This window comes from Ochotona curzoniae, unplaced genomic scaffold, assembly GCF_017591425.1.
Source record: "Ochotona curzoniae isolate NIBS_2020 unplaced genomic scaffold, NIBS_Ocur_1.0 scaffold_4505, whole genome shotgun sequence".
Taxonomy (NCBI): Eukaryota; Metazoa; Chordata; class Mammalia; order Lagomorpha; family Ochotonidae; genus Ochotona; species Ochotona curzoniae.
The window spans coordinates 7,685,073-7,822,567 of NW_024467118.1; the positions used below are offsets into that span (position 1 = coordinate 7,685,073).

At 49.0% G+C, this 137,495-nt stretch overlaps 3 protein-coding genes across 3 annotated transcripts in view; 1 reads left to right on the forward strand and 2 right to left on the reverse strand.

Annotated features, from left to right (window-relative positions):
* The window catches only part of LOC121146758 (fibroblast growth factor-binding protein 1-like), a 498-nt gene extending 444 nt beyond the window's left edge, over positions 1 to 54 (forward strand). The window contains exon 1 of the mRNA XM_040966322.1: positions 1 to 54. This exon is cut by the window's left edge and continues 444 nt beyond it. Within this exon, the coding sequence (XP_040822256.1) occupies positions 1 to 54 (54 nt within the window).
* A 6,620-nt stretch (positions 55 to 6,674) lies between these two features.
* On the reverse strand, positions 6,675 to 7,325 carry FGFBP2 (fibroblast growth factor binding protein 2). The gene has a single exon (XM_040966330.1). The coding sequence runs from the start codon at positions 7,323 to 7,325 to the stop codon at positions 6,675 to 6,677; it is 651 nt and encodes a 216-aa protein (XP_040822264.1).
* A 6,878-nt stretch (positions 7,326 to 14,203) lies between these two features.
* On the reverse strand, positions 14,204 to 92,151 carry PROM1 (prominin 1). The gene is made up of 27 exons (XM_040966091.1): positions 91,888 to 92,151; positions 59,927 to 59,982; positions 57,533 to 57,559; positions 54,680 to 54,885; positions 46,517 to 46,637; positions 46,053 to 46,116; positions 45,236 to 45,325; positions 43,651 to 43,865; positions 40,543 to 40,617; positions 38,654 to 38,717; positions 34,936 to 35,095; positions 32,845 to 32,997; positions 30,500 to 30,623; positions 29,492 to 29,595; positions 27,984 to 28,068; positions 26,625 to 26,771; positions 25,989 to 26,060; positions 24,483 to 24,575; positions 23,954 to 24,007; positions 23,087 to 23,164; positions 22,891 to 22,959; positions 21,939 to 22,031; positions 19,620 to 19,735; positions 18,932 to 18,955; positions 18,494 to 18,562; positions 16,032 to 16,070; positions 14,204 to 15,283 (listed from the first exon to the last, which is right to left on the reverse strand). Exons 1-26 carry the CDS (start codon positions 92,105 to 92,107, stop codon positions 16,055 to 16,057), a joined length of 2,595 nt encoding a protein of 864 aa, XP_040822025.1. The 5' UTR covers positions 92,108 to 92,151; the 3' UTR covers positions 14,204 to 15,283; positions 16,032 to 16,054.
* Positions 92,152 to 137,495: the final 45,344 nt, after the last annotated feature.

The following is a 137,495-nucleotide window of genomic DNA, read 5'->3' on the forward strand; positions in this document are numbered from 1 at the left end:
AACCTCAAGCTGCTGAGCTCCACTCTGGCCAGGAAACTTCCCCCTCTGAAATGAACTTTCTCTGACCAAAGTTGTGGGTCAAGGTGAAGCAACTGTCATAGGCAGAGATGTTCAAGTTCCAACATCACACGTTCCCCACAAGAAAATCACCGATGCATTCACGGCTACAGAGACCACTCCCAGCAGCAGAGCAAGACTGAAACCTTCATGCCGGCCCTGCAGGCCCAGCGGACCACACCAAACACGGTTGTTTCCTGAGTTTCATCTGCAGCGTGTCCCTCTGCCCTGACTTCCCTGTGTGGGAGAAGTGCTTATGCAGTTGGGGCCTTCGGTCCCTGTGCAGGAGGAGTCTCCCCTGGTTCTGCCAGGCAGGATGTCTAGCCTGGCAGAGTGCAGTGCTCCATGGGACAGAGTCCGGGTTCTGCAGGGCTGGTGTTCACGTCCTCAGGCGCTGCGAGCCCAGGAGCCAGGCAGCCTCTGCCAATCACGCCTGAGGACGTGAACACCAGCCCTGCAGAACCCGGACTCTGTCCCATGGAGCACTGTGTGTGAACTGAAGGGGTCGAGTGGTGATATAGTGAGAGTCACCTCCTGCTGAGTAAACCACCATAATAAAGCTCCTGTGTTGTTTCCAAATATACTCAACCGTGTTGGTAAATCGGTGTCACGTCACACATGACCTCGTGAATCAGTCCCCTACACCCCTGGGTGGGATGATTCCTGCTTCGTACCTGTCCCAAGTCACCCCCGGTCACGGCCTGTTCTCCCATCCCTGACTTCCTGGAGTTGAGCGTTCGACTGTGGTGTCTGATTCTTACCAGTGTGGTAATTAGGGTCTCCTTTTCCAGTCGGAATCCTTGGCCATTGTGTGATTTTGTCATTGGCATGGACTCACAGCTGTCAGAGGGAGGTAGGAGCCGGCCAGGAGTTTTGGCAGCCAAGGCCACAGCCTTGACAAATCCCCTGTCCTCACTACAGTCAGAACTGCTGTCCCGCTGCCTTTGCGGGACCCTGTCTTTGGTGGGTCATTTCCAGGATGGGGGTGAGAAGGGGGGCGGGTGGGAGTGGGAAGAGTCCCAGTTACTCACAGTGCCCCGTGAAGGCACAGTCAACTGCAGGCACGAGGCAGGCGTTCGTCCTGGTAAGAGGCCCATGTCTGACATCACGGGGCCTGGGTTCAGTACCAGGCTGAGCTCGTCACTCAGCCTCCTGCTAGCACGGGCGGTTTCAGGGAACGGCGGTGACTCCTGTAACTAGGCTCAGGCAACCAATACGGGAGAGGTGGATGGAGCTTCCAGCCCCCAGTTCAGCCCAACCAGAAAACGTTCTGTGTGTGAGGAGGGAACCAGCAGGTGGACAGTCCTTTCTCACTCTTTAACACATAAACAAATTAAAAAAAAAAAAAAAAAAAGGAACCTGTAACCTGGGAGAGGAGTCAGAAATTGCTGGAAGATCTAGGTTTAGCATCCCAGAGACAGTGGAACTGGAGCAGACTTCAGATAGAGCAGCTTCAGGAATGAAATAAGGCCAGGGGAAGACAGGATTGCATATGAGACCAAATATGATGGCAAAGGGATGTGAAAGTGGTCCAAGCCGCGGGGTTGGAGGGAAGGAATGCAGCACTCTGCTGGCATCAAATCTGTAAGTTTCTGTTAGTATTAGTTGGAGGGAAGTTAGTATCAAAGATCTGAAAATGTCTTCACTCAAGAGCTAGGGAGAGATGAACTTTCTCTGGGAACGAACCATACTTCTACCGATGGAGAGCTAGTGACCGGTGTGGTAACTGTCCTTTCCTTACTGCCTCTGATGTTGGCAGGCAGCAGGTGCGGGCCTGTGGCAGGACAGGCAGCAGGGCAGGCTGGTGGCAGGACAGGCAGCAGGGGCAGGCTGGAGGCAGGACAGGTTTTTTATTCATCTCCCCAACAAGACTCACAATGAGGAGTCTTAACTATTGCACATCATGCCTGCACTAGAGTTACAGGTGGACATCACAGCAATATCACAGAAACTAGCCTCTGTCTCATGGCTATCTGCTTTGTCTGTGTTAAGCTCCTCCCAGGAACGATGCATTCACTCACTCACAATTTACGAGTGAGCATGGGCGCCCTCTAGTGCTGGGATTGCAGCAGTGCTCAGAAGGTGAACCAGTGGGAACAGCAGGATCACCTCCCAACACACGGGAGTAGGAGGGGAAAGTGAAGCCAGGAAGGGGGATACAAGCGAGGAATGGAGTGCATTAAGGTTGGAGGTCTTTCTTTTCCATTTAAAAAACATTTATTTTTAATTTGCTTATATTGGAAAGGCAGAATTAGAAGGAGGGTAGAGAGAAAGATCTTCCACTCCTTGGTTCACTCCCCTAATGGGCACAGTAGCTAGAGCTGAGTCAACGCACATCTAGCAGGCAGGAGTTTCGTCCAGGTCTCCCGCATGGGTGTGAGTCCCAAGGCTTTGATCTCTACTGCATTTGCAGGCCATAAGCAGGGAGCTGGATGGAAAGTGGGGAAGCCGGGGCAGGAAGCATGCCCATAAGGAATCCTGGTGCTTGCAAGTGGAGAATTGAGCTAGTTAAACTATTGTGCCAGGCTCAAGGGAAGCCTTCTATGGACGTGACTTACAGCCCAGCCACAAGTGTGGGAACTGAGGCAGGTAATTTCAGAGAAGGATGAGGGAAGAGTCAGAACAGGTGCCTGAAAGTAAAATTAAGTTAATCCACCCTGGTCTCAGTTCCTATCACATCCTTGATATTATTTCAAAGTCAAGAAAACTGGTCAGAAAATAGAAAAATCCTCCCTGTCTTCATGAGCGTTACATGACGGGGCCTGGGATCATGCTGAACCAGCTGCACCTTGTCAAACACTCGGGGCATTGGAGGATGGAGCTCAGAGCCTGAGCAGGGAGCCTCACCCCAACTCCACAGGAACAGAGCTGACAGCCCGACATGCTGCGAGTCCCTGTCAGGGGGGAGAGGGACATTTTCTCATTTCCTGTACAAAGTTTGTCCTCCCTGTGTCTCCATACCTGACTTGTAGCACTCACATCGTTACAGACCTGCCAGAGCAGCTTGCAGGGGACGCATCCAGGGTCGTGATGTGTTTGAAGCCCAGGCATATTGTTCTAGAAGCTCTCCTCCAGCAACCTCCTCAGAGCCCACCATCTTCACAGCATGTCATGTGCCATCCTAAGATCCTCTTGCTGTCCACCTTCATTCCTCCCCATCCGGCTCGTGCAAAGGGCACTTAGACATGGCAATGAAACACACACGTGAGGCTGTTAGTAGTTCTCAGCCCAGCTTCTGCATGAGAATCACCTGGAAATTATGTGAGCTACACGCCAGAGATTGAGTCAAGTCAGCTGGAGCTGCGTTTCTCGGCCTTGCCATCACATGAGAGTCAGCTGGGGAAATTGAAAACCCCTCACGCTCCAGGTTCATCGCTGCCCAGTTTCCTCACGGAGCCTGCTGGGGAAACCCACGCATTCATCCCCAGGTGACTTCACCGTGTTAATGAGACCAGGCCTTGATGCTTAGGTGGGAGGACCACTGGTGTACACAAGAGCAAATTATTAGTGTGTTTGTGTATAAAGACAAAAATAACATGAGGAGAGTGAGTCACTTTTTCAGTATGACTAGTAATGTTTGATTTTTCATCCTTCCCAACTAACACGTTGCAGATTCTGGGGTGCTCCCCTCCCAGGTCTCTCCTGTGATGCCTCGGCTCTTTGCTGCTGCTACAGGGCGACCATCAGGTGGATGGTGTTCACTCAAAGTTCCTACCCACCCAGAATGTGTGAAGATGAGCTCATTTGGGAAACAGGCTATTTGCAGAGGGCATGAAATGCAGGTGAGATCATGCTTGCGTAGGAGGAGCCACTGACTGGTCCCTATGGGAGGAGGGGCATTCAGACAGAAACACGAAGGAACAGTCCACAGTAGCACAGCCACAGGGGTCAGCGTAGCGCATCCTCAGGCCAAGGATCACATGTACTGCGAGCAGCTCTTGACCTCCGACATCCAGCCTCCCTTACCGAGAGGGACGTATTTGCTGTCTTAATTAAACTCCCTGTTTCTGTAATTTATTACAACAGCCCAATCAAACGATGGTGCCTTTGTGCCTCTGCCACCCACATATAGTATCCACTAAGTTTTGAGTTATGGGGGCCGGTGCAGTGGCTTAGCCAGCTAAGACCTCACCTGCAGTACAGGCATTCCATATGGATACTGGCTCAAGTCCTGGCTGCTCCAAGTCCCGTCCAGCTCCCTGCCTGTGGCCTGGAACAGCAGCAGAGGATGACTTGGGTCCTTGGATCCCCACACCTGTGTGGGAGACCCAGAATAAGCTCCATGCTCCTGGCTTCGGATCAGCTCAGCACTGGCCATTTTGACCATTTTCGGAGTGAACCAATGGACAGAAGATCTCTTTTTGTTCCTCCTCTTTCATTTAAAAAAATGAATTTTTTTAAAAAAAGATTCAAGTCATGTTTTTGAAATCACTCCTTTATTTCTCACGTGTATAGCTGATGTCTCCTAAGCTTTCTCTAACTGGAAGTCCATGTTTTTGTGTATTAACATTAGAGCAATCCAGCTCTTGTTCCGAAGGCCCAACCAGAAAGAAATGAACATGTTAAACATCTAAACATTCACTCGGAGTTCAAACCAAGAAAGCAGACATTGGAAAGGCAAAGGGCAGCCATGCACACCTGCTGCTCTCTCTGCCAGCACGGGCTCTCTGCGCTACCACACCAACCCCCACATTCACAAAGGAGGGGCTGCTCCCATCTTCAGAGACACTGCAGCTCAAGACCCTGTGTGGCCGGTTTGGTTAGGGACTGAGCTCCCCCACGTGAGAGTGCAGGTGAGCAAGTGTTGTGACGCAGGAAGCCGTTCTCTGTCAGGGAGGGGCCAGCTCTGGAAAAAACACAAAGCAGGAGGCTGCATGAGAGAGTCATTGTCAAGTTCTGGGACCGGATTGGGCTCCCCCTTAAGAAATCCCTATGCGAAAGTCCTAACGCCCAGCACCTTGGGATGTGGCTGTTCGGAAAGAGGGCCGTGAGGGAGGTGATGACGTAAAATGGACTTGCTTGGGTGGGAGGGAAGCCAGTATGACGTCTGTCTTTACAGAAAGAGGAGGTTTGAGATGCAGGAAGACTGAGGGCCAACACCAAGAAGGCAGCCAAGTCAAGAAGAGAATTCTCAGCAGAGGCCATGGGCCTGGCACCTGCCCGCAGCCTGGGCAGTGCATCTGAAGAGGCTGTGTGGATTGGTGAGTATGTGCCAGAGGACCTCATTTCCCTCTGGAAAAAGGTTCTTCCCTGTTGTGTTTGCTTTTTAAATAAATAAATACATGCATACATAAATCCACAAATAAATTTGCATGTATTATTCAGCTAAATTTTAAAATATGCTTTCAAAGCAAAAACGAAGCAAATATCTTTCCTCAGTAGAGATGACCTACTTCAGCTCAAGGAGTCCGTTCTCTCCTCTGGGACAGAGCTGGAATACTATGCATCCCGGAGCATCCCGGAGCAGCAAGCGCCCAATCAACTCGGCCAGAAGACAATACTTTGTGCTGCTATGCCCTTCCAGAAAAAGGTAAATTAATCTCATGGTAGTAGCGATTGAAGTGATGTTCATTAGAAAATTTGCTTTTGTTTTCTACCCTACTTTTTCTCCCATAGATAAAATGAAAACCTCAGAAGCCCTCTTGTAAAACTAAGCATGCAGAAGTCAATGCAGGCATCCAGCTGCACTGGCCCCATCTGGCATCTACGACCAGCGGAAGGTGCTGCCACAAGGACAGGGTCAATAACCAGCTTTATGTGCACGTGAGAAGCAGTGTGGTCTCCAGGAAGCAGTGTTTGGAGCAATACCATCTGTAATTGATTTGTCTCTTCGGCAGTGAAGGTTTTGGGAGCTGGGGGAGAGAGTTGGGAAAGTGGCCCATGTGGTTCTACACTGTCCTGCCTGCCTGCCTGGCAAGAGAGGGAAGTGAGAACTGGAGGGACATCTCCAACCCCAACCCAGCGGCTCTGCTGCAAATCAGGGGTTGCACCTGAGTCTCTAATCACCCACGAGCTGAGTCTCCCAGCCATGTCTCCAGAACACTGTTGTTCTCCACAGTCCCTGCAGGAGCGTATGGGGAGTCCCGCACCTCCCTGGGCTCTGTCCTCTGCCCGGGACACCAGTGATGATGAAGACCAAAAAGAATGCAAGGCACGCAACATACACCAGGCCCTTGGGCAGAGAGCAGGTATGTGCAGGTAGCCTCAGGTCTCTCTCATCCCGTTCCCCCATGAGCTGCAACAGACCCAGCATGGCAGGAAAAGATTGCCCGGTTGGAGATATCATCCAAATCCCCGGGGAAGAAATGTTTTAGAGTTGACATTCCTGAGCCCTGCTGTAGATACTGGTAAAATGGTCTGGGATGTGGGCCTAGGTATCAGCATTTTTTAAACTCTCCTAGATGCTTCTTGTTTGTCCTCAGGGTCAAGCGCCACTGTGACCTGTGGTGTCCTTTACCACCTCATCCACTCTGCCACTGAAGTCCTCAGCCCCACCCTCAAGTGTGTGCTGAGCCACCGATGTGGCCACGGCAGCAGTAAAGGCAGTTGAGCGATCCTTACCTAGGTCTACGTAGGAATACAGGCAGGTGAGTTGCCATGAAGGATGTTTTACTCTTTTACCCTCGGAAAAGACTGATGAGAAAGGCAAGTACAGCACGAAGGGGCTCCCAGAAGAGCTCTCGGGCCATCTTCTCAGCTTCCTTGTTCCCTCTGAATTCAGGCTGGTTGGCCTTGACTGTGGACTGGGGACTGGATACGGCGTTTCCCAGCTGTGCTGCATTCATGGGTTCCACATTGGCAGCGGGCTTCTGAGACGGCTTCTTGGCTTTGGCAGTCTGGGGGTGCTGGCTGGGAGCTGGGATGCTCTGGAGGCTGGAAGCCATCTGCTGCAGGTGCGCCTGTGGCCCTGCCTGCCGGCACACGGACGGCTTCAGCACCGGGGCCTCCTGGCACACGTGGTCCAAGTGCCTCAGCTGCTGCAGGACTTGAGTCCAATAAAGCTTGGGGTTGGCTACAAAGGCTGGACATGTGTCTGGCTGCCCACTCCACTCACACCAGTACACCTCATGTTGGCCAAGGCAGTCGACACGGAGCCGGATTGCCCCAGCACCTTGCCCAGAGAGGCTGGTGTGCATGATGCAGGAATCTTGCCTGCGCGTCTGGAAAGGGAATTCCTCTAGACTGTGTCCTGGCTCTGGCCTCGGGGTCTGCCCCCAAGTCCCCAGGCAGCACAGGGCCAGCAGCAGCAGGCAGAGGGCGGACTTCATGGTGAGGATGCTCCGACGAACCTGCCTGCGATCTAGCACCGGAGACAGAGCCCGAGAGGGGTGAGTTGCCCTTTAAAGGGTTCTGCACAAAAGGCTCTCTGTACGGCTGGGCACAAGGAAAACAGGACACTGACCTCAGTCCAGAGTGCTGGGCATGGCTGGAATAGCCACCCGGGGCCGCCCAACACAAGTAAAGGCACGCGCTCTCCCAAATGGCCTTAAGACCCTGCTGTGACACTGCCTTCAGGACACACAAAGCACCACACACAAGCCAGGGTCTGGGAGGAGCGGCACGTATTTCCAGACACAGGGAGCTTGCCTGATAATTGGCTCTTGTACTGGAATAGCCTTCTTTGTCAATATGTGGCAAGTGCCCCACACTGGCAGTGTAGTTTTTCAGAGAGGTGTGTAGCTTGGAGTCTGGGGCTGCCTTGGGGCTGTTCCTTCCCTTCGGGGGACCCTCATTGTGCTGGTAGAGTGCTGATTTTGTCCATCCAAAGAATGCCAGAATCTTTTGAACCCAAGCTTCCTGACATGGACTAGCAAATGTAAAAAAGTGTCTGAGATTGAGAAAGAAAACAATTGTGTGTACATGAGGGGCACAAATAACCTTCCAGTCATGGGGCTGGTTTCACCCAGCCTGCCACTGGGGGACGCACTGCCACATCCTGGGTCACAGTGCTCACCACCAACTAAATGACAGTCATGAAGGCCAAGGATATGTTGACATTGTTATTTAAAATCTACCTCAGACCACAAATTCCATTTTCAGTTCTACTGAAAGACCACTGGATTTTAATATGTCACGGGGGAAAAAACATGGTAAGTATTAGTATTGCACTAATAAAAGCATAGGAAATTAAAAATAGCTTGGTTCTGTGTCTGTGTACCTGTTTGTACATTGCAGCTGTCATCCTGTGACCCCACACAAGGGCACTGCAGGGTGCGCTCAGAAGGGTGTGAGTGCACGGCGGGGCAGCACCCAGGTTGAGTAAGCAAGACAAAACGTCTGAATCCAGAGGAAGCTCAGTGGGGTTCAAGAAGTCCAGGTGTGTGGTGTGATGGGTCCCCCAGAAGAGGGAGTCACCCAATCTGATTTGAAAACGGGAGACCATGCAGGGTAAGGGTCAGACTCCTAGCAGAGGGAATTTCTGCCAGGTGTTTGGTCCAACAGTTAGGATGTGGCTTTGCACACCCACCTCTAACCCTGCGGATCCTGGGAGGCAGCAGGTGGTGGCTCACGTGCTTGAGTTTCTGCCACCCATGTGGGAGACCTGGATGGAGTTCCTATCTGGCCCCAGCCTGGCCCAACCTGGCCCAGCCTCTGCTGTTGTTGACATCTGGAGAGTGAACCAGTGAATGGCAGCTCTCTTTCCCCACTATGCTTTACTTTGCTGCTCTGCCCTTCAAATTAATTTTGGAAAAAATATTTTGAAAAAAGGAGGGAAGGGGAGCATGTTCCTGGGGTATGGGGTTTGTGGGTGGCCAAAACGTCAAGGGCAAGGAGGCAGTGGTTGCATGAGGCTGGAGGTGACTCCAGGTGAGGCTCCGTAGGGCCCCAGGGCTCAGCTATTTGCTCCAGGGCCCAGGAGCCTGGATCCCCCTGTGGTCAGGAGAGAGCAGATGATGGTCACCTCAGATCCCTGTCCTTTCTTAGGTAGAAAGCCACCAGCCTGGCCATCTCCAGCTGTCCTGAACATGACCAGTTTTTTCTGACTCTTGAGGCAGCCTGATTGTATCTTGCATTGGGAACTCATCAAAAGGAAGCCCTAGTGTTCTCCCCTCTGCTTGCTGTAAGTCCCAAAGCCTTTGCTCTAGTTCTGTTTGCTGTCTGGAGCCCTGTTTTTCTTCACTGTTGCCGGCTTAACCTCCTTCCTGCCTCTTCCTTGCCTAGCCTTTGTGTAGGAGCACTTCCATTGTTCTATTGCATTAATCTTTAATCCTCTAAGAACTATGGTTTTTGCTTTTCTTCGCTTGTCCATCTTCAGGTAGGAAGTAATAGGATCAGCAAGGACTTATCTAATTGCAGTGTTGAAAAAGGACAGGTGGTGATGCAAGACTGTGCATGTGGATTTGAGTGGGAAAGTAGGTGAGTCACTGAGTGAACTGTATTAAGCTGAGCTGCAGTAACAAAAGACCCCCTCTTGTGAACTGGTTGCCATGGCTTAAACATATTCCCCAAAGTTAAGAGGTAGGAAAGTTAATCCCCGGTGGGAGGTGGGGCCTAGTAAGAGGTGATGCCAGTTCTGCCCACATGAGAGGACGCATGTTCCTGTAGGAATGGGTGACTTATCTAATGACATGTTTGTTACAACAGCAGTTGCCCCAATTCATCACTCTCATGTGTGCCCTCCCACCCAGCTGCATTCCACCATGGGAGGACACAACAGTAGACTCTGGTTTACTTGGAGCTGGGAGTGGTGACAGGCTGAGCTAGGCATGACCATGGAACCACCCGACACACATGGGCACTGGGATTGGGTACAGGCTGGGTTGATCCAGGCTGCGACACCTGCAGACACACACAAGAATGTGATGTGGAGTGGGCCAAGCCACAATATCCACCTCTGATACATATGCAGGACAGAGGGGGTAACTACGACTGGTAAGAGCCTAGCACACACAAGCACAGGTAGGAGTGGCTCTGGGGGGCAGAACTAGAGGAACTCTCCTCATGGGCTGTTGCTCCTGCTTGTGAGACCAGGCAAGGTGACTCCACCTATCCAGACACATGTGGAGTGGTTTTGGAAGGGAGTCTACAAGGCAGGGCCAGGCCAACCTTAGCTCACTGGAAAGTGCAGGAGCCAGGCTGGAATGTGTGGTATGTCTGGCTAGGCTATCACAACTGCTAGTTTGCATGAGTCATAGATGGGAGCAGACTGGGCAGGGCCAGGCTGTGGCACTCACCAGCAAGTGTTGGGACTGAAGGTAGGCCAGGTCAGGCCAGGCTTCAGTATTTGATGACAAAAGTCAAAATAGGAGATGGTCTATGCAGAGCTAAGTCAGAGCAAACCAGTGGCATGCACAAGATCTGGGGCTGGGAACAGGCCTGGCTGGGGAGCTAAGGGGATGCCCCAGCTAGATTGTGATTCCCACTGGTGAGCATGAGATGTGGAATGGAGGTGGATGTCTGGATTGGGCATGGTTGCAAAGTGCCTCGGCATAATGGAGACAGGCTCTGAGGCAAGCCAGACTGGGCTAGACTCCAGTATCCACTGGTGCTTGTGAGAGCCAGAGTGGTTATAGACAGGTTGGGTTAGGTTTATGCTTCCACCGGCCACATGAGAGCTGTGTTGGGGTGTGGACTAGGTGTGGCTGGGCTGTAACACTCAACAGCAAGAACTGTATTGGGTATGGGCCAGTAGGGAAGAACTACTGTTCCTGCCAGGACAGGAGGGGGACTAAGTCAGCCCAGGCCAAGGACCCACCAGTGTATGTGAGATCTGCCACTGAGAGGAACCCAATAGAGGAGCTTGGGGAACTCCTTTGTCAGGGTACAGTCCCTGCAGGTGAGCACAAGAACCAAAGCAAGGGACAGCCCAGAGCAGACCAGGTTACAATAACTGCCAACATATGTGTTGCTCAGGTCTGGGGGCAGGATAGACTAGGCCAGTTCATAATGCCCACTAGCAGACCTGAGAACCAGGATGGTGTGCAGTATGGACTGGGTCTGGTTGTATCACCAGTCAGTTCACATTAGGGCCAATACAGGGGACTAACTGCCACCAGGTTGGGCGGCAGCTCCAACCAGCCCGAGTTGGAATAGGGGCCAGGCCAGGCAATAGCACCTGCCAGCAAATACTGAGTTAAGATGGGCCATGCCAGACTGGGCCGTAGCACCCACCAGGACACATGAGACCAGAACAGGGGGTGAGCCTGGGAGGGGAGTAATGGGAACTCCAATGCTAGGCCACAGCTCATGCTGGCAAGCGTAAGAACCAGAACTGGGGGCAGACCAGGCTAGGAAGGACTACAATACCTGTTGGCCTACATGTAAACTGGGTAAGGAAGAGAGCAGGCTGGGGTAGCCAATTATATTCACTGGTACAGGCATGGACCAGAACAAGGGTAGGTGGGTTGGGCTTTGCAGCAGCATCAGCTGGCAAGTGCTGGGACTGGGGGCAAGACCTGTCAAGCTAGACTGCGGAACCACCTGGAGAGTGCAAGATCTGGGGCAGGGAGTAGGTCCAGTGGAAGAGTTCTGGGCACCTCTCAGATGGGCTGCAGCTTCCACTGGTGAGCATGAGAACCAGGACTGGGGGAGGGCATGGCTGGACAGACAGTGGCACCCACTGGAATGTGTGTTAGAGTGGAGTCAGTTGGGTTGAATTAGACTTCAATGCAAAATGATGTATATGAGATCTCAATGGGATGTGGGGTAGACTGCACCAGTCCATTGCTCATGCTGGCTGGCACACAAACCAGAGCTTGGGGGGGAAGCTAGTCCAGTGGGGGTTATTGGGAGTTTGCTCTGACTGGGCTGCAGTCCCCCCTATGGTACATGAGGGCCAAGTGTGTGTTGGGTAGGGCCAGGCTAAGCCGCAGCACCCATTGGTTTGCTGAGGATGGAGGGCAGAACAAATTGATCAACTACCCCAGTGAAACTTGACAGCAAATTTCTGGGCCAATGGAGACTCAGAGGCAAACTATGAGAGACAATCGAGCTCAGAAAGATTTCCTTATCCTTGGAGCAGTGATATCAGCAGCATCTCAGAACTACTAAAAACACATGAGCAGAACCCTCAGAAAACGCTCCACAATGGAGAACTTGGGATGACGAGTGGCATTGCCCCTCCCCCCCCCCGGTAATGCAGCAGTTGGGAAGCTGGGTGTGGTTTCTCCTCTCCTCCCTATATGGGAAGAAGAAAATGTGTAAACAAGGGTCTGACACCCTATCCCCTGACTCCATCAAATGTGTATATATATATAGCGAGAGAGAGCGAGCGAGCAGACTCTCAACTTTGGACTTCCCAACTTCCAGAAGTATAAGCGATAAGCCTCTATTTTATTTAAATTCCCAAATCTCAGATATTTTGTCACAACATCATCAAGTGGACTAAGACATTGGTCTTCCACGTTCACCCCCACCAGTTCTTCCAACTTAACACACGGTTTCCAAAGTTGGTCTGCTCAAGCCAATTCCAGCAGATTATCAGATGAGATACTTCATTCGATTGCTCCTGGCCTAGATTGAGTTACTGAGCCACAGTGAGCCAGCTGCAAAGGAGGCTGGGACATGCCATCCCTACCAGATAGTTCTATGCCTAGCCTAAATGCAGGGAGCTGAAAACTGAAACAGAGAAGGGGAGAATGGCTCACTAATCAAGAGACACAAGGGAAATGGAAGGAGGTGGCAGCAGCAGGGATGGAGAGGAAAGCATGTGACCAAGACAGAGAAAGCAGACCCAACTGAGTCCACTGCTCAAGGGCCATAGTGAAGATGGAGCAATTCAAGAAGGGACTGGTCCCTGTGCAGAAGATAGGAACTTCTGGCGGGGCACTGCTGTGACCCAGGAGATGGGTTTTTATGACGCTGTTCTGGAACACAGCTATGCCTGCTACAGATTGTCTGTGGCCACTAAGAGTCAAGGAGCTCACCATGATCTGCGTGGCTTTGAAAGCCTGAGGCATATCCTGCATGGCTCTTTACGAGAAAGCTTGGAAACCTCTGGGTTAAGACATACCAGGACGAGCAGGTACGCATGGCCACATTGGTTGCTCCAGAGATAAAAGTCAGCAGAACTGGGGAGGTAGGGGAGTAAACAAGGAAGAGTGGGAGGCAACTCCTTGCGTACTGACTCCATCAACAGGCAGGAGACACAGTGAGGGTGGCGAGAAGAGTGGGGACCAAAGGGTCAGGGCCCAGGAAGATCCACGGGCATGGAGATCCTCGTAGAGCGGTGGGACATACAGCAGCATCCTTGGTGACCCAGATGGTAGCCCTGACAAGCAGTGGTGAGGATGGAAGCCAGAACATGGCAAATGAAGCAGCAATGGAGGCGAGGAAGAGGGGGTTCCAGGCAGAGAATCCTTCCAGAGAAGCTCCTGACACAGGGAAGGGAGTGAGAAAGGCATGCAGGCTGAGGGGTTGAGGGAGGGCTTAACTTTTCAGGAAAATGAGACCATTTAGATCTGTGGAATATAAAGCTTTGTTGGTTTGAATAATTTCAATTTTAAAAATGTGGGATTGCCTTGGATTGGTGAGAGTGACAGCATTTCAGAACTATCAGAACCACCTGGGCAGCGTGTGCCACACTGGGACACTGGGCTGATGCCGGGTGGCCATTCCCCATCCCTGGGTACTGTGGTGGTTGGGAGGCTGGGTATGGCTTCTCCCTTTGTCTCCCCTTTCCCCCCAGAAACAGGAAGAGAAAATTAAAAAATTTGGAAACAATCAGACCCACCCACTTTTCCCTAACCCTCAATCCTTCCTACCCTGATCAACTATGTAAACATCATCAAAAATGAGAATAAAAATTTCTATAAAATGCGGGATGTAAAACACGTGTTCAAAGCATGACCTAATGTGTGCGAGCATCTCTTGTGTAGCTGAACACAAATCCAGTCCCGCACGTGTACATCTGGGAGTGTGTCAGATAAAGTGGAGTTTGTGGGCAGGAAGTGTTCAAGTGTCAGTACTGGACCTGGGACTGTTCCGTAAGAAGCAGAGACTTGAGATGGAGACACGGGGTCTCCCAAACAGCCACCCGTGAGGCCCGGCATGCTGACACGCTCGTTGCATTGTGTCTGTATTACTGGCATTTTGATTATGAGAAAAGCCATGGAATAAACATATAATTGAAACCCAAACTTCATCATCTAAAATGTGATGATCCATCTCGGGACCTACTGAAAAAAGCCAGGCATAGACGCACAGATCACATTTGACAAGTTCCTTTTTATTTTGAAACCAACCTGCACATGAAAAGAATGGGGGGAAAAGTTGGCCTTTTGATTCTCACAATGGAAAAGCTGAATCATCTTTGTCCAGTTCTTCACTGCTTATTGCTTTTGATGATGGCAATGCCATGTAAAACTCCCCAAGGAAATGGATATTTATTTTGTGGATTTTTGTGTTTGTTTGCTTTTAGAAACTAAACTGAAAGACCTCACACACCTTGGGTACTAAACCCGAGAATCCTGACTGGATGGTCCCATGCTTCTCTTTAGCATCCGGGTGACATTTAGCTCTGATTAACATTTATCCTAATAAGTCAGAAAGCTCCATGTCATTGGCATCTGCCTAAATCTCTCCATCTCTCTCCCTCCCGCCCTGTTCCCTGTTGGAATTTGCTGGACAGAATCGGCATCTTTCTTTGGGACTGCTCTTGCATCCGGTTTCCAGAGAACCTGGCACATCCTGAGCAGAGCAGATGCACAGCCCTGAGAGGAAGGTTACGTCATGGATTTCATGCATTTTCAGGGAAAATGCATTATTTCTTGTCAGCAGCACCTATAAGTCAACACTGACCTGATGGCGAGCTCACTGAAGATCCTACAACACTCATTTGTTCAAAACCCTCTGACCGTGGCAACAAAAGGTCCATACACAATTTTCCACACATGAAATGCATCTCTTCTGCAGGCGGGTGTGTGTTTAGCACACTTCCCGAGTGGTGTTCTGTTGGAAACCCAATTCCCACAGCTCAGCAGATGCTGACCCAGAAACACAGGAACAGAATCCCACACCCCACAGGTTGTAGTGTCTCAAAAGGAACCTAGTGTGAAAAAGCAGCAAATGTGCAGGGGAGGAGAGGACCCCTGAACACTGGGTGAAGTCACAGCCTGTACTTGTGTTCATTGCTGACAAAGCACAGCCCGGAGATCCAAGATGACCCTTCCGGGTACCCGCCAGTCACTCTGTGGTACCTGGAGCTCCTCCTGGCCGGGGAAAGTCCGTGCAGTCCCAGGGACCACAGAAGTCTGTGACACCTCCACTTGGTGGGGGGGTCTTGATGCTGAAACAGAGGTCAAACAACAGCTTAGAAATGGAACCCAGAAAATGAAATCAATGGGCCTTTTTTTGCAGAGTAAAGCAGAACTGCATAATCTAAAGGTAGTCTCTAGTAGGAACCAAAGAACCATGGAAAAGATAAAACGTATTCAAGAGACATTTTTCCTGCTCTAATCCTGTTTGTGACGTTTCATTATTATTTCAGTCTCTGAAATAACTTGAAAAACTTGCCACAAAAATGACTATGGACTAATTTTTCAAAATACAGAAATGTTTAAAACATTTAAGATCATAACACTCAAGGTACATCGTTAGTACATAGTTACATAGGTCATATATTTTACAAGAAGTATAAAAGCCACAAACATTTGCATATTCTGAATTACATCAAAAAGCCCATGAAAACAGAATTTTAATATAAATTTAAGTGGAAAACTGTTAAAATCCATACATAGTTTCATCACAATATTTTCAAAAATTTTGTAGACATCCTCATATGCAAGAATGTAAAAAATGTTTGCAACAAAATACACATGTCTTAATTCCATTTCTCACAAACTTTTAGTAGTGCCTTCTTGGAGTCTCCGAGCATAGCCAAGTCACAGGGATGATGTTTACTGCACCATCCTGTATAATCTATTCACTGACCGAAATTCTACTTGGTGTATTAGGGTTAGCTACGTTTTCACATTAAAAAAAAAACACAAAAAACTTTACTTCCATGAATTCTTACATGAACGCAACAGCCTTACCTCAAATGATTCCACATTAGCCATCAGTGATACACGGGCCTAGGAAAACAGAAGACACAGAACTGTAAGTCTCCCTGGCAACGCTGTGCACTCAGTGGCCCTATGTGACTAAAGGGAGCAGAACAGACACTCACACCTCGGGAGCTGAGCAGGAACAGAGTTTGCAGGTTCAAGGTTTTGGTAGACGCATCTAGCTCTTGTTTGTACTGCCTTGAGTGAGGAAGAGAGAGAGGCCCAAGCCATGACAAGTGGACTGCTAATGGCCCAAGGCTAGAAGGGGTGAAAGGTCACCAGGAATACGTTGAACATATCAGACTTGCAGAAACCAGATCAAGGTGGCAGCAGACTGGGTGCTCCGATGAGCACCTTTTTACCACCCGTCTCCAGGGCCAGCAGACAGAAGCCAAGGGAGACCAGATGATGCACCTGTCCTCTGAGATGCTCTCAAGGTAACACACAGAAGCCTTACCATACACTGGAGTTGGCCCACAACCATAAGGGGTGTGTATGCAAGGGGAAGAGGAGTGAGCCCCATGGCCCCCTGTGACAGGGAAGCCTGGTGGCCAGAAGAGCAGGCTGCTTATGGACAAACTGTCCATGGTTGCGAGGGAAGGGCCAGTGTGCAAGTTGATGTGACAGTCTCTGGAGTGCCAGGGACTTTTCAGCACACGGCAGCTAGAGGGTCCCTAACTGTCCGCCATAGAGTTGCGTGCTGACAACAGAGCACAATGGACTATTCTCCATGCTGCCATTCCTTTACTGAGCCCTGTGCTACCGATGAGGGCAGAAAATTGCTTCTGGCATTTATCAGTCATCATGTCCCCATTCGGTGTCTCGGATGCACGATCCCTGAAGTAGAATCTTTGTCTCTCTCTCTCACTATGACTTTCAAATAACTTTTTAAAAGAAAGCACGAGAAGATTTGATGTCAAGACAACACAGGTGGCTGAGAATAGCTCTCCTTTGGCCTTGAAATTTTCAGTGTATAAATCCTAAGATACCACCTGAGCATGTTACTGCATACAAAAAAGGCCAAGTTTTGACACAAGCCAAGATACTGTCCACCCCTTTTAGAGAAGACCTGGCTAAAGTTTAGAATCAATGTTCAGATTCTCCCCAGCAAGCTTAGCAATGAGGGCTAGCATAGTGGATGCAGTAAATGACAGGAAGTCCATCTGGTATTCCAGCACTTTCTTGTTCCTGTTTTCTATTATTCACCTTTTCTGCCAAGGACAATAGTTTTCATCCTGGCCAAACTTAAATCCTAATCACTCGATGGGCATTAGGAGGTAGGTGAATAGGGTCATGAAGACCCAGTGTTCCCTAAGGTGATTACTGTGCCAGCTTGCCCCTTCTGCCACATGGGGGCCCTGTGGCAAGGAAAGCGGCCTCCACCTGGTGTAGAACTTGATGAGCCCTTGCTCTCAGACCTCCTGGTTTCTAGAACTGCGGGGAATGAATTCCTGCTGTTTGTAAACTACTCAGCTTACGACCTTCCTCACGGCAGTCCAAACACAGTAGCACAACCTCCTGCCTTCACTTTAACGGTAAGTTAAAGTGAAAACTTCCGAAGCTGTCACAGTGCTGGAAGTTTAACTCAGGTAAGCCTTCTATCCTTCTGAAAGGATCAATTCTAACAACGTTCTAGTTATGCAAATGAAACCTGTTGAGGATGGAGCAAGGAACATTCTTTTCGGAAATGCCCCCTGACCGGTCACTTGCACCCGGACCAGGAGGTCCAGTATACAAACACCTCTGAGAAGCCTGGGGCCTCCCCTTCCCTTTCAGATGGATGTGGGCCCTGTGGATGGCGAGGGTTCTTATTCAGTGTGGCTCACCCATGCACCCAGGGTGGACTCCTGCTTTTGAACCTGACATCATTTGGGGATCCAAAGAATACTGTCTTAGGGCCGAGGCAGCTGGTATAAGGATGAAGAGGATCGCCCCTGTATACACTGGTCCTACCTCTTCTGAGTAACACATTCCCACGTGGGAGGGTGTGTTTATGAAGTTTAAGTCGGGCCTGGGGATGTGGACCCCTGGCAGATAATACTCAGTATTGACTGACAAATATCTGGAAGCACAAGAAACTCTTGAATCTGGAGATTTCAAGGGAGGGGCAATGAAGAAGGAAGAGAAAGAAGAGAAAGAAAACGGAAAGGTTCTGTGTTTATTTGGTGCCAAGATGGTAAAACAAAAATATGCATGCATTCAATCTGCAGTGATCTAGGGTCATGCATAGCCTTGTTAGATGACAGTAAATTTTAGCCGGCAAACAATCCCATTGTTAAGTAATCTATTGCACATTGCTGGGTTTGGCATCATGAAAGGCTGTGTCGGGCATGAGCGCAGGGCATTCATGGAGAGCGTGAGAAAAGTGAGGATTATCAGTGGCATGCAGAAGGCTCAGGGTCATGGTTACAGCAGGTGCACTGCAGGATTGGCAAGCAGCCTTTGTTTACCTTGTCATAACAGGATTGTGGACACCATATAAATGGTCTTTACGATAACCACTATTACCATTTTCCATACTGTAACAAAATTACATACAACAAAAACACAATGTTATCTCTAAGATGAAATGCTGACGTCACGGAGTACAACATCATGACCACGGAAAGGGGTGACAACCTAACTCCACAGAAGGTGAGAGGGCACACTTACATTTTGCTCTTTTTAATAGCAAAGATTGAAATAGCTATTTCATAGGGTAACAAATATGACACATTAAATGTCCATTAGTTAGTTCACAAGTATTTACCGAGAGCCTTGGACCTGGATATATCAGCTGTTTTATGGGATTTAATAATGTTACTGATTTAATTCCAAAAGTCCATCAGATAATAATAAAAACTTCCCCCCATTCCATCAATGAATATAGTTAAAATAAAAAAGCTTACTTTGCCATGGGTATAGTTTCAACACTATAAAATACAAAAGAGGGAGGAGGTACAATTATTATTTTAGTATTAAAGCTCAACCAGTCCATTCTCCACATTTCCCCACAAACTTGGATCCTGACAACAATTCCAGAGAAATACGTGTTGAGATGAGTAAAATTTAAAGGGCAACAGAACAAATCCGCTGGACACACAAAGCAGGGCAGGCTATATGCCAAAATGAAAGCCGTGACCACAGTTGTCACAAAGTGTAATGCCAGGTCCCCGAGGGAGAGGAACTGCAGATGAGAAAGAAGAGGGCGGGTTAAGCAAGCCAAGAAGACCAAGCAAGAGAAAACAACAGTTCAAACAAACTGAGGGGAGTGGCATCCTCAAGAGAAGGCCAGACTACTGTAAGAGAAATAGGCCACTACTTAAAAACATACAGTGGATCAAGGTTATCAAAGCCCACCCCGGCAGGTATTCAAAACAAAACCAGAGAGAAGAGGACCCCTAAGATAGTTTTTAATATTTTCACTCCTGGAAAGGTGATGAGACCATCAAGGGGTGGGGCTAACCATAGTTAAAAGTTTTATAATGTATACACAGATCAAAATATGACACTGTCACCCCATAAATAGATGCAATTAAGATTTGCTGATTACAATTAAATAAGACCCACAGCCCACGTGGGCACGCACATACTTACTCATCATACACATCCTCTGACTCCATCCGACGATAATGCTTGGCTAGCTTTACGCTAAGAATTAGAGCCGGAAGTAAAAACACAGTCGCTTCTCCAAGGCCAAACCAAAACAAATTCTAGGAGGGAAAAGAGGCAAATTAAATGCTTGAAGATGGGAAATGGAAAACAACAGTTGGCTGAGGGAAAAGGGATTGTTGGTGATTTTCAAATCAGTTTTCATTTTGTTCTTGGTAACCGTTTGTGAACCTCCCATGAAGCTGCCAGCGTGTGAATTGCTGCCTATTTTAGAATTCAATCTTTCTAAAAACCTTGAGTAGATCCTATTCTTGTATTTACTTCTGCAAAAGAAGAAGAGATTCAGTCTGTGGTGGTGGCTGGATCTGAATCAAGGAGTCGCCAAAACAGCGTCTAAACAGCCCTTGGATGGCCTGCCTCTTTGGTCCCTAGTGTCGCCCAGGCAGAGTAGGCCCAAGCCGAGTTCCCTTTGCAGAACTGTATGCTGGTCGAACAATGGATCATTTTATCTAGAAGCAAGGCTGAGTGTGTCCTCAGAACTCAACAAATGCTTCAGGCTGAATTCAGCCACTTTTTTACTCAAAAAGCAATACTCAGTATTCTTATTTCAAATGACTGGGAGTCATTGGTCCCAGAGACAATGGCCAGAGGCAGCTGAGTGGTGGTGTTCCTTCAAGCGGGCAGAGGTCCTTGGTTGGCCCAATACACTCCACTAACTTTCACATGGTGACAACCAAGATAACTCGAGCTTATCAGGCGATCAGAACAGACGAGCTGTGCTCAGTGTGAGCCAATGGCCACCACACCCGACTGGGTACCAATTTAATTCACTTTGGGCTGAAATCTGTGCTGCATGGTGACACCCCTTTGGCTTCCAATGTCAGCAAATCTGATCCCGCTTCCTTCCTCTCACCCACAGACAGCTATGTTTCCAGACTTGTTTAAAGAGGCACTTTTGTGATAACCACATCCTTTTTCTGGCAGTCCTTTACGGACTAATCAAGATACAGTAGAAAGATGTTGGCTGTCCCATGGTCTCTTCCATTGATAAAGTAGACAAGCAAGTTTTTCCTTATTTCCTAGACCACCTACTCTAAACCCCAGTGATTTTCTACCTGTCTGTCCTTGATTCCTTGTGAGGAGGAATCTGGTAACTGGGTGATTTGACTGGACAGGGTGGCTAGAGGCTGGACACAGGGAGAAGTTAATTCAGAATCTAGCAGGTGAACCCAGGAATGACTCAACCAAAGTCAGCAGGCAGGGCTATGCAGCACAGGACAAAAGGCATACAAAGTTGCCAGAGTGGCAAAGCAGCCAGCAAGACGGGGCTTAGGACCAGTGCTGGATTTCTGGGCTGAGACTTGAAAACTGACCAACCAATAGTAACAAACATTGACTGAATGTGCGAACGTATTAGGACTGTGGTACAAGCTCTATGTCTAAGCTCTCATGGAACCAACAAAACAGCTCCATTTCAATGATCAAGCTCATAAAATTTCCAAAATTTTGCAAAGTCACAGTGCTCAGAACACACAGGGGTAAAATTTGAATTCAGAGCCCATGTCCTCAACCAGTAAGCTATAAGGTAAGAGGGAGGTAGTTTAGTGGGAGGCAGGTGGAGGGGAGAAGAGTGAGAGAGGGAAAGAAAGGCATGCGTGTGCCAGTCTCCAGTCCAGGGAGGGTAGAAAGTGTGTACAAAGGCTTCAGGGTGAGGAAGCCAAGGGGCATTTGAAGAAGTGAGAGAAAGCAAATGTGTCACGAGCAGGAAAAAAGGTGGGCAGATGGCACAAAATAAGGCCTCCTTGGGCAAGGACCCAATTAGGCATGGCCTATTGTACCCCTCAGGGGACCCTGATCTTTGCTGCGCTGTCAAAAGGGAGGCTGTTTTAAGCAGAGGAGGTAAAAGCAGATCAGCCGGTGGAAAGGGTTGGTGTCTACCAAGGAAGGATAAGTCCTGGAAATTGACATCCTCACGTCACATCCCAAAGGACGTAGCTTTTACAAATGACGTAGCTTTGGGGTTGCATTGTTACACTGAGGATCCTCACAAGTGCGAGCATTCAGTCCACCAGGGATGGCTGCGGACTAGTTACCCTGGACAAGCCCGAGTGTCCCCTGGCACCCGGACTTTAACGTCCTCAGTGCATTAGCATCATAAGAAAGTGTCAAGTTCATATTTTAGGGTCTTGATTATGAAACTGTAACAAGCCCAGGCAAAAAGTGAACGTTATCCTATGTGTTAGGACCTGTTGAGAAGGATGAAGAGGTTATTGTGTCTTTTTTTTTTTTTTTAAGAGTTCTTACCAGAGGGTCAGTAATGTAGTTACAAAAAACTACCGAGACAGCGGAGTCCAGGGCTGTGGCCACAGGCTTGCAGGATGCCAGTTCCTCAGTGACCTACAAGAAGCACAGACAGACAAAAATTACAGTCAAGTCACACTCACACAGTCCCATGAGAATTAGACATGCATTTCCCTTTGGATCTGCTTCTAGCAAAATCTTTGAAGTTGGAGCTGGTTGGCTGATTCTCATGGGTTGTGCATCATGTAGAATCACACGCAGTCACACATGGCTTGATGATGGGCAGTCTGAGGACTGCGTCATGAGACCATTTCCACACTCTGCAAACCCGCATGGCCCGGCCTACCCACTGCACACCTAACCTCCACGATCCAGCCTGCCACTCCCTGTGGCACATTCCTGTCCTGGGTACTGCAAGCAATGACAGCCCTAGGGCAGGTGTCTGTGGCTTTACATGTATCCCCACACAGAAAAGGCACAGTGGAAAAATGATGCTAGTGACCTTGCAGCTCTGTTGCGACTTTACGGGATCAGTGTGGGAGATGCGGCCTGTCACCGGCCAGAAGGTCGAGAGTTGGATCATCACTCTCTGTGAGCGTGTCCCCCACCATCTCCCTATTTGTTATCTGGAACAATATGACCCAGATGCGTCCAGCACTGTGTTTCAGTCCTAACTCTTTCCCTGACCCCTTTGGTATCAACCCAAAGGACGCAGGAAGAACGTGGAAGGTGCCATCTGATAAAGCTGAGTCCTGGAAGTAGGAGAAGTGGTGCGTGTGGGATGTCCTCCCACCCAACGGGCAGACCCTGAACATCTTGGTCCTCACAACCCTACATCCGTCCACCCACCTCCCACCAGCTTATTCAGAGTTCTTTGCTACAGATTGTGCCCTAAGAAAATAACACACAGACAATACGGTGCCCCCTTCTGTATATAAAAATATCAATTACTTACAGTAAACTCAACCCATTGCAGATAATATTGAAAATGTGATACTAGGGTACTCCCGAACTTCTCAGATTCCTGGAAAGAAATTAAAGAACGATAAAACCATTCAAGTGGCATCCTTTAATGCTGTACAAGTTGCGTTTAATCAGGAAACGTTCACATGCCCATGCATCCACATATTTATTTGACAAATGAAACTCACTTCAATAATAATAGATGAAATATTTTTTGTGACAAAGTTCTGAGCTTCATCCAAAGAGTGAAGGATCACGTTCACCTTCTGATCACAGTCAGCAATGGTGGGCAGCGGATGGAGAGAGAGAAGAATTTGATTAGACAGTGTGCATAGTGGCTTCAGCAGTGTTGTTCCCAAAGGAACCCTGAAGACATTCACGGTCACTGTTGGCTTCACAGTCTTCCCTGCCTGTCACTTAGAGCCCAATCTTGAAGGCACAGCTCCTGCCCAGGCAGCCTTGGGCTGTCTCAGAGAAGAACAAGAGGTCACAGAGCGAGTGGGAGCACAGGTGGCCCTGTGCCTGCAGAGGGATGGCAGGTCTGGCCAGGCATGTACCTCATTCTGGCCAGGGTAAGGTCTGTGTGATGGCATTGTTTATGCTCTTAGCAGCAATTTCAAGACCCTCCTGTGTCTCCAATCATGCTTTGAACTCCAGAACTCCCCTGAGTGAGCGTGAGGTGGCCCAAGCAGGGGCCACTGCTCCAGGCTGGGGCTCTAAGCAGGAAGACACAGGGAAGTGGGGGTAGGGGAGAAGCCGGCAGTGACAATGTACCCTTGTGGCGGCAGACTCTGAGATGGCAGGAGGAGTGGTTAGGCAACACAACCTCCCCCGAAGTGAGCCCCAAACATTTCACTCAGGTACCTAGCAAAGTGCCAAAGGAACAGCTGCTCTTACAGCAGAAGTGCTTGTAGGAAATACTCAGTAACGAGCTCGGTTGTTTAAACAGGGGCCTAACTGAGTCTTGGCTTCTTAGTTCAAAAATCAATGCCTCTCAATTTCTGTTGGGATTTCATGATAAAACATCGTGACAGCCATTCAAAGCAAAGGCTTACCCCCACGTTGCTGCTCAAGTGCTGAAGTGTCTTGATGTAGTTTGGTAATGCAAGCTGATGAAGACAAACACACAAAGCATTTTCAGGATTATAGCATGAATCAGCAGGACTGTGGGCCTCCAGCCTCCCCTCCCCCACACAGCCCTCAGATCCCACTTCGCATTGGAGAAAAACCAACAGGCACAAGCCCCAGTGCACACTGCTGATGTCAAAAGCCTAAAGACGACAATCAGGACGCGAGTTCTCAAGATCTGACAGGTGCTGCATGGCAGGTGATTTGTCCAAGAAACTCCGTGGAGCTAGGTTCACTCCAGAGGAAGGCGTTGTGGGAGCGAGAAAGGAAACAAGAGGATGACAGTGCAACGGAAGTGCTGTCATCATTCAAGTTCAGCTGTTTCCAAGGCCAAAGACAGCGGCCTGGGAGCACCCAGAGAGGAGCAGTTGTGCTTCCACTACGTGAAAGCCTGCCCAGTGCAGCCAGCTTTCTCGGGTCCCAGTGAAGAGCCTGCCAGAGGCTGGCAATCATTACCAGTGCGATTTCCATGGGAGTAACTTGTTCATTGTGAATGGTCGTCAGATTACTGGCAGCGTTCTTCAAGGTCGTTTTCAAATTTCCTTCGGGCTAAAAAGAGAAGAACATGTATAAAAATCGACACCATTTTTAAATCTTCTGAAATAACTCCTTGAATATCAGGGGCCCAGGAAGCCACAAAAGAAGTATGCAAGGCACTGTGGTTGATGACCACTGTGGCTGTGCACAGCACTGCAAACTTACGGACTAGACACTCAGGGCAGCACCCCACACTCATTGCCAAGTCCCAGAGCCCCTCTGTGCTCCCCCTCTAGCCACCAGCACTTTCCCACCTTACAGATGAGAAAACTGAGACACAGAGGGGTGAGACATGTTGCCTGAGCAACTATGGTAAGGAAGAGGCCGAGTCAGAGGAAGACTCAGGTCTTCCTGTCGAGCCCAGGTTGCCATGGACTCTGCCCACTGCTCCTTGGAGGAGTCCATAAAGGCCTTTGGACACCAGCTAGCCAAGGGGCAGCTTTGTGCATTCAGATGGTGGGTCTGCCTTCTGTGAGGCAGGATGGTGGGTGTTGACGTGGCAGAAGTAGGAGAGGCCTGGTGGGCTGCGTCTGTTGAGGCATTCCTAGAAAGGTTTGGTCTCTGTGTGGGGTTGAGGAGCGGGAACCATGCAACAGCTGAGAGGCTAGGTGCAAAATAAAGGCGGAAATAAAGGGAATCGTGATCTCACACTCTCTCTTCCCTGGAGAAGACTCAATCAGATGTCCTTCTGCTCCTTTCCTGGGACATCAGAAGTCCAAGCCCTTGGCCTTAACACCAGCACCCTCTCCCGCCCCCGCCCCGTGTTCTCAGCCTCTTTGCCTCTGCCTTGGGACCACAGTCCTGGCTTCACTCCTGAGACCTCCCTCCTTGGACTGAGATGGGTTACCAAGTCCTCTGGGCTCTGCAGTTTGCAGGTGGCCCAATAGGGCACTTTCCATCCCACAGACTGTGTGAGCTGATGCCCCTGGGAAATATCTTCTTACTGTTTCTCACTCTTTGTGGGGGCTTTTCATATTCCCAGAGTGGCCTTAAGTACGCCTTCAGTATCTGACCTAAGAACACTACTGACCGGGCCTGGTGTGGTGGCCTATTGCCTAAAGTCCTTGCCTTGAATATGCCAGGATCCCATATGGGCGCCGGTTCTAATCCCCATGGCTCGACTTCCCATCCAGCTCCCTGCTTGTGGTGTGGGAAAGCAGTAGAGGACGGCCAAAAGCCTTGAGACCCTGCACCCACATGGGAGGCCTGGAAGAGGCTTCCCTCTCCTGGCTTCAGATTGGTTCAGCTCCAGCTGTTGCGGTCACTTGCGGGGTGAGTCATCAGACAGAAGATATTCCTTTCTTTCTCTCCTTCTCTCAGTACACCTGACTTTCCAATAAAAATAAATAAATCTTAAAAAAAAAGAATGCTATTGACCTTGACTGTCTACACTGTGACAACATGAATGAGACTATTTGAACTCACCAAATGATCGGCTTTTCCTTCTAGCTCACTTGAAAATGTTAAGAGGTCCATAGTTGAGGGGGATTTACCAACCTGCAAAAGAAATTTAAAAAAAGCGGTGCCATATATACAGGATTTTTAAACGTTAACAATATCTAACAGGCAATAGATGGACAGTGAGCCCAGGACATAAACAGAAGCAGTTAAACAATAGCACAGCTAACAACGACTGCATTTTTATTTGTGTATCTTATTTTTATACAACCATATTATTTAACAACCACGATAACAAAAGAATGAAGTGCTGAGAGTCTGTATAATAAGCAAGAAACTTAGCCCGCTAAGTGAAATAAGCTAGACACAAAAGGCTCCACGTTGCATGGTTACAGTTGGATAAGCTTTTCAGAGCAGGTGAAGCCATAGAGATAGAACACAGATTGGTGGTTGCCAGGGTCTCAGGTAAGAGAACAAGTGCAAACAGGCATAGTGCTTCCTAGGAGTGATAAACAGGCTGGGGAAGCCCACAGAGAACAAATCCCACTCCATTTGTTCACTAAAATGGCTTATTTATATTATTTAAGTCTCAATTAGAAAAAAAAAATTGAAAAAAAGAAATTACACATCCAATGATCTGAATTCCCCCCAGTTGTGTCCCACCTGGGCCAGGTAGGCAGCATAATCCAGTGTGTCTATTCCACAGTTAGAAAACTCCTGCAGGTTTCTTTTCCCGGCTTCATCTAGCAGAACAATACCATCAAGACTGATGTTCATGTTTTCAAATTCCTTCACCATGTTTTGAGTATGCTGCATGAAAAAGACAAAAGTTAAGTCAACCCATTCACCCCAAGCATGCCACATTCATCATGCCTTAAGAGAGCAACTACCTGCACGGGACAAACACAGGGAGAGCCTATGGGCACACTGGACTGCCTTTCTTCCCACAGCTCTCCTCGCTGGCCCCGCCCCTCCTGGCCCCGCCCCTCCTGGCCCCGCCCCCTCCTCCCTGTGTATTCCCCCCGCTGGAGGGGATGGGACACCAAGCAGCAATTTCATCTCCGTCCTCACAGACCTCAAGCGTTGGACGTGATAAAGGAGTGAGATCAGGAGCAAAGGGACTTGGCGGAAGGCTGCAGAGAAGCCGACTGAAAAGCACAGCGGAGGGAACGGGGCCTGTGCGCTCCGGCTCCAAAAGACAGAGATGCTCAAAGGCACAGGGTAGTCACCGGGAGGGGAGCAGCTGGCTCCCCGCCGCGCAGGAGGAAGGCACAGGGGATAGTTTTTAGGAGTGGAGTTTGGCTATTTGGGTGAAGCTCATGGGAAGGTGCTTGTGGCTAAATCCTCGCATTGCATCCACTGGGATCCCATATGGGCACTGGTTGGTGTCCCAACTGCTCCACTTCCCATCCAGCTCCCTGCTTGCAGCTTGGGAAAGCAGTAGAGGATGGTCCAGGGACTTGGGCCCCTGCACCTGCATGGGAGACCCACAGGGGACTCCTGGTTCCTGGCTTTGGATCAATTCACTTTCTGCCATTGCAGCCACTTTGGGAGTGAACCAGTAGAGAGAAGATTTTTCTGTCTCTTCTCTCTGTGAATATGCCTTTCTATTAAAAATAAGTAAAATCTTTTAAAAAAAAAGACTAATTTTAGGGATCAGTGTTGGGCACAGCAGAGCAAGCTACCCCCTGCAATGGTAACATCCCACGTCAGAGCCATTTCAAGCCCCAAATGTGCCACTTAGGATCCAGATTCCTACTAATGCACCTGGGAAGGCAGCAGAAGATGGCCCAAGTACTTGGACCCCTTGCCACTAATGTGGGGAGTCAGAACGTGGTCACATGGAGAATGAAGGTGTGAGTGTGTGTGTGTGTTTTCTCCCCTTCATCTTTCAAGTAAATACATTTCAGGGGGAATAAGGAGTTAATTTTATCTAATAAGGATTTCATCTCAATTAAATTTTTAAAAAGCCAGATTTAGCAAATCCATGCATGGGTTGCAGGACCTGTTCTGAGCACTCACCTGCTGGATGTTGAGCTGCTCAGTGATGTTGAAGTGGTTTTGCAGCTGAAGTGCGGTATAAGTGCCTTTACCATTTTGGCAGTCCCTGTCGTGAGAAACAGATGTCATGACCTAGAAAAGCAGCTGTGGCTATTGGCTGCCCCTGTCGAGGGCTAAGGATGAAGACAAGAGTCAGCTGTTGCCCTCTACAATTCACACGTAAGATGGATGGTCACGTGAGGCCTCCTTGGCCCGTGGCACCTGTTATTCTTAACTTTATCCCCCATGTTGCTAATAGTTACATTTTTAGAACAGATAGGAAAGGATGTCCTTCTGTCCTTTGTGCTGCTGTGGACAACATGTTTACAGACTGAGAATAAATTTTCATGAAAAAAGAACACACAAGATGACACTTGGTATGAAATAGATGGATTATGAAGTACGGTTATATGTCACTGGTGGGGATTTGTTCAGAGAAGCACATGCAGGGGCAACTTTGACAGAGCGGGAAACATCACAGGATGTATTTACGCCAACTAAAGCAGCTACAAAGTCACCAGGCAATGCAATCTTAGGAGACCACTGTCTGTGATGTCTGCTACTGAGCCCAGTATCACTAAGCAGCACACACTGAGTATGTTGCTTTTGTTAAAAGATCCTTTCAAATCCCTGCCCAGACCATCCTTCTTCCCTATTTTTAGAGTTGGCCTTTACTAACTAACCAGATGCTTTGTCACATAGTCTGAAGGTGATGATGAAGACAGGGAGGAGCCACAGATCATCCAGATGTTCGGTGTAGTTTGGCCATTGATCCAGCTTGGCCATCTGCGTGAAACAGCCTCCCCCCTCTAGGCCTTAGCCCCCTGTCTGAATGCCTGCTGAGCTCAACTGAGAAGGGTAGTCCCCATTTGACACATGCTCCAGTCACAAAGACAGGGACATCTCAGGGTTCCAAAGTCGGACCAAGAACTTGGCCCAGGATTCCCATGTGGATGGCAGGAAGCCAATCACTTGAACCGTCATGGCTGTCTCCTACCATTTGCATTAGCGGGAACTGGATCTAGAGCCAGGAGTCAAACCCATGTTCTCTGACATGGGTCAAGCATGTCTTTAAACTATGGATTACGTGCCTGCTCCTTCTATAAATATTCTTACATGTCAGAGAAAAATTTATGTAGACAATTAACTATAAGAACAGGTGTCACTTTATCAAGTTGTCATGATTTGGAATCATCCGCAGTGTTTTTGAACAGGACTTCTCACAGGATTCCCTGAAGGCATTTAAGGGTCACCCCAGGGATAACTGGAGACAGGAACCCTGGGAGCTTAGCTTCCCAAGGGCTCAGAGGCTTCCAGTGAAAGGACTGTCTTTCTGGTCAATTCTTATGATCTCTTTGCTAAGATTAAAGAAAAGCTTATCTCTGAAATTACAATGTCTTATCAGTAGGGTAACAATAAAAGTACTCTTGAAAGCAAACTTCTCATTCTGGACAAAAGCACATTCCGGACAGAAACGTCACTCTTCATACCTGTAGACATGTTCAAAAGTGAGCTCAATGTCGGGTTTATTGAATATCAAGCCAGAGAGATAGTACTTCCACTCCTCATTCAGGAGATAGGGTGTGTCCAAAACCTGCAACGTATGAGCAAGCGGTTTCCTGTAAGACAGCTTTGCATCAATATCTAGGCATCAAGCAAAATGAATATCAGATTCAATATGTTTTTGAGACTTTTTCCTATAGGATTTTTCTCACTGATTATTAGCTTAGAACAAGAAACTACTAGTATAGTTGAAAACAAATCAATTGACTATTGGATAGCAGAAATCAGAATTTTCAGAAAACAAATCACTGTTATTTTGGCTTTATTTTAGTAAGCAATGAACACTTTAGAAGTGGCAGTGCAAGAGATGGCTTCAGAAAACTACATAAAGCTGCAGCAGCTGACTCAGCTCCTGACCAGGGCCCCAGGACCAGCTGAGCTGCCAACCGCCCTTCTTGGCTCTGTCTCAGATGCATTTGGTGAGAAATTAAACTCACTACCCTGTCTGTGTTTGATAACAGGTAGACTCTTCCTTTCCCAAAATGTGTAGGACCAACCATGTTTTTAGAGGTCAGATTTTGGAATATTTGCATACATATAATGAGATACACTGGGTAAGAAACCCAAGTCTTAATAACAAAATTCCTTTGTGTTTCCTGGACACCTGACCCACGGAATCTACTGGCAGATTTTCTGAATGTGGCAGTGGACACGTCTCCTGGTGTTCTCAGCCACATATGGAAACCACGGTTGAGGAAAATGCCCCACACCCCCTCCCACCCTGAATAGTATGGTCCACACCTGACACTTATTACAAAAGCAAGAACACTAGCTTTTTTGCTGCTTTTATTTTACAAATAGAAAAGAATCTCAACTTAAGGAATTAAAACCAAACTGCTCACATTTCTGTGCTATCCTGGAAGGAACCCACAAGTCACATGGAAGTCTAAGTTTCCATATAAGGATTCTCCTCTAATGAGTAGGAAAACATTTACCTGAAATAGCTTCCTGTTTGCATAAGGCTCACAGACCAGTTTTTCCATATTTGCACCAACGACAAAGGCAACAACCACAAGGAGCATCATTATCCAGGAGAAGAGGAAGCTTAATCCAGTTCCACTGGAAACAAACAAAGTTAGCAATTTTGCAGGGAATTGATCAATATTGTGTGGACTAGGACTGGAAGCACCAGGCCAGGCCAGACTCCAACACCATCTGGTGCTCTGGAGGACCAGAGGAGATGTGTGACAGACTAGGCTAGGTCTCAGCCTGAACCATGTGTGAGCTGTATGGGGGTATGGAAGAGCCATGGCTGGGTTGAAACATCCAACAGTAAGAACCAGATTGGGTTGAAGGCCAGTCAGGAAAAGCCACTGTTCCTGCTAGGACAGGGGGTGAACCGAGTAGATCTGGCTCATGGACCCACTGGTATGCGCGAAATCTGGCACTTGGAGTTTCTGATGGAGGAACCTGAACAACTTCTCTGGCAGGACACAATCCCCTGCAGATAAGCGCAAGAAGCACAATAGGAAACAGCCCAGAACAGGCAATGGAAATTATCCCACTGGCATATACATGGCATGGGTTGGGGACAAACTAGGCTGAACCTGTTCATATCACCCGCTGGCAAATTTGAGCACCAGAACAGAGTGTGGGTCGAGCCATGGTTCGGTTGCGACACATACCAGTACACAACAAGTAATGCCAAGGTGAGATGAGCCGTACCAGATGTGGTTGCAGTGCCCAAACAGCACATGTGATAATCAGGGGGAGGAGGCAAAGCCAACAGGGGAAGGTGGGCTCCCTTGCTGGACAACTACTTCCCTTGGAAAGTGTGAGTTGGGATGGGGGCAGATCAGACTAGGCAGGGCTATAACACCTGTGGGCCTCATGTGAGCTAGATAAGGGAAGGGCCACGGTGGGTTGACTGTTCTGACTGGTCCAAGAAAAAATTAGAGTGGGTGAGGGTTGGTTGGGCTTAGCTGCAGCATTAGCTGGCAGAGGCCAGCACTGGGAGCTAATTCTGTCAAGTCAACTGCCAGAACCACTTGGAGAGTGCATAATCTGGGAGTGGGTGTGGCCTAGAAAGGAAATAGTGGATACCTCCCTCGGGGTTACCACTCTCACTGGACAGCACGTAAACCAGAACAGGGGCAGGGGTGGCTAGACAGAAAGGCACCTGCCAGTAGGTATATGGGCTGGATAGTAGGTTGGTTGGATTGAACTAGGCTTCAATGCCCATTGACATGTGCGAGAGCTAAATGGGATGTGGGACAGACTGGACAAGACTGCGGTACATACTGGCAAGCATGGGAACCAGGGTAGGGGGCAGGCCTGGTGGGGGTTGTGGGGAGTCGCCCCAACTAGGCTGCAGCTCCCACTGGTTTGCGTGAGGACTAAGTGTGAAGTGGGTAAGATTGAGTTGGACTACAACACCTGTTGGTTCACGAGGAAGACAGGGTTGGAAACAGAACGGACCCAGCAATTGCAACAACCAGGATGTGCATAAGCTGATTGGTGTGACAGATGGTGTTGGAGTCTGTACTAGCAAACTCACGCAAGAATCAGGTCTGGGATCATCTCAGATGAAGTTTCTTTGGAGATCCCTCCAACTGAACTGCTGATCTTAGAACCCCAACCATGAAGACACTGTCAGCCAGTGAACTCTGAATAGGTTTCTTTGCAATTGGAACTGTGAGATTGGCAGCAATCCAGAACTGATGAACTATCAAAACTGTTTGAGCAGGACCCTCGGAACATGCCTCCTGTTGGGGATCTGGGATGGGTGGGAGGTTGGGTGGGTCTTTTCCCTTTGTTACTCCCCTAACCCCAGACACAGGGAAAAATGATAATACTAGTGTGGAAGCAATGGTATTACCCACTTTCACCCTGTAGCCCTTGACCCTTTGTACCCTAATCAAATAAGTAAGATCATTAAAAAATAATTGAAGTATAAAAAAAAGAAAGTCAAATTAGAAATAACCTCTATGACAGCTGCTTTGTAAAGGAGATCACCATGTGTTGTTCATAGTGTTTTAGCTTGTCTGTGAAACTGCCATCAACTTAGATTTTTATGTTAGTTCTTATACTTGATGAAAGTACCCAACGCAAGGAAGGTACAACCACATACCACCCAGCCTGTCCACAAGCCAGTGTTGTGAGCGGGACCTCTGGGCAAATCTTTGTGTCTAGTGGAGTCCATTGACCCCAGTTGGTAGAGACTTGCATGCTCCACTGGAGCCCAGAGTGGGTGGGCCACAAGGCATGAGTTCACGCAATGCTTGGTCCCTTGTGTTCCCACCAATGTGTGACAAAGCTGAGGAATGGAGCAAACACTCACACCATGAGGAAGATGCCTCCAGTGTTGGAGACGCAGCCTCGGGTGGTGGGGGTGGCCAACTGGTTAAAGCCGCACACGCCGAACAGTAAGCCCAGGACAAAAAAAATCACGATGAGGATCAGCAGGCAACAGATGATCAAGCAAGCCAGCCACCTGATGGAGCAAACATAGTGTCACTACACAGGAGGCAGGCTAGCTAGGAGAAAGCAAGAGCAGTTGAGGGTTTCTTGACAATTCACTCTCAGAGGACTGCGCCACTGGGGAAGAGACTCCTACCCCTCAATTCCTCCAAGCCAACTGGGAAACACCCACTGTTATTGTGGCTTTGAGGTTCTGTGTCTTTCTCTCTTAATGGCTTCTTCCTCAACCTTGAACCCCAAGGGGATTTCACAGCACTCTTGAATGGGGCTTGCACATTTTTTCAAACAGTCCTTCTGTCTCCTTCCATGTCCCTGATACTGGAAGTGCCTCTTGCAATGATACCAGGATGTGGACAAATCATGATTAATGTTCAGATGAAGATACACTGTGCTCTTTTCCCAGAGCCTTCTTTACTGAACCGGAAGCACTCGACACGATGGCTGTGAGGAGTACTTAGAACTTTATTGACCATCTTCAATGAGATTTCTGCAGCATGCAAAGTTCCCCTGGGCAAGGCTCCCAGAGGACAGATGAGGATAATGGACCCTCCGCCAGGTCTCCCTAGGATTCCCGGAAGGTGCAGGCTTTCCTGGCAGCTGAGACTATCCAAAGGTACAAATGCTGCCCAAAACTTAAGATGCTAAAAAACTGACAATCTGCTGCTTCCTGACAGAAGTTGGTACTGAAGCTTTTCATTCAATTAAGAGCCATCTCAATAATTACACAAGAGCTGCCAGCAGCATGCTGTGAGGGATTGTTCCAGAAAGTGGGAACATAGGATTAAATAAGTCATGGACTCTGATCTTGGGAAATCTTTTTGAGTTAGTTAAACTTCCTTTTGAAGAAAACTTACGTCCTGGGCAAAGAGATGAGGGCAGGAAAGTGGGTAGCTGGTAAGGGGAGAGATGGTGGTACTATTCTCATTTGTGAAGCTGATTTTGAATAACATTGTAAGGTCACTGACAAAGGGTCTGGCTTTGTTTTGTTCTGTGGGGTATCCACCCTCTGGGGGGCACATGGGAGGGTTCTGGGGGGCTTGTTGAGTACAGAGCGATGGCTCAGACACAATTCAAAAGCCCACCTCTGCCACATTCTAGTAGACCTTGAGTGGTGGGACATTTGATTTCCAGGAATCTGTACTTCCTTGTCATCAAGCAGGGTTATCAAGGGAATACAACCGAGGAATTTCAGAGGGTGTCAAAGAGGCACTGTACAGAAGGTGCTTGGTTGGACGCCCTGCACTTCTCTCCTACATGCTAGCAAACATTGTTATCCCTTTGTTAGTTGTTCCCCTTCATGAGAGAGTACGCCAGTGGGAACGAGTCTCCCGCTCTCCACGGGCTGGGGCAGCATGGACGGTTCTGTCTGTGGGCTTAGCTTTCACAGAGGCAGGTGCAACTGACTTGTCGAGGAGCCTCTCGGTCTCTGCAGCTGGCAAGTTCTTCCCTCCTGGCGCTCTGTCTGGGTGTCAGTCATCCTGTCTTCCCCCAGGGCTGAGGTTCAGCTAAGCCGCTCACCTTAGCAATGTACAGTTAGAATCCACCAATTTGAAGAGAATCTTTTTCAAATATTCTTCTTCTTAGTTACTTTTAAGTTTTAAAATCCTGGCTTGAAAATTATAACAAAGAGTCTAGTAAACACCAATGGCATCAAAGCTCCAAGCTACTGAATATTTGGCTCAAGAACTGTCAACTTTCAACATTTTTAGAAAAATACAGAACATGTCATGAATTCACACATCATTATATATGGGGCCACATAACCTTCTCTGTGTCACTCTGAGTCTCCTGTATATATTATCTGAGGGACCACCACAATTCTTTTAACGAGCATCCACCAGGTTTGGCATGTTTCAATTTGCTTTCATAAAATTATCCTTGCAAAAGATCCCCTATTTATCCTGTCCCATTGCAAGGTTCACTCTCCTTGAGTGGATAAACAAGCACTCACCAGTAGGAATCAACTTCTTCCACTTTGGGCAGAATTTTGTGTAAGTAGTCCTCGGACTTATTCATGTACCCAGTAAGATTGTTCAGTGTCTCCTGGATGGGCAGCTGTTGGGTGACACTGTCGATTCTGGAACCAATAGAATTCAGGACCTTTTTGAGCTCTGAAAACAAAAGCACTTGGGTCATGCATTTGTCAGACGTCAGTCTTTTCCCATGTCATGTATATACTCCATTACATTACGATTCCATGGCAAGCATCAGTACAGCCACAACTACCACAAAGCGACCACTTAACAAAAGAGCCAGGTGGGAGTGCAGCTGTCACTGGGATGACAAAATCAGGCCAGAATTTTCCTTCGACTTACCTCAAGAATAACAACAACAACAATAAATGGGCCTAGAGGTGAGAGTGTCTACTGTGTCAACCACATGGCAGGTGCCTTCATCAGCTGTCACTCCTTCTTATCTGCTGATATGGACATTCTGAATCTCTGTTGGACTCCCAGTCACCCTAGGCCAGAGATTTTTGTCACCTGCCTGCACATCTGTTGTTTAGAAATCACTGATACTAGGACTGAAACTTGTGATTGTCCAACTCCAAAGTTCTTGTTACGTGGTTTTGGAAAATAAATAATAGCTAGTCCTCCAACCATCGTCTTATTTGTTAACATCTTACGTGACATACTTGCATGTCTCCTGCATAGGAAAAGCAATATTCCCAGTGTCCAGGCCTCTTCTGTTGATACTCATCCTAACGTCTCAGACATGAGCTAAGAGCAGAGAAACACCAGTTTTTGGAAAATGTCTGTCACCGCTGACAGCTTCTAGGTTCAAAAGTTCCTGGGCTGCAGGTGTCTCCTGGACCAATACTCTGAGGTTGTCACCCTGAGGCTGCTGCAAGAACATACTAGGGGCTCATTGATAGTATAAAGCATGAGAGTGGATGTGGAAATAGGCGCACCTCTGTGCCACAGCAGAAGGCAGAGCATCAGTACTCACAAGGGTCTTAACCTGGGCCAGGCGCAATTGCTCAGTGACTTACTCCTCATTTTCCAAGCGCCAGCATCCCACATGGGCGCTGGTTCATGTCCCAGATGCTTCACTTTCCATCCAGCTCCCTGCTTCTGGCCTAGGAAAGTATTGGTAATGGCTCAAAGCTTTGGGACCTTACACTCGCATGGAAGACCCAGAAGAAGCTCCTGCCTCTTGGCTTTGGTTCAGCTTAGCTTCAGCCATTGCAGCTATTTGAGTGAACCAGCAGATGGAAGATCTTTCTCTGTTTCTTTTTCCCTCCATAAATCTGATTTGTATTCCCAATTAAAATATACATATATACATGAACAGGGTCCTGCCCCCGCCGCCCCGGCAAAGCTGTGGTCCAGAAAGCCCCTCACAGGGTGGAATCTTCTGCCAAATGTGCTTTTCAACAACATGAAATTGGGGCATCAAAGACACTGAATGGGGTGGTTGAGTGCCTGGGATTTGGTTGCAGTTCCTGGCGGTTTGTGTGAGAAAACACCAAGGACCCTGGGCTGAGACAACTCCATGGCCCTTTCTTAGCCCTGGGATTCTGAACGATGTGGTGTGTAAGCTGTCGGCCCCTCAGGGCCCCTGCTGCTTGGCCCACTCTGCCCCCACACCCCATGCAGCACCCCCAGTTGGGCCACCCCAGTATGTAGCTGGGCCATCTCAGCATCCCCCTGAGCACTTCTGGATGAAGGTCACGCCTTGTGCATCCCCATCTCCAGTGTCTGGCAGGACATGGCACCAAGGTGACACTCAGAAAGCATGTGAGACCGAACAGCCCAAAGGTGGGAGCTAAGAGGTGAGAATGAACACCCAGCAGCCAGGGCGCTGGGGCCATTTCTGTGTGCACAAGCAGTAACATCACATGCCACAGGCCTTGCGCATGCGTGCAGTGTGCTTCGCTTTGTCAGACTTACAAGAGAAGGCCACGCGCATGGGCAGGAGTCCAGAGAGGGAAAACAAAACAAAAATAGTGAAAGCTTAGTAAGCGGTGGCTGCATAACAAGCACACGTTTGGTGTCAGATATTAGTGTGGCAAGTTCACAATGGCATTTGTCGTTAACATCTTCATATTTCAAAGTAGAATCTTAAACAGAAAGGAATTTACAACCATCGAAAGTACTGTGCAGTAGAGAAAAGGCCTTTGTCCCACATTCTTAATTGATTGAAAGAACACTGTTTTGGGGGAAAAAATCGAATACCTCTAACCGGTATTTTAAAACCACTTAGTTGTGCTGGGTTGTGCTGTCATACACAACACCCCAACGTGGCACCGGTTAGATCCCAGCTGCTCCTCTTCCAAGCCAGCTCCCTGCTAACACTCCTGGGAAAACAGTGGAGGATGGCCCAGTGTTGGGCCCATGCATTCATGCGGGGGACCTAGAAGATGCCCCCCAGCTCCTGGCTTTGGCCCGGCCCAGCCCTGGCTGTTGCTGCCACCTAGGGACTGAACCAACAGGGGGAAGAGTTCTTTCTCTGGCCAAAGGTGAAAAGCGGCAGGTAATTTTTGAGAAAATAAGAGATCATCTCATCCAGGTTCCGAGAGTTCTCTTCCCAACAAATGGGAGCTGCGCTAAGAACTGCTGTGTCTGCATTCCTTCTGCGTGCGCTCACCCCAAACGCCGGAACCCAAGGCAGCACAACGCAGCCACTCAAGGCCTTGCTTCTGTCTCTACCAGCACAGCCCGGAGAGGCTGAATCACCCCGTGCTGGCATCAGCAGCGAGATGAAAACCCTCCTGGAAGACAAAGTTCGTAGGTATGGTGCTTCTAAACAAAACCGAACCAATTTTAACTTCATTTAGAAAAGACAAAAATGGCAGCATTTCCCCAGTGGAGGTCTTCAGTCTATACATGTTCTGTAGGTATACCCACGGGGTCATCAGTCTACACGTGTTCTGTAGGTATACCCACGGGGTCATCAGTCTACACGTGTTCTGTAGGTATACCCACGGGGTCATCAGTCTTACACATGTTCTGTAGCTATACCCACAGGGTCATCAGTCTACACGTGTTCTGTAGCTATACCCACGGGGTCATCAGTCTACACATGTTCTGTAGCTATACCCACGGGGTCACCGGGCTCCCACCCCGCCCCGGTGTGGCCCCAGGCACATAGCCCTGCCTAGATGATGCCACTGTTTTCAATAAAAGGATTGCTATTATCTTTAAAAAATCTATGTAGTTTTTTAAATTGAATTCAGTTCATTTGGTTTTCAAGATGTTTCTGAGAAATCACTTTATGTTTAAAGTTTTATTTTTTTAATTTTAACCAATTGGTCTTTGTAATAATAATAAAAAAGTATTCCATTTTATATGGAAGACAGAGAGATACACAGAATAAGCACTTTCGTGCTCTGACTCACTCTCCAAATGCCCACAGCAGCCAGGACCGGGCCGGGCTGACGCCGGGAGCTAGGAATTCAGGTCAGGTTTCCCCAATGGGTAGCACAGGCCGGGGCTGGCTGCCTGCCCGGCGTCTCGGCAGGAGCTGGATGGGAAGTGCAGTAGCCAGAGCTTGAATCAGTGCTCTGCATGTGGGAATCCCAAGCCGTGTCTTAACAGGTGCATCCCAAGAGATGCTTTAAGAGGAAAAGAACCACACCATCCCTAACATCATATTTCTTTGTACCAACTCACCATGCAATTCTCAACACAGGGAAGGACAAAATTCCCTCAGACCAGGCATCTCACCTGCTATGACGTTCGTTGTTTGGTTTTGCACTCTCGCAGGTATGTCATTAAAGGATTTGTTGCCCTAGAAAATATTTCAAGTAAATTGGTGCACACAGGAAAATGAAGACCCGTTGACTAGCATGCGTTTCTCAGCTTGGTATGAAGTAGAGAAGTAAACTCAAAATATAACACTTATCTTGAAGCTGAAATTATAATACGGTCGTCAAAAAACATTTTTTTAAATTTTAATCCCTCAAAGATCCAGCTAAGAGTTCTCATATAAGTTGCCTCCATAATTTTTTCCTCTGTAATTTTTGCATCAACATATTCTCTTACCCAGACTGCTAAGAATTAAAACAGCAGTGTCAGTATCTGAAATGTTGGTTGTTAATTGGAGGCCAATGTGTTTGGAGACATTCTGGTTATCACGATCGTTGGGTGCTACCAGCAATGCATAGGAACATGCTAAACACTAACAAAGGCTCCCCAATGCACAGGAGAACCCCACAACCAAGAACTAGCAACGCCAGAGCATCACCAGGGCTGGGACTGAGAGGCCCTGACCTGCACAGGCAGCAAGTGGGGCTCTCAAATGGAATTGTACTTTCCAATACAATTACAAAGTGAAATGAGAGCTCTCGTTTCACAAAATAGCGTTCCCAAACACAGTTTACAAAGCACCAAAATTGAGAGAGACTTACCCCAGCAAAGGAGCCAGTCTCTATGGCTTCAGAGCTAAATCCATGAGACCCAAGAACTCAGCTAAACAGCACCTCTTTCCTCTGGGAAGGGTTTGATTTGTGCCCCAACACTCTGCTGCTACAAAGAGCGCTAAGGGGCACAGCAGGCTCTAACCCCCTCAGGCTCACAGTGACAGTTCCCATCCCCATTGCTAAACTGAGTGCCACAAAGAAAATACACACACGCTGTCTTGTGCATTCCTGCTGGACTGGACTTTGTGTGTGCGTGCCACTCTGGATTTCCCCGCATTGATACTTGTGACGTCACCAGGCATGGCAGTCTCTGGTTGGAATGTGCCTTATGCGGCTCAATCCCCTGGCTCTTTCTTCACTTAACAAAGGCTGACTATAGCAGACAAAGACCAGGGATTCAAGTGCCTTGTTCAAAACATGACTTATGTCAATATACACAGATTTTCTAGAGATGCAATGCTTCATAGTCAAAAATAAAACTTCTCTCTCCGTTTCCTATACACCCAAGACACTCTGTGTGTGTGGTATCTGCTGGATGCATGAACAGTAACTACTAGTGAACTCTTGGGGGAAATTATGATATTTCAGATCATACTATCCCTGATGTTTTGGGATTAACAGGCTAGTGGGGGAAAACAGACATGCTAAATAAACAATACCCATTAGGAGGGGCTTCACACAATATTTGCAATGCTGCAAGAGTTGTGTTAAAAAAGGCTCTGGTCTAGTCAAGATGCTAGGACAGGCCTGGTTACAAGGTGATACAGAAAACTTTAGAAATCAAAGAGCTGAGGGAAGGGAGGAGAGAGAGAGCGCTGGGCAGAGGTATTGTATGCCCACATGGTGGAAGTGAGAAGGAACAAAAAGAAAACCAGCCTGGTTCAGAATTACTGTGGAGTCCGGCACTGTACCTGCCAAGTGCCATGCCTAGGGAAGCAGAGGGTGCTGGGACTCTCTCCAGCACACAGCACTTTGTCCACAACAGCAGCTGAACAAAAAGGTCTTGAAATGGAATAGTGAACAAAATTACTTGGAAGATGATAGTCTTCACCCTTCATGGTGACCCCTGTAGAGAATTTCATGCTGGTGAGGTTTTCATTTGTCTGTTTTGCTGTTTCATATTTTCTTATATATCAGGTTCTCCTTACAAATGTTATAAACTACTGCATTCAAAAAAGTAAACAAGAAACTTACCTCTTCAATCAGGGCATTCAGGTCAGTATTAACAACATTGTTGATGTTGTTAAGTTCCTGATCAACTGGTGGCAGCTGCAAATTTGTAAAACAAAATAGAAGGCAAGGAGGTTATCCACAGAATCATTCCTCCTTAAAAATCATTTTGTAGCCAAGGTACAAGGTGACCATGTTACACAGGCAGCCTCCGTTTCTTTGGCACAAGGGAGGTTTAGGGAGCTCACTCTAAGCTCAGAGTGGCCTTGACAAGTGCCAGCGTGTGGCTGCCTGGAGCTCTCTTGCTGTAGTCAGTTAAAAACGAGGCAAAGAAATGAACACAGATGCAATATCCATGACTTTATCACTGCAAGTTCCAAATACTGAAGCAAAAAGCAGTATACAGCCTTCAAAAATGACTTTTTAAAAATTAATTATGTTGCATTATGTGACACAGTTTCATAGGCTCTGGGATTCTCCCAACCTCTCCCTGTGCCCTTCCCCCATGGTGGATTCCTCCACCTTCTTTGTACTATTACAGATCAAATTAAGTCCAGATTCTTTCTTTGGAAACATGTACCAAGCATAGAGGCCTGTATCTTATTGTCCACATAAATTCAATCGTGTCTTGGGGAGACCATCTCTGGTCTGAAGGTAGAGCTGGCAGAATATTATCCCGATCGATTGAAAGCCCCAGCACAACATCAACAACAGTTTACAGCATTATGGAATTAATTGACATGGTATTGAGTAATCAATATGTTAAAACAATGCAAGTTCTTAACCACATCCTATGACTACTTCATTGACATTTCAGTTTTTGTTTATACATAGAACCGGCTGCTATACACCTTAAAGTGACTATAGGGTACTATTCAGCTGTCTCATATCTATTTTCATTTTAGTATTTAGCAGTTTATAGTGTTGAAGCATAATTTTGCTGAACTTGACAGATTTTAGGATAGTCTAAACTGGCTTATAACTCTAACAAGGCATTTGTCAACAGTTGAGGTGCAGAATAGTTTTAGGAGGGGTGTGCAGGGAAATCTTCAATACCCGAGTGAGGAGTAACTAATCTTTGTGTCCTGCCTAGTAAGGCATATGTAGATCCTCGCTGACTGTTTCCTGTCGGGTTCTAAGCTTTCCTTGTTGTTCTCTATCTATCTAATTTTTTGGGGGGCGGGGGAGGGTGCTCCAGAGCGACCCTGCTGGTCATTACAAGAGAGGGTGAGGATCCAAAGTTGGAACTAAGTAAGGACCAGAAAAAGCTCCTCTCCCTAGTCCCGAAGGAAGTTGACTGTTCTGCAGAAACAACTTTTAAAAGTCATCTGGCCAGTAGTCACATCCCTCAGCTGTCCGGAGTGGGGGGTTTTCTGGTTATGGCATCACATGTACACCTGCAGTGAACGTTCCAGCTGTCACCAAAACAGGGACGGACGTAGGACCTCTCCCACAGCGTGCCAAGCATGTAGTCTTCCTCAGTGACAGTCCCTTGGCAGACGTGGGGAGACAAATGTAATCATAGGAGGACCTCAGACAAAGCTGGGGTGAAGACTATTCTGCAAAGTAATGGCTGATTGAAAAACTTCCAAATGAAAAAGAGAGACATGACAGCCACCCACACACGGGAGCCAGACCTCAACCCTGAGACTGAAAAGAAAGAGCCCTGCAAAAGAGCCCTTTCGGAAGAAAAGTGAACAAAAGCTGAACTGGAACTGTGGTAGTGCTCGGTCAAGGCTCTACGCCCCGATCCTGGTATTTGCCTAATGGTCTACAAAGTGAGGAAAGGCACTCAGATATGTGGGGGCAAAGAAACAGGATGTTGATGGCTTATCTGCAACTTGCCTTTGCAGAAGAGAACAAAATGTCTATTACTGTAAGTACTGATATAAAAAAAAATGACTAGATCGACAGATAAACAGATAACATGAGATGGCCAAGCAAACGGGGCAAACGTTCTTATTTACAGATTGTAACAGCAATTCCACGGCCGAATCCTGCAGGTTTAGGCATGCTCGAAGGTACGTTAAGAGGAAAAATTCTCCCTTAACAACTTAAATGCAGCTAAGCTCTGAATAATCGAGGAGAACTGGGGACACAGCGGATTAAGTCACTGCCTGGGACATCCACACCCCACATCCAAATGTCTGAGACTGAATCTTCCTTCACTTCCGGTCTAGCCAATGTGCAGATGATGGCCCAGTACTCAGGCCCCAGCCACTCCTCCAGGAGCTCTAGATTGCAGCTCCTGGCTTCTGTCTTTGACCTAGCACAGTCCAAGCTGAATGGCCCGAAGAGTGAACTGGTGGTTGGAAGATCTCTCTCTCTCTCTCTCTCTCCCTCTCCCTATATTTCTTTTTCCTCTCCATCTCTTTCCTTTCAAATAAATAAATAAAAATTTAAAAAATAAGTTGCTCTTCCAGGGAAGGCTTTGGCCTCACAGTTAAGAGGCCACGTCCCACGGCAGTGCCTGGGTTAGATGCCAAGCTCTTGACTCCAGCGTCCTGCCAACGCAGAAGCTGGGAGACAGCAGCGGCGACTCGGGTCACTGAATCCATGCCACTTGTGTGGGAAAACCAGACCGAGCCCCCAGCGCCCAGTTTTCAGCTCAGCCCAGCCTCAGTTGTTGTGGGAACTTAAAAATAAATTTAACTTAAAATAGTAATTGTATTTTGTTTATTTGAAAGAGAGGGAGAAAGAGAGAAAGAGGGAGGGAGAGAAAGGGAATGAGGAGCAGAAGGGAGGGAAGAAAGAAGGAAAAGAGACCAGAGTTCCCAGTTAGTTAATGACCAGTTAGTTCCTTGCCCAGCCAGCACTAGGCACCATCCAGAGGTTCAATCCAGGAACCAGCTACCCAAGCCCTCCCCCGCTTCCTCCCTGCAACAGGGGCCGTGTGATGTAGACGTGGGCGCGTGAATGCGCTCTGGATCCTTCCTTCTTTTTCAACGCCAGATTCCCTTGATTCCCTTACTCCTGCTGGAGGGACCCAACGTGGTGGCTGGATGACCCAGGGAGGATGGCAGAGCCTCGGGAGCTAGCGTTGTTCCACACAGCCCACTGCGCCCCTGCCAGGTGCACCCACATACAGCTCTGCCCCTGGGCCTTGGCACACAACCCCCAGTCTCTGCTCACCTGGCCCAGGTCGGAGTTGCTGTTCAGTTGGCGCAGGGACAACCGGATGTCACTGCAGATCTCTGCTGCTTTGTTCAAGCACTCTGGTTCGTTGAGTGACTGCTCTATGCTGGCTTTGACATCACTTAAACTCCGGTTCAGTGCACTGCTTCCGCTCTTCAGGTTGCTCAAGCTCACCTTCATGTCTTCCAGGGTCTTCTTGGTCTCTCTGATGGCTGAGGGGACACAGAACAGAGCACACAGACTCTACCACCAACAAGAGGTGCTCTACCGGCCCTTGAGGTGCACTCGGAAATAAGGTGGGATGGCAACCAAAGGAGCCTGCTGCAAAGGTGCAGGGGAGGGGAGGGGAAGGCAGGGGCATGCTGGCCTCATGGGCCAGATCCTCCACCCCGCTCTGCTTCCACTCGCCAGTCTCTTTCCAGCAAGGAGCAGGGAACAAGCACAGACCCAGGAACAAGCTGGGGATCTTACTGTGGCAATAAGTGGCCAGCGGCAGCCATCGAAGCTGTCACTGTCCAACCTTGAAGGGCTCAGTTTAAATAAGGACTCATCCCAGGCAATTTCAGTCCATGTGGACATGCAGAGCCCCCGGCATCTGCTAGCCAGAAATGGTCAGAGCTGAAATGAACCAGAGCAGCAGCTAAGAGCATGGGTTGACACTTCGCATATTCCCAGCTTGGTTATTCGCTGTGTGACCAGAAGTGGATTCTGAACCCCTCTGATCCCAGTTCCTCCTCCGAATACACCAAAACTGAGAGCTGCCCCATGTCATGCCAGCATCCCATTTCAGGATGCCAGTTCAGGCTCTGACTGCTCCTTTTCATGCCTTGCTTCCTGCTAATGTGCCTTGAAAGGCAACAGATACGACCCAAGTCCTCAGTCCCTACTGCCCACATGGGAGACCCGGATGGCGTTCTGGCCTGCTGGCTTTGGCCTGGCTTAGCTCTAGCTGTTGGGGCCACTTGAGCAGTGATCAGCAGATACAAGATCCTTTTTCACTCTCTCCCTCCCTCCCTGTGTGTCACTGCTTCCCAAATAAATAGCCTAAAAACAGTTCCAGTGGGGAAAGCTGTGATATTTAAATTAGAGGGTGCTATTCTAAGCATGTTTTCTGCAGTCACAAACAGGTGGCCCCAATGACTGCTGCAATCAAAGGTGGGAATGCCCTTAAAACCTGGGTCCCCTTCCATTCCCTGAAAACCACATCAAATGTGCCTGTTAAAAACCAAACACACACACACGCACACACACACACACATACACACACATGCACATACATGGCTGAACTTCAAAAAGTTTGTGGGAAGATGTCTTTAAAAGACACATTTGTTTTGGTGCAAAGAAAACAAAAAATCTGTGAAATGCATCCATTATTTTCTTGAAAATTCCTACAGCTCTGACACAAATGTAAACAAAACAATGACTTGTCCCACCTGTACCACAGTGAACCTGCCTGGTCTGTCTGCATGGTCACAGCCCCCAGAGGTCACCCAGGCCATCCCTCAGGGACACGAGGGAAGAGGATGGTTCCCTGAGGCCCAGGGACTCCTGAATGAGGCACAATCCGGTATCCGGGGCTCACCTGTGACCATGGCTTTGACCTCATCAAAGACGGGAATCACCACAGGTTCCAGCCGTTCAGTGATTTCACCTCCCAGCTTCATGTTAATATCTAGAATCGAAGGAGCAGAAGACACAGTGAGAGCAGGCTCTGGGCGTGTGCAGCTTTCACCACTCGCTCTCTGCACACTGTCCACGCAGGTCCCCACTCGCCTACATCCAGGTTACATGTGACCCAGTCCCCATCCAGGCACTGACTCCGGATGTAGATCTGTCTCACTCTTCTAAGTCCCTACTGAGACTGTCTCCTCACCCTCACAAGGAGCAGATTCTTCTTTACACGAGAGACACACTGTGCGTGACCGCTGTGGCCCTGACGCCTTCCGCTAAGACTGAGCTATTGCCAGGGCACCAGGGACTTTCAGACCAGACAGCTCTTTGTGGTGGACCCTGCCCTGTGTCCCCTGCCCTTGTGATGTGGCCTTTCCTGTCTGTGTTGGTGGGAGTGGTTGTAGTGTGCCACAGGATATTAACAGCATCCGGGGCCGCAACAACCAAATGCTAGCAAGTGTGCCTCCCCATCTCATTGTAACAAGACGAAGGTCACCAGGACTGTGCACCTGCCCGAAGCCCACGGCTTTTCTTGCCCTCAGCAAAGCAAAGTCTTGACAAGAAACATAAAGGAATCATCCACACCAAAGGCCCCACTCCCTGCACACAGACACTTCCTGTCACGGACCAGCAAACACATCTTCTGTTCTCCCCCTCCAACCCCCTTCCAACCCACCAACAAGCAGAGTGGCAAGCAAAAATCTAAAGCAACTTGGAAGTTCACTCACTGTCCAGATTGGAGACTACACGGTCCTTGGTGGTGTTATACTGGGCCACTATGTACCTGATTTGCTGGGGAAAACAAGTCAGGAAATTACATGGAATCACCCCTTCTGAACTTGAAAGTCACAGTAGAAAGATAACGAGAAGAAATTTAACATACAAAATGACCTCGAGTCAAATGCCAAAAAAAGGATATTCTTAGGGAGCCCTAAAAACATTAAGCCTTTTAGAATCCATGCAATAGCTTTTTGTCCCCAAACAAAATAAGACAATCTAAAAATATCACATCAGGAACAAGGCTTTTGTATTCTTTTGAAAATGATGTGCATGATGTTTTACTGCTTTGCCTTTGACATTAAAGGGGAACAGCCATCTGCATTGATTCTCTGGGCTTCTAGAAGGTCTAGCCAGCAGCCCTGAAAATTCCAAAGTCCACAGTGCCATGGGGAATGCGGGTCGCGCCCTTTACCTTTGGGGTCAGATCCAGGAAAGCCTGCAGATCCTGGAAGGTGTTGTCTGCCAGTCTCTGGGTCCTCTTCACCCGAGTCCTCACCTGCTGGTTGGCCACTAACCCATAGGTGATGCCGAGGCTGCAGAAGAGGAAGGCAGGAGGGGCCTTTACCAGCACGATCCCAGGTGCTGTGAGCAGTAGGACCCACTGGGCCCTGCCCCTGCCTTCTTGCCCTCCAGCCTTTCTGCCACCCAGTTCTCTAGCCTACCCACAAAGAGGATGGCAGACGACCCAGTTAATACACACACACACACACACACACACACACACACACACACACACACACAGAACACCTCTGCTCAGCCCCAGAAGAGACTCCAGGGAAAACAACAAAATGTGGAAATTCTCAGGCCTTCTTCGTCCTCTGGAATTATCTTTTAGTTTCTACACTGTTAAGACCAAACGCAACATGAGCTGCTTCAGTATTAAAATGCTATATTCAAGCCACACATAAAAGACAGTGCCTATTAAGTACCAAATAAGTGAGCAACATGATGTTAAATGAAAGTTAATGGTGTTAAACCAAAGTTAATGGCTACCCTTTGGGGGAGGGGTGGCTGAGGAGCAGGTGTTCACAGGCATGTTGGCCTCATGGAAAGTTATCCAGAAGCACTTGGGAAAAGGATTTTGTCCTCCACGTAAAGTTTATAAACCACTTACAAGTATCAAACATACCATGTAGAATGCGTCTTGCAGGAAAGGCAACTACATGGGAGAATTAAAAAGCAGTCTCAGGCCTTCTAAAATACCTGTATTTCACAACTTTAAGAACTCTTGATGTTGGCTAGTTATTAGTAATCCTGTGACTTAATTTGACCAACTGCTTTGTTTTTGTGGAACCTTGGAACATGAACACGTGTCATTTAAGCGCTCCTGTGGAATGTGGTCACTAGAGGGCAGCATGGAGTTGCAAAAACACATCACAATCCTTTACCTTCAGAAGCAAGTAATAAAAACGTAACAATCTGATGGCAAACGTGGATGCTTTTACAACCAGCTTTTGCAAGTGAGTTGGGAGAGGGGTGGAATTCAAGTACAGTAAACCAGTGCACTGCCTCCTCAGCCTTTGTCTTGAATCTTAATGTGTGCACTTATTTACAGGTGCCCCATTTTCTGTGCTGGAAAATCCCACGCCCCAAGCCACTCCTTAGCCCTGGGTAAGCGTGGACCACCACTCACCCTCCTGCAGTATCCATCCCTGCTGAGGAGCCCTGACTCGCTGCTAATTTCCCTAGGATGCATGTTCCTGAAGCAATATTACTAGGTCCCTCAACTTTCCCCAAGTGGTCCATGAGATGGATGTATCTAGGGCAGGAGTTAACAGGTGGCAAGAGAGGGAGCAGGAGGAACAGGCAGCTTGACTGTCACCAACTCACTGTGAAAGCCAAAAAGAGTCGCTTATTTTCGCTCTGCCTCTCGATAAAAACATATATATGTATGTATATATATATAAACATATACACACATATATATGTCTTGAGATTCAGAGGCAATATGCAGTGAATATTAACAAATTCTCTTCAGTTATTTTTAAGTTTGGGTTCGTTCTGATGGTAAAAAAAAGAATTGGACTATTGGACTGCGTCATTTGAGATGACCGCTTCGTAGTCCCTTCGTCCGTTCTACAGTGGCTGCTTAGGAAGCAGACATCATCCCCCACAGTCACAGCTATTAAGTGATGCATCCTTGACTCAGAAGGCCAAATGTTGTAGCTGTGTGAAGGAAAGATACTCAACTCACAAAACCAGAACTGTACCACGGCCATGTTCCTGAGCACTGCTTACCATGACCAAGCCGCACCACTCTACAGCAAGAGTCAGAACCAGGTTTACTGGTTTACTGGGGGTGGGGGCTCTTGTCGCTCCGCCCCTAGCATGTTCCAACATGCCATTCTTCGTGCTCCAGGACCAGCTGGTCACATAAGAAGTCCACACTGGGCTCAGGTACGACCGTGAGTGCTCCCACCTGGCCCTCACAGACCAGCCCCAGGAGACACTCTGCCTGGGCCTCCCCTAGGCCTAATCCCCAAGTCCTGATGCACTTCCCCCTTCTTGCTCTACTCTCTGTTGTACAGCCTTGAGAAGAGATGCCACTTCCGCCTAATTTAGTTGCATCCACTGTGGATACCGGGTGAAGGTGTGGTTTACTTAAAAGATGAAGCACGCTTGGAGAATCTAAGTCCGAAACTGTCCTCTGTTTCTTTATTGGGCAGATGGCTGCACCCCAAGGTGATCATCAATACAAGGAATAGTGGGCAACCCTGGGCGTCAACGCCGCTTGGCCTGTAGAAGAAGGGATCCGGCGGAAATGAAAGCACGCCTAATATTTGTAGCATTCTGCCTGTAATTCTGGAGTAGAATTCAGTGACATTCAAAGCTATTTTCAGAGCCATTCACAAGATACAGTTCGTGTTTGAAGTAACGGTGGCTAAAGCGAAGGTCTCCAAGAGGGAAAACGGAAAGCAGGTGGCAGGGAGATGGCACAGGTTGTTAAAGATGGAGTGAGGCAGCAGCTGCGCAGGTCTCAGTGAGGGCAGCACTCCGCTGGATGGTGGAGTCAGGTACCGCCATGATAGTAGACCAATGCTGCTAGGCTCCTCCCCTTAGCACACACACCTGGAAACCCTGTGTTCTTACGTGAAGTTTACCGACGTTTTTTAAAGATTTACTCATTATTTTTATTGGAAAGATCTCATTGACAGAAAGGATAGACACAAAGATGTTCCATTTGCTGGTTCACTCCCCACTGGCTGCAGTGGCCAGAGCTGAGCTGATCTGAAGCCAAGAATCAGGAGCCCTTCCCGGGTCTCCCAAGCAGCTACAGGGTCCCCAGAATGTGGGCCATCCTCAACTGCTTTCTCAGGCCACACGCAGGGAGCTGGACGGGAAGCAGAGCCCGCGTGGGATCCGAGCACTTACAAGGCAAGGAGCTTGGACAAGGTGAACTTGGACTGAGTCATCACACTGGGCCAGAAGTTCACCAATTTTCAAATACTGCAATTAATACTATACAGATCTATAGATAGTCTGATTGTACTCTATAAATCTTTTATTCATACAAACAGAGAATGGATCATTTATGGTTCCTGTTATCAATTTAGATATTCCCTATCACTCAATGTAATTTTAAGAGAAAAAATGTGTTCATGAATTGGATTTGTTTTTAACAATCACAGCCAGCCACTGGGATGTAGAATGCTCAGAGAAATTTACCTAACACAAAAAGGAGATAAAATTCTTATGACACTCTGTTCTCTGGTATTTGACATAAAACATGAGCTTCTATAAAGTACCACAAAATCTGTTGAAACTTTTAGAAGAAAACAGAAATTGTTATTTTATGCTATTCTAGTGTTATTACTCCACTTACGGAAAATCTTATTTTCTCATATACACACTGATAAATAAATACTTAGGGGTCAGTGTGACGGCATAGCATGCTAATCCTCCACCTGTGGTGCCAGTATCCCATATGGGTGTTAATTTGAGTCCCAGCTGTTTTCTTTCCAATCCAGCTCCCTGCTTATGGGCTAGGAAAGCAGTAAAAGTTTAGGTCGATGGGCTCCTGCATCATGTGGGAGACCCAGAAGCAGCTCCTGGCTCCTGGCTCCTGGCTTCACATCAGCTCAGCTCCAGTGAAACACTGGATGGAAAATCTTTCTCTCCCTCTCTCTCTGTAAAATCTGCCTTTCCAATAAAAATAAAATACATCTTTTAAATAAATGTGCACACACTCAAAGCTTTTATAAAACAAAACTAAAATTTTGTTTTGTTTTTTAAACCTAAAATTTTTTTATAAAGATTTATTTTTATTATTTTTTCATTGGAAAGGCAGATATACAGAGAGGAGAGACAGAGAGGAAGATCTTCCATCCGATGATTCACTCCCCAAGTGAGCGCAACGGGCCGATACTATGCCGATCCGAAGCCAGGAGCCTCTTCCGGGTCTCCCACGAGGGTGCAGGTTCCCAAAGCTTTGGGCCGTCCTCTGCTGCTTTCCCAGGCCACAGGCAGGGAGCTGGAAGGGAAGCGGGGCTGCTGGGATTAGAACCGGCGCCCATATGGGATCCCGGGCGGCAAGGTGAGGACCTTTAACCACTTGCGCCACCGCGCCGGGCCCTAAACCTAAAATTTTGTAACTTGCAGCAAATTTTCCTTTAAGTTTTAGTGAAATAATGACATTAGCCAATGAAAACCAAAATCATGACTGCAGCCTGACACCGACCTCTTATTTTCTAAGACAAATTTTTAATTTAAATTTTATAATAATTGGAACTCATTCTCTTTAAGAAAACTCAAGACTTTCAGGCATTGCATCACTCCTTTGTTTGCCTTTTTACATTAATTGATTGATTTTTATTGGACTAGTCCTTGGGAGAGAAGGACTCCCAACTTTTGTTCACTCCCCAGAGGGCCACAACAGCCAGAGTTGAGCTGATCCGAAGCCAGGAGCCTGAAGCCTTTTCTGGGTCTCCGATGCAGGTGCAGGGTCCCAAGACCTTGAGTCATCCACTGCTGTTTTCTCAGGCCCCAAGCAGGGAGCTGGATAGGAAGTGGAGCAGCAGGACATGAACCAGCACCCATTTGGGATCCCAGTGCTTGGAGGTGGAGGATTAGCCAGTTGAGCCAATGCCCTGGCTCCTCTTTTTCTTTCTTCTTTTTCAGAACTTGGTGTCCTCCAGGACAGGAATTGGTACTCAGATCTCTAGCACCAAGAGAACTTGGAACTGGGATTCTATTCATCGTGTGCTTGTTAGCAAGGCGCAAGGCTGACTTGACCGAACTCAGTAACCTAGGCAAACCCACAAGTCAGGTAGAGCTGCCCTTTTCCTTCCCAGGAGCTTTCTGAAATTCTGAAACATGTTTGCATGACGAGTGCAAAGGGCAAGAAAGGAGGAGAAGTCTGGCTTTTTCAGGACATATCTGCAGCAAGAGGTGGAGATTCAGTCACCTGCAGATAATCAAACAGACTAACACACGCCTGTTGGGTCCAGCCCGACAATACATCACACTGTGGCTGCCTCTGGAGGCTGCGGCAAAGACCAGGACTACAGATATCCCACACAGGCCAGGGGGTCCTCCTCCTCAACAGCTATGCACTTTTCAAAGAGAAAAACAGGAATGGGTGGAAAACTATCAACATTCAAGCTTAACTTAAAAACCCAATCCATTTCATTGTAATATTTAAAACCGCTAAGTGGAATTGAGCCCAATAAAGACGTGTGGATTGCTCCAGGTTTCTGAAAGAATGCATTAATGTCAAGTTTACCTACTGAGAGTGCTCAGCCTCTGCTGAAGTCAAGGCAAGCGGGGCCTTGTGCTCCTCAAGGGAGCCACCCCACACCTGCCTCTTTCCCTCGCTCGCTGCTGCTGCTGCTCAGGTTGGCATTCCTGTCCCTTGTAATTTGTATCTAACTTCATGATTCCAGGGACACACCGTCTTCTCCATTTCATCAACTCCTTGCACAGACATCTTCACTCTCCCCAGCCACTTGTGACCACTTGCCAACAACACAGAACTAAGATTCAACTCAACAGTACTTACACACTTGCACAAACAGGTAGGAATAGCAAAAGGAAGACATCAACATAGTAAGCTGAAAAGCACATGGCAAACAAGATTCAGCTTTTTGCCTGAATTTAAAGTAAAACAACAAGAAACTCATTACCTTATTCTCAATTAGATCTAATTATATATAAACTTAATGTATTAAGCAACATCAAATTAACTTTAAACTTGTCACCTAATCATGCACAATTTCTTGACTTTGGCTTAATTGCTTTGAAACATAAAATTATGATTTTTTTTCAAATTGATGTTTTACTTGGATAGGAAAAGATTTAACTCAATGTGTAAGAGGCTGTAGAATAACAGACTACACTCACATTCTGAGAAATTACTCTGACAACATTTTTCGAAAAAATGTTCTCAAACTGTATTTGGAAGGAAAAAATTCATCTAAATTAGTTTAATGTTCTCAAAACACACAAGAAAAAAGCTTTTTAAAAATTTGTTGATGGGTGGGTTAATTTTTAAAAAAACAAGTACAGATCAGTTATAGTTATCATGTATTCATTTTGCTTTCATGCATTTAAAATTAAGGTAAAGAATTCAATTAGTTCAGTGTGAACTAGATAACACCCAATTACATGTAATGTAAATTGAAGCCCAGTTTAAAAGGAAGAAGAATTCGAAGATAGAAATTCAAAAAAGGAAAAGCACTGAAAGCTCATTATTAACAGTATGAACACTGTTCAGGTAATTAATAACTACACACAATAACAAATTCACACCAAGTGAACACTGTTCCTGGCCAGGTCAGTAGTCACCCTGACCAGGCTCAGAGGGGGACTCTTTGCAGCTGGTGGTGTGCCCTCACAGCCTCGACCCTGGTTTCTTGGTGAACAGAAGGGAGAGACCCAGCTCCCTGTGGGTCGGAGGGCCTCTGGCTCAAGGGACGCCGCTCTGACCCGGGCAATGGGCAGCCACCACAGGCTGCAGGTGTCCGGATTCCTAAGAGCACTTGGAAAGCAAAGCAGACAGGCAAGGACACCTGGAATCGCCATGGGCTGGATCCCATGCTGCTTTTTGGAATTTAATGCGAAGAAACAGAACCAAGTCATTTTCAGAGGCAGAAAAATAAAGTGAGAGACAGAGAGAGAAAAAAAAAAAAGAAAAAAAAAACCCAGAGGAAGGCTTACAGGAAGAAGACAGACGCCCATTCCCAAGGCCCCAGAAAGAACACAACCAACTCCTTGGTCAACCTACGGCTCCCAACAGTAGCCAACACGTGCACTGGATTCTGCCGATACACATGGTGTGAAGGGCTGTTACTCCTCTACCGCCAGCCAACCCATCACCAGTGCTCTGAGCGACTGGCAGAGCTTTGCCTTCTGTTGTTGCGAAGATTTCTGTGCAATGCAGTTTACAGTCCAGTTGACTCAAAGACCTGAGCCAGGCTGACTCCACAAGAGACAGAAAGCCTCTGTGGGATGGGAGTGAGCTGTGTCTCCTTCCAGCCACAGACCCCACATCTTTTGCAGCGGAGCTCCGTGGCTGGCTTCTTGCCAACCCCGGGCAAACCTGGCCCTGCACTTGGGCCTCCCTTGTTTCATCTTTGTCAGATTGACCGTGTCCCACGCTTGGTCTGCAGCCTGCTTTCACTTCACCTTGCTGTGATGGTGTTGGCCATGAGCCTGTCTGGCGCTGCCCGGTCATTGCATACCAGTGAAGGGGCGCCACCCCCAGTATCTTCCGGGCACTCTGACTTATCTTCCTGGACTTACAGCTAGCATGTCAACTGCCAGGCTTTTCTGTTTTCTACTTCAATCCCCAAAGACCACTTCCTCAACACAACTAGAAAAATGCTGTGGCTGCAAGGCCAGTGTGATGGGGAACGCTTCCGGATGCCCGTGCCCCTGCAGCTCGTTCCTTCGGGCCACGCATTGTTCATTTCTGCTGCTGAGTGTAGCGTGGGGAGAGGGAATAAGGAAACCAGAACCCAGATTCACAACAGGAGCACCGGCTCACGGCACACAGTCCTGAATCCCACGCGGACTCAGCCAAGGTCCAGCATCTTCAAAGCCACCTATCGGGTCTGTCAATCAGCCAGATACCTTTAGTGGCAGCAGGAACTGCAGCAGAACAGCCCACACGGGGAAGAGACAGTAGTAGGTTAATAACAAATTCAAGAACAATTGTGTTTGTTATGAGAAAGCTCATGGCTTTGACAATATTCTCAAATCTCTAAATTTGGGGACAGCCTTCCTCCATCAGGGTTCCTTTAGAATCAAGGTGTAAAACAGCTAGCAAATGCTTCCACTTGGCCTTCTGCCTTGAACAGTGAGACGGTGCAGCTGAGTAGGAAGGCAAATGCTTTCTGCAGCGCATGCTTTCAAGACAGAAAAAAAAAATACAAAAGAGGCTGGCTCATTAGTGAAGTTGGGGCAGTTTCCTTACATGGCTAACTTCCGGCAGTGGCAGTGCCGCTTTGAACAGGCTCCCTCTTCTGCTTTAGGATGCTTTCCTGTTGCTGCTGTTGACCGTGTGTTCCCCCAGGTGAAACACGAGGCAGAGCTCACCACCCTAACCCACCCTCAGCTGACCCAGGGCTCTACTTGCCTTATGATGATGCAGATCACCAAGAGGGAGACACCCAGGCACTTCCGGTGCAAGAGCTCATTTCCCTTCTGTCGCTGATGCATCTTCCCTCCACATTTGTTGCAGCACCGACACAGGCAGAAGCAGCACCCCACCACGGGCATCAGAAGGACAAAGAGCAGTCCCAGGAGACCGCAGATGATGATGCCCAACTCGTAGTAGACAACCTGCAATTCAGGCAGAAGAATCAGAACAGTAAGCGCCACAGCACAGTGTACTCAGCTGGTTTGTTTCTTAACCTACTCATCATCATGAGTGTGACATCAAAACGCACACATGTATTTTTTGCAGCTTGGAGCTCCTTCTTGGAATGGAGGTGGAGATTCGCGCCATGAGAATATGGGACCCAGTGGTTATTGTCTTCTTTTCAAGTCCCAGAAAGAAACCCAACTGCAGATAGCCTCATGGGAACACCAAACAGACCGCATTTGCATTTGGACAGTCTACGACAGCTGGACAGGAGCACATGCACAGTCTACACAAGGGGCACCTTACAGGAGAGGCAGAGAAAGTCACAGAAACAGCACGTCCGGGGCAGGGTACGTTGGATCCTTCAGTGGCAAATTCAGAGTCAGTTACACAGAACCTGGAACACGCTTTCTGAGTCATATACTTAGCCTTTCTATTCCATGCATGGAAAATAAAAGTATGCACTTTGCCAAGTCATTGTGAAAATTAGAAGTGCTCTGTGTGAGAGACTGATAGCAAGCACAGAGAGAGTGAAAGGAATGGCATCTTTCCCACTAGGCCCGAGTGGCACAGTGACCATGGCTCAGAGGGTTCAAGTCTCTAAGAACCAATACATCCTCTAAATACCATCAGCCATGTGAGCCAGATGTATTTTCATGATCCTTGCTACGTCTATTCTGGGATAAAGGAGGACTAATGCAATGACTTCATTCTAATTCCCAGTCACATTTCTGAAGCAGAAATATATTGTTTGGTCATTTGCCACTGACGGATGAGTTAGATAGCCATGGGTTCTGAAGCTCAGCTAAGCAAAGCCCAACTAAATGCACGTGTTGTTCCAAGGAGCAAATGGGTTGTTTTAGAAGACAACTTGGACCTGGTATCAGAAGACCAGCCTGGGTTGCTGGCTCCCCAAGGCAGGAATGTGTCACGTTTGCATTTTGTGAGGGACGGATAACTAACTAGGTGGGTCCATGTGAAACCAACTAATCATGCCCATAATAAAAATCATTTATTTATATTCAATAAATAACAGATCACTTCATGAGCAACTGTCTAAGAATATTGAATTATGTGCATATGGCAGTTCAATACTTCAGTATTAAGGCTAGCATATGCCGAAATATGGATGACTTTGGGTCATTCCTCAAGTTCATGCTTATGCTTAAGCTGTTCTCCTTTAAAAATATATATTTGAAAGGCAGCGAAAGAGGGAGCATCCATCCACTGTTTTTCCACAAATGCCACAATAGCCGACGCTGGGCCAGGCAGAAGCCAAGAGCTTGGAACTTCATTCTGTATCAGTGACAGGAGCCCAAGTACTTGAGCCATTATCTGATGCCTCCCATGACGCATTAGGATCAGAAGTGGAGCAGCTGAGACCCAAGCTGGATCTACTAGACGGGACGTTAGTAGAGCAAGTGGCAGCTGAACCTGCTATGCCATGATGCCTATCGCACAAACTTTTAATCATACGTTTTGCTATTATTTCTCAGCAAATATTCTAAATTATTTATTACTTTTCAATGAATTTTCACTTCTAAAAGATTATTATTTATATGAGAGGCAGAAAGTCATAGTTTCCAACCACTGATTGATAGGCCAAATACCTGCAAGGCAAGGACTGGGTTAGGGCCAGAGGGAAAGCAGGGAACAATATTGAGGTTTCCCCCACGGATGCCATGAACCCAGCTACTTGAGCCACTGCTGCTGCCTTACTGGGTCCACAGTGGCAGAAGCCAGAGCCAGGGACAGAACCAAGGCAGTCCAGTGTGTGATGTGAGTATCACATCCCCTAAATGAAACATTCACTCCGAAAAAGCTTTAAATCTTCTCTGGATTCCATGACATGCTGAATTCAAACCCAAGAGTGAGAGAGTATACCGAAATTCTTTAAAATGCACATTTGGGGAAGGCATGGTGGTGTGTCAGCCTCATTCTGTATTGCTATGCACTAGCATCCCTTATGGACGTCAGTTAATGCTCCAGCAGCCCCGCTTCCCATCCAGCTCCCTGCTTGTGGCCTGGGAAAGCAGTGGAGGATGGCCCAAAGCCTTGGGACCCTGCACCTAAATAGGATGCCAAGATGGCAACTCTTGATTCTGGGTTTTGATCAGCTCAATTCTGGCTGTTACAGCCATTTGGGGAATAAGACAGCACACAGAAGACCTCCCTCTGTCTCTCCTTCTTTCTTTAAAAAAATCTTTCAATTAAAAATAAATCTTTAAAAAACAATACACATTTTGCTCTTTTTTCCACAACCTTTCCAGTGCTACTGGCTAAATACCAGACGGTGTCGGGAGCAGGAGTTCACTGCTAGGCTGGAGTCCAGCCAAGGGCTTGTGTGTGCTGGGATGGCAGGGGATGCAATTTCTATATTTTCTCATGTTCCAAGATCTGTAAACACTTTGTAGGTCAAGTTTGAAGGTCAAACTGAAATGGACAGAGATATGTTGCCATCTGCTCCAGGATGATTAAAATGAAAAGGGAACACGATAGAAGACAGCAAAACACAAAAAAACAAGAAGCTTCATAGTCACTGGAAGGACAACAGAGAACAGAGTTCTGACAAGAGTGTTGCTTTAGACAAAGCAACACGAAACCGTCAGAGGATGGGGGCTTTACCTTCAGAGCCAGGACTACATTCTCTGGCTGTGGGAGAGAAGGCAGTGGAGGGGGCGTCGGCAGAAGTAGCGTCCAGAAAACAGAAAACATCTCATGAGTGGAGAACATCTCAGCCACACGCACATCCCACACAGAGAAAACCCACGCAGAGATAAGTGAGAACACAAGTGTGTGTAGGACAGTGCTGTAAGGAGGGCCGGGTCTGGAATTCACATCCGGTGATGTGTTTGCAAGGTGCTGGTGAGCACGCGCATCGGCTGTGCAGACAAATTGGAAGGAGTGTGACGGATGCTCAACACGCAGATCCTGGGCTTTTCCTAAAACAGCAGAGCAGGCAGCAGCCAAGTCAGTTCTTCTGAGGTGTCTTTCAAAAACAAAAACCTGATGGTGCGGACATTCCCTGGCTTAATAACACTCAAGTGATTCTTACCAATTTTCATGCACACTTCACACGGCCCTCCGTCCCTAGACCTGCCTCCACGCCTCCATTCCTCTTGGCTGCTTCTGACAGTTCTCATCCTGGGAAGAAGAACCAGTCACTGCCCTCTCCTGAATCGGGACTCTCCAGCTCCTCTTCTGCCATATCAGCTGCTTCTGCTGTCTCAATTTTTCCTTGATGAGAGTCAGCTTTCTCTGATCCATCTGGCAGGACAAGAGCCTCCAGATCCCTGTGGTCGCCACAGAGGATGGGTCTGCATTCACGTGAGGCAGCAGCTTGAACCCTGGTTCCATTGTTTAGTGATTTGCTACTCCAGTTGCCCAGGATGGTCACCCAGGGAGCTTTCCAGAAGCACCTGTTACCAGCCACCCCTGACCAACTATTTCTGAATCTCTGGGAAACAAGGTTTGCGCATTGCTTCCAATGCGACCTTGAGCCCAGAAAGCCATCAGCATGGCTATAAATAGCGGCCACGTGGGATGGAGTTGTAGGAAGAGCGTCCTGAGAAACCAACAGGCACAGGAACCTTGCTCTCAGCACTTTAGAGGTACTTCCTAAAGTATACTGAGTTGATACATGTGACATGTGCTTACGCTGGCATCTGCTAGAGAAACAACTCAATGCCATTGGGCATCATTGTCATCCCTGAACCTGATGGCACGCGTCACCTTGCACATGGCTCTTTTTAATCACTGAGAGCCCCAGAATGCACCTTCCTCACGTGGAAAGGAGAGTAGCTATGTCATCGCTTACCTCTCGTGGACATGCAGGTGAGATCCAAACATCTCAACCCCTCCACCCCGTGTGGTGACCTGGCATGAGTATCAAGTAGGCAACCAGTGACTGTGAGTGGCAGTGGGGAATCAGGTCAGGGAGACAGCGACGAAGCACTGGCCCTGCAGGCTGAAGCTGTTCCCTGCACGGGAGGGCCAGGACACCAGGTACTGGCTGGTGTAGCACTCGGCAAGTCTCCCAGTCCTCCCTGTGGCCCAAAGTGTGTGCCTTTCGCTTAGGCATCTGCCTTGCTCCATTGAACTGAAACAGACCACCATGGTGAGCCTGCACAAGAATTAGCTGCCTTGCCACACTGGCAACACTGGCATCCAGCCTGGGGCCACCTGGTGTGGCATGACAGGGCATGTCTGCTGCCATGCCCTGGGGGAGCAGCACCACACAGGAGAAGCAAAACAAGGTGCCCTAATCAGCCTGCAGCAATGCGAACATGGCAAACAGATTTTACCCAGCTTCATTGTCCTCACAGACAGGGTCTGTTTGTTTCCTGGACAACCCACACACCTAACAACCCCCAACCAACAGCTCTGTTCCTTTGTGTTGGGGTGATTTAGCCACTCCTGGTTGTTAAGAGAGGTTCACCAGATGACACTTCCTCGAGACACTGTCCCTCGCCTTAATGAGGTTGATAAGCTGACAATCACCACACGCTTGCCTGCCCAAGCTCCAATTCACTTTCGCTCCTTCCTCTGTCTCTGTCCAGGGCCTTGCTGCTTCCATTCCTCTGCCTCTGTTCAGGGCTTCCACAACCTGGGGTGCGCAGGCAGCCACCTGCCAGGCAGTCTTGGCCTTGCTGGCCTTTCTGCAAGCCTGCGAGGTCCTTCCTCTCCAGAGAAGGGATGGAATTCATTTTTCTCTCATTTCTTCTGCTTGTTACTCCTGCTGCTCCTTAGAGTCGCCAGGTACCACTTCCACCACTTGGGGATCTCTACCTCTCCCTTGCCCTGATCTGAGCATGTGTGCATGCGCACACACACACACACACACACACACACACACGCAGCAGGTGCACAGTAACTTCTGCTCAAATGTGATATGTCTGCTCAAATGTGATATGTCTTCTCACAGCCTTTGAAAGGAAGGTGTGCACCTGCTGCTGCTTCTAAGAAGATTTAGTCAAAAATTTTTCTTATTTTAACAAGTACATTGATTAAACAAATTACCTTTTCATATTCCACTGAAGGCTCAAACTTCTTCTGTATGATTTTTTTTACAATCTCTGGAAAGAGAAACCAAAAAACAGTAAAATTATTTTTTCAGTGAGAATATAAAATGCATATTTAGAAAAATAGACCTCCAAATTATTATAGCTGTGGTAGTTTGATAATTCCTATTTATTTTGCTAGAAGTTTCTTTTATTGGAGAGATGAAGGAGAGAGATGAAAGAAAGGAAGAAGGAAGGAAAGAGAAAGAAAGAAAGAGAGAAAGAAAGAAAGAGAAGAGAGAGAAAGAAAGAAAGAGAAGAGAAGAGAAGAGAAGAGAAAAGAAGAGAAGAGAAGAGAAGAGAAGAGAAGAGAAGAGAAGAGAAGAGAAGAGAAGAGAAGAGAAGAAACCCAGCTGCTGGTTCACTCTCTAAACAACCACAGAGCAGCCCAGAGAGGGGCAACCCAATGCCAGGAGCTGGAAAATCAATCCAGATCAATCCAGATCTTCCCTGTGGGTGACAGGGCCCAAGCAGCTGAGCCATCATCCGCTGTCTCCCAATGCGCACACTACAGGAAGCTGGAATGAAAAGTAAAATGGAACATGAACTCAGACACTGAGAAATGGGATGCAGGGATGTGAACCCCTAGGGTAACCACCCACTCCTACCTCCTCTATTCCTTAGTGTAAGTAGATAATTGCATTACGGAGCAAAAAGTGGAGGAATAAATGTTTTGACTGACAGACTAAACGGTTGTCACACTGAAGTGCTCACAATTTCTTGTGATATATCTTAATATTTGTTGGCAAGTCCCTCAGAGCCCATTAATAATCACTGATAATCATACTGCATTGGATTCACAAATTCTTAATTGCCTGGAACCACAAAAGCAATTTAGTTTTTAATAATTCCACATTTGTGCAATGCTTTTTCAAAAGCAATGGATTCCTAACATTGACCTAATCCAAGAGTACTTCTGACATGAGAAATTTCCCCCTTCCAGACTCTCAACAATGCAGGAAAATCCTGGAATACCATGCCAAACTGGATTTTTCCATCCATGTCCATTGTAGGCCTGGGACCAAAAAAGGTCAGAAGACACCTTAGTGTGAGCCACATTCTAGGATGACACAGGACACCATGGCCCAGACAAACTTGTGAGAGGCAAGAACCAGGCCCATCTCACTCATGGTCTCTCGCCACCCCCGAGAATGAGCCCCCGAGGGCAATTCCCTGGTCAGGGACACCCATAGTGAATGCTTTATAAAAACAGAGTTCAGACTCAGATGCTTGGAAATAAAGCACACTTCCCATCAGGCCCTTCTGGAAAAGGACTTCAACCTCGGGCAGGCAGAGCCAGGATGCAAGCACATGTTACAGACCATCAGCAGGACCAATGGTCTTCCAGCTAGCTGGTACATGAGGGAAGCAGGGCAGCTGAGCCACCCCCTTTGGCTCCCTCCCACCTGGTTTTGCTCTGTTGTCAGATTAGGCATCGGTTTAAAACCATACTCGCTAGAAGGACCTACTAGTGGTTAAGAGACTAAAAGCATCTGTTTATTAAGATACATTTAGCCTAGTCACGTCCACAACATGTTACAGTTTGGCATTTTGATCTAGGGTAAGAATTAGCACCATTTAGCACCATTTGCAAAGGATGGCTTAGTGCTAAGTTGAAATAACATCCATAGACAAAACAATATCCCTGAACTCACACACCCTGTGGCTAGGACTCCTAGAGATGACAGGAAGTATACATTGTAGGTGTAGTGTAGTTCACTTTTCATTTCAAACACAAAATTGAGGCAGCTGTTGCAGTACAGCAGCAGGTGAATCTGCCTTCAGGACAGGTGCATCAGCACTGGAGTGCCTGGTACCAAGTGTCGCATCTGCTTCCCATCCAGCTTCCTGCTGACGCACAGCCTGGGAGGCAGGAGATGATGGCCCGAGGACCTGGGCTCCAGTCACACCTGTAATAGATACCTGGGTGGAGTCAACTGGCCAACTGGCTGCTGGCTTTAGCCTCTTCCAGCCCTGGCTGCTGTAGGCATTCAAGGAGTTGACCAGTGCGTGAACAACCTCTCTCCAACTCCCTGCCCCTGCCTGTGGTGTGTGTGTGTGTGTGTGTGTGTGTGTGTGTGTGTGTGTGTGTGTGTGTGACTCTACCTTTCAAATAAATAAATAAGTAAATCTTTTTTTTAAAAGTAAAAAAAAAAACTTGACCTTGGGTCTAGCACAATGGCTCAATTGGTTAATCTTCTACCTCCAATACCAGTGTCCCATATGGGTACCGGTTCATGTCTCAGCTGCTCCATTTCCCATGGTGCTCCCTGCTGATGGCCTGGGAAAGCAGCAGAGTATGGTCCAAAGCCTTAGGATGCTGCACTTGCATGGGAGACCCAGAGGAAGTACCTGGCTCCTGGCTTCAATATCAGCTCAACTCGGAGCACTGCAGCTGCTTGGAGAGGGAACCAGTAGATGGAAGAACCTTATCATCTCTTCTCTCTGTAAATCTGCCTTTCCAACAAAAACTAAGTCCCCTTAAAAAGAAGTAAAAATGCTAAGAAAGTGAAACTTGCAATTTCAAGAAAGCCACAGAACAGTTTCTCACCTGTGATACAGTTAAAGCTTTAAGGCAAAAATTAGAATTTTGCAAAATCTGAATCCACTGCTATGAGGGGAATACCATCCTGCCAGAGGCCAGCTCCAGCCAAGTCTGAAACTCGAGAAGGGTGTGTGGAGTCGGTGATAAAGGCACGGACATTGTCACTTGGTGCCCTCTCATAGCAGCTCAAGAAGCTGTCCTTTTTATTTACTCAGACACATCACAAGCCTCTGCACAAATGTTTGATTTTACTGTCTTTGACTTCAGAACTAAGCCAGCATGCACAGATGTTCGATTATTTTTTTTTTAATTGGAAAGGCGGATATACAGAGAGGAGAGACAGAGAGGAAGATCTTCCGCCCGATGATTCACTCCCCAAGTGAGCGCAACGGCCGATGCTATGCCAGTCCAAAGCCAGGAGCCTCTTCCGGGTCTCCCACACGGGTGCAGGTTCCCAAAGCTTTGGGCCGTCCTCGACTGCTTTCCCGGGCCACAGGCAGGGAGCTGGAAGGGAAGCAGGGCTGCCAGGATTAGAACCGGTGCCCATATGGGATCCCGGGCGTGCAAGGCAAGGACCTTAACCACTGTGCCACCGCGCCGGGCCCCGATGATTTATTTTTACTTCATGGTCAACCAGGTGCTCTTAAAGACAATTCTGTAAGTTACTATAATCAATTTCTTCAAAGCAAGCCATTATCCGTTCTTCAGCAGCAGCCATTAGGCGACAGCCGGGACTGCACTGCCAAGGCACATGTGGTTACCTCCTGATCAGTAATACATTCCCACTGCATTTCTGTTTCTACAATTTATCTATCACTTAATGGGAGAAATACATCAAAAGGGAAAAGTATAAAGATCCAAGACAAAAGGTTTCAAGCATTCAATCTCCCTACAACTGCAGGCTCTACAACCCCATAATAACAATAATCACAAGCTTTTCTCTATGATATTAATAAAAGCCCCCTATGATTCCTCTAGCCAAAAAATTATAAAAATGACTAAAACTGATACGTTTTCTATGCCCCAAAGAGTTGCAAGGACAGGCTAGCCTTTAAGGTCACAGTAACTGTATTGCCATAGCAGTTTCAGGTTATACTCCCATCACTTGCATTTTATCAAGCCATTTCCCAGAAGGCATGCTACATGTCTGGGCCAGATTCTGGGGCAGTGGGTAGGCACACAATAAGTGTCCAGAAACAGCAAGACCCTAATTGTACTCCTGTGTGTAGTTAAAGGCGCACTCACCAAGACATTATCAGCAACATTAAACCATCTCACAGGAGCAAACAACAATGCCTCAATAGATTAAAGAATTCTTAGCCAGGTAGTTGAGTATCCATGCAAAAGGGGGTGAGACTGCATTGAGGTGGTTGGAGACATATCTGCCAGGCCTTGCCATACAGCTGGAAGCTCCTCGCAGCCCTGCCAACAGGGGAGCTGTTCTCTTCACACCTTTGTGTCACTCACACCCACTGCCTGGACCCCAGCACCATCCCACTACTGACACTTGTCTAATGAGACCAGTGATGGTAAGGAATTTTTGACGATATAACATGAAGTATGACTACATCTAGGAGGTGTGATGAACTCAGGAAAACACCATTTTCCAAAATGACCAATGCACAATGTCCCAATGCTTCCTGCGCTGGGTCCCAAAAGCCAGCACAGGAAAAGCTCCAGCCAGAGTGGGAAATGGATGAGTGAATTATAATGCATCAAAGGCTGAAAAAATCAGTTACATGCCTCCAGGTTCCAGAATACAAAAAGCCTTCAAAAAATAAGTAAACTGGTCCTTGCAAACACATTTACAAGCAAGCTTGTGCACACATACCCAGAGAGATTACTAAGATGCTGTCTCTGTCACAGCCCCATGCCCCTGCAAGCCCAGATTCTGCACGGCAACCCACGCAGCAGTAGTCATAGAGTAATGAATTCAGACAGCACCACCAGAGTCAGCAAGTTTCCAACAGCCAGCTGCTAAAGAGATTTGCAAAACAGAAATTCTAGGGATTTTCTTTCCACAGTTTAATTTGTTTTGGAAATGTGCTTATTTTTAATAAAAGCCTGTGACTTGTGCAAAGGGTTTATGAGCATTGCTTTAAGTGTAAACATGTTGTCATTGGGAGTCCAGGTAAAGTCTGAGCAGTGGCAGCGATGCGTGGATCCCCCAGCCACGTGGCTGTGTAGCTTCCTGCTGGCCCAGGCTTCCTGCTGGGGATCCTAGCTCCCCATCCACCACTGCTAGGCAGGTGGAGGGTCCTGCGCTTGTGAGCAGCCGGTGCCTCTGAGCCGCTGCTCACCAGAGTGAATGAAGACCAGCAGCATTCAGCATACGTGTCCACAGGCTTCTACATGCAAAGCCCTGACTGACACTGTACTGCTCAGCCCTCATACCAGACCTCACAGGAACAAACACTGAGCAATTTTGTCTCAGCTGGATGCGTCCCTCACCGGAGACAACTGGCAACTCATTGTGCTTTATCTCAGAAATCCAATGTAGAACCCAGTGTTGCCCCTGACCCTCTCGCTCAGTGGTTTACAAATACCACACACACACCTGCTCACCACCATCTTTGTCCTTTCTTCCCACAGGATCTCCTGCATCCCAGCAAGGTCTAGAGCTCCAGAACTTTCTGTTGGACTCTACAGTACACACACATGTCATTACTCAAAGAGTGGGGTTCCACTTCAGATCCCAGAGGGATCCCTGAATTCCCATGATTAGTTCCTGGTTTGGGCTGGTGAGCAAGACACCCACTGCTTGTGGGCGACTCAGCACCAACCAGCCAATATAGGGGAAAAATTAAAACTTCACCTTAACCCAGCTCTTGCCAAAGAGATTAAATCAGGACTGACGTCAGCTCTGATAGTTTCCAGAAGAACAGCTTTGACACTGACCATTCTCATCTTTTCAGCCCTCATAAGTAATACACAGCCCAGCACAAGTTATAAAGATCAAGTAAACCATGAGAGGTGTGGCTTCCATTTGCGGCAAGTGTTCTCTTTGCTTAAATGTGACCTAGGCTTCAGGGTCATCCAACAAAATGCAGCCATCTGCCCAGCACCATGCGACACAGGAGGGGAGAGAGTCAGTGCAGGTGCCATCCTTCGGAAACCAGTCCTGCCCTGCCCTCCTGGATACCCCTGCATGGAGAAAACAGGGAGGATTTATACTTCCTGATCCATGCCTTCCTGCCCCAGTGGGGGAGGGCCCATGAGCAAGAACTGCGGGCCACATGGAGCAAACCTGGGGAGACTGTGGGTTCTTCCCACCATACACTCCAGCACTGTCTGGCCACTTGGTGACTCACTTTTCCACTGCTCCACATCCACACCACTTCCCACAACAGCAGCCCTGGAGATACAGTGCTGGCTTGGCACGATTTAAGCTTGTGGATGAGAAAATTCTCGTGGTACAAGCTAAACATCTGGTCCTATAAAGTCCTGAATGAGTCTCTCCCAGAGCAGCAACTATGTGAGTCACTCTAGAAGGATAGCAAGCACCAACTCCTTTGAGGTCAGCTCCTGGTGACTGCAGCATCCCCTTCCCTGGGCCATGCTTTCAAATCTTACATGACGAGGTCAGTTAAGAAACACAGCAGCTGCTGGCCCATTCTGACCCTCAGGTCTGCCTTCAGCTCCCAGGGCAGCTTGGCTGGAGTTTTTGCCCAGGAAGGGTAATATTCTCCATTGAGTTTTGTGGTGTAGGAAGTTATAACCCCCATAGAAGAGAGACCTTGTCCTAATCTTAACCAAAATTCATTTTTGACTAAGGTATCTCTGTTCCCTAATTGACTTCTCCTAATGCAAGTACAGGTACAGCTTTTGAGCCTGAACCTGGACCCAATGAATTTGCACTGCTGTAAAACATAGGCCTTATCATCCACAGCGGTTAACGGACCCTTGTCAAGCTGAAATGCTCTTGGAAGGATGTTACTGGTCCTGTCATCAGCCGTGCTGGGCTGAGAAACATGTTCCATCAGGAACATAAGCAGTGGGAAGCGCCTCTCAGTGGAGGACCTTAGGGCCTCTCTTGTCATTGCAGTTCATCTTAAATGCACAGGATTGGGAGCGCCCTGGACTGGGGGGTGAGAGGGTGGGTGTTCCAGCTCACGGCTTGTGTTAAAAAATCTGTAATGTGTTCACTTTGTTGTCAGGGTAACATTCAGCAAAGTGAAAGAGATGATTCAAACGTTTATGACAGGATTCATTTTGTAAACAGGATGGTGCTCAAGTTCAATTAGAGACTTGCGAACACTAACTTTGTGCAGGTGTAAGCTTAATAAATCAAATATTAAATAAAATCAAACCATAATTACTGCTTTATGCACACAAGACTTTTCACTGGCACTTGGAAAGAAATTTCAAGAATGTGCGTGGTGGACAGGACAGGTTTAGCCAATGCTGAAGACACCTACATCCGCAATGGAGGACTCTGGATTAAGTCATTCTGCTGCTTTTCATTTAGTTTCCTATCGGGCATCAGCCAGACCAGGGTCCAGCCAGTACCAGGAGCCAGAAACTTCAGCTGGATCTTCCACATTGGAGGAGTGGCAATCGTCCAAGCACTCGAGCCATCCTCTGCTACCTCCCAGGGTGCACTTTAGCAGGAAGCTGGCAGGGAATCAGAGGCATGACTTGATCCCAGAGGTGTGACTTGATCCCAGGCACCGTGACGTAAGACACATGTGACACGGGACAATGGCTTAACCACCCATGCCACAATACCCACCCCTCACATCTGAACTTGAAGCAGACAAAGCCATATCATTCATTAGGTGCAAAGCCAAGTCCTATACTGAGGATGAATCTTCTGGTTAGAGATGAATTAAGATGAATTAAAGCAAGCAGCTGACTGATTTAAAGGCAGACTTGTGCCAGCCAGCTGTTGAATAAAACTGGACTGCATTATTTTGGAGTGGACTCCTGCAATGGGCCCCCTGCAGACCAGGTTAAAAATCAAGAGAGGTAGACACTCAGTGCTACAGTGAAGATACCACGTGGAATGCTGGCATCTCCCATCAAAGTGCCCGGTCTGAGTCCCAGCTCTGCTTCCAGTTCCAATCCCAGCCTCCTGCTATTAATAAGCAACCTGGAAGGCAGCACATGGTGGATGAAACACTGGGTCCCTGCCAACATATGGGAACCCGGATTGAGTACCCGGCTCTTGGCTTCGGCATTGTCCAACGTCGGCTGATGCGGGAGTTGGGGGATAAGGCAGTAGCGGTGAGTTCTGTCTCTGTCCCACTGTCTCTGACTCTCTGCGTTTCAAACAAATATGAATCAAAAAAAAATTAAAAGAGTAACTTGCTAACTGTAATATACCAAACTGAAACCAAGTTGCTCATCTGAACTCCCAAGAAACCAAGAGAAATGAGTCAATGGCCAGTCAGATGATCATCATTTCCTGTGCCTTCAGTCCTCACAAAAGTAACCAGGAGTGCTCTGATATTAGCCAATCTATCCTCACCTTGCCTCACATGGAAAACAACTTGAAAATGATGCACTTTTTGTTCTTTTGTTTCTTTCTTCAGCTTTTCTCTCTACATCAACAATCATTTCTGCTCAGCCACACATCACACTCCATGGAACTAAGTGTTGACCAACTCCTCAATGGACAGTAAGGCCTATCAGATCTTTAAACCCAATTTATCTTTGGACACATTCCATCCGCAGACCACAAGCTCAAGTCAGGTGGGGATCATAATGTCCACTGCAGTGTTGGGTACCCCCCATGGTTCCCTGGGTGATGACAGACTGCCTCAAGACACAAGAACCTTGCTTACTGAACGGTTCAGTGACTAGGGATGGGTCAGGCAGTCCTACCATTGCGTGTCCCTCCCTGTTAACCATGGGATTAACAGTCCATGTGTGGCAGGTTCTCCAGCGAGACACATCAATAAGAGACAGAGACAGAGACTGACCATGTCCAAGCTCATTACTAGGAACTGTGGGGCTGGCGAGTTTGGAATTCAGAGGGTCTGGCAACTGGAACTCACACAGGTGTTGATGCTACAACCTGGAGACAAAGTTTTTTCTTCTTCCAGGAACCTCAGTTTTTTACCTTCAACTGATTGGACAGGGCCCATCCGCCCTAACAAGGAAAAGGTCCTTCATCCCAAGCCAACTAATTATAGATGTTAGATACATGGACAGAATGCTTTCACAGCAACACCTGTTTGTGTTGGATAATCACTGTATGTGATACAGAGCCTGGCCAGGGTGACAGAAAACTCAGCATCCCTCTCCCAAGCTAACCCTCTACGTTGAGTGAATGTTACACCCAGCAGGTGTATCAGAGCAGAAGCTCTCCAAGCAGCACTGTGTCACAGCAGGTGCATAAAGCATCAGAAGGGCAAGCTGAGCTTCAGCTGGACTCAGTCCAGCTAAAGGCCCAGGAAGAGCAAGGGCAGAACACATTGCATCAGGAGACAGTTGCCTTGAATGAAGATTCCTGATCTATGTTTTCCAGGTACAGAGTTTAAAATGCCAGCAAACACAAGCGTCTTGAGAAGACTTCAGGGGAAAGCAGCAGACCTGAACAAGTCTGTCACTTGCAAGGTTAAATATCACTTCTCAAGAAAAGCATACCTAGCCCCATCTTTCCCGCAGTGCTGGTGAGGTAGGTGAGTTCATTGTCATTTGAAGTATAATGGACGGTCTGCTTCCCCCACACTCACGCTTTGCTGAGGTTAGTGTGGGTGAGACCAAGCCCAGGGAAGAGATTTGGGTGGGCAAACAAACCATGCAATAGCCTTGGGCGCCAGAGGTCACCAAATGCCTTGGTCGGGCACCATTCCTTCTGGGGCCGCTGAGCCTGTCCCAGGTGAATACCCGAGTTCCACGGCCTTCCTGCCGCAATCATCAGATTCCTGGGGCAGTTTTACTAAAATGTTCAAATCCTCTTGTGGACACATTAAAATTTTCAATTAGTTTGATAATAAAAGCATTGGAGCTTCAGGTGCACAGAAGCCAAGTCAGCTTATTAAATTTATCAAATGATCCCCTACTCCAGGCTTGTAACCCACGGCGGAGATTCTCGCCCAGTTGCCTTTGTCCCGCGGGCATTGGTCAGCCCTGGACACTGGTCACTTCTGTCCTCCCTGACGGAGCACACAGCCCCGCAGGACTGACCTGTGTGCTGTGTGGTCCTGGAAGCAAGCAGAGCGCTCACTGACACCCCCATGGTGCTCACAGCTGCTTCACTGAGCAGCTTGGCAAGGACACGCTGCACGGGAAGGTATCCTGTCAGGCACCTGGGGTCTCTCTGGTCCCTTTTGCCTTCTGCCAGCCATGTGCCCACACCATGCCAGGTGCCACGTGGACATATCCTGTGGTACGGTCCAGCCCGTGTTTAGGAAGGTTCTTCCCGTCATTCATTCCCTTTCCTACAGAACAAGCTGAGCTCCGGCCTGCAGAGGCCTGACTGAAAAAGGGTCTCGGGGGTCTCCCTGATGCTGGTGCCAGGCTGGGCTGGACAGGGTCATCTGACAACTCAGAGGCTTTAGGGGTCAAGATCACTGCCAAAACACCTGTGGAATCCAGGATCCCTGATCCCCTGAGCCATTCCTGGGAAACACGTGTTGTTTTAGAGGCTTTGTCGCTGCCAGGACATAGGGGCTCTGGGAAAGGAAGGTGGCAGGAATGCCCATGTCGGGTCCCTGCTGGGGAGCCCGTGTGTCCGTGACATTGCACAAGGAGCAGCCAAGCAGGCCTGGGTGTGTTCTGCCTGAGGCCGGTCTGCCTACGGGCAGCAGCTTCCCCAGACAGATGCTGGGATCCGGCCACAGGGAAGGGAAGCTGCTTTTTCCTGCGCATACTTGGAGCTCACTTGATTTTTTTAATCTAATTTTTAAATAAAATAATCTTATTGCTCTATTATTATATTTCCTGCCCTTTCTCCCCAAAAAGATATATTTCATAGTGTGACAATGCTAAAAATTATGGTTCCTATAAATATCAGTCTGTAGGACATGCAATCTAGAGCAATTTTTGTAGTATTTCCATACGTGGTACCGTATTTGCAGTAGAAGAAAAGCCCAGCCAACTATTGCCCATCATTTTACTGAATAAGAAGGCCCTGTTCCTTTTAAATTACTCCATACATACAACAGGGTCTTCAGGGGTCAATAGGGTGGTTCAATAGGCTAATCCTCCACCTGTGAGCATCAGCATCCCATATAGGCTCCGGTTCATGCCCTAGTTGCTCCACTTCTGACCCAACTCCATGTTTATGGCTTGGAAAAACACAGGAGAATGGTCCAAGACCTTGGGATATTTGAGCTGTTGTCTTAAAAGGGAGGAGCGGGCATGGAGCTGTTGTGGAGTAACAGGTTAAGCCGCCTGCTGTGAGACAAGCATCCCACATGCACAGTGGTTGAGTCCCAGCTGCTCCATGTCTATTCCAGCTCCTGGCCAACAACGTGCCTGGGAAATCCATGAAAGATGACTCAAGTGCTTAGGTCCTTGCTGCCCACGTGGGAGACCTGGGTGGAGATTCCGCTTCCAGGATTCCTGCTTCGGCACTGTGATCATTTGGGGAGTGAAACAGTGGATAGAAAATTTTCTTTTTCTATTTCTCCATCGTTCTGTAGCTCTCAAATAAACAAATAAAATGAATCTTTAAAAGAGAGAGAGAGAGAGGAGAGAGCCTGCCATCGGCCTCTGCAGGTCCTATTAGATCAGGGCTGGCGCGCTCATGTTTGGGCTGGCCGGGCAGGAGCTATTGCAGCTATCTGGGGAGTAAACCAGTGGATGGAAGCTCGCTCACTCACGTGCTCTCTCTCTCTCTCTCTCTCCCTCACTCTCTCTCTTCTCTTCTCTCTCCCTCTCTCTCTGTAACCCTTACAAGCAAATAAGTAAAAAATTTTTAAATGTTTATTTTATCTTTATTGGAAAGTCAGATATACAGAGAGGAAGAGAGATAGAGGAAGATCTTCCATCCGTTGATTCATTCCCCCAAGAGACACAATGACTGGAGCTGCACTGATTCGAAGCCAGGAGCCAGGAACCTCTTCTAGGTCTCCCTGGTAAAGGTGCAGGTACAGGATCCCAAGATTTTGGGCTGTCCTTGACTGCTTTCCCAGGCCACAAGCAGGGAGCTGGTGGGAAGCGGGGCCGCCAGGATTAGAACTGGCACCCATTTGGAATCCTGGCACGTTCAAGGCGAGGACTTTAGCCACTAGGCTACTATGCCAGGCCCAAAATATTTTTAAAACAGAAAAAAAGGGAAGAGAGTGAAATGCCCAAAGGCCACTTTCTTCCGTTTAGGACCCAAAGCAAATCAGTGTCTGCTGGACCTCTCTCCAAGCCTGATTATTAGCTGTGGTTCTGGCCAGCCTGCAGGCAGTGCACAGATCCAACGGACTACCTTCTGATAACTGAACCAGAAGCCTGCAGGCCTCCATGGAGAATGCCTGGGCTAAATACAGCAACACAAGAAGCACCCAGCTTGTCCTCCCCCCCCCACCCCAGCTTCCATAGCCTCTTGCGTCTTTTCTCTCTCAGCCCTGAGCTCTCCTGAGCAGCTCACAAATCACCAGCAAGGCCATGAAATGCTGCAGAATTCGTTTCCCCTGTCCTGTAATGCCATAGCAGAGTACGCCTAAAGCAGCAGAAAGCCTACCAACAAATGAGAACCACTTGGCAATCACAATAGTGATGGTTAGTTAAGGTAAAGAGAGTCTATGGATACTAAATACATCAGACAAACAACATGTTGAGAAAGTGGGAAAATGCAGAAGACATCACCTTAACTTGATAATCCAACTCCGTCACCCAGAATGAGAGGAACTGATATCACGCATTTGCTCAGGGTGGAACACTAAAAGAATGTGTCATTTTGTGATACTCCTGATTATGAATCTGAACAAAGACTGTGAAGAACATAACTGTGGACATTTGGAAATGTAAATATGGACCATAGGATAAGGTTCTGTCATCACATGATGTGGCCTCCGTGTCACCGCTGTAGGTGGTTGTCTAAGAGCATCACTTACTGGATGCACACTGAAGCAGCCAATGGGATAACAAAAGATTAACAGCCAGGCAAGACACAGACTGGTACTGTTCGTACAAAGACTTGATGTTATCTGCAATAAAAATTTGGACCTCCATCCATCACTTTCCTTCAAATTCTACTCCCAGTACCAAGTCAGTCACCCAACTGATGTTTCCAGCTTTTCAGACTCAACATCTTCTGACTCCGTTTTGGAGAAGACAGTGTTTGACTTCTTCCTTCCTTGTTTGGATTCCAGCTCCAAGGAAAGGGAAAAACACAGCAAAGGATAATTGAGAAAAATGCAGGTATTAAGCCTAATATTTATGACGGTAAAAAATTAGAATTCTTATTAATGTTGATAGGTTGGTAAAGCAATTGGGGATAGTAAGTAATGTCTTCATTCTTTAAAAATGCAGATTAGGGTGGAAGAGGAAGTCAGCAAAGAAAATTAGAAGGAAAAAAATAAAACAAGAAATGAGGCAAATATGACCAACACAGCTCATTCTTTTCATCCAGAAAACTGGACAGAGGGATTCACTGTATTTTTCTTTCTAGTTTAAGTAGGTCTGATGTTTCTCATATAATCAGTGGGTACTGCCAGCCAGCTCAGCTCTTCACCACAACAATCTACCTTTAATAAGGCCATCTCCGAGATGGTGTTCTGGAGAAGGGGGTTAAGCTGCCACTTGCCACACCAGCATCCCATTCGGGAGCACTGGTTCAAGTCCTGTCTGCTCCACTTCCGATCCAGCTCCCCGACAATGTGCCCAAGAAGGCAGCAGGTGGTCAGTACTTGGGCCCTGCACTCCATGTGGAGGACATGGATGGACTCCTGGCTCCTGGCCCAATCTTGACCATTCTGGCCATTCGGGAAATGATCCAGCGGATAGAACATCTCTTTGTCTGTCTCTTCCTTCTCCTTCTGCATTTCAAAGAAGACAAAAGAAGTCCTTTTAAAATATGTAATAAAGCCACCTCCTCTGTTCCTTGGGCCTTTTCTCTCTGCGTTCTCGGCACAGTGCTCTGAGGTGGCTCTTCCTTCCAACTCAAAGTGCTGTAGGCTCTGGAATGAGGCTGGCCAACATGTGCCTTGGTTTACCCAGAGGAGCCTGATTTAAACCGATTCATGTAACAGTGACCAGTGTTGCCTTTTATTCTCAAAATGCCCTGGCTTACACGGTAAACGTGACTGCGATGCATCGAGAAGTCCTGAGGTCAAGTTCAAATCTGGTGCTCAGTGCTTCGCGATCCTGGCAAATTATTTCACTTCCCTGGACCATAATGTTCTCATATATAAAATGGAGGTGATAATATCCATCATTAAACCACAATCTAAAAAGCCCTTATGAAGACGCCCAATGCATATGCACCAATTAGTAGCCACTGTGATTGTTACGCCTCTGTTCAAACAAGTCCAGCGCAGTCCAGTCAAATCCCTGTCTTCCAGAACATGCCTCCGTCAGGACCCCCCCGTGGCTTGCTATTACTAATCCCTCACCTATCAAAGGCCCCTCTATCCTTCAGGGTTAAAATTCATTATCCGCCAGCTGTAACTCATCACTCACTGTGACAGCTTATGATCCAAGGGCTCGCACGTCGCCTCAACAATTTATTCTATGTGATGTATTTGTCTCTTCCACAAAATAAAATGATATCCCATCGGTCACATAAATCCGGTGCCCTTAGACCATGGCCATTTGCCTGTGGCAAGCACTCAGTCATGTGCCCAAAAACATCCAAACGAGCTCTAAGAGAGAAGAATTCTAGGCAGGAGCACTTTCCTTGGGAAACACGCAATCACAGTATGAGTCGAGATGCTTTAAGAACCTTTTTCCCATCTTGCACCTCGGCCTCTTCTTTAGTCCTGAAGCAGCGACAAGTGGGAAGGTAAGGGCCTCTCGCAAATGAAAACACTAATTTCCGATCGCCACTCTCGGTGAACTTTATTATCCCAGCCATTCCAAAGGTAAACCCCATGCAAAAACCAACTTCCTTTCAGCTCTATTGGACTCATTTTTAAGGATTAAAATGTAGCCTTTACAAAGTCTCATTTATTATAACAAATAACCATTATGTGCTCCACAGCAAACCGCTCTTGATAACCTGCATATGCAAGAAAGCAGCGAGTACACAGTCCAGAACCAAGGAGGGCCCAGAACCAGGGAGGGGCCAGAACCAGGGAGGGCCCAGAACCAGGGAGGGGCCAGAACCAGGGAGGGGCCAGAACCAGGGAGGGGCCAGAACCAGGGAGGGGCCAGAAAGGTCCCTCTTTTCTTTGGATCATGCATTTGTGCTTATATCCTATTTGGGGAAATAGTGTGAATTTAGCCACATAAGCCATCAGCAAAACAAAAATTCCCTTCCATAGGGAGGAAAATTAAAAGTCTGGGCAACAGCAGATAAGATGTGAAAAAAGAAGTTATTTTTGGAGAATACTCATTCTTGGTCTTATCTGAACGTTTGCCACTTGCAAAATGGAAATAAACAAGGAGTGTATGTATGCATGCATGCAATGAACAAAACAAACAATGTGGGCCTTGAGTCAACCAGGCACACTAATGCAAGGAAAGCTCCCACCTTGCTCCACCTATCTGGAATTCAATTTAAAACATCACCCAAAGCCCTCCCCTTGCCTTATCTTCCCAGCTCTCACAAGACACTCGCGCTAAATGAGCAAGGTTCCCCGCTCTGGCCTCAGTGTTCCCTCATCTGTGAAATGGAAGTAAGAAACCCTGTGATCACTTCTGATCAAATGATCTCCACTGATAAACTTCCTGTAACCCAACGGCCTAATGAAAGTGTCCAGTTACACAGGTGAAGTCAAGGCTTTCCACTGTTGAGGAATCAGTAATGAAAAGACAGAGATTGCAACTGAGAAACCCAGGCCAGGGCATTTCACAGACAAACCCCTGCCCCTGGACAAAGAAAACACACCAGCAAGCAGAACACCTATTAACACTGGGGCCAGCATTACGTAGTGTGTAATGGGCGACAGTTTGAGTCCTGGCTGCTCCGCTTCCCATGCGGCTTCCTGCTAATGCATCTAGGGCAGCAGGGGAGGATGTCCCAAGTCCAGGGGACCTGCCACCCAGAGGGAAAACCTGACAGGAGCTCCTGGCTCCTGTTTTAATTTGACTCAGCCCTGGTGTTAGAATTACTTGGGGACTTTATATCTTTAAGATATATTTCTTTATTATTATTTGAAAGGCAGATTTTGCTGAGAAAGAAGGAGTGAAAATAAGAGGTCTTCCATCTTCTAGTTCATTTCCCCATTGGCGGCAACAGCAGCCACAGCTGAGCTCATCCCAGACCAGGAGCCGGGAGCTTCTTCCAAGTTTGTCACATGGGTGCTAGTGCATAAAGACTTGAGCCACCCTTCACTGCTCTCCTGGGCCATCGGCGGAGAGGCTGGATTGCAAGTAGGATAGCCAGCACACCAACCAGTGTGCATTGGGGATGCAGGCATGACAGGGCACAGGAGTAGCCCAATATAACACTGTGCCAACCTTGGGAACTCATTCCAGCCTGGCCTAGTCCACAATTAGTGTGAGTGTTTGGGGGAGTGGAATAGTAGATGAGAGTTCTCTCTTTCTCTCTTTCTCTCTCTCTCATTTGCATTTCAAAGAAAAAATGGAGATAATTTTTTAAAAAGAAAGAAAGGTAAGTGAGGTGGAAAGCTGGCAGGACACAGTCTCTGAGGAGATGATGTCTGAGTAAACAGGGGAGTAGAGTGGGAAAGAGTGGTCTGGGCAAGCGAAAGGGTGAGATGCAAAGGGCCTGAGGCAGGGCTATGCCTGCCCAGTGTTCTGGGAAACCGAGAGAAGCCAGCTTGTGCCGCTACGACACGTATTCAGAGGCTCTCTTGCACATGAGGAAGTCCCAGCCCTGTGCCAAGTGACTGACAGTCCTGTCGGGAGGGCAGTCCTGCTTGAGAGAACGGGCTGGATTTGAAAGAAAGCATCTGACCTCCATGTGAACAGACTGGTCCAGCCCCTCCTACAGCAACCTGATTCAGACTTGGGGGGCTCTCAGCCTTGAAGTCACTGGACGCCTTCCTCAAGTGTCCAAAGTCGAAATCTTCCTCCTGCTTCAGCTGCGTTTCTGTGCATGTGTCATGCCTGAGATAGCCCTTTAAAGAAATGCAATGCGCTGCTGGGCAGCCATCTGGGAACTGACATCACAGAGGGGGGAGTTAAACGAGGCGTGTCACAAGCAATCAGCCTCCTGGAGCCTCATGTCCAAATCTCATTAGGCTGGGCTTCTAGGTCAGTCAATTTCCAAGAGGGTGATAAAAGATATACAGCCTCCTCTTCCCAGGGCACAAGGCTACCACCTTAAAACCAGGTGAAGAGACACAGAGGGAAAGACAGAAAGGAAGGAAGAAAAAAAACACCACGTATGAGCAAGCAGTCGTGTTACTGCCACAAGGCTCCCAGAGCTGATCCAGATGACCCCGGGATGGGCTCACTCCACGATGCACAAAAGCAGGTCCCTTGTGCTGCTTCCCGCCAACTCAGCCCCTTTCACATGGGCTGCTGCTGGCAGAGTCCCTCCTCTCCCTCCTGCTCCTCCAGGCACGATAATCCATTCCTTCTTTTTTTTCTTTAGACTCATTCGATTCTGCCTCTGGGATTTTTATTTTATATTTACTTTTTATTTTTATTCTATTCATTTTTTTCTTGGGATTCTTAAATGCTATTCATAGCTACCAAAGCTGATGATAATTATATATATATATATATAATATATATAGATATATATAGATATATATGATATATATATGATATATATGATATATATATGATATATATGATATATATGATATATATATATCATATATATATATGATAACATAAATTATAAAGAATTATAAAGAAACCTGTGAGCTCCAGAGTTGGGAGTCTGGTGGGGTTCACGTCACCTGGCCTGGGTTCTTGGCCTGCCTGCGTGGTGGGTGCCGGATCTGTGAGCCCCAGGGGTGTGGGGTCAAGGAGGGCTCAGGTTCCTGCTCCAGGTGCTTGGTCCACCTGCATGGTAGGTGCCAGGTCTGTGAGCCCCAGGGGTGTGGGGTCAAGGAGGGCTCAGGTTCCTGCTCCAGGTACTTGGCCCACCTGCACGGTGGGTGTCAGGTCTGTGAGTCCTTAAGGTGGGGCTCTGGTGGAGCCCAGGTCAAATGGCTTAGGCCCTAGGTCCACCTATGAGAACTGGTCCTCTTCAGTGGAAAAGACAGAGCAGTGGACTGCTGACCCAGATCCACATGGAGGCTATGGCATTGAGTCCTGCAGGTGGACACCTGTACCATTCCAGAGGAAGGAGTACAGAACAAATGGACAACCACCTCAACTAAATAATGACAGCAGATAACTGGACAAATGGAGACTCAGGTCCACTAAGTATGTCAGCCAATGGACATTGAACAGGTCCCCTCATCCTTGGATCAGCAAGATCAACAACACTTCAGAACTGTCAAAATCACTTGGGTAGAACCCTCAGAGTGTGTGCCACACTGGGACCCTGTGTTGATATCAGTGGCCATTCCCCATCCCGAGTTACTGGGGCAGTTGGGAAGCGGGGTATGGCTTCTCCCTTTATCCCCCATCGCCAGCTCCCTTCAAAACAGGGAGAAATAGAAAATTTGGAAACAATGATCACATCCTCTTTTCCCTTTCCCTGGATCCATCCCACTCGGATCCACTATGTTAACATCACCTAAAAAAAAAAAAGCTGACGTGATCACCTATCAAAAATAAAAAATGAGAACACTCGATTTCGAAGTCTACAAGACAAACCCCCAACTATTCTCAGGAGAAATTTCAATCTTCAACTCAGTTATTAGCAAATAAGAGCAAAACTGTAAAAGGTGTTTATCTTGAAAAGCTCAAATAAAAGGAAAAGTAAATCTGCTTCCAGAAATGGCAGAGAAGAATGGCATTATCAGATTGAACACATTAAAGAAACTAATCACTTGCCCAAGATGCCTTGGGGACCAGGAAAGCCTCGCTGTGAACCCTGGAGTCTTCTGTTAGACTAGGAATTTACTGGGAAATGGCACGATATCCAAACGCACATCTTGGGAATAGTGAAAAATCCTGAGTGCTGACTGGGCAGAATTCTTTTGGCAAAGATTTATTTATTTACCTGAAATTTAGAGTGACAGATGCGCACACGGAGAGCCTCCATCAGCTGGTTTCCTCTCCAAGGGCCTCCGACAGCTCAGCCTAGGCCAAGCCAAAGCCAGACGCCAAGGACTCCTGCATGACAACAGCAATGCAAACATGTGACCTGTCACCAGTGGCCTCCCCAGGCACATTAGCAGGAAACTGAACTGGAAGCATGGACCCAAGCAGGCACTCTGGAATGGCTTGCACATGCCCCAAGCAACAGCTTTCCCTGCCCTGTCACGATGCCAGCCTTTAGAACCTTTACATCAAGAACGTAAGATTATTCTGCTTCTCTCTCCTTTCTAGACTTTAGGAAGTGCAATAACTTACAAGGTAGTGAGGCACAGTGCTCCATCCCACTAAAGATACGGAACAACAGACTGGCCCGAACGCATAAGGGAACGAGCAAGACTTTGAAATCAGACAGGTTGGAGTCTCATTTCCTCCTCTGCCCACAGCCAGCTCTGTGACCCTCGGTGAGTTATCCTCCCTCATATCTATTTTCATATCTATTTTCATGTATCTAAAGCAGAGACCATGGTCACGTCACCAGGCACAGGACAAAACTCAGCGAAGGCTTTGCAGCATCCCTGCTGCAGGAATAAACGGCTCGGCCTTGATGGAGTGCAAACGAGGCAAGAGCCGCGAAAGTACAAACTGACCAAAGTATAAATCGACTTGGCAGTTATACTTCTAGAAATTTATCTTGGGGATATATATTTGCCTATTTCTGAGGTGAAGTTTTTTATAACAGTTTGTAACAAGAGGGTGGAAGGAAACTTTGCAGTTAAAATCAAGAATAAGGAAGCCTTCATGGACTAGCAAGATAACAAACTGTATGTTAAAAAAAACACAAGCGCAAGGGCAATGGCATGTTATGGGTCAAGGTACCGCTGGCAATGCCCTCCTACCACACCGGAGTGCCCGTTCAGTCCTGGCTGCTCCATGCTCCTTATCCACTTCCCTGCTCGGGGGCCTGGGATCAGCAGACAATGCCTCACGCCCTCCAGGTGGAGTTCCTGCCACTCCTGGGATTCTGGAATCTCTGGCTCTTGTCTCCTCAGCCTGGCCTACACAAAACCATTGCAACCATTTGGGAACTGAACCAGTGGACAAACGCTCTCTCTCACCCCCTCTCCCCGCACGCTGTCTTTCAAATAAATAAACCTTTTAGAAAAAGAAAGGTACCAGATCATATATACAATATGCTATCACTTGGAGAGGAAAATAAAAAGCACATGTTCACAACAGGACAGGTTTGAAACGACACACACGCAGCTTATACGCCAAGCCTGGTGCCTGGCTGCCTGGGTGGCTAACGATGCAGCAAGGCACAGAAGCTTCTCACTGCAGCGCCTCTCGTACTTCTAAATGCTGCGTTTTGTCAACAGTTTACCTAATCAAGACATTAAGTGCCTTTTCATTTGGATGATGTTTTGGAACAAATCAGAAAGGGAAGTCCCACTAATGCAACTGGACGCTGAGTAACGGGAGGCCCGGCTGTTCTGCAAGAGTCGAAGGACATGACTTGTGATGCAAGAGGTTCAGTTTAAAACATAATTTGTTTTTCTGTAACAGGTCAACCTGGCACTGATTAAAAACAGAAAAAAACTAAATAACCCAGACTGGAAAAAGCTGAGTGAGGGACACAAGCATTTCTGGGAACTAATTCTGGGAGCACAAATCGAGTTAAAAACCAGAGAACAATTCAGCAAGGCGAATGGAAACTGTTAAGCGCACAGCAAGCGCCATTTCCAGCGTTGGATTCTTTTCTGAGAACTCCTCTCCGGTTTTACTCGCTCAAGCAGGCAAAGGTAAGACAGCTACGGCCATCTCTGCAGCAGAAACTGAAAACAACCCGCACAGCCAACTAAAAAGTATGTCATCTAATCAGTGAAGCACCACATGCAGCTAAATAAACAGACGGGAAAGAACTAAAAACCACGGCGTGGGAACACGATGCCCACACTCCGGCCTGGCACGTGGGAAGACATCAGTTCATGGCTCAGATGAATGGGCGCTCCACAGATTTCCCTGGACCTCTGACCCACAAGGACCCGGGAAGGGGCTCCTGGCTTCTGGTTTTGGCGTGAGTCTTGGCAGAGTGAACCAGAGCACAGTTAGATATGCCTCCTCTCCCCTCTCCCTCCTTCCCTTTCCTTCCCTGCCACTCTGCCTTTCAGGTAAATCAGTAAATAAAACTTCAACAGTATCCTGGGAGGATCTGAGTTTCTGAGAAGACAGGAATGAGGGCAAGCAGCAGGCAAAGAGGCCCAGGGAAGACAGGGTGAGGGGTCCGACCTGTCAACATCTCCTTCCCGTTCATTCTTTGAATTCCCCAGCCCTCCAGCTCTGACACCACAGAACTACACTTCTCTGACTAGTTTATTTACTTGGATAATATTTTAATTGATACCTATCTATGTGTATACTTTAATAGACATACTACTACATATTTGGGCAGCCCTGCCTGAAATTTCAGCGCATGTGCACAACGTGTCCTGATCGGAGCAACTGGCCTGCCCATCACCTGAGATGGTGATTATTTTTTCATGTTAGGAACACTCAAATCCTCTCCCCCCGGCATTTTCAAATATTCAACTTGCTGCTGTTAACCAGAGCTGTCCTGCTACGGAAAAGTAGATGCTACGCCTCTGCTCCAACTGCACAAGACCGAAAACAGTGTTTTATTTGGAACAACCTACAGCAAGCTCATTCAGGGATTGTGAACATAAAAGAAATGCTTGGTAAAAGTGCTCATGCATCCTCCTCCACACTGTCTGAAATTAAAGAAATCCGAGTGGATGTTCAGAATCGCCTACCAAGTCCCCTCTCCGACATATCAGCTATCTACCTACCAGATATGTCAAGTGTTAACAGCGAGTGGTAGAACATGGCAAATAAACAAAAACAAGAATGTATGTGTCTCTATAACATATTTTGTTGAGGTCAGCATTACAACGTAGCAAGCTAGGGCTCTGCCTGCAATGCCAGCATCCCATATCAGTCCCAGCTGCTCCACTTCCCATCTAGCTTCCTGCTAATGTGCTTGGAAAGAAACAGAAGACAGGGCCTGGCACAGTAGCATAGTGGCTAAAGACCCTGCCTTGAATGTGTTGGCTTCCCATATGGGTGCCAGTTCATATTCCAGCTGCTCCACTTACCTTCCACCTCCTGCCTGTGGCCTGGGAAAGCAGTTGAGGATGGCCTAGACCTTGGGACCCTGCACCCACATAGAAGACCCAGAAGAAGCTCCTGACTCCTGGCTTTGGGTTGGCTCAGTTGTGGCCTTTGAGGCCACTTTGGGAGTGAACAAGCAAATAGAAGACCTTTCTCTCTGTCTCACCTTCTTTCTGCAAATCTGACTTTCCAATAAAAGTAAATAAATCTTTAAAAGAATGAAAAGAAACAGAAGATGGCCCAAGTGCTTAGGCCCCTGCAGCTACATGGGGGACCGGGAAGAAGTTCTGGGCTACTGGTTTCAGCCCAGCCAAGGCCTGCTGGCTGCAGCCATTTGGGGAACCAGAGGATGGAAGATTCTCTTTCTTAATGCTTCTCATCTCTGTAACTGTCTTTCAAATAACTAAATCTTACTTTTAAACATTTTTGAATGCTTACTTGCTAGAGCCTAGAACAGAGCCAAGTACTTTTAATATTCTCACTAGGTATCTACTAAGTGAATGGATGGGTGGGTGGATGGATGGATGGATGGGTGGGTGGGCGGGTGAATGGATGGTTACACACAAAAGTTATTAGTTATCTTGCATCTGGAGCATAGAGAGAGATGGTTTTGCTTTTCCACTAGTACCCTTGAAATGCTAATTTCTTTTTTCCTTAATGCGTGCATACCAAATATGCTTAAAAGTAAAGTTGATTTTCCCCTAGGTAGTACTGTGCCTAGTAAGTGTTACACTGCTGGGAGAAAAGCAGCCAATAGCTGACAGGCATTCTGGGCCTGGTTAATACCAAATTTGTGTTAACTATACTATTATTATTTTAAAGATATGTGGGGGCAGACACTGGCACACTAGCAGACAGGGTCTGGGGATCTGTGAGTGTATGTGGGCCCCTGGAAGACAGGCAGGGTCTCAGGCTGGCACAGCATACCATCAGAGGACCAGACTTGGGGATCTGCGTGCTCATGGGCATGGCGGCTGCGGATTGCTCAGGGAAGCAGATCTGGAGATGTGGGAGGACTGCTGAGGGAGAACGTGACAGGTGAGGGGTGACTTCTGGGTACTTCTGCCCACAAGGCCACAGTGCTCACAGGTAAGCAAGGGAATTTAGACCCAGCTGTTGGAGGAAGAAAGCTATAGGACCTTTCTTGGTCACACTGATGTACTTGCCCATGTGGGATACCGGAGCTGGACTAGTTAGCATTTACCATCACTGATCATCACCCACTGGTACACACTAATGTTTGGCCTGGGCACCTACCTGGCAGAGCTAGATCACAGCCCACCAGTGAGTGTTAAAACATTGCACAGGTAACATTCGGTTAGGCCATGACAGTAACCAGCACATGAGAGAACCAGGTCTTGGGGCAGATTCTGTGGAGGATATGTGGGCTTACCCCTGGGGAAATGCAATGCCCACTGGTTTCCTGGGGTGGGTGACAGACTGAGCTGGGCATGACAATGGAACCCCCACTCCCACCCCGATACTCATGGGTCCTGGAGTTGGGAACACGCTAGGCTGGTCCAGGCCGTAGCACCCATAGGTACACCCAGGAAAAGGGTATGAGGCAAGTCAGGCTGCAACATCGACCAGCACACAGAGGCAGAGCCAGAGGGAGCAACTGTGTCAGCTAAGAACCCAGTACCCACTCGCTCATGTGAGATCTGGGTCTGGAAATGGCCAGATGAGGAAACTTGGGAAATTCCTGGTGGGCTGTAGCGCCCTGTGGTGAGCATGTGAGTCAACGCAGGGTGTTGGTCAGGCCTGGCAAGACCGCTCCACTTGTCAGCAAGTATATGACCTGGAGAAAAGGATGGCTTGAAAGGACCAGATTTCCAGAACACGCATTCCATGAGGAAGACTTCAGGGAAAGAGAAGGAGCTTGCCAGGATGCAAGAAGAGGAAAGGAGGGCACGGGGCTTGTGTTGAGGAGGCTGGTGCTTCAGAGTGGGCAGCAGGCAAAGCACAGAGAGAAGAAACCCAAGCCACTTGCTCTCACCCCTCAGGGCCTGCAGAGGTGGCAGCTTCCCCAGCTGAACGCCTCAGGATCTAGCTGGTGAAGAGTGGGCAGTGTCATGTGCATTACTTTATGCTCGGTGATTCCTTTTCCGCACACGGAGGGGGAATTTTGTGCATCAGATACATGGATGATGTGCCTCTGGCTAATGTGGACATTCTGGCACTTGCTCAACTGGCTGTCAGTGCCTACCTCCGGAAACACAGCTGCACCCTATCCCTCACGGAGCGGACCACCCTGGCCAGTGCCCTGGGCCCCTGCAGACACCAGTCCACTGTCCATTGACCAGAGTTGTTATAATCAAGTCCCACAAACCAAGGGATTCCCAACTGGAAAGCAGAGCTGAAGGTGCTGATGGGCATGCGCCCTTACAGGTTCAGGGATCCTATGTTCGACTGCACCAGCTCCCTACCAGTGCTTGGCGCGTGGCTGTGTAACTCTCAGGTGCGGCCGCCTGTCTGTGAATGTTCCACTTACAAGTGCAGCAGCCATGCTGGGCTATGACCTCTGCCTCATTAACTGAATCTGCAGGGACCTCATTTCCAGACCCAGTTCTAGTCGGAGGTATATGCAGGTGGGAGCTTGGCAGGAACACAAGCCAATTTCTCACACTAGAGCAGCTCCTCTGCTGCTTTCTGTCTCTTTACAAATACAACTGTGGACATACAACACTTACAGGCTGAAGCAATACGAATATAAAGGAAATGAACATTAAAAATGAAGTCGCATGTTTCTAGGAAGGCCTAAATAAGGACCAGTCATGTGGATGAAATTACATGTGGGTAAATTGCATCAGTCTGGGAAGCAGAAAAACAAACGAAAAATCCAGAAATGCTTTAGTTTTTACTGAACATCAAAGAAACCAAAACAAAGAAACCAAGAACTATAGAGGATGCATTTTGAGTGTGATTTATATCAGAAACTCTAATTTTGAAACTTCAAACAATTAGTTTGTGCTAAAAACAAATTTTTAAGCCTTGGCCTTACATCAAAAGATTGGTGAGTGAATGGTTTAAGTGTCATACTTAAAACTCTTTAGTCTAGGAAAGACTGTAATAGGACCAGCCAAGGGAAAATGCCCATGACATAAGGTTAAGTGAAAATCTTAGTTACAAAATATGCAAATTATCCTATCTTTTTTTCTTAAAAGTTTCAATATTTGAGAGCATGTTTGAGAATGACTTTGAAAACATCAAGCCCTTTATGAATGAGTCCCTCTAAACCACGACCCTCTCTCTGATATGCTGACATCAGAGACACAGCCAGACACTCTGTTCTCCTGCTGCAAATGCATGACACCATCTATAAATGGGTTTACCCCAAAATAAACCTTAGTCTGAACCTCCTTCTTCAGGGTTTCCATCAGTTCCAGATGTGTGGGTCCAATTAACCACAGACAGCGCAGTTGCCTCTTAGTCTCCCATCATCATTCCCTAACCAATGCACATGAACTACTTACAGAACATTTACATTGCATGAGAATGTTTCAAAAAGCTTACAGAAAGGGCCCGGCGGTGTGGTCTAGCAGCTAAAGTCCTCACCTTGAACGCCTGGGATCTCATATGGGCGCCGGTTCTAATCCCGGCAGCCCCGCTTCCCATCCAGCTCCCTGCTTGTGGCCTGGGAAAGCAGTCGAGGATGGCCCAAAGCCTTGGGACCCTGTACCCACGTGGGAGACCCGGAAGAGGCTCCTGGCTTTGGATCGGCATGGCATCGACCATTGCGCTCACTTGCGGAGTGAATCATCAGACGGAAGAGCTTCCTCTCTCTCCTCCTCTCTGTATATCTGACTTTCCAATAAATAAATAAATCTTAAAAAAAAAAAACTTACAGAAAAATGAAGTTAACAAGATAATTTGGGTTCAAACCCATGCATAGTTCTGTCATAGTATAATATTCCCCATGAGTGTTTTAAAGATTCTTCATATGCATGGATTCAAAATTTTTGCACCAAAATAAATTTATCTTTTAATGCCATTTCCCATAAACTTTAAAAAGTATTCTCCTAGCAGGAGAATAAAACACATCCCTTTTAATAGGGCACTTAAGCCTCAGCAAATTTTGCTGTGGGAGAGAACCCTGGAACCAATCCTCCATCCAATGTTTCGCACTGGAAACACACAAGAAGCATGTGACAGAACAGCAGGATGGTGGAATCAGCAAGTTTGGTGATGAATGTGATTTTATTTGGAGGCAGGATCTCTGCAGACATAATCAAGCTAAGGCTCTTGAGATGAGATTATCCTGTACTTACTGCGGTCCCAAAACACAGAAACAGGTGTCCTCACAAAAGATGAAAACCTTGAGCCCAGAGCCCAGAAGATGGCAGAGACGGGCTCAGTGGTGCTACAGGCTGGGAACACATGGGACCATCAGATGCTCAAAGAAACAAAGGATTCTCCCCTGAGCTTTCAGTGGGAGCATGGCCCTTATCAGCACCTTGACTTTGCACTTGTGGCTTCCAGACTGAAAGGCCAGTGCTGCTCCTTTCAGCTACCCAGTCTGGAGTGACTGTTACAGCCTATCTGCAAAACTCAATCAAAGTGGGTCTAAGATACCTCCTCATTGGATGAGGACTTTATCCATCCCTTCTTTACTTGAACAACATTGGCAGATAGTCCTCAGTCTCTAACAAGGGCTATTCTAAGTACTTAACAAACAATATTTATTGAAATACAATGCTGACCTGTAAAAGCAGGAACTACACGTATCATTTTACAAAGGGAAAGCTAAAGAACAGTGGGCTTAAGTAACTTGTCCAACTTCACAGACACTCAATGTACAACAGGTTTTAGAACTTGGACTGTGGTGCCAGGACCAGGCTCCCCACCACCATTCAGGGGCCAGGCACACTGGCCAGCTGTGGCCATCTCGTTCTATGACTCGGGTCTGACACTGCCCTGGACAGATATCACTGCCTAGCCAAGAGCAGGATTCAAGATTTCTGCTCAACCCCAGCAGACAAGAGCAAATGCCCAGAGGAGATGATGATATATATGGTTTTTAAAAAATATTTATTTTTATTATTATTATTTTTTTTTATTGGAAAGGCGGATGTACAGAGAGGAGAGACAGAGAGGAAGATCTTCCATCCGATGATTCACTCCCCAAGTGAGCACAACGGCCGATGCTATGCCGATCCGAAGCCAGGAGCCTCTTCCAAGTCTCCCACGCGGGTGCAGGGTCCCAAAACTTTGGGCCACAGGCAGGCTTTCCCGGGTCACAGGCAGGGAGCTGAAAGGGAAGCGGGGCTGCCGGGATAAAACCGGCACCCATATGGGATCCCGGGCATTCAAGGAAAGGACCTTAACCACTGTGCCACCACGCCAGGCCCGATATATATGGTTTTGATAGGAACATCCAAGTGGTAGAGCCTAATTCCACATGGACATTGGCACAAGCCTATTGGGTTGTCCACCCACTCAGCCACCCTTTCTGGGACCCCTCTCTGGGCCTCTGAAGCCACAGTAACAATGCTGGCACCACACCATCCTCACCATGTTACACAGCTGATGATCTGCCAAGTGGATCGAAGCCACACCTGCCCTCCCACCCAGGAAACTTAAGACTTAAGACTGAAAAAGAAAGAATTCCCAGTCATTCTGCAGAGAGCGAGTATAAAATCTGACAGTGGCAAGCTGGTTTTACACCTGCACAGTACAGGGGTGGGGAAAGCCAAAGGGGCTGAGGAGGAGTGTGAAGCATGGATGAGCAAGAGGTGCCAGCATGGGAGGCAGAGAGAATCCCAAATACCGGCGCCATTGGTGCCTGAGCCTGGTGGCTCATCTCTCACCATGTAACCTGAGACAACCTGCAGTCCTGGTAACAGACTCCTGCCTTGATTGCCTTGCCTAGTGTATCTCCTGAGAGAGAGGCAGACAGACAGAGAGCCCTTCTACCAACTCCAACATCCTTAGGGCATCTCAAGTCCCACAGAAACCAAGCTTAACTCCCTTCCCTCTTCCCTGCTTCCACCTCTTATCCAGCTCCACTCTCCCCTACAGCAGATCCAAGAAGCAAATCAGATTAGCCTGAAATGCTTTCAAAAATAGGTCAACCATCCTAAAATCTAATTTGAAAATTGTATGCAAACAGAGGAGAATCACTTTAGAGAATTCCTATAAAAACTCAAAGCAGACGCATTTTTGTGTGTGGGGGGGGGGCGGGGGGCTTGCTCCATTAGCACGGTTTCAGTCCAGAGCCTCACAGTCACATCAAATTGATCAAATTGAAGAAGACACTTCCCATCACCAATATCCAATAATCTGCTGCAACCAACAACTATCGCTCATTTCCCTGCAAGGCCTCGGCTCATTATAATAGCACCATGATAAAACAAAAAGCACCACGCTTTGCACACATGGTAGATTCAGAGGACAGGAGGAGTAACTTGTTTTATAGATCCCGCTCTTGGGGTGTACCTTGAACACATAGTCTTGTGATTTCAGTTTTCTCATCAACACCCAAGAAAAGAACACCCATCAGGAAAAATTGAAGAAATCAAGAAAATTAGAGTCTGTTAAATGTAGATAATGTTGAGGAGGAGGAAAGAGGACCCAGTAAGCCAGCATCACCATATAAAGCCATTAATGGTCAGCAGACACAACCTACTTGAACTCAGAGGCTATCCCATGTGGAATGTCCCCAAGCGAGCAAGCCCCTCTGACTCCTGTGTCCCCTCCCTACACCAGTCCTGGCATCCAATGTGGTCAACTCTTCAATAATAACTGCAGTTAATGACAATTTTCTGTGTGTTCTTTAGGTGTTAAACCTGAGCTTTGCATACGTCATCTCAACACACGTAAGATCTTTAAGAAAACGGTTTATGAGTATGATCCCCTCTAACACAAAAGAGTCTGACAGTTACACAACATGCCAAGCTCACCCTCGTGATAAAGGAAGGAGGAGATCCTGCCCTCCCTTGCTCATGCTTCCCCAGACTCATGTACCAGAGAAGGCTGTGTGGACCCACATGGTTGAGGAGGACCCTTCATCACACACCAGAATCCTGCACTTCCCAGCCTCCAAACTGCTGCCCAAGGCACTTGCTCTGTAATATTTCATCACAGCAGCTCAGCTGGACAAAAACCTCCAGATTGGAACCATTCTTCCCCCGGCATGTCTTCCCGTCTGAGAGCCCTTTCCTGAACTCTCCGGGGACTGCTTGCACTAACATCCTTTCTGCTTTGAATGGGTAAGAAAATGGCTCTTTCCAAACGACAGGCATAGCTCTTTTGCCCGTGAACCTAACCAGGCTTACAACTTAGCCTTTGCAGCTCCAGGTCAAACTTGGGAAACCACCCTGGGGTTCAGAACGCATTCTGAAATGCCACATGCTTAACTCTGCTCCTGGTCTAAAGGAAACTATTACGTCCAGGAAGTAGGTCTTTGTCTCAAGTTCCAGTTAAACAAGGTCTTTATGTCTCACATTTAGGAAACACACAGCATGTGCTCCTTTAGTACTTTAGTATTATGTATTTGTTTTATGTATTTGAAAGGGAAGGGGTGGAGACAGATTACCTTTCTGCTAATTTACTCTCCCCCCAAATGCCTGCAATAGCCCAGACTGGACAAAGTCAAGGGCAGGAAGGAACCAGGAACTCAGTCTGGATGTTTCAGAGGTTGTCAGGGACCTGCCACTTGAGCCTTCACTCGTGTCTCCGAGCGTGCATTAGCAGGAAGCTGGAGTCAGGAGTGGAGCAGCCTGATGGGGTACACAGCTGTCCCCAGCACTGTCCTAACCACTGGGCCAAACGTCCTTCCCCATGAACTTCTTTTACAACCTAAATGCAAAGAGTGGTAAACAATATTGTCCGGACACAGAATATAAAAGTGAAGCGTTCTTGCCCAATCCATTGGCTTCCTTTGCCACTCCTGGCCCAGCACTAGCTCCTCCACCCTTCCAAGTGAAAGAGTGGAGCTACGGGATAACATGTTCTATGAAGACATTGCGCCACATATGACCGCAAGCCTTTCTTGGTTACTGGGCTAGGCTGGTCAAACTAAAAAACAAGAAACAGGAATCTTTTTCTCACCTCCTTTTATTATTTGTGTGTGTGTGTGTGTGCTGTCTTCACTTTCTTTGATTTTTTTCTTTTGCATTTTGATTCATTTTTGCATCATTAGTTATGAAAACATCAGTGAAATGCACTAGTCCAAAGAGAAAACCATCCTGTCTCCTATGTGGCATTGAGACCGTGAAGCGCCCAGTGGGGACGCGCCCAGTGGGGACTCTGAGATTGTTAGGAAACCCAGGCACTGAGCGGAAGATTGTATTAAAAAAAAAAAGTATGGTGGGAGAGAACCGAATCCAAGATATCACCTGTCCAAGTCAATAGTACCTTATTTGAGCAAAACACCTTCTTCTCTCCGCCGTGCTCAAAGGCTATGCTGGTCTGCTCCGATCAGGCTATGCTGGTCTGCTCCAATCAGGCTATGCTGGTCTGCTCTGATCTGTCGCTGAAGCTTTGAGGAATCTTTGCTCCACAGGAGTAGGTATGGAAGAAAGTCGGGGATAAACTGGACTAACACTCCCAGGTGACATTAAAACTTCATTTCCTAGACTCCCCCTCATAGACTAGTCAATAATGTTGGTATCCAAAACCTCAGCATGCATCACAAGTTTGGGGTAAAACTAGAGGATATGTTTACCTCGACTCTTTTAATGAAGCCTTCTGAAATACATGTTCCCCTTGCAAAGTAACTGTTAGGAAACCCTCCTTCCAAAAACAGAGGGAGCAATATAGAACAACATACAGAAGGGCATTATGGGATTAACTGATTAAACGATGCATCTTAGAATGAGACACGGGGCTTCCCAAACTTTTTAAAGAAGCCATCAATTTGTTTTGAACAAATATATCTGTGCCATATGTCCATACACAAATACACATATAGACTTGTGCACACATATACACACTTCCTATATATGAAGAGATAAAAACACTAGTTAGATATTAGCTTGTCCAACAACACTGATTTTAGCTCTACAAATGAACAGACAGTTATTCAGTGCTCGACATTAACCCAGTTCTTCCATCTCAGTTCTCACATGCTGTCTTTTAAGCAGGGACAAGAATTGTGAGCGACTTCAGTCCAGGATGTCCGTCAGTGACAATAAGGGCTCAGAGTGCTTGATTTCATTGAGCTGAAACCTAACTAATGAAATGCCAATGACACTTTTAACTGCTTTAACTGCTTAATCTAAGAAAAGGAGATGCAACAAGTTCACTCAAAGCTAAACAAATAATGAGGTTCTCCAAATGCATTCTTATTTCTCTCTCTCTCTCTCTCTCTCTCTCTCTCTCTCTCTCACACACACACACAAAGTAGTTGATAGCAAAAGAAAATTATAAAGATTACTAGAAAGTTTATGGTCCATTAAGAACATTCAACTCTAGTGGCTTTCAAGAACAAACTTGAGCTGGAATTATCATAAAGTCATCAAAAAGTTGCACTGTCGCATCTAGTAGCAGACATTTCCCATTATCTTGTTTCTGCCAATAGTAACCACCCACCCCAGACACCAACATGAGTGGAGATGAGCAATTGTGAAGGCCAAGTGAATGGACTTTCCTCCCACACCAACTTTTAGAACTGAAGCAATGGGTTCGTGGGCAGAGCAGGCATGGCCAGGCCCGTTCATGACTGGGGAATGTCAAAACTGCACTGTAAAATAGCCAGAGGTCTAAAACGCCTAAACACCAACAAGGCTGGCAGACCCCAGGGGTCACTAACTTTCATCTGATGATGGAGAATTTGCTGTTTTACCCTAGGTTTTGTCTTTGGCATGTGTGTTAGTAAAATTCAACCATTGACATATAACATTTCTTAGTACCACTTTCCTGCCAAGCCACTTTACCTGGTTCAAGTGTTCCATCTGTACTATTTTCCAACTCTGAGCAAATCAACCACTTTGACCTTCTTGCTCTAAAACACTGAAAACATGACTCGCTGCTTGAGCATGAGACTCCTGTACGCGTGGGGACCAGTCCCACGTGTCCTCAGAGTCGGTACTCACCTTCAGGGAAGGGGTGCGGCTGGACCACATGCAGGAAGAGGTGCACCATGCGGAAGAGAGCGCTGATGGGTCCGGGGCTGTAGACTTGTTGGACCCTGTACTTGGCTGTAGGCAAGGTATAGTTCAAAGCGCCAGGAGGGGGTGTGGGCGTAGGCTGCCCTCCAGAAACCAGACTCGGGCACAGCCCCAACAGCAGCAGGAACCAGAGCAGGTGGGCCATGGCTAGCAAGAGCCTCCACACTTGAAGAACTGGGTGCCTCTTGCCTCCTGTCTCCAGGAAGGTGTCCTGCTGTGCATAGGAGGCCAAGGGCCACAGGGTCTGCTGGAGCTTCCTCCGTTTCCTGGCTGAGCTGGGTCAGGAGTCATTCACTCAAGGCACCGTCTCTAGCAGGAAGAAAAAGGGCAATAGTGTGTGTCACTCTCCCTGTGACCAGCCTGCCCCGGAGCTGGCACCAAGGGCAGAGGATGCAAAGCCCCTGAGCAAGCCCTACAGCCTAATCCCAAAGGTGGAGCCACATACAGTGCCTGCGCCAGAGCCCCAGGGCAGTGGCAGGCAAGAGAGTGAGGACCCGAGACAAGCTTCTGAGGGGCTAGATTCGGGTGCAAGCAACGCCAGGCAGCGTAGAGGAGGTCTGGTCTTAGAGCCTGACATTGACTGAGCACAGAAGCAGAGTTCATTCTACAGGCTTCACTGTAGAACCTTGTTGAAGGCACTAGCTATTTCAGAGGAAGACACTGATGCTGGGAGGATTCGGGTATCACAGGTTACTGACAGTGAGGTCGGAATTCCTACCCAGCAGCTGGCCTTTAGGAACCCAAGCTCCAACTGTGACTTTGGAACACTTTGTCCCTGCAGCGCCTTCCATGACAGGCTCCTTCCAGGGCCACATGTGTTCCCAGCATTAGCCTCGGCATCCATTTCCCCTGGTCCAGTCCCTGGGAAGTGCAAGAGGAAGCAAGAATCCCGAAGACCGCTCCCGTGTCGGGAAGACAAGGGGCAGAGCGGGTCTGCGGGAATCAGCTGAGCCTCGTTGTCCTTTTGTCCCCAGAATCTAACCCAGGGCAGCGCACATGCTGTCAGGGGCCATGCCAGCTGCCAGGTGCCAGTTCACAAATGTGAGTTAGTACAGAAGCTATAGGCAGGATCCAGGATATGTATTCGCATTCTCTCCATACCCTGGGGTTTTGGGACACATTTCTGTCACCTCGCAAGTCAGATGCAGTCTGTACTTTCTAGCTCTCAAGAGCAAGGTGCCCCCCCAAAACATACACTGTGCAAAGGCACGTTGCACAAGGGATCAGAGGATGCACAACCGACACCCCAAGTCCCAGAAAGCTTGAGACAAGAGGTAGGGCTCTGGGAGTGCATGAAGACACATACATATTGCCTCATTCTCTTCTAAGTCATACCCCATGCCAACCTCGGCTGCAAGTCTCCCTTTATCCAATCACAGGCCGTTCAAATCTGAGTGGCTTCCAAGAGCAAGTTGGTTCATCACACATTTTAGTCTCAGGCTCCAGCACAGCCACAGTGTGTACCATAAGGAGGGTCTCCAAGCACCTCCCTTTGAACAACATCCCACCCACTCCAGCTTATCTTGTTTTTCCTTGAAGGACAGGCAGGGAGTTAAACAAACCTCAAGCACATCTGCTGGAAGGATTAAGGGCTCAGCTGCTGAGAAAGGCTCTCCTGGTAATGCCATCAAGCCCTGGCAAGGGAGGGTCGGGGGAGGGGAGAGAATGGGGCTCAGGGAGAGTTAAGAATAAACAGGCTTTCAAACTTTCTCAACAGAAAACAGAGAGCGCTCTTGAAAGGCAGAGACCCTACTGCCCTCAACCCCAGGGATGGCCATGTCAACGCTATCAGGTCCTTCTGAACGAGTATTTAAGAGAACATAGAAGCCTCGGGAAACAGGAAGCACTGTGAGCTATGAGTTTTCCTTGGTGGTGCTGAAGAGATGGTGTGAGTACCCCTCTGTTGGCCCCCACTTGGTCTCCGGGACCCCTGGGAGCAGCTGTGAAGGAAAGCACCAGCCTGAAGCCCAGGGAAGCTGGCTGTATCAACATCGTGTCAGCATAAAACGGATGCTTCCTTAAAACGCACAATACCTTGGGACTTCTCCCTGCGATGAAGTCCAGTACTCTGCCTGATGTCAAAGGCAGCAGGGAGTGGGAAAGGAGCACTGTTCCGCAACCGACTCTTCAACACACTGGACCTTATCCTGAGGTCGGGTCAGGGTCTCTAGACGCAGCTGGGGTCTGTCCCAGGGCCCAAGGTGCAGGGAGGATAATCCTTTGTCTGTGGCATTGGCATGCCACATGGGTGCTGGTTCATATCCTACCAGCTCCCTGCTAACAGCCTGGGAAAGCGGCGGAGGACGGCTCCTGGCTTCAGACAGGGTTAGCTCCAGCTGTCATGACTGTTTGGGAAGTGAACCAGCAGATGAAAGATCTTTCTGTCTCACATCTCTGTAACTCTTTCAAATAAAAACAAATCTTTGAGAAACTAAAGCTCCTACACCCATGTTACAGTGCTGTGAGTTGACCGATTCTACCTGCTGGGCCGCTCTCCTAACTTCTGTTATCTCCAGGATCTAGCACATAACAGACATTCAATTAAAAATAAAAATGCTCCCATCAAATAGTGGGCTGGGGAGGACTGGCACGAAGCAGACATTTTGATCTATCTCCAGGTCAGAGCAAGCATTTATTAGCAGACTTGCAGCTTCTGGAGGGGAGAGCACAGGTGGATTGCAGCCTAACCGTGGGCTTGTCCCTGGTTTTGTCCTCCAAGGCAGGCAGAAGATCCTTTCTGCACCAAAGCCACCTGCAGCCCAGGAACCAACTGTCCTACCCTTCTGGGGCACCATCTTCTTCCACAGCTGTGAGAGGAGTCAGCAGGCCACTGGCCCTTCTCCTGGGCTGCGGCTGCGGGTGCCGCCTTCCACGCCCAGGGAATTCCGAGGAGGAGAGGGGCCTGAGGAAGGTCAGTTCTAGACAAGTACCTCACATGACTGAGCCTGGAGTCGCAAGAGCCGCATCTCCATGGGCACTGGTTTAAAAGCACATATGGCAAGCAGTCCACTTCATTTCTTCTCTTGTTTCGATGGAACTTCTCAAAGAAATGTTTCTTTCTTTAAAGGGACTCTGGCAGATGTTTTTCATGTGGGGGTGCCTTGGGGGGGGATGTGGGGAGCCGCCTACCTTCCAGGCCCACCTTTGTGAGTGCTGTGGGGGGCAGCCCTGCCTGTCATTGTGAGGCCAGCTGAGGGGCTCAGGTGCATCCCAGGGGGTGACCCCACTTCCTGTCTCGTGCCCTGGGCTCCACCCACTTCCCTAAACCACTCTGTCCTTGGATTTCTGAAAAGTCTCTTTCCTGCCACAATCTCGCACAGTTAATCATCTACCATTTGTGACAAAGCACCCTGGGCCTACACAGATCCCTGATAGGAACAGTCTGACTATAAGTACTCCACATTTACATTGCTCCAGCAAAATATGACCATAAATAAAAATGGAGCTTTGGGAAATATGGGTTGGAGTACTATTAGTAATCTTAATTGTACCCTTAATATTGTTATAGTTTTATCAGAAATTGATGACCCAGAGATAGCTGCAATAATAGACCTCCTTGGCAAGTTATGCTGTGACTTAATAATGGATATAGTGTGTATGTTAGAGTCTTTTAACAAAGGTGACTCCATCCTCCTAAACTACTGGTGAAATGGGGCCTCCTCTCCTATCGCTCCTGTCAAGAGACTCCTAGGCGCACAAGCCCTCCCCTTATCACCTTTGTCAAGAAGCCACAATGTACGTAAGCACGTCATGGTAAAAATGATAAAGAAACAATTGTATACTAATGAATATGTATGTTTTGAGAATGAATATGCATGTTTCTTAGAACTGAGAGAAAGCAAGTGTTACTGATAGATAACATGTAATAACCAATCAAAACATTGTAAACAACTGCCTGCCTTGCCCCTGGATTTGTATATAAACCCATGCATTTGTCCCAGTCACTGAAGCCAGCAGGCTCCCACTAGACCGGAGCCAAGGTCTTGGGCTTCCACTCGAACTTGCAGGCTTCCACAAGGCCGGAGCCAAAGGCCTAGCAGACTTCCACGAGACTGAAGTCAAGAGGCACTCTCGGTGGCTTCCCCCATCCTGTTTGGTGTGTGCTTGCCTGAATAAATGCTTGAATGCTTGACTGCAAAGCATCCACTCTTGGCATTCGTTCGAGTGACCGGGCTCCGTGTTCGTGACAATCCCCAAGGTGGCTCTTGATCTCTTGGAAAACCCATTTCCTTTATATTTTAAACAGCACCAACCACGTACTACTTGGTTTAAACTTTGCCTGTTTTCTACCTTTCCTTTGACGTGTCCATTTACTGCAGGGTGCTAGAACACAGTCTAGCACAGAAATCACAAGAAAGTTCATAAAATATAGGGCAGCGTTTAAAAATAATAAAATAAAACAAAGGAAGCTACAGGGACGGCTGTTGAAACAGACAGCTGGCCCAGCTGGGGCTCTGTTGTTCTGTGGTGCTGGTAGTTGCTGATCTGGGAAATGGGAGGTTTGTGGGATGGGTGCCCTAGAGCTCCGCCAGGTAAAGCAGCTGGGCACAGGGTTAGCAGTCCAGCTGCCAAGGGCCAAGGCCAACCTCATCGCCAAGGTCTAAGCACAGCTGCACCCGTGGTCACTCCATGGTGAATGCCGAAAAACTTCCAAGACTTCAAAAAAAAACAACTTCAATAACCCACACATGTTGAATCGTGTTAAGTTGATGGTATTCGAATGTTTGATTTACACTCACCAAAAGAAAATTCACATGGCTCCACTTAAAATTAAAAAAAAAAAAAATTCATTGGGCCCACCTTGTTGGCCCGAGTGTGGAGGTAGTGGCGGTGGACAAGCAATGACCCCAGGCTGGTCCTTGGGTATTTCAGCAAAGCCAAGCTGGCCTCATCTGTACCCACTATCCACCAGGGCAGCATAATGGACGGGGCCAGCGTGGGCTCCGAGGGCAACCTGTAGCTGCAGAGGGAGCGACCTCCCAAGGCACCAGGCCGGGCCCCACCAGCCCTTGCTGCCGCGGGGGGCGGGCGCTGCTCTACCACTGCAGGACACAAAAGAATGGGCGGCAGGCGCGGGGAGCTGGAGCAACAGCGCTGCTCCAGAAGCGTCCGCTTTGGTTCCCGGCGGTGGCAGCCCGGTAGGGCAGGGATTTAGGGGCGCCCCCGCCTGATAAGGGCACCCAGAACCACACCCCTGTTCAGATGCGACCCTCTGTCGCCGGCGCAACGCGCCCCCGGGAGCCTGGGCCCAGGGCTCTTAAGGCACCGCGAACTCCGGGTCTGTGCAAGCTCCCCTTTGTTGTCCCGGCTGGCGTGTTCTGGCTGAGCGCGCGCCAAACACCCCTAGATCTCGAGCGGGCGGCAGCCGACAGTACTCGGGCTGCGCTTCCAGAGGGCCTTTGCGGGAAGCATCAAGCTGGGGTGCGTGCTGGCTTCCCCGGACTCCCGGAGACGACTAACCCCTGCACCCCAGAGTCGCCCGTCGTTCAGGTCGGTGACGCCCCGTACTCCACTGAGCAAAGCAGAAAACTGATAACGGCTTTTGGCACTCAGCCTGGGAAGTCTCAGCGCCCGCGCCCCCTTTAAGACCTCAGAGCTCCCGAAACCTTTGGGAGTCTCCTCCTCCGTCGTCGGCAGAGAATAACCCCTGGCCTCGGGGACCCAGTCCCGCGGGCACTTCCCGCGCTTGCTGGGGCCCCGGGAGCACAGAAGCCTCAGCCGCTGACTCTGCTTCCAGCCGAGGGAAAGCAAGCCCAAGAGGCGCTGGGCGGCGCGGGCCATCACGCAGCCGGAAAAGTTTGCGCACCCGCCGGGATCTGCGAGAAAGACGCGGTCTCTGCCGCTGTGGAGCTTCCAGACCGCGGCTCCCTAACCTGCAACCAGTCCAGCTCGCGGGCTGCAACTGGGGTTCGTACCACTTGCGCGGGGCCAGGGAGGGGAAGCGAATGCTTGGGTGAGAGGGGTGCAGAGCAAACCCCAGTGTTCGCGAAGGGAACCCTTGGGTTCTGCAGCCGCCACCCCAGCTCCACAGCAGAACGCAGCTACTCACGGTGCGCCACGGTTCCGGCTCAAGCCCCTGCCCCTTCCCCCCTCGCAGCTCAGCTCTCCCGGCCCGGGCTCGTGCATTCTTTATGACCCGGCTTCTAGGGGACCACCCCGGCGGTGTGTAGAGAGCCCGCCCCGCCCCCCGGCACCGCCCGCGAGCCGGGGAGGAGCGTGGGACCGCGGGGCGACGAGGACCCCGGGGCGCTGCGGGAGGCGAGTGTGCCCGCGGGGACCTGTTGCAGACTTACCCATCCTCCGAGCGGGACCTGGGGCTGGAGCCGCCGCAGGTCTCGGGGCTAAGTTTACAAAAGTACTCACCGGCGGCGGGAGAGGTGAGCGCAAGGCCAGGTGCGAGTCTGTTTCGGGCTCTGACACTTATAGATGGCTCAGCCTGAGGCTCCGGCCGCGCTCTGATTGGAGCTGAGCAGCTGGAGCCCAGCTGACCCCTGCGCGCCCTTTTCCTAGCACGTACGCCTCTTCCCCTGCTTTGGAAAGCAATTGTCCTCCCTAAATCTCCAGGTTTCTGATCCAGCCTCGGCTGACTCCTCCCGGCCGCTTTAGACAACATCTCTTTCCTGTTCCAATGTACCTTTTCTCAACAAAACCAAAACACCACACTTGCCTCCTTGGTGTATAGCAAACACAGCGCTGGCGGCTGAAGCCTTCAGAGACTGCATATACACAGCTGTCCCCATAAACAAGCACCGGTGTCTGCTATAGGGCAAAGCACCTTGCACCTTAAGCACTCACCCCGTGGTCTCCACAGGTCCCCCCTCACTTTCTTTACACCTGCTAGAAGGAGGAAACTTTTGCCCAAAGCGTCCGCCCCTGCCCCCGCACGCCCTGTTGGCATCTCACCCTCACTGACCACTTCCTCTCTATCTCAGGCACTCCCCCTGCCCCCATTAAGGATAGAAAATATTGCGGGAGGAGGCAATAAGCTTCTACCTAGCACATATGGACATTTTTTTTTCTTGCATTATCCCCTAAACAAATACAATATGCGAAGGAAGACTATTCTGTCTGGTAGGGGGAAAAAGCAGACTTCAGCTTGGAGTCTAGCACACAGCAGGTGTTTGATGTTTATGAAATTGATGGAGAGACGAGTTGAAAGAGGCTGTGAATGTTAGAAGCGTGATTCGGTCGTTTTCATTTACCGCCAGCATAGAGCACGTGGTAGGGAAATAAAGCAGTGTTTGTAAAGTTTAAATTGCTCCCGAATGCCCATGTTTCCAGGGCAAGAAACACTAATTCAGAAAACTTTTGAAAATTGCACTAGGACATGGCAAGGCGAGGTGCACCTGGGATTTCCCTGTTCTTCAGGGGCCTCTGAATTGTTGCGGGAAATGGACTGGGCTGAAGGGCACCCTGACCCCACCTTCTCCGAGCAAGCTGTTCCAAACAGCATCCAGTTCCAGCTCTGCCCCTTTTTATTACTGTGACCTTGGCCACATGGCTTTTCTGTCTTGGTTTCCTTGCTTGCAAAATGAAGGCAGGTGTAAGCTGAGGGGCTCACACACTTCCTCTGGAAATAATTTATCAAGCAGAGCAGCCCTAGCAATGGGTGAGCATTTACTGTGAATGAGGTTCAATGCTAAGAGCTTGAAATGTGCTGGTCTACGTCATCAGGGGCACCGGAGTGGGTCTGATCCCCAGCTGAAAGCTACGGCAGATTCTGTATGCTCTGTATGCCATCTGAGGTCACAGAGCAGGAAGCGAAGCCCTGCACCAGAACCCAGCTCCCGCTCCCATAGCTGTGAGCACCGGCACATCAGGACAGGTACAGCCTTCTCTGAACACGGCTACATTGTGTACAAACCGTTGGCCCTCTGCCTTCTTGCTGGCATCATGCACTTCAGCTGCTAATTGTCCATTTTCAAATGCCACTCCATCCTTACCACTTACCACTTGCACCTACCTGAGTGAGTGATAAGCATAGGACCAGCTCCCGGGCAGCCGTAGCACAGCAGTGGTCGGACCTAAAAATTTGTCCTGTTCAATCACCCCAAAGCTCTAGGTAGCTCACAGTCCTGTAACTCCTAAACATGCTCAGTTATTTGATGCACAACTGAGGCTTCCCTTTTCGAAAGCACCCCGTTAGCACTCTCTTCCCCTCCCTCCGCCCGTCCTAATGATTGTTCCAGACAGCACTTGGTGTTCTGCAAAGAGCGCAGCCTTTGTCCAGGTTGTGTCCCTGTTGCTCAAGCAGCCCCTGCGGGCCTCGCCCTTCTCAGGGTGGCTGCCGTGGTGCTCAGTGACCCCAAGGGGTGGGTGTCACCAGCGTAGGACATTTCCTGTCATCACCCAAAGCTCTAAGGGTGATGCTAGGGTTATTAGAGTAGGTGAAACAGTCAATAATCATTATGAAAAATGAAAGCTTATATCAAGACTGGAATAAGAAGCTCCACATTTCCATGCAGTTACAAGAGTCATGTGGCGTTAGCAATGCAGTGTTGGGGTCCACACAGTGGTGGACCAAGCTAACAGTCGGCCTGCGGTATTGGCGCTCCGTATTGGCACGGGTTCGTGTTCCAGATGCTCCACTTATAATTATGACCTGGGAAAGCAGTAGAGGATGGCCCAATTCCTGGAGACCCTGCACCCATGTGGGAGACCCAGAAGAAACTCCTGGCTCCTTGCTTTGGGTCAGCTCAGCTAAGGCCACTATAACCATTTGGGGAGTGAACCAGCAGATAGAAGACCTCTGCGCTTGTCCTCCCTCTATAAAATCTGCTTTTCAGATAACAATGAAGAAATCTTTAAAAAGAAAATAAGTGAAATATTCATAGGGATCAATTCGTATCATGACACGACAAATATAGATCACTCAGTAATCTTCTCCCCTTAACAAGATGTTTCTTATAAAAGGTGTTTTTCAAAGTCCCTAAGACGGAAACCAAACGAGCTTGAATGTGCTATTCTAGTTGATCTGTCGGCTTCTATCATGGAGGAACAGCCTGCCAAAATAGATACACCTGAATGACCAAGGGGGGGGGCGCATCTGAGCCTTCCGTTAGTGCACCCCAGTACACAGTGGGAGAAGAAAGCAGGGAGGAGGCGGCGGGGGCGGAGGCAGCGTGGGGGTGGGCGTGGAGGTGGCAGGGAGGAGGCAGCGTGGGGGTGGGCGTGGAGGGGGCAGGGAGGAGGCGGCGGGGGCGGGGGCGGAGGCAGCGTGGGGGTGGGCGTGGAGGGGGCAGGGAGGAGGCGGCGTGGGGGTGGGCGTGGAGGGGGCAGGGAGGAGGCGGCGGGGGCGGAGGCAGCGTGGGGGCGGGCGTGGAGGTGGCTGGGAGACTCCTGCAGGCCCAGGCCCTCCTGAGTGAGGGCTTGCTGTTCCTCCTGCTGCCTTTCTGCCCCTTGCCTTTGGGCTCACCATCTACGCTGGTGCGTAGTTACCCAAGGCCAGGAAAGCATCCTGCTGCTGCTTCAGGCCCCTTCAGGCCTGGGACTCCTCCATCAGACCCACTTGGGCTAATTCACAAGGCGGGACACACACTCCATCCAGTTTGAGCAAAGGTGGCTGGGGTTGCCGGCGCCAGGTGGGGCCAGTGATTCAAAGCTGGGGTTGTGTCTGGAAGCTGTGAAGGTGGAAAACTGTCGTGGTAGTGTGGGGAGGTACTTTACTTTTTGCTGTTTTTGTTTGTTTGTTTGTTTGTTTGTTGGCTACCAAAAGCTGCCTTCTGACAACTGTTGGAAGTAAGTGTACGTCTGGAGCCAACTTTCCTCCCGGCCCTCCCCGCTGACATGCTCTTTACCAGGCACTAACTCTATTAGGGCTTTTTTTTTTTTTAAGATTTATTTATTTATTTTTATTGGAAAGTCAGACATACAGAGAAGAGGAGAGACAGAGAGGAAGATCCTCTATCTGAGGATTTAATCCCAACGGCTGGAGCTGAGCCAATCTGAAGCCAGGAGCTTGGAGCATCTTCCAGGTCTCCCACACGGGTACAGGGTCCCAAGGCTTTGGGCCGTCCTCGACTGCTTTCCCAGGCCACAAGCAGGGAGCTGGATGGGAAGTGGAGCTTCTGGGATTAGAACCAGCACCCATATGGAGTCCCGGCACATTTAAGCTGAGGACTTTAGCTGCTAGGCTACTGTACTGGGCCCTCTGTTAGGGCTTTGTGATGTGCCTCTGGTATCTGTGTGGAGGAAATGAGAACTACAGAAAGGCTGAGAGCCATAAAGCAGGAGGGCGCCCCCCTCGCTCCCTCCTCCCCAGCTAAACGTCACTGCGACGAAGCAGAGAGGAAAAGGCCGACCTTCTTGATCACGCACTTGTCATTTTTTATCATAACGCGTGAAAGCTTCACCATGAGCCTGTGGTTTACACAATGACTCCTCTGCACTTCTCAGCATTGGCGTCTGAAAGCTCAGTCACCCTTTCCTCACACTCAGCACTACCCAGGGAGAGAGGGATCCAGCACGTGTTTATGACAGATCTATCAGAGATGGTCAAGATGTTAGGGGCAGCTACTGAGACACAGTGCCACTTTGAGTCCGGGCTCTGCTTCTTATGCAGAGTCCTGCCAATGCACCTGGGAGGGCATGGGAGGATGGCCCAAGTCCCTGGGCTCCTGGCTCCCACCTGGCAGGACAGTATTCCTGGTCCTGCCTTCAGCCTGGCCCTGACCAAGCCGTTGTGGCCATTTGCGAAGGAAAGCAGTGTTTGCATCCTTTAGGTGGAGTTAGAACTACTGAAATCCACTGAACAAGGTACACCTTTGAGATATTTCTAGATTTTTAAGCCTATTTTCATTTTTTTCTTTAAAGGCAACAGCAATGCAAAGGAATGTTGTCCAGTGGAAGAGATGTTTCCACAGAGACCACTTTATTGCCCACTAGGACATTGAGAAGTTTTGAACCTATTAGGAAAGTATATTTCAGATACATGACTGCCGAGATAAACATCCTCAAAGTTCGCTTTGACCCAGCCCAGCTGTAGCATCTCACTGGCTCCCTCATAATTGAAGGGTTGGATAAAATAGTGACATGCATGCACTGTATGTTTGCATGAGAGTTGTGTTTAATTCCTTAAAAAATGAGAGCGTAGGCTCTCTAGAGGAGTGTACCGTCTCTAGGGAAGCAAAGAGCTGGCTCTCTGCTTTGTGCAATTCCTGCCTGTAATGAAACGCCCCGTAACTGCTGGAAAGGTGAGACACACAGTCACCGCAAGGCCTTCCCAGAGAAGCCAGCGCTGCCCTGACCCTGCAGCAACAGCCCTTTACCAGCTTGTCTCCTGGTCTCGTCCCCAAAGCAAAGCCGTTGGAAGCCCCTGCCAAGTCAGGGTTCCAAGGAATCCACCAGTGGCAAAGAGGAGTATCAAGTAGCTAGGTTACAACAAATTCCTCTTGGTTGCTGAGAACACAGGACCATGTGTTGCTTTCAAACTGGCAGACCCAAAGCTCTTATAACTCAAGGACGTGTCCGGGGAGCATGTGCAGATGTTCTGAGATGCCTGCCTCAGCTCAGATTTTGAGTAAGATCACCTTGTCCAGAGCACTAGGGCTGCTTGAGGGAGGAGGACTGGCTGGGGTGGGGATCGTGTATGGGAACTCCGACTACCTCACGCTTTCCAATAATAGTACAGGCACATTTTGAGGAAGGTTTCCAGGGCTGTCCTCCCTATGGAAGGGAAAGAAGCTACAAGTGAAATGAGAAGACTTGCGCACCTGACTCCATGTCTGCCTTGAGTTGCTGTGTGCCTCAGTTTCCCACTTGTGCTCATGGGAGTCATTGAGCAGCATGAACTAGGAGGCCTTCCTGGCACCTGCTCAGCAGAGGGGCAGGCAAGCACCGAAGCCCTCCTGCTCACCGTTCCACCCACCTGTTTGTCTTTAGGGCAAGACAACAGTGCTGTCAGACCCCTGCCTTGCTCTCTGCCATCCAGCAGGTGTATGGAGCTTGAGGAAGCTGGGTGAAATAGCATTATAAGGATGTTCAAGCACAGTTCTGATCCTGTTCCATTCCCTCACATATGCAGGCTGGGGAGACATTGCCAGCCAGTGAGGGCAGCCTTCTCCTCCCTCCCACAATGTCCTCACTGTGCAAGGCAATCCTCATGTGTCCGACTGATCTCACGTGTTCAAGTGAGGCCAGGAGGGGGAACGCCATTTGGCACAGTTGGCCTTTTCCAGCCCAGGCACACCCTGCACGCGTGTAATCAACCAGGGACAGACAGTATTTTCTGCCAGTACCTTTGCTGTCAAGTGCTGTGTCCTTAGTCCTATGATGATTACCTCTGTCGGGAACCGGGGCAAACTTCCTTACTGTTCCCCAAGCAATCTGAGAACACTTTACATAGCATTTCAACTGTATTATGTGCTGTAAAAGAATAGAGAAATGATTCAGAGTTTACACAGATGTATGCAGGTCATTGCCGATAGTACACCAGTTCATCGCGGAAGCTTCAGTGACCCTCATGGATATCTAAGAAATGGTTGTGTTTCCTTTCAGTCATTATCTGGAAAGAAAGACACACACACACACCCCAGTACACTGGAAGGTTCGGTTAAGCTGCTGCCTGCAATGCTGGTGTCCTCTGTGAGTGCAAGTTCCATAGACCAGGTTGCTGAGTTTCCAATCCTGACCCTTCCACTTGCACTTGGGAAAACAACGGAAGGTGGCCCAAGTATTTGGGTATCTGCCACCCACAGGGGATTCCTTGATGAAACTCCTGGCTTCTGGCTCCTGCCTTCAGCCTGGTCCAGCCCTGGCTGCTTTCATTTGGGAAGTGAAACAGCAGATGGAAGATTCTCTCTCTCCCTCTCCCCCAATAACTGTGCCATTTGAACTAATTTTTAAAAATACTAAAAGGCTCTGGAGAGTTTATTCTGAAATATTCCTTCTAGAATCAACTTCAAGATCTCCCAAAAGAAAACCTTAAAAAAGTTATTAGAAAGGCAGACCAGATTTTTGAAGAGGAGAGACAGAGACAAAGGTCTTCCATCCACTGGTTCACTCCACAGATGGCTACCACAGCAAGAACTGAGCTGTTCCGAAGCCAGGAGCAAGGAGCTTCCTCCAGGTCTCCCATGTGGGTGCAGGGTCCCAAGGTTTTGGGGCATCCTCTGCTGCTTTCCTTGGCCACAAGCAGGGAGCTGGATGGGAAGTGGGGCTGCCAGGATACCAGCCAGTGCCCACATGGGATCCTAGCACTTGCAGCGTGAGGAATTTAGCCTTTGAGCCATTCTGTGGGCTCTTTGCAGCAAGCAAAGTGTCTAAGCGTTGCTCTGCATCCAGCTGTGCTGGGCCTGAAGGTGGTTATCGCAGTGAATGTTAGTGGAAACAAAACGCAGTTACCAGTGTGACTCCTGGCAAAGCAGAGCCAGGAGTGTCGCCAAGGGAGGGTCACACATGACTTCGTGGTTACACTCTCATGAAGACTCCACCAGCACCACATCTTTGGGCAAAAATCCTCCCACAAAGACCCTCGCCCAACAACTATGCAGTCAACCTTGACGGACGCATCCTGCGGCCCAGGATACCCATTTTCACAACTCTGTAGCTCCTCTTTCTCCTTCTCTGCCTCCCTGAACTGGCCAGGGTCCACCTGGGCAACAATGTCCTGCATGTGCTGCTATTGCCCAGGGAACTCAAGATCTTCAAGCAACCCCTCCCCGGGTTGGCCGTGTGGCCCGGCAACATCAAGGCCAGCCTAAAGAACATCTCACATGGGAAACAAACAAAAAGAGAAATGCCGCCTGCAATTCCAGGGCGCCAGTGAGAGAGCGGAAGCTAAAGGCCACATCAGGCAGGAGGGAGCAGAAAGGAGAGCCGACTGAACGACTTGGGAGGTGCGTGAGCAAATCCATCCTTAAAGAAACCAGCAGGTGGTCTCCGCTAGGAAGACACTGGCAGGTGAGGTGGGCATTTGCCCCAGGCCATGCGAAGCTTTGTGGAATCTTTCCTCGCAGGCTGCAAGGGCTCAGTGGCTGGAGCTTCAGTCCCACCCCTGCCCCTGAGTCACAGGGATTTGGGAAGCCAGGCATCAGCTTCCTCACCCAAGCAGGGTATCCCTGGTCCACTGTCAGTGATTCATGTCTTCCCCGAGGGTCAGTTCTGCACCAGAGCAAGTTTGTGATTCAGGGGGAGCTTAGTTTTTAATTTAGGAGATGACTGTTAAACCACTTGCGAGTGGACACTTCCTTTGTCGGTGCAGCCTGAGTCTTTTTTTTTTTCTAATCCCGGCAGCTCCACTTCCCATCCAGCTCCCTGCTTGTGGCCTGGGAAAGCAGTCGAGGATGGCCCAAAGCTTTGGGACCCTGCACCCATGTGGGATACCCGGAAGAAGTTCCTGGATCCTGGCTTCGGTTAGGCATAGCATTGGGCCATTGCGTTCACTTGGGAGTGAATCATCGGACAGAAGATCTTCCTCTCTGTCTCTCCTCTTCTCTGTATATCTGAATTGTAGTAAAAATAAATAAATCTAAAAAAATATTTATTTTTATTTTTTTATTGGAAAGGTGAATATACAGAGAGGAGGAGAGACGAAGAGGAAGATCTTCCCCCAAGTGACTGCAACAGCGGGAGCTGAGCCAATCTGAAGCCAGGAGCTCTTCCGGGTCTCCCACTTAGGTGCAGGGTCCCAGCCATCCTCGACTGCTTTCCCAGGCCACAGGCAGGAAGCTGGATGGGAAGCAGGACCACCGGGATTAGAACCAGCGACCATATGGGATCCTGGCGCGTGCAAGGTGAGGACTTTAACCACTACTCTATCGTGCTGGGCCCAGTGCAGCCTGAGTCTTAAATGACAGTCAGGGAACCCGGGGTGTCACTCTGGTTAGGGTCTGGACAGCCCTTGGGGGCACGTGAGAGCTTTTATGGATCTTCCTGCCCATCCACCTTCTTGCATCAGCTTCAGTGCTGCTCCAGCCTTCTGTGAACTAACCACAGCAACCCATGCTGGCTGTGACAGATGGTAGAGCTGCAAAGACACTCCCAAGAATCCTGGGCTCGGGAGATGTGGTTCTACAGCAGCCTTGTGGGTGTGCCCCTGCATTCCCTGAAGGAGGAATGTGGGTTTTGGAGCCACACACACATACTAGGTTCATACCCTATGTGTGCAACAACAGTGCGTGATCTTGGATGCATCATTCCATTGTAGAGGAGTTCCACACCAACACTCAGTTGTCCTCAGTTCCATCCCCGAGATGAGCCCTGCACGTGTTGAGGGCTGGGGGACAGTTTTCTCTCCTTGCTCCTAAACTATTGCAAATGGCTGTCGTCCAGCTTTTGGCCACCCCATCTGCCACCTGCACAGGAGAGAGAGGAGGCTTCCAGAAGTGTGTGCTTGGGGCATTTTCCATCAGCAGATGACGGCTCAAGTACTTGGGTTCTGGCTTCTCGCATGGGTGATCCAGATGGTCTCCCATCCTTCCTTAGCTTGGCCTCGCCCTGGCCATTGTGGATAACTGGGGGGTGGACCAGTGATGGAATATTCTCTCTCTCCTCTCTTTTTCTGCCTTCAGATAAAAATGAAAAATGAATAAATTTTACAAAATAAGAGTGAATCCCCCAGGGATTTGGCACAGTGTTTCTCAGATTCCCGCCACGTGGCTGGGAGATTCAGATGGCACCAGAGCTTGTGGTGGGGTACCACTACTGCTCTATGAGGCTCCGGGGCTTCTGTCTGCTGTCGGACTGGGGTCTGCTCAGCACTGGGGCCTGCAGAACTGCCTGTCACGCACCTCCTCTCACCTTTCTCCTCAGGACCCTGACCCTTCTCCTGGCCCTGGCAGCTGGCAGGAGGAGCAGGGAATACTGGGAGATCGGGGCTCTGGGCTCCTGATCCTCGTGCCCTCCCTCCTCTGCTATTCATCGGGGGAGTGCCCTGTTTCGGTGCTGGGGTGCTGAGAGGGGGCGCTGGCCTCCCAGCTCAGCCCCCAGGCAGGTTGCCTACCATATGTCACATTGCCACTCTTGGGGATGAGTCATCACTAATTCAGAGCCTAGGGAGACTGCACTTCCAAGTGTGGGTGCTGCTGCTCTCTGTGCAGCCCCCACCCTTACCAGGACACATGACTCAGAAGGACAAAGGTCAGCCAGGGACACAGAGAGACAGGTGTGTCTGCAGCTCTCAGCCCTGTGCCTTTGGAAAGCTGTGTTAGCCTCTCCGACTCCTGCTGCTCCTTCCAGGGCCTTTCAGAGTCTTCCATGCTGGTTCAAGTCCTAGCACCTCCACTTCCCACGCAGCTCCCTTCCAGTGGCCTGGGAAGGCAGCGGAAGATGGTTCAAGCTCTGAGAGCCCTGCACCCGTGAGGGAGATGGAGAAGAAGCTCCTGGCCAGCCCAGCTCCAGCCGTCGCAGCTAGCTAGGGGAATGAACCAGTGGATGGAAGATCTCTCTCTGTCTCTCCCTCCCTCTCTCTCTGTAATTCGACCTTTGAAATAAATAAAAAATGTCTTGAAAGAGTCTCCCAAAGACACCGACGAATGCTCTTGGATTTAGTCTGGCCTAAACCTGGCCATTATGGCTAGCTGGAGAATGAGCCAACAGATGGAAGACGCCTCTCTCTCCGTAACTTTCAAGATTAATGAAAAAAAAAAAATCTTATAAAATGAAAAAATGTCCCCCAGTCTCAGCCAGAATCCTTAATTCAAACTCAGCTAAAACTTCTCAGGCAATGCTGTTTGGAGCTGCCCAGGAAATTAGCCTCTCAGTAGACATTCCAATCGGACCCCCAAATAATTCTCAGAAATAAGGGGCTTCAGTTGCAGAGTTTCTTTTTATAAAACGAAAGGCAATATTCAAGCGTTCAAATCGTCTCTGGGATCTTGTGTTTATCCCTTTGCCCTCCCTCGTTGGGACACGTCCTCTGAGCAGGAATAGTTGACCGTGTAGCTGACATTTCACTGGGGGCAGGTGAAGCTGCATGCCAGCCTCCCACAGCACCACACTGGGTTCAAGTCCCTGCTGCCCTGCTTCCTGTCCACTTCCTGCTGATGCACCTGGGAGAGCAGCAGAGTTGACTCAAGTGCTCAGGCCCCTATCACCCACACCACATGGGAGACCAAGAGGGAGTTTCAGGCTTCTGGCTTTGATCTTGGCTCAGCCCTGGCTGCTGTAGCCATTTGGGGAATGGGTCAACAGATGGAAGCAACCTCTTTTTTTTTTCCCCTCTCTTTTGCTTTCTCTCTGGAATGCTGTTTTAAATTTAAAAAAAAAAAAAAAAAAGCCTACCTGCTAATAACAGTCACCTGGGACTCTTGAGTCCCAAATCCATCTTTTGAAGTTGGGATATTACAAGTGGGGGTCAGGACAAAATAAACCTGTTTAGGAACATCCCAGGGCCTGGGAAAGGCTTGTGCCCAGAAGAGCTGGGGAGCACGAGCAGGCCATTTATGGTGCAATCAGATTTGTGTGTGTGTTTTAAGATTTCTTTATTTTTGAAAGAGAGCAAAAGAGAGAGAGAGAGAGATCTTCCTTTCCGCTGAGTGGAACCTCCAAGTGGCTGCAGTGGCCAAGCCTGGGCCAGCCAAAGTTAAGGGCCCAGAGTTTCATCCAAGTCTCCCACATGAGTGACAGGGGCCTAAAGCTCTGGGCCATCTTCCCTTGCTTTTCCCAGGCATATTATCAGGTAGCTGGGTCAGAAGTGGAGCAGCCCAAGGTGGCCCTGACATAGGATGCTGGCAACACAGGCAGGGCGCTGGCTCTGTGCTGTCAGCTCTTTGAGAGCCTGCACTTGGCTTAAGTTCACCTAATGGTCGAAGGAGAGAGGCATGCCCTGCCATTGGTGATCTGAGGTCTAAGGTGGGGCAGCCAGCCGACAGTCCCGGTGCCAGGAGGCGGATCTGCAGATGCACCAAGCCCAGCTGGCCAGGTCTGCAGGGCATAGGGTGGGCTGACCTGAGAAAATATGGGTAAAGACTCCAAGTGTGACTGGGCTGAGAGCATTGCAGCATGGAGGTGGGGCGGGGTGGGGGATGTGCAAAGGCTAGGGAAGCAGTGAGAATGCCGCTCTCTGGAGGAGCCAGGAGAGAAATCCCGGAGCAGTGGGACTGCCAGGAACCAGGCCCAGAGAGCCCCAGGCACAGATGCAGGTGAGCTCCTCCTAATAGCATGGGGACCAGCCCAAGACTCAGGGCGGTAGCAGTGTTGTCAGCTCTCAGAGCCTCGGAATCCTCACATGAAAACAAAGGGTCCGGAGGTGCCCCTGCTTCCTGTCTTACCCCACCTTCCAAACGGATGGTCCCATCTCATCCCACACTCAGCACCAAGTCCACCTTGCTCAGTGTGGACCTGTGGTATTTACAGCTGCCACCCCCGACACACCAGTTTTCTGCCTTCGCCCTTGTCTGCTCCGGAAGATGGCAAAGAGGGTGCTTACTGTCCATCTGCAGCTGACCTACAAGTCAGCAGTGGTTGTTGAGTCGGAGGCTGAACAAATACCTACCTCATGCATTGTAAGAAGTTGGACAGATAGGAGCCAGCACAATGACTCAACTGGCAATCCTCCACTTGCAAGCACCGACATCCCAAGGGGTCACTGCTTTGTGTCCCATGCAGCTCCCTGCTTGTGGCCTGGCAAAGGAATAAAGGAGAGTCCAAAGCCTTGGGACCCCCACACCCATGTGAGAGACCTGGAGGAAGCTCCTGGCCGCAGGCTTCAAATTGGCTCAGTTCTGGGTGTTTGGGCCATTTAAGGAGTGAACGAGCAGATGGAAACTCTCTCTGTACCTCTGCTTTTCCAAAAATAAATAAATAAATAAATCTTTTTTAAAAATGTTGGAAGAACAGATATATAGCGCTGGGTACAGAGAGCGCTTAGCAAGTGGAAGCGCGCTCATTCCTCAGCAGCCTGCTTCCTCCCAGGACGCTGCTTGACGCTGGATCCCCAAGGACCCACTAGAGCCCCCAACCCACTGGCCAGCACCACACTCTGCCTGAGTTCAGCCTGGAGTCAGCTCTGCGACGTCCCGTGGGAGGAGATGGCCACCCCTGCTGAGCTGATGGGTTTTGGCCAGTTGGTGCCTCTTAGACTGATCACTGACCTGGTTTCTCTGGACACTGGGGGTGGTCAGGGCTCTGGGTGTGGCCATCACTCCCAGCGGTGTCAGACACAAGCCAGGCCGTGTAATGAATTAGGACAGCAAAGCAAGTGCTTCCCTGAGCCTTGACTGATGGGCCATGCTCCTGTGAGCCTGACAGACCATGCTGACTGGGACACCTTGGCTGGGAGCACCTGCCAACTGCCTCCAGCGGGGTTCCGGACTCCCAGTGAGGCTGTTTGGTGCTGTCCGGAGCAGAGCAGCCCAGGTGACCTTCGGCAAGGATGTTCTCCTTGTGCCAGGAGCTTGAATGGTTCAGCAGAAACACTGCCTCGCTTCCCTGATGAACCCAAGTTGCACACTGTCAAGGACCCTTTCAAAGTCACCTAGTTCAGGAGTGCTTCTCCTGAGGCTCCAGGGCTGCTAAGGGTTGGGACACAGGCCTGAACTTGAATGTAAAGTGGTCTCTGGGCACCTTTGTAGAAAAAGGACCTTCTGCCCTTTTCAGGCCCTCCTGACAATCTGTGCACTTCTCTGCCCAGCCACCAGGAACAACTCCCCGAGGTGGGGCATCAGTGGCAGCTCGGCCTCTGCTTGCAGATCCTGCCCCGGCAGAGTCAGAGGCCCTGGCCCAAGCACAGTGGGAAACTGATCAATGACAGCACATAGGCATGGTGGAAAGACAGCGAGCAGGAAGATGCGTTAGCCCAGGAACCACAATTACCGCTGGGAGCACCAGCGCAATGGTCTTTGCTCCTTTACTTTTTAATATTTGTTTAATTAAAAACATTTAGTTTTGTTTTTATTTGAAAGTCTTAGAGAGAGAGATTCTCCATCCACGTGCCACATGCCTGTAACAGCTGAGCCAGGCTGAGGCCAGGGACTCAGGGACTCATCCTGGTCTTCCACTCACTGCAGAGTGTGAGAGAGACCACACCGGTCCCAAGTGTAGGATGTTGGGAGGAGTTTTTGTAGCCAAGCTTGGTGACAGCAGCTCCAAGAGTCACTGCACTTCGTGGCCGGATGTCAGGGATTTTTAAGCATTCTCCAGTCAACTTGAGTGGAGCGCAGTACAAAGCACTCAGTGAGCTCAGATGTCACATAGGCTGGGCACACTGACAGGGGACATGGGCATCCCAAGGAGGGCCTTACCCATGGTGCCAAACGCCTGCCCCCTGTTTGTGTTTTTTATTTGAGAGGAAGGAAGGAGAGAGAACGCTCCCACCCCTCATTCACTGTCCACATAGCCGCAAGCCATGATGAAAAGAGCCAAGAGGAGCCCACAGAGGCGTGGGGGGCTCAGTCCAGGTCTCCCATGCGGGAGGCAGGAATGCAGTGGCGCCAGTCGGCACCATCACCTGCAAGGGCTGTGTTAGCAGGAAGCTGAAGTCAGGAGCCAGAGCCTGGCGGGGCACCCAAGTACTCCGAGGTGGGATGCAGGTCTCTGGACCAGCATCATGACTGCTCAGCTGAGTGACTGGCCCTTGCTTTTGTCTTGTGTTGTATTTCCCCAGTGGGCTTTGAAAAGGCATTTTAGAAGAGCTTGTGGAAAGCTCTAAAGGATGGGTTTCATTCCTCTATGATATGTTCCATCAGGTTCCAGACTGCTCTTTCATGGAGAGTGTTGAGATGGGAATGGCTTCAGTGCACCTGAGCTATTGTAAAGTTTCACTTCTTGAGGGACCACGTGCAATGCAGCGAGCTCCATGTGTCCCAAGGGACCACTTCAGGACGTCCCTCTATTTTTCTCTCGCTGGCTTTTGTGGAGGTTTTAAAAATATTTTTACCCAGTTGCTTGGGCGGAGGAGCTCATGTGACAGTGATGAAACTCCTTATTCATAGGGTTTCCTAGAATAAGTTTAATTGACATTAAAATACAGCTGTTATGCTGTTATGAATACCCCTCTGGCCTTTTCCAGTCCTGGGTGAACCCACACTGCTTTTGGCCTCGAACACAGAAGTTAATTTAGCCACACCAACCTATGGGACCTCAGTGTAGTCAATTGTTTTTGATCGCTGGGGCCGAAGTCTGTGTAGTTTAGAATCTCCTCCCATGGAAATGCTGTAGGAAGTTGTTCTCATCCGTGAGAGAGGAACTCATCCTTCTGGTTTACTCACTGGTGCATTCACATCAGGCTCACTGGGGTCCTGTTGTGGTGCAGCGTCCCTTATCAGAGAGCTGACAGAGCCCCAGCTGCTCCGCTTCCGATCCAGATCCCTGCTAGTGCACATGGAAAAGCTATGCAAGTTCACCCAGGGACCTGGGCCCTTGCCACCCACACGGGAGATCCGTATGGAATTCCAGTGTCCTGGCTTCAACCTGGCTCAGCTCTATTTTCACCAGCTGGGGAGTGACTCAGTGGATGGAAGATCTCTAGTTCCATCTTTACCTCTCCCTGACATTCTGCTTTTCAAAATAAATAAATCTTTCTTTTAAAAAATGATTGCAATCCATGCTTGTTCATCTTCAAGAATTCTATAGATAAAAAAATAAATGAATATGAGCTGTTCTGTCCTTAAATATCTGCCTGGCTCCTAACCCTGGCCCTGCCTCTTCCTGGCTGTGCATGCCTAGCTAGCTCAAACAGCCGCTCTGGCTGTCCTCCATAGCACATCCTGCCAGACTGTCATGAAGATTTTGGGAAATGAACTAGGCCATGGCATTGCTAGTACGTTTCTTTCTCCTCATGTAATTCCTCAAGCCGTTTCTTTCTCCTCATGTAATTCTCAGTTGTATGCAGTTGAGCAAACTTGCCTTCTGCAGGCTCAGCTCGACACCTCATTGCTGCCTGTCAGAATTCTACCATCTTCGAGGGCGGATGGAAACCTGTCACTGCAGGCTGCTGTCACTGCAGCGTAAAGCAAGCATTCCAGGATGCAAGGGCAAGGAATAGCAGTTACACCTGTCAGGATTTTACCACCAGCTCAGTCTCTACAGCCCTTGAAGGAAGAACCCATTCAACTGGCCTTAACAGCTTTGCAAGAGTTCGGAAAAGCTGAGAAAAATCCCTTGTGAGGGTTCCCTGGCAGAAGCCAGGCCCAGGAGAACACAGGTGTGTGGTGTGGTCAGAGAGGCCATGGAGGGGCACAGTTCTTCAGGACAAATGTCCAAGTTCCAGAAGGAGAGGCAGGTGAGGCCTAAGAAGGCCAGGAGGGACTCACTTAGTGCCTCAACATTGCCTGTGCCATGGCCCTCCCACAAAGCCAGCCTCACAGCCCACAAAGGCACACCCTAGGAGAAGCTAAGCACATGCGTACTGTAGTTGAGCCTTCTTAACAAGCTCAGCACACTGGATAGCCCCTACTATGTGGCATGCTCTGTTCCAGGCCCCAGCAGTCAACTGTGGGCAAGACACAGTTCCTTCCTTCATGGCTTGCAATCTGCTGGGCAAGCAGACATTAGTCAAAGAAATCTGTGAGATAAGACAAGGGACAGGATTTGCTGCAGGAATTAAGATGCTGTTTGGGCTCCTGCTCTGCATGTTTCAGTGCCTGGATCCAAGTCTTGGCTGTGATGATTCCAGCTTCCTGCTACCATGTAGGAAGGAGGCAGTGCTGACCCAACCAGCTGGATCCCTATCAGCCATGCAGGATGCCAGGACTGAGTCCCTTAGCTCCAGGGAAGTACAGTCTGGACTGCTGCAGGCATTTGGAGAGTAAGCAAAACTGTGAAGAATGATACACAATGAGGCCAGCATTGCGGGACAGTGGACTACGTGGCAGCCTGTTAATGCTGACTATCCTTGTTGGGGTGCTGGTTGGAGTCCTGGCAGCTTTGCATCCAATCCAGCTTCCTACTGAGGTCTCTGGGAAGGCAGCAGAGGATGGTCTAAGTGCCTGGGTCCCTGCCCTCCATGTAGGACACTAGCATTGAGTTCCTGGCTCCTGCTTCAAACTGGCCCAGCCTTGACCATTGCAACCAGCTAGGGAGTGAACTGTCAAATGAGACATCTCTGCCTCTCTCTGTGTTACTGTCTTTCAAATAAATAAATCTCGATTCTTAAAAAATAAATACTGTGATTTTAAAGAAATTGGTGCTTTCTTTCTTTAAGGGATTATTGTTATTACTAAAAAGATTCACAGAGAGGAGAGACAGAAAGATCTTCCAGCCACGGTCTCACTCCCCAAATGGCTGTAATGGCCAGAGTTGAGCCAATCCGAAGCCAAAAGCCAGGAGTTTCTTCTGGATCTCCCACATTGGTGCAGGGTCCCAGGGCTTTGGGCCATCCTCCACTGCTTTCCCAGGCCACAAGCAGGGAGCTGGATGGGAAGTGGAGCAGCTGGAGCATGAACTCGAATTCACATGGAGTCTTGCAGCTTGCAAGCAGAGGATTAGCCAGTTGAGCAATTGTGCTGAACCCATTAATGCTTTCAAGTAAAAGAAAACGTAGAGGGATGATGAGATCTACACTTTTCTTTGTGTATGTTTGTGGGGAGCTGTAGGGAGCCTGCAGCCCACACCCTAGACAGACGGGCGCCGAACTGCTGCTTCCCGCTGTGGTAGAAAAACAAGTTTCAGGAAGTCTGCTGTGATTGGCCCAGGGATGCGTGGACGGCACGTGGACAGCGCGTGATCTGTGTGAGGACTGGCCTGCCCGCTGCGTGCAGAGGTGACCTTTACGTTGATTGGCCGTGTTACCCGATATAAGGGAGCCAGAGAAAAGAGAGAGAGAGAGAGAGAGAGAGAGAGAGTGCGCCTCGCCAAGGCCAAGATGTAGCTGCTGTGCACCTCGCGATGTGGCAGCTGCATGGTGGCTGTATGGCGGCCGCTGCGCACCGGTTTTGCTGTGTCATCTCTACAGTAAAGGTTCCACAAAGACAACGAGTGTCTGGGTTTGACTTGCTGGCCAAGGGACCCCGACATATGATTGCGAGTATGCGTATGGGGTGGACTTTTTAAAAAGATTTATGTATTTATGTGAAAGACAGAGTTACACAGAGAAAGTTAGACCTTCAATTGCTGATTTCCTCCGCAGGTGGCCACCACAGCCTCACTGGACATTTGAAGCCAGGAGTTTCCTGTAGGTCTCCCGTAGGAGTGCAGTGGCCTAAGCACTTGAGCCATCCTCCACTGCTTTGCCAGGCACATTAGCAGGGAGCTGGGTTGGAAGTGGAGCAGCCACCTGAACCGGTACTCACATGGGATGTTCACATCACAAACAGCAGCTTCACTCACTACCCCACAGCACTGACCCCCAGGGGGTTACATTTGAGCAGAGACTCAAATTAGGTGATTGTCTGGGTAGAGGAAATTCCAGGGAAATGTAGGACCTGCTCCGTGTGCTCCTGAAACAGCCAGGAGACCTGGTGGGCCCAGTGCCATGACAGGAAATATACACAGGTGTATGACACACACGGATCAATATTTCCAAACCCCAAACTCTAGGACCCATTCTCCAACCCCATTTTCCCAGAGTCTGAAAGCGTCCTGTCCAGGACTAGTTCTCCTCACTCCCGCCAGTTGCCCCTGCCCTGCGGCAGCCCTTAGTCCACACTGTTTCAGACCAGCTGGTGGGCAGGACACCTGCTGAGATGGGAGGCAGTTGCTGGTGACCGTGCCCAGACACGCCCTGGTTCCCCGAGGGTGGTAGCAGTTAGGGGAGTCACTGCACAGAGGACCATGGGAACTGGCTTCTGAGACCACCGTGTCCTTTTGTTACCGCAGCAGTGTCGACACATCCCGGTGTCTCAGCTTACACTCTTGTGCTCACCCCAATCATAGACCTTCCCCCGATGCTGCCCAGCTGATCTGAGACCTGGCTGGAACATTCGGCTTACAGGAGGCCTAACTGACAACTGACCACCAGCATGGATGCTCTCGGAACCCTCAGGGCTGCCCCTGGCTGCCCCCTACCTGGCTCAGGCTCCTCAGGGGCTGCAGTCACCGGCCATTGCACCTGACATTCCTCTCTTCCTCCTGGAACGGGGGTCCCCGCTCTAGCAGAAAGGAACCCACAGAGAAGACACCAGCCTCTCACCACCTAAGGCCCACCTGCCATGTCACTTCCTGTCCTAACAGCCTCTTCTTCCTGCCTGATTGACACTGGGAATGACCAGTCATTCCTAAGAATGTGCCAGCATCCTGGAGCTGGGAGCCCTGGCATGAGCCCTGGGAGAACTCAGCTCCCAGTACCCAGGAGGCGAGATGTTCCCAGCCTCACATGGTGCACATGCACTCAGCCTGCCCTTACCACAAGCCACTTGGGGCTGGGCTGCCACCTTCTCTGGCCCCTTGAAGCTCCCCGTGCCCACAGTCCCAGCTGAGGGTGACTGGTGCCTTCATAGGAAACGGGATTTAAACACAGAAGCAGGCAGGCATGGAAAGAACTTGGTATGAAGGAAGGAAAAAGAAAGGCCAGGACACACCCTGCCCTCCTGGCCCTGGGAAGGGACCTGCCGACAATGGTCCGAGCCATTGGGCCTCCGCTGCTGTGAGATGGAGACATCTCCGGTGGCCCAGCTTGTGGCACTGGTGACAGTAGCCTAATAAGTCATCTACATGGAAGAAACTTTGTTTATTTTTAAACATTTATTTGAGAACCCTGCGTGTTGGCTCAGTGGCTAAGTCTTCTCCTTGCAACCACCAGGATCTCATATGGGCGCCAATTCATGTTCCAGCTGCTCCACTTTCTGCCGAGCTCCCTGCTTGTGGCCTGGGAAGGCAGTGGAGGATGACCCAAAGCCCTGGGACCCTGCGCTCACATGGGAGACCCTGAAGAAGCTCCTGGCTCCTGGCTTCGGACTGACTCAGCTCTGACCGTTGCGGTCACTTGGGGAGTGAACCAGTGGCTGGAAGATCTTTTTCTCTGTCTCTTTTTCTCTGTAAATCTGCTTACCAATAAGAACAAATTTTTTTAAACAATACATAAATTGTTTTTTAAGAAAATTTATTTGAAAGGTAGAGTTACACACAAGCGGAGGGAGAGAAAAAGAGAGATTTTCTATCCATTGGTTCACCTTCCAAAATGGACACAACAGTGGGAGCTGGGCATTCCTCTTCTTCCTCTTCTTCCAGCTCTCGCACAGGGTGCAGGGGCCCAAGCACTTGAGCCACCCTCCATTGCCTTCCCGGGCCATCAGCAGGGAGCTAGATGGGAAGAAGAGCAGCTGGTACTTGAACCTGCATCCATAAGGGATGGCTGCTGTACGTTTTACAGATGAGGAAGCTGAGGCCCAGCAGCTCCTTCCAGGGCCCTCATCTCCATGGGCAGGCAGAGAGTTTGGCTTCCAAGCTTTCCCTGCTGTGCTGAGTTTCTTGGAGACTGAGGGCAAGGAGAGCTCCGTGCTTCCCTTTTACCACGAACGAGGAGCCCGGGAAGGCTCTGGATGAGCGTGACTGCCAGCCCAGCTGTGGTTAGCTAGTACCCTGGGTGCCCTGTGGCTCAGCGGGGCTGGGAGCCGTGCAGGGGAAAGCCCAGTAGTACGTTTCCTTATTGATTCTGCAGGGAAGCCAGGGCCTCCTGCCAGGGCCAGCCCCCGACAAGCCTGGAGCTTCACCTTGAGACCGGAGAACTGGTCATTATGTCCGGGTTCGTGTCCTGGTGTCAATGGCAATTTGTGAAAACCAAACACAACAATGAGAATAAAAGTTTCTTTGGGTAAGGGAAGCTTGCCCAAGAGAAGCTCCAAACAGAGCGACTGGTAGGAAGACCAAGACGCTGAGGTCTCCAGTTTAGGGACATTTGCAACCTTCAACGCATTATCTCCAAGGAACAAGTGTGGTGGTTACACATTAGATACTGTGGAGGGAGTAAAGGGCTGGGGAGGGGTGGCTGTGGTGACAGAGCCCTTTCTAACTTAATCTTGCTGTCCATCGGCAAATATTTGCTACAAGGGCTTCCATCCTGTTCCCTGCCTGCGTGAGTGCTGCCATGGGTTTCGTCCGGCCAGGTTTTGGTCGTAGGCTGTTGACCTCGGCAGCACCTGCTCGAGGGCTGCTAGGAAATGTGAGCCCCGTGGACCTGCTCAGCTGCCCCTTCCCGCGCTGCTGTGAGCGTCATGGAGCCATGGTCCCTGGGCCCCCGCGAGAGGCCTCCATAGGCCCCACAGAGGCAGGTGCTGGACTTTGGGTTTCTCCTTTCAGAGCCAAGGAAACCCACACTCCAGGAAGCAGACACTGCCCCGCATCGCCCCCGCCGCTCAGGGGTGGAGCTAAGGGCTTGAGGCACCTTGTGCTGTCTGTTCGCAGAACTCACCCTTCTGCAGAGCTGTCTCACCAGCCTGGTTTCCACACAAAGTGTGGCTGAAGTTAGGATCAGGGGAGCCTGATGGTGGAGGCCTGAGCAAAGCCACAAGGGAGAAAGTTCCAGACCATACTCAGGCCTCCAAGTCCCGCAGCCTCAGTTTGACTCCATCATAGCTTGGAATCAGCTTTCGGATTCTGAATTCTGTGAGACTTGGGATAGCAGGGTCTGGGCTATCAAATGTCCACATCACCCATAAAGAATAATGAGAAAGCTCGAAAAGACCCTTAAGTCTGATTTGTTTCCCACTGCTCCCCTCCGGCTTCTGAGCAGTGGGGACACTGCTGGACGGAAGAAGAACGGGGCAGGCTTTCCACCAAGGAAAGCTCTTGCGTGGGGCTGGGAGGCTCCTGGGGCCACACGTAGAGTGGGCTCTGCCCAGGGTGAGGGCTCACGGAACAGGGCTTCTTGTCCCTGAAAACGGAGGAGTGGAGGCAGATGAAAAGGGCAGGGAAGGTCTTTCCAGACTACCAATTCATTGAACAGAGATGAACTGTGGCCCTATGCTCTCTTTTTCTGTTAAATTGGGATTACGTTCACTTAAAATTAATCATCCAAAAGTGGATACTTCAGTAGCATTTAACACATTCCTAACCCTGGTCATTCACCACTTTCCATTTGGTTCTGTTTTCTTCCTTCCTTCCTTCCTTCCTTCCTTCCTTCCTTCCTTCCTTCCTTCCTTCCTTCCTTCCTCCCTCCCTCCCTCCCTCCCTCCCTTCTTCCTTTCTTCCTTCCTCCCTCCCTCCCTCCCTCCCTCCCTCCCTTCTTCCTTTCTTCCTTCCTCCCTCCCTCCCTCCTTCCTTTCTTCCTTCCTTCCTTCCTTCCTTTGCGCTAACGTGTCATAGACAAACCTTGCCTTCTCCCCAGGCAAATGCTGACGGCTGGGTTTTCAGCCTCTCTGAGCTCCATGTCTGCACCTGAAAGATGTAGATGCTAACAGTGCTGACGTCAGAGGTCTCCTGAGGAGGTGAACCCAGGAAGACACAATGCGAGCCACTGGGCATGTTCCAGGGCAGTGCACGTCTGGTCTTGCCGTGGAGACTGCTGTCCCGGCAGAGGACAAAGCCACAAATCAGGGAAGTCAGGAAACTCAACAACAGGAAGCAAATACTCTTAAAAAAATCATTTTTGTTGGAAGGCAGATTTACAGACAGAAAGAAAGATGAAGAGAAAGGTCTTCCATCTGTTGGTTCACTCTCCAAATGGCCACAATGGTCAGAGCTGAGTGGATCCAAAGCCAGGAGCCAGGAGCTTCTTCAGGGTTTCCCACACGAGCACAGGATTCCAAGTGCCATCCTCTACTGCTTTCCCAGGCCACAAGCAGGGAGTTGGATAGGAAGTGGAGCAACTGGGACACAAACAGGTGCCTATAAGGGATGCCAGCACTAGCTTATTACTTTTCTAAATAGTAAGACTTTAGTTTACATGACAAAGAGAAGCACGAAGAGTGACAGAGATTCACAGAGAAAGAAATTTCAGTTCTTCTATCCTGCTCCCCCACATAGGTGCCAGGGACGCTAGAGCCAGAGCCACCACCTGCTGCTTCCCAGGCTCCTTAGCAGGAAGCTGGAGAGGAAGCACATGTGGAGCTCAAACCCATATGCAATGTAGGTATCCCCAGTAGTGACCTAACCTGCTGAGCTGCTGGCCATCCCTGTTAGCCCGTTTTCTAGAGATGGGAACTGACGCAACCAAAGGCTAAGTGTGTCCTAAGTGTGCGGCACTGGCGAGGGGCAGAGCTGGTCATAAGGCAGGCTTTGTGTACTCCTAGCCACCCACGGAGGCCTCTGATCTGGGACCCCAAAGCCCGGGGCCCTCATTTGCACATGGTTCCACGCGTCCCATTCTGCCTTCCCGACATCCCAGGGATGCTGCTTGTTTGCTCCTTGCTTCTTGCCGGGGTTATGTCCTGGCTGTCAGCAGAGTTCCTCCCACAGCGCTCCCAGAAGGCAGAGGCAGGGGCCAGCCCTGTACAGACAGGCTTGCTGGTCCCTGCGCTTCTGTCCAGAGCTGTTCAGGCACTGCTTGGCAACCAGGAGAGCCCTGGGGTGAGGCTGCCCCAAGGTGCAGGGCAGGGAGCCCTTCCCGTTGCTCACGACTGTCTGATACGTTTCCAGCTGTGCCCTGAGAGAAGGGTTCTCCAAAGCCAGGTACTGAAGCCCCAGGGCCTGGCTAGGCAAGGAAGACCCACCTCAGGCCCGGTCTTTGCTCCCAGGGGTGCTCTCAACTCAGAGATTCCTGTTAAGTCCTGTTACCAAAACAGTGTGCTGGGTCCACAGAGCTCTCCGAGCGATGCCATAGGCTGCTGTGTTTTCCCAGGATGCTAATTAAGCGTCATGAATAGTTCAGCTTGCAGGATCGTTGCACACATCCCTCCAGAGCTCAGCCTCTTGCAAGGCCGGGTCTGTCTGGAGAATACTTAGGAAGGAGGGTTCTCACAGCAGGCAGCTCTCACTACACAGTTGCTAGCATCCTGACAGCTGCTCCTCCATGGGGATGCCCACTGATGGAGCCCGCCTGGGGGTGGGTGCTGCTGGGCACAGGAGGGTGGCAGGCTCATCAGATGGCAGTGGAAGCAGAATCCCTCTCGTCAATGACATATCCACCTGCTCCAACAGGAGATCTGGCATGGACGGACAGCAGCCTGTGAGTTAAACCTAGGTACAGCAGCTTGCTGTTGTCATTGCTTGTCCTTCACCAGACTCCAAGAAACCCAGCTGGCCAGCATGTGGCCCTGGGATCATGTTCTATTTTTTTCTAAGACTCCTTTTTTGTTTTTTAAAGGTAGATTTACAGAGACAAGGAGCAGTAGAGAGACAGACAGAATGGTCTTCCAATTGCTGGTTCTATAGCTACTCCCTATGTAGCTGCAATAGCTGCAGCTGAGCCTGTACAAAGCCAGGAGCCTAGAGTTCTTTGAGGTCTCCCACATGGGTGCAGGGGCCCAAGGGCTTGACCCATGCTCTACTGCTTGAGCCATGCTCTCAGGCCATAAGCAGGGAGCTGGATGGGAGGTGGAGCAGCCAGGATACTAACTGGCCCTGCATGCAGAGGATTAGCTTGCTATGTCATAACATTGGCCCCTTATACCTTGTTTTATTTGTTTGAAACAGAAGGTAGAAGGAGAGGGAGGGGGAGGAGAGAAGAGAAGAGAAGAGAAGAGAAGAGAAGAGAAGAGAAGAGAAGAGAAGAGAAGAGAAGAGAAGAGAAGAGAAGAGAAGAGAAAAGGAGAAAGAGAAAGAGAGAGAATCTTCCATCTGCGGGCTCATTCCCCAGGGCTGAGTTGGGTTTAAGCCAGAAGCCAAGAGGTCTTCCAGGTAGGTGGCAGGGCCACACATACTTGGACCATCTGCTGCTGCTTCACCCAGGCCATTAGCAGGGAGATGTCTCAGGATGGGACAGCCGGGTCATAAACCAGTGTGCAAAAGGGATGGCAGCATTGCAGGTGGTGGCTTTGGCTGCTACAGCCCAATGCCAGCCCAGGGATGGTGCTTGCAAGAGAGGCTGAGACGCACCCCAGTGTTGGTCCGTGTGCCCCGGCTGGTATGAGGTTAGTGCTTTGTGATAGGAAGAGGTAGAATCAGGGGACTGTGAAGAACAGATGGGGAAGCTGAAGAAGAGAGGGAAGAGGAAGTGCAGGGCATGGCAGAAGCCATGGGAATCGGGCATCAGGCTGTGCAGTGTGGGCCTCCTAACTGCGCACAGGGCCCAGAAGTGATTTTAAAGCACACTCAACTCTCTCCCACCAACTCTGAGCCAGAGAGAGAGGGAGAGGATTTAGGCCATTTATTGGTTGAACAATCCACTTAGCACCATTTTTCTTTTAAAATGACATTTATTTGAAAGCCAGAGACTGAACCAGATGGGGACAGAAGTGGAGACAGAGAGGAAGAGGTCTGTCATTTACTGATTCACTCCCCAATGCCCCAACAGCCAAGACTGGGCCGAGCAAAAGCCAGGAGCCCAGCACGCAGTCCAGGTCTCCACGTGGGTCGCCTGAGCTGCCATTACTGACCCTCAGGGTGCACATGAACAAGGTGCTGGGAACTAGCGAAGCTGGACTCACAGTCAGCTTGTCTGATATAGGCTGCAGGTGCTTCAATAGCATCGTTACCACTGAGGCAAGACAGTGGCAGGTGCAATCAGGCTCCCAGTCAAAAGAATTCCACATCACATAACTTTAGCTAGCCAGGCAACCAAAACCAAGACTCATTTGCTTGTCAGGTTTACATTTAATCCTCTTTCCTTTCCTTTGTTACCATCCTATCTTCCAAACACACAAGGGTATTTCTGTAAGTTAGTGGAAAATGGAAATCAAAGATGTTGATTTGAGAGTAAAAAATTTTTAAATCCATGAATAATTGTTAAAAATGGAGACTTGTTCATATGCATGATCTTAGTGTTTTTGTGTCTGTGAGAGCGGTTGGCCAACCCGTTGTATGACTAGTTAGGATGGCTGCATCCCCCATCAGAGCACCTGAGTTCAGGAAGTTCTCACTGTCCTGCTACCGAGGTCTCCAGCAAAGAGTATGATGGACTCAGAGTCCTGGCTTCCATCTTGGGCTCTGGCCCTTACAGACATTTTGGGAGTGAATCATTGGACAGCCTCTCTCTTTCTCTTTCTCTCTCTCTCTCTCTCTCTCTCTCTCACACACACACACACACACACACTCACACACACACACCAGGATGGGGCTGTTGTGCAGGAAGAGAATTCGGCTGCCGAGTGAGCCAAGCTTCCCAACAACCACCCACCCCTCACCTCGAGTGCTAGCCCCTTATCGCGCTTGCAGACATTGATGGGGAAAATGCCAGGTGCATTTTATAAGGACAGTTACATGCTACAATGACGCTCCCCAATTCAGAAATGGCAAAGGCTTTGCAACCAGTTCCTTGGGAATGTCAGACACCTGCATGGTGGGAAGGTAAGTGAGTGGGAATTCAGAACTGAAGCAGGGGGGCTGTGGCACTGGAGTTCAGGAGCAATCACTCCACCTAGACCTCTGAGGCACGTGATGTCTCAGTGACATTTGCACTTGACCACTTACCGTTTCTTTGGCTTTTCCGAACTCACAAACACTCCTATGACGTAGCTTTTAACCATCTCTATCATCCATGACCCACAGAGGATGCTCACACATGAAGTTCTCCAGGACTTTCCACAGCAAAGTTGACAACTGGACTTGGGTTGGCAGCCAGGACAACAAAGCAATGCAGCTGGCATTCTCTGCTCAAGGCTGTCTCCCATTTCTCTGTGGGGAAGTTCCTCCCAATTGTTTTTCTACAACCTACCCCACCCTCTTCCCTTGCTGGCAGGGCCCTGAGCAGGCCAGGAAGTCACTCTTCCATTTGCCTCAGGGAGCTGGCCCCCTTAAAGGAGCGGGCAGTGCCACGAAAGCAGCCGAGGTGAAGCCCATATGGACAGTTTGTTTTCAAGACCATGATCGCTCAGATATGGGCATTGGATACAACATTTTGCAACCTCAAGAGAAACGTGAGGATAGAAGCAATAAACTGAGGAGGAGCAGAGCCCAAGGCAACGTTAAACAACCTGCTCTTTTCCTCCTGTGGAATACCAGTTATGCCAAGTAATAAGTGCATCGCTGCTGTGAAGAACCTAGGTGTTTTCTGCCTTTTGTGATTCTGCCTTAATGTCTTGGCTGAGGGCTGTGTGAACTCCAGGCCTGATAGTCTACGTGACACCGGCAGGACACCTGGCAGGTCACCGGCAGGACACCTGGCAGGTCACGTAGGCAGACCACTCCTCAGGAAGGAGGTACCTGGTGTTTGATAAGATCCACCGCCCTTTAGCTCATCAGTTTGTACCTTTTGAAAGTTGCTTGCTTCAAACCCACCAATAGAAGCCTGCTCAATCATGGCTGTATAATTAATAGCCTGAAATGTATAAGAACTGGGGGGCTTGGGCTCTCTCTCTCTGGCTCGTGCTTCTTTTTTGCCCTCCCTGCTGATGGTGCAGCAGCCTGGCTGCGGCTGCCCCTCCCCAACTCAGCCGCGCTGGGCTGGGGGAGGTGGCTGGGAGACCTAGGCTAACCTGAATAAACCACCTTCATGCCTTAGCACTGACTTCAGACTTGATGATTATCTGGGGATTTCAAAATCCAGCACAGCAGCTGAAACCGCTGATTTTCAGGGAGCTAATTAGCACATAGTCATCCTGAATGTGTCTAGACCTAAGGCCCTCAATCTGTATTTATTGGGGGTGGAAAGAGGGAAGAGAGGGAGAGATGGGATGGGATGGGATCAACACCATGGCAGAGTAGGTTAAGCCACCACCTATGGTACCAGCATCCGATATAGGTACTGGTTCATGTTCCAACTACTTCACTTGCAATCCAGTGAAAGACAGCCCAAGAGCTTGGATCCCTGCCCCATGTGGGAGACTGGAAGGAGCTCCTGGCTCCTGGCTTTGGACCAACCCAGTTACAGCTATTGTGGCCATTTGGGGAGCAGGCCAGCAGATGGAAGATCGATTTCTCTCTTCATAAATCTACCTCTCAAATAGAAATAGATTTTAAAGAGATGTATTTATTCTTGCCTGAAAGGCAGAGTTAGAGACAGTGAGAAAGAAAGAGGGAGGGAGATTTTTCATCCATTAACGCACTGCACAGTGGCTGAAGTTGGGCTGCCCAAAGAATTGAGTCATCTTCCATGCTTTCCCAGGACATTAGCAGGGAGCTGAATCAGAAATGGAGCAGCTGGGACTCAAACTGGTGCCCTTATGGGATGCTGGCACCACAGGGCGGTGGCAGTCCCAAGTCTGTGTTTCTAGTCCTTTTTCTGTTTAAAAAATAAATATTTATTTATTATTTATTTCACTTGAAAGACTTGCAGCCAGAGATAAGAGAGGGAAGGACAGAGAGAGAAAGATCTTCCATCTGCTGCCTCACTCCCTGAGGCGGTCACAATGGCCAGAGTTGGGCCAGTGTAAAGCCAGAGGCTTCTTCCAAATCTCTCACGTGGTGCAAGGGCCCTAGAACTTCAGCCATCTGCTGATTTCTCAGACTGAAGGAGAAGCAGCCAGGACTTCAACCGCTACCCATTTGGGATGTCAGTGCTGCAGACAGAGGCTTACCTCACTGCACTCCGCGTCAGCCCTCAAGTCTGTGTTTCTAACAGGCTTCCACCCATGCACTGGATCGGGACTCTGTGTAAAACCTTTTGAACTCCTTGCAAAAGGTACAGGTGACACAACAAAATCCACCAGGAAGTGAGTGTACTGCTAGGTATGAGATGATGGGGCTTATGCCGGAGAAGGGTACATGGCTTTCAATTATGTCACGTTTCCAAAATGTCAGCATAAATGTGTCTATAAATCAGGAGAAAAATGTTTTGTCATGAAACTAGCATTGTGAGAGACTGGGAGAAGCCACTTATGCCTCGTGTGTCAGAACCCGTCACGTCCTGACTTCTCTGTTTCAAGCCCAGTCTCTGCTTCCGTGCTTGGGAAGCAGCAGGGATGCTCAGATACCTAAACACGTGCTGTCAGTGTGGGATACCCGGATGGGGTTCCTGGCTACCGCTTCAGCCTGGCCCAGCATGGCTTTGGGGAATGAACCAACTGATGGGTGATTTTCTGTGTGTGTCTTTCAAATAAATAGATAAATACATATATGCATACATACATCTTACAGGAAAATGGGTTCTTGCTGTAAGGTTTGGTCTAGTAAGTGCAATTCTTGGTGGCTGGAGCATTTATTTGATCCTCAGGGCTGTAAATGTTAGTGTTTCCTTCAGGAGAGTCCATGGGCCTGACCAGCAGGAAGCATTCCACTCATTTACTCAGCAGATAAGCTTGGGCCCTGCTGTTTGCCCGGCTCAAGGAATGCTGCTGAGAAGGCCGTGTGCATTCCAGCTCACATTGCATCCAGGGATGCTTCCAGGCCTCCTGGGAGACTCAGTCTAATGCTAGAACAACACACTTTATCACTCTCTATCCTAAAGCAAAATCATACAAGATGATGATTTTGATAAATTCTCACCCAAACGCAGTGAAAAGGAGAACACTTCTGATGAATGGTTTAAGAAACTGTTTGAGAAGCCTACATCCCATCTTGGAGAGCTGGGTTCATGAGCTGGCTCCAGCTCCCAACTCTAGCTTACTGCCTAGGAGTACCTACAAGCTGCAGGCGGTGGCTTAAGGAGTTGGGTGTTTGGCACCCACACCGGAGACACAGCTTGGATTTCTGGTTCCAAAGCTCTGGCCCTGCCTGGCCTTGACCTTGGCTGTTGCGGGCATCTGAGGAGCAGCCCAGCACGTGGTATTTTCCACTTGTTTGCCTCTGTTTTCCAATATAATAGAAAAGTTTTAATGAACATTCCAGAAAGCCTTAGTTGAGAGCTATTTCCTACCATTCTTGAATTTCAGGCATGAGTTTTTGAAGTGATGAGACCCAACTGAGACATTTTGTGTTAACCCCTTTCTGACTGCTCAGCTCCTCCTACTGGAAGGAAACAGGATTTCTCACTGCTTTGATCCGGCTTGGAGTCATGGTCCCTCCAGCACGCAAAGCCTCTGTTAGCCACAGGTAACCAGGGAGCAGGTGTGGGACCCACGAGCAGCTGAGCAGCCGCTTGATGCTCTCTCCCCCAGGGATTTGGAGCCTGGAGGGAGGAGCAGGATTTGTAGACTCTGCAGACATGTCCCTGTGGAGGGGGCAGAGTGGAGATGCCAGGCAAGCAGCAGCAGAGTGTCCAGGGAGCCCTGTGGTGGCATTTTGTCCTACCTTTCCTAGGAACCCGGGCTTGCAGTCTCTGCTGCTGAGCCTTTGTGACCGTCATCTGTCCCCCCAGGTGCAAATTCCAGGTGGAAGAGAGTCTGCCTCGGACCTACCCTGTGACCACCATTGCGTTCAGTAATCTACCCGGAAGGATCACAGGATTCAACAAAACTGTACCGCTCAGAACTGTGGTTACTGAAGTGCATGCAATGTTTCCACCCGTTTTCTGTGGCTTCAGCTAAGTAACACAGACTGGATAGTCTGAGCAGAGAACAGTCCAAGGGCAATGCTGGCCTCTGATGAGGTTCTCTGGTTGCCTCACAACGTGGCAAAGGGCATTACTGTACAGAAGTTAGTGAAAGTCTGGTCCTTGTCGATGAACAAGCACAAGGTTTGAGAAGAAAGGACACACTTTTATAATCCATCAGTGGGTGAGAAGGTATCAGACTAGGGTTTCCAGAATGACTATCTTCCTCAGTGGGGTTGGTCTGCAGCTCTTGAGGCGTGCAAGAGTCTGGGCTCCTGAGGTTGCGACAAAAGGCAAGTGAGAAGCAGGCAGTGAGGGGCTGAAATGCTTGTGAATCTGACAAGGCACTGGATCCATCCCGGTGGCCATCAGCACAGTTCCTTGTAAAGCTCCCTGAAGGCTTCACTCAACATGAGGCAGGCACTGCAAGTTGTTCTGCGTGGCTAAGCAGCTGCAGTATGTCCTAATTAGGCACATGCTCTTTGGTAAGCTTCCGTTCATTAGAAAGTAAAGAGAAAAAGGGAGATAGACACGGTGTGGTTACCAGGAGACAGGGCGAGTCCACGAGCTCCAGTCTCCTTACACCGAGCCATGGATGCTGTCGTGGGGCTAGCATTCTCATGACCTCACACCAAACCATCATTAGTTTGGCCATCATTACTAAGATGTGAACACGCACAGGGTTGCGCACTCCTTTAGCATGCTAGAGCCCTGTTGGGCTGAGGGTCTCTGGGGGCCAACCATGGACACGCTGACAGCCCACATGGCTGATACCCTGCAGCTGCAGGCCCATCCTCTGTCACACTTGGACTCTCTGATGTAGTCCCAGGGAAAAAAGAGGCGTTCAGTTGGGTAGAACATTACAAGTTAGCTCCCCAGATGAAGATCAGGGTAGAGGCCTCACCTTTGTCGCAGCGCTGGCTAATCCTTTCCTGACACCCAGCCTTCTTCTCCAGCCATCCTATCCCAACCCTACTGGATAGGCTGCCTGGACTCTCCATTCCTCCAGAAATGGGAATGTTGGGCTCTGTGACCCACATTTTCCCAAGCTTCCCCAAAGCCACAGAGGTTGTTCCAGTCCTCATGTGTACCCTGGGATCTAACCCAATGTCCATGTGTGCCCAGCCAGCTGCTAAGGGCATGCTGAGTCACTAGAAATGTCAGAACATATAGGTCAGGTGTACTTCCTCTCAAAAGTTTGGGGATCTGAATTTTCAGAAAATCTGCATCAGCCCAAGTTGGTCCTCTGCATCCTCAGGAGAGTGCAGACACAGCAGTGATGTAGGGCTTCCTGTGGAATTTCACAGGCATCCCCCAAACAGCCTTCCCTCCCCCATGCTGGGAAGTCAGCCAGACTTCCCAGCAGACAGGGAGAGGCCAGGAGTCATTCCTACACCCATGGAACAGAAACAAGCCCTTAGCTCTGGCAACCAATACCGCTAAGCAGCTGATCTGTCCTCTGGCCAGGAAGTAAAGGCCCTTTGTGATGTGCAAGGTCTCCCAGCCAGCAGCCAACCCACCCCTTTACTACTCCAGTTAGTTCCATCTGCCACTGGAAGTTCTGGGAGAGAGAGGATTGCTAAGGTAATCATTTCACCCCAAGGGGTGGCCAGACACAGACTGTGAGCAGCTGCCACTGCCAGGCATGCAGCCTGTGCCCTGCTCCGGAACGACCCCAGGGGCCTCTGCCCAGCTGAGGCCACAGAGCAGCCAGGCCCAGGCACTCAGCAGGGCTGAGACTTTAGTTCTGTGGTCCTGGCGCCCACTCTAGGGCTTCGTCTTTAGTGGTAATGCAGTGGGCTTTGCAGGATTCCATCGAAAGGAATATAAACTGCTGCAAGAGAATATGCATACTCTCCCTGCTTGTTCACTCAGCAAACACTTCCTCAACACCCATCATATAGAGTTTGATGTAGGTTGTTCTAATAAATCATTTCATAATTCCTATTCAAGCAACAGAAATGCGTTCTCACATAGTTTTAAAGCCCAGAAGTTCAAGGCCAGAATGTTGGCAGGGCAGTGCTCCCTTCAAATTCCAGGCACTCTCTGCCCTCTTGCTGCTCTGTGGCTGCAGGTCTCACCTGGCTTGCAGCTACCTCACTGCCCATTCCTCCTCCACCCTCACATGGCCTTCTCTGTGTCTCCTCTTAGTCATTGGATTCGGCACCTACCTTCATGCTTGATGACCTCAGTTCAGGATGCTTAACTTCAACACATCGGCAGGAACCCTCTTTCCAGATGGAGTCGCACAATTTCTGACAGATGTGACTTAGGAGACGCCACTCACCATATGCCGTGCTCTGTTTTAGCAGGAAACATGCCAGTTGAAGCCCAGCTCTCATCAAAGTCCTATGCCCACTGGGGAAGGGCACATAAAAAACGAATTCAACAAACTTCCAGGTGAAGACAAGAAGGGCAAAACCTGGCTGTCTGCATGAGGACTCGGTTGCCCTTTGGGTAAATCCATCAGAGAAACCATCTTGGAGGACACAAGTGGATGGAAGCAGGGGTCTTCATAGCTCATGTTATCACAGCTGCACTCAGTTCCACCTATCCAAATTCAGAGGCCTGGAAAACACCAGGACAGGCCCCGCAAACAGCAAAGTGCCTCATTATTGGGTCCTATCCCACATCCGCTGCGGGAGCAGGTGATTCCTGGAGCCCATGTGGTCATGTGGCTGCCAGGGACACGTATACAAGGACACGGTGCTGCAGCAAAGGGACCGCAGCTGTCATAGCCTGCACTTTGGGGTCTGCTGCTGGCTGAGGGCTTCCTGGGAGCCAGGCCCTTGATCCCTCAACCAGCAAGCTGAATGGGACTTGTCTGTTGTGATTTCCACAGTCCCCTGAACTGAACACAAATGGATTTCCCCACACATTGTAAAAGGAGGTGTTAGACACATCTACAACATCCAGGCCCAGCAGTGCCCTGGCAGAGGGAGGAGCTGTGGCAGACGGCAATCCACCGTAGGCAGTGGAATAGCTCAAAGAACCCACAAAAGCACCTCTAAGTTGGGAGATAGAGAAGGAGAGAGAGAAAGCTGACAAGCAAATTGCTGTGGGTCACATTGTGTCTCCCTAAAGAACCACATACTTAACTTCCCAGGAACCTGTGGCCAGGTTTGGGAAAGAGGTTGTGGTTGATGAAATTCGTTAAGACGATGTTATTGGAGCAGGTGTGGCCTTAATCCTATAAGACTGGCATTCTTTTTCATTTTTAAGATTTATTTTTGAGCGAGATCTTCCATATGCTGATATTTTTTTAGAAAGGTCTTCCATTCCTTCCCCAAATGGCCGGAGTAGAGCTGATTCAAAACCAGGTGCCTCTTCAGGGTCTCCCATGTGGGTGCAGGGTCCCAAGGCTTTGGACCATCTTTCACTACTTTCCTAGGTCATAAGCAGGGAGCTGGATGGGAAATGAAGCAGCTGAGTCATGAATCGGTGCCCATATAGGATGTTGGTGCTTGGAGATGGACGATTAGTCAGTTGAGCCATATTGCCAGCTCTGGGACTGGCATTCTTTTAAGAGACTCAGAGAGGATAGCCCTGTGACCACAGAGACAGAGACAGTGGTGGCACTGCCCCAAGCCAAGGAAAGCTTGGATCTCCCACATGCTAGAAGAGGCAGGGCACGCTCCTCCCTAACAGGTTTCTGAGGGAAAACAGTGCAGCCAGTCTTCATCTTGGCTCCCTAGCTGCTCAAACTTTTGGAGAACTGCTGATGTGTGCCACCCAGTGTGTGCTGCTTCCACGAGGAAACCTGAGTACACTAACACGTGGATCAACGTTCGGGCACCTGCATGAGACAGGAGCCAGAGCCAAACTCCAGGGAGATCCACACCTTTCCTCCAACTCCAAAGGAGCCAGACATAGTGAAAGCATAGGAGATGTGTGACAGGGGAAAAAAAAAAGACGATTTCTACTGGATTGCCTGGGTTTGAGTGCCAGCTCTGCGTCTGATTCTAGCTTGGGGTAACACACACCTTGAGAAGCAGCAGCTGGTAGCTCAAGTACTTGGGCCCTGTCACCTAAGTGGAAGATCCGGATGGAGCTTCCAGCTCCTGACTTCAGTCTGGCCCACCCAACTATAGCAGGCATTTGGAGAGAGTGAGCTAGTAGTTGAAAGGTTCTGCTGCCTCTGCTTCTCAATCACTCTGTCTTTCCAAAAAAAAAAAAAAAAAAACCCTCAGAAAAGGAAAAAAATACATAAGGATCTCAGGGGCTCTGGATAATTTTACCACCTCAAAAGGACAAAGTTCTGGGACCCCCTGGAGCCTGAGCTGCTTCTACCACAACCATCCAGGCAGACACAAGTGGTGGCCGCTGAGCCCACACGTTCTCCTAAGCGCCATGGGAAGCTAGAGCCACTTTCTGCAGATGCTGGAGGTTGTGGTTGCGTGGCTGAGAGATGGGTTGGGAGGAAGGGGCAGGGAGAAAATGATGCTTTTCCTGCCCATCCCTTGGGTTTTCGGCCAGAGAAAAGAACGCACCCTTCTAGGACTGAAACTTGACCCAAGTTGCTGAAGGAAAGTGATCCAGACGTTCAGGAATTTCAAAACCTTTGCTCAGACCTTCAAAATCTTCGCTCTGGCTTTCCCTGGAGGTTGTCCAGGACAACACGGGGTTCAGGAAATGCTGTCAGGGAGGGGCAAACCTTTGTAACCGTCGGTTGCAGGACTGGTGCCAATGTTAACAGAGCACAGCTTCTTGGCGGACAGTGTCGGTCTTTGTTCCTCGTGAGCTGTGCAGTCAGCTAAGTTACCTTACTATCAAGACAGGTGCGGGAAACAGGAACTTGTTGGTGGTTTTAGATTAAAAAACAACAGCAAAATGAATAGAGGGAACTAGGAGATGACAAAGTCACCAGAAGGCTGTTGGGGAGCTGGCGACTCCAGATAGAGTCCCCAGGAGTGTCTCAAGGGCAGCCAGGGCTTTTATTTCTAGTAAGGTGACACAGGATGACTAGGACATGTGCACAGGGGCCCAGTGTGAGAGCCTGGCAGAAGGGGGTGGATGGTTTGTACAGAATAGGAGTGCTGGCTGCTCACAGGCCAGAAACCTGCCATTCCTAGGAAGTGTCTAGTTCCAGAAATAGAGGGCCTTCCAGTGCCAGCAAAAACCAGGATGTTCAAGCACTGCAACTGCAGGATAGGAAAATGTCATTCCCACCAGGGATGGGCCACAGGGCACCTGTGTGTGTGAATGGTGCTTTGCCCCGCTCAGGGATTCAGGAAGCTGCTGCCTCTCTGGGCTAAGACAATGCATGCATGCCCCACCTGTGGAGCAGAGGGTGTTCATTCCCAGCTCCCAGCCACCATTGCAACACAGTGTCCTATGCCTGTGAACCCTGTAGATGTGACTCACACACCATGAGTACACCATCAGGTCAGAACTTCAAGGAAAAGGCAGATCCTGGAGACTGGGGTACATAGAACAGTAGTAGCCAGGAGTTCTGGGCTGATCACACCAGGGACTATGGCAATGCTCAGTGCACCATTAGGTTGAAAAAGAGTATTCTTAGGGATAAGGGATCATTCGGATCCTTACCTTCACACGAGGGACTGGGCCTTGCCAGGGGCCAAGGGACTGGCAGGCAGATTGCCTCCAACAAAGTCCCCACAGCATGTGCAGCTGTTTTTTGGGATGCTTGAAGAGCTCTTCCACATGTGCAATGTCATTTGCTAGCTACGAGTCAAGGATAAAAGCAAGCAAGATTCAACCACAGGGTATTTGTCATGGTGGCTAAGAAGGTGCTTGGCAAGCCTGTGTCCCATACTGGAGCGTCTGGACTGGAGATGCTACACTTGCAATTCAGCTTCCTGCCTGTGCTTAGGCAACAAGCAATGGCTCAAGTACCTGGTCACTGCCAGGCAAGACTTAAATGAAGGCTCCAGGCTCTTGGATTTGGGATGGGTCAGTCATGGCTATTATGGGCATTTGGGAAATGAAACAGCAGATTCTCTCTGTGTCTCTGTTTTCCTGTGTAACTTTATTTCGAAAAAGTTTTTAGAAGGCTCAAACCCGGGACAGACCTGAAATCTATCCAGGGAGGGTTGATCACCACATGGACAAAGCAGTGGACAGGAAGGCAAGTGCAAGCAATAAGAGCAGAGAGCCAGGGCCTTGCAGTATAGCAGCAGTGGTAGACCACAAAGCTCCGTTCTCCTGTACACCCTCTCTCCCAACCCCCGTCCCTGGAACCACACGTGTATGTACTTTCGCCAATGGAATCCCACTGAGGGGAATTTGACTTTTCATTTCGACAGCACATGCCTCACAAGTACCAAAGGGACAATCATTGTAAAAGAGAGAAATGCACATGGTATGGAAATTTGTCACCACACACATAAAAGGGACAGAACACAGGCACTGACTAAGACACAGGATCATTGTACCTGCCATATACTGCAGGCTTATGGTACAACTGCTTTGCTTTTGAAAGGCTGAGCAGTTACAGTGTGTTACCCAACAATCCCATTCCTGGGGATACGCCCCAGGTAAGTGAAAATACATGTCTCTACGAGAGCTTGTACATAACACGTTTAATGCAGCGTTACTCACAATAGACAACAGGCAGAGGTAACCCAGCCGTTCATCAACTGGTGAACAGAGATGACGGGGTGGACACGGCAGGCTAAGCAGCCTCTTAGGAAACCTACTTCTCATATCGGAGTACTGGTTTGAGTCCTGGTTGCTCCATTTCTGATCCAATTTCCTGTAAATACTTCCTGGGAGGTAGTAGATAATGGCTCAACTTCCCAGAACCCTGTCACTCACGTGAGAGATCCTGACGGAGCTCTGGGCGCCTCGCTTCAGCTCGGTCCAATTCTGGGTGCTGTGGGTGTCTGAGCAAGTGAAGTAGTATTTGGAAGCCCCCTCCCCTCTCTCTCAGCCAGTCTACCATTCAAGTGAACAAATCAATGCACATTTAAAGGATGTGCCATATTTATTCAATGAACAGTATGATTCAGTGAAAAGGAGTGATGCACCCTAGGCAGCAAGGAGAATGTCAAAACAGCTGGTCACAAAAGGCCGTGTGTGGTTGGGCTTCACTTAGACGAAGAGTTCGCACTAGACAGAGGGTGGGTTACCTATGGCTAGGTGATGGGATGAGGAGTGACTGACTGTTAACGAACACAGAATGTATTCCAAACATGATGACTGCTGAATTCTGAGAATATGCTATGAAATGTTGAAATATACTCATTTATCAACTGAACTGTATGGTATGCAATAAAGCTGCATACTGTAAAATCATAGTAATTTATATCTACGAAAAAGTCTGCATTCAAGTGTTTGCAGCAGTTTTGTTTACAATTGCAAAAGCTTAGAAGCAACAAAATAAACTATGGTGCCTACAGAATATGGAATATTATTAAGTGTTAAGAAGAAATAAACTATCAAGCTATGGAAAGACAGGAAGGATCCTTAAATGCATATTACCAAGTGAAATAGGCCTGTCTGAAAAAGCTGCTCATCCTACAAATCCAACCGGCAAAGGCAAAGCTACAGTGATAACTGAGGTTGGTGGGTGCAGAGAGGAGAGGGCAGTGACTGCATGGAACACACAAGACTCTTACATAGTGAAATTATTCACGACGTTTTAATTTTACTCATTTAGAAGAATGTTGGAAAGGGAGAGACAGAGAGGCCTTCCATCTTCTGGCTAACTCCCTAAATGCTTGCAGCAGCTGGGGCCAAACCAGAGCCTGGAGCCTGTAGCTTGACCCTGTTCTCCCACGTGGGCGGCAGGAACACAGTGTGTGGGCCATCATCTGCCACCTCCTGCCAGGGTGTGCACCAGCGGGGCACTGAATGAGAAGTGGAGGTAGGACTTGGTCCCTGGCACTCTGATGTAGGATGTGGCAGCCACCTGTCTGCCATACTCTCAGGCACACACCTGATTTACCTCTGCATTGTCCACTACTGATAACACTGAGCTCTGAATATTGCCAGTAAACAGTGAATTTGACAACAAGTCCAAAACCTGTGTAGTCCTTGTCTGGGAAAGGGGGAGAAAGGCAGAATCGTCACTGAGACACTCAGCACCCATCATCCAATAGCATCTCACTTCCATGCGCAGAGACCAAGTCTGTCACCCTCAGCAGAGGCCACATGAGGCATCGGGGGACACAGGATGCCTTTTCTCAGACCCCCATCTTCCAGATTCCAAAGGGCTCCTTGTTTTGAAGACATTTATTTGAAAGGGAAAATTCATAGGGAGAAAAAGACCAAGACAGACTCTTCCATCCACTGCTTCACTCCCCAAATGGCCACAATAGTCAAGATGGGCCAGGCTGAAGCCAGGAGCCAGGGGCTTTTACTGGATTCCAATTTGGAAAGCAATCGAGTCATCTTCTGTGGCTTTCCTGCACCATCATCAGGCAGCAGGATGGGAAGTGGCGCAGCCAGGACTTGCAGCACTGGCATCCACTTGAGACGCTAGTGTTATAGGCAGTGGCTTTGCCAATCATCCCACGATGCCAGCCCCAAGAGTCTGTTTTTGAGGATACCAAGATTGTCACTGTCTGGGTTGTCCCTTGCTGCACAGAACGAGTTAGAGGACCACTGCCCCTCAGCTCCACATCCTCAACGGCGTCCAGGTGGAGGCTTCCTAGGGCTGAAGGGACTGGAAGGCCGTAACGGTGAGCTAGCCTTGCTGCTCAGGGAAGGTGCAACTCCATTCTAGCAGTGTCTACCTTCTCTCCCCGACACTGTGCCTCTTCTAGAACACCAGTCTGCAGGAAGTCTCGGTCCTTTCCTGGAGTGACTCTTAAGACAGAAAAGGAGTAAGCAGCTGCCTCCAGAGTCCCAAATGTTGCACTGCTGTGACTGACCAGGGAGCTTATTCCATGGCAGAGTGGGGAGTGCAGAGTCAGTAGCATGCATACCATGCTACAATGAGACAGGATGACAGTCTCACCGCCACCAGACTCGCAGTGCATTCAAGCATCTATTCTGACATTAGAAGCAGGGGGGGCGGTGAGGGGAGCCTCGCACTCCAGGGGGGTTTCTCTGAGAGCTTGGAGCCCTAAACCAGAGCTCCGGAGTAGGACTGCTATGTTCCAATCACAGCGTCCTTTCCTCCACGCTCCATCACATTGGAGATGCTTCCAGAATCCTCCTTGGGCTTCCTTCCAAGGTCCACAGGCACTGAGCAGGCCTACATTTCCCATCCTGCTGCCTGATGATGGTGCAAGGTCCTGAGGCTTTGGGCCATCCTCTGCTACTTTTCTAGGCCACAAGCAGGGAGCTGGACTGGAAATGGAGCAGGGGA

What these genes read in the sequence shown, in the direction of transcription:
- FGFBP2 (XM_040966330.1), bottom strand. Translation starts at nt 7,325, where the DNA reads ATGAAGTCCGCCCTCTGCCTGCTGCTGCTGGCCCTGTGCTGCCTGGGG.
- PROM1 (XM_040966091.1), bottom strand. Translation starts at nt 92,107, where the DNA reads ATGGCCCACCTGCTCTGGTTCCTGCTGCTGTTGGGGCTGTGCCCGAGT. An exon ending in TCCTGGATCTGACCCCAAAG is followed by an intron (nt 46,117 to 46,516) that starts GTAAAGGGCGCG and finishes TGTTTTCCCCAG; the next exon opens with CAAATCAGGTACATAGTGGC. An exon ending in GAAGAAGTTGATTCCTACTG is followed by an intron (nt 32,998 to 34,935) that starts GTGAGTGCTTGT and finishes TTGCTCCATCAG; the next exon opens with GTGGCTGGCTTGCTTGATCA.